Consider the following 141,115-nt stretch of genomic DNA (forward strand, 5'->3'; position numbering starts at 1 on the left):
CCCCCCAAGGGGGAGAGGGGGGGGGTCAGCCTCCCCAGGTTTAAAAACTCCAGGAGCAACTAACCTGCTTTCTTTACTCAGTTGGGCAGCATCACACCCTGTACCCCCAACTTAACCATCCACACTGGAACTTAATGTGTCTTTGTGAACTAGGCACAGCATTATGCATTATATTATTACATGTTGTGCAGACTCAAAAAATTGGGTTCCTGGAATAAACCACGGTTCATATACTCATAGCTCAGCATGTCTTGTGATACGGGATGATTACCTTACTTCAGAAGTCAATTATTGTGAAAAGGCTAATTTGCCCGCTCAGCACAATCGCTGAATTTTAAATTTTGCTGAGCCTCAAGACTGCAAATTCCCAAACCCGAATGACCGGCTTTATTTAATTTGAGTTTCTCCTCTTTTTTTTTGTCTCCTGCCCCTTCCTTTTCCCCCAAAGCCTTCTGGTCTTTGGCAACCCCCCCTTTTGCAAGGCATGAACCCCTCGACCTTGGAGATGCACCCCTATGAATGCCACCAGAAACACCATTGCTTGGCAATCATGGAGCCAGGCCCATCTTTGGCAAGAGAATGGGAAGCCGGCGAGGAGGAGGAGGAGGAGGAGGAGGAAGACAGCAGCCAGTTCTTGAATGTGCACATGCGCCGGTCCCGGACTTTGAGAGGATCCAGTCACACATACGATTCCTTCCGAAGGCACAGCTGGGAGCCTGGGAAAGTACTGGAAGATGACCCAGATTTTGACCAGCGAAGGTAAACTATTGAAAAGTGCTTTTTTATGTTCCCTGGGTTAATAGGTAAGCAACACGGTCCCTCTGGTGACCAGGCTGCCTCCAGACAATTTTCCTAGTACCCAGCAGGCTTCCTTAAAGAAGGAATTTTTTAAAAAATGAAATGGGAAGTTAGCCTGCTACAAAGCATCAGTTTTCTTGAGATCAAAGAGAATGTTGGGAGCTAACTGGTTTCTGGTAGAATTTTGTGATTAAAAAGCCAGTTTGGCCTAGTGGTGGAAGTGCTGACCTTAGAGACAAGAGACTTGGTGAGTTCTAGTCCCGTCTTAGCCATGAAAGCTGGCTGGGTGACTTTGGGCCAATAACCAGGCGACACTGAGTTCTAGTCTTGCCTGATCCATGAAAGCCAGCTTGTTGGGCTTTGGGCCCAATAGCCAGGAGACGGTGAGTTCTAGTCTTGTTTTATGCATAAAAGCTGGCTGGGTGACTTTGGGCCAGTCATTCTCTCTCAGCCCAACCCACCTCACAGGGTTGTCGTTGTGGGGAAAATAGTTGGAGGGACAAATACTATTTGTTAATAATTTTAAAAAATACACAAACAAATGAGATTTGTGTTCCATTCATCACGTCTCTTATTACGATTGCCACCTTGAGTTACTTATAAAGTAAGAAAGGTGTGTGTGGGGGAAATAAAATAAAATAAAAAAATATAAAATAAGCCATCCAAACCATGACAGCCATTCTGTGCCGTTTTAAATATTTTAAAAGTGCCCCCAACCCCATAGCTCTTGCTATGGAAAGTCAGCACATGGCTCTTTTTTTCATCGTTGAGTTTAGTGCTCTGCCACAAACAATTAATTTAGTCCGGACCGTTGTTTCAAGAGTTGCTAAGAACTTTAGCAGATCACTCAGAGGCAGGATATGTGCTTTGCTGCAGAAAGTTGAACTCCAATCCTCAGAATCACCAGGAGCGACTGGAAAAAACCCCCACACATTGAGAAATGTTCCCAAGCCACTGCTGAGGAAAGAATATGACCCTAACCGTCACCCAAACTCTGTATGGATTAATGGGGTATTGCAGTTGGTAGAGGTTTTGAAATCTTATTAAGTCATTATTTACTGAATAAACCCAATTTGGATTGAAAGCGCGCCAAGTCATAAATTATACGCTAAGCGCACTAAGTCATATGCAGAGGGATGAGTGGGCTAAGTGGTCAACAACACTATGGCTTCTTGTAACATGTGTACGTGCCTGAGCGTGTACAGGGAGTCCTCGAATTATGACCACAATGGAGCCCCAAATATATGTTGTTAAGTGAAACATTTGTTAAGCGAGTTGCCCCACTTTACGACATTTCTTGCCAGGGTTGTTACTGTAAGTGAATCGTTGCATTTGTTAAATTAGTAATATGATTGTTAAGTGTAGCTGGCTCCCCCCCCCCATTGACTTTGCTTGTCAGAAGGTCGCCAAAACAGATCACGTGATTCCCCCCCCCCCAGGACACTGCAGCAGTCATAAATATGAACCAGTTGCCAAGCAAACTGGATTTTGATCATGTGACCGTGGGGATTCTGCAACAGTCATAAGTGTGAAAAAACGGTCCCATTTTCGGTGCCGCTGTAACTTTGAACGGTCGCTAAATGAACTGTTGTAAGTCGAGGATTGCCCGTAGTTACTTATAAGTCGAAAGAAATGTGTTTTTCTGATGTCGTCGTGTCGAAATCCAGCCCTTGTGTTTTAGAAAGTGTCTTTTCTCCTCCAAAGGAAATGGTCCTGAATTTCACTGCCTAGGAAAAATACCCTAGAAGCAAAATACCGTACACGGGTGTTTTGGTGTGTTGTTTCTCATTGTTGCCCTGTGTGCTGCAGCCCTTTCAGTGTGTTGGGACAACAGCTCCCAGGTTACCCGGCCTGCGTGGCCAAAGACTGGGAAATTTGGACGGGAAGATTGGGGAAAGCTGGTGTTTTCATTCTGGCAGCTGGAGCCGAGAGCAAGGCTTTGCTGATGATTCAGAATGATAATGTCCTGCAGCCTCTTTTGCTAGCTTTTGTTCCATCTTTATCTCTGTGTTTCAGCAGCCTGGCCTGGCAAAAATACAGCTCTTTTGGCTTGTGCCTTGCAAATCTGCAGCACCTGGTCGGGGATGTTTGCTAGGATATATTAAGGACCAAGTTCCATCCAGGATCTGCTTCCTGCTGGCGCCCTTTGGCTTTTTGCAAATATTAAACAAAAGCTGACTAGATTGTCAGAGGATGGGGAAGCTAAATTTATGAGATGATGGGTGGTGCTGCGACTGACCCTGGGTTAAAAACAAAACACAAAACAACGCAGCCAGAGGATGACCTCATTCAGGAAAAAGTGAGTGAGAGACGTTGAATACATCACTCCATATTTCTGGGTTTGTTCATGGGGATGTGAAAAGTGCATGAACCTCTCCGTTTTCAGCTAAAGAAAAAACCCACCCTCCCACGTTTGCAGCTTTTATTTACTTGCAGGACCTCCTTTTTTGACGAACACGCCCAGGAGTGAAAGTCAAGCATGCAGAGCCACAGTGGTGGGATTCAGATTCAGGGGTGTCAAACTCAATTTCATGGAGGGCCGCATCAGCATTGCTGTTGCCCGCAGGGGACCAGGTGGGTATGGCCTGGGTGGGCGTGGCCTACTGGGTGGGCGTGGCTAGAGTGCGTATGGCCTACTGGGTGGGCGTGGCCAGCTCTACATGGTTCGCATCAAGGGTGCCTATGGAGGCCTGGGCAGGAGTGGGACAGATCTGAGGGTCTCTGGCAGAAGGAGGGTCTCTGGGCCAAGGCAGTGGGGGCCGTTCCCTCACTCTTTCCAGGATGGCTTCGCGGGCCGCATGAAACCACTTCGCGGGCCGGATCTGCTCCCCGGGCCTTGTGTTTGACATGTCTGAGATAGGTGAACAACCGGTTCTCTGTGTGGATGCCGCTTCCGGAAGTCCATTCTGGGCAACAAAAAAAAATTAGCTACATCCGTGTTTGTTTTTTTAAAAAAAAACAAACAAACAGGCAATAAATGCTAATTTAGAAGCATTTGGCCATTGATGGCCTTCTTTAAAAATTACATTCGTAGTGTTCCTGGCTTTGAACCAAAGTTAAAATAAACTTAATTTTAAACTAAATAAATATCTCCTTCCTCAGTCTGAGGAAAGCTAGACTAGCTAGCTTCCAGCTAAATCATAGCAGAAAGACTTGTGCGATGGAGTGTTTTAGGACAAGAGAAAGCAAAACTGGTAACAAAATGGGAGTTCCTAGTGTTACAATACATAGAGAGTGAAAGGTAGTATCCCTCTGAAAGGATTGATTTTTTTGGAGGCTGTGTAGAATTATAGAATCTTAGGGCTGGAAAGAACCTTAGAGGTCTTCTAGTCCAGCCCCCAGGCTCAAGCAAGAGACCCTATACCAGTGATGGCGAACCTTTTAGAGCAGACATGTCAAACACAAGGCCCAGGGGCCGGATCCGGCCCGCGAAGTGGTTTCATGTGGCCCACGAAGCCATCCTGGAAACAGTGAGGGAACGGCCCCCGCTGCCTTGGCCCTGGCCCAGAGACCCTCCTCCTGCCAGAGACCCTCAGATCTGTCCCACTCCTGCCCAGGCCCCCATAGGCACCATTGATGCGAACCATGCAGAGCTGGCCACGCCCACCCAGTAGTCCATACCCACTCTAGCCATGCCCACCCAGTAGGCCACGCCCACCCTGGCCATACCCACCCGGCCCCCTGAGGGCAACCGTAATGCTGATGTGGCCCTCCATGAAATTGAGTTTGATACCCCTGTTTTAGAGACTGAGCGCCCCAAAACCGCCCCCCCGCTCTGCCCCTTCCCCCTGCCCGCCCGCAAGACCACCCACTGCCTCCACGGCCCGCCGCAGATTGCCAAGTTGGCCCAGCAGCGCCATGGCGGCCACGCCCTCTGCCCGCACCCCGAAACATGGTCAGAATGCAAAAGATGATCACGTGACCAGGGGACACTGCAGTTGTCATAAAAATGAGTCAAGGGTTTGAATTTTGATCACATGACCAACGGGGATGCTACAATGGTCGTAAGTGTGGAAGACAAGTCATAAGTCACTTTTTCCAATGCCATGGTAACCTTAGTCACTAAATGAACAGTTCTAAGTCGAGGACTGTACCTTTTAGTAGACTTTGTTACTCTGAGAAGGTGGCTACTAGTAGCCTCCCAATGATGCTGATCTGTATGTGATCCAGTCTGTTGATTTGCGATAGAGGTTTTTATTTTAGTGGAGAACTCTGTTTTTTCCTTTGCTTCATCTCAGGTGACACCTACTGGTAAAAGGAGATATAGTACCTCGATATAAATTGCTTTGCAGCCCAAAGATGGTAGAATTTGGGGGTGAGGTGGCCCCACTTAGTCTTTTGAGTGCCAGGCCCGCATTCCCAAAAGTTATGAATGAATAGCGGGGACAGAAAGGAACTCAGCACTGCGGTGTAACCGTATCTGAACTTGCAGGTTAACCAAACTCATTTTTAATGCCATTTATCCTCTGTTCACAAAATACACCGAATCACAAACTATTCAACCACATTTGTGCCTGGAATGTTACATGAACCCAGCCCGTGAGTTCAGAGGGTCATGCAAACCCTCAAAAAAAGGCTCAGTCTCCTGTAACTTACGGCTTCGTTAACCGGAATATATTCTGCAAAGCATTTCTGCTGCCTCCCTTCATTCACAAGGAGGAACGGAACTCAAGCCATATTTTTAGAAGGATGGTACACAAATTCTTCAGATTAAAATTGTCTTGAGTTCCAAAAGCCTGCCAAGGCAAATAGATGATTTGAACAGGAGGGGTTAGGGTTGCCGGACAGTGAAGTTCTATGCAAATGTGGTCCATCTACACCCACCCCCAAGTGCAGGAAAAACCGGTTCTATAGCTTTTCAGAATGGGGAAAAGCCGGTTGTATGCAACAATCTTTTGTTATGTCTGCGAGGTTTATTTAAAAATAAATGTGGGACGTTGATAAAATATATTTTATTATATATATATATAACACGGGGCAAATCTTATTTCCTGTTTCAGCCTAACCCAAGGCCATCCACAGGCTGTAGTCATAACAGTGACAGCTCATATTTGTGTAAATTTTTTGGATTGCTAACAAAATTAAAGGGAGGCTGATATGGCCATTTCAAACTCATTTGTTCTCATCAGTTAGCCATACCCTTCTGAGATTCGAACCTGGGCTGACTGCATCTTAAGCAGTTGTTTTAACCCCTAGGCCACAGGCTCTCTCTCGCTTTGTTAGCTGCAAGGCAAGGGAAATATGTGTTAAGTGTTTGTTAAGTATTTTGAATACCTTGCTAGGCCCCAAACACAGGACAAATCTTATTGATGAGATGAGACTGACTGATGAGAACAAATGAGTCTGAAATGGCCATATCAGCCTCCCTTTAATTCTTTGTTAGCAATCCAAAAAATTTACACACACACACATATATATATCCCCTTAAAAATAGCAGAGTTGCCTAAATAGTTGGAGGTAGACTTGTGCTGCCGTTGGGATTCAATTTTGCGCGGAGCCATCTCGGTCCACTAAAACACAGCGGTTGTGTTTCACATTGCAATAAACTCAAGCCAGTCACATGGCAGGTTAATAGGTCTGCGAGTGATAAATCTGGGATGGTCGTTGTTGACGTGGTTTGCAGATTTCTGCCTTGCAAGTGCTTTTTGAGATTGCTCAGAACTGAGGTGCAAGCATCCTCGTGGGTCCCAGCGCCTAGTCAACTGAAAGGTCCTGACGTTCGAACTGTGTTCTTCTGTTTCAGCTTAAGTTTGAAAGAACTAGCACCCGGTGAACTTGACTCCACGGAGCAACTGGATGGGCATTCCTTGGCAAGAAAAGACCCCCGCCGAGCCCCCGTTATTCATAGCAATGATGAAATGGGGTCCCTGCTTTCTCAGGATGAAGAGGAGGAGGAGGAGGGCCAGGTGATGTCTCAGGTATGTTCTCCAGATTCCCAGACAGACCAATGAGAGGCGCAGAGAGTAAATGCCATAGGAATGCGCAGAGTAAACCATGGAAAAGCCAACTGGCATTAATTCTAAACAAACTTAGCAAGTTATAGAATTCATCGGCTAAGTCAGGGGTAGGCAACCTCGGCTCTTTTATGACTCGTGGACTTCAACTCCCAGAATTCCTGAGCCAGCATGGGGGAACTATGGCCCCTTCATGACTGGTGGACTTCAACTCCCAGAATTCCTCAGCCAGCATAGGGGAACTATGGCCCCTTCATGACTTGTGGACTTCAACTCCCAGAATTCCTCAGCCAGCATAGGGGAACTATGGCCCCTTCATGACTCGTGGACTTCAACTCCCAGAATTCCTGAGCCATCATAGGGGAACTATGGCCCCTTCATGACTTGTGGACTTCAACTCCCAGAATTCCTGAGCCAGCATGAGGGAAATTTGGCCCCTTCATGACTCGTGGACTTCAACTCCCAGAATTCCTCAGCCAGCATGGAGGAACTATGGCCCCTTCATGACTTGTGGACTTCAACTCCCAGAATTCCTCAGCCAGCATGGCTCAGCTTGGAAACCTCTCTCTTTCCCCTCAGCGTGGCTGGCTGAGGAATTCTGGGAGTTGAAGTCCACAAGTCATAAAAGAGCCGAGGTTGCCTACCCCTGGGCTAGGTCTTTAGCTGACCTGGTTAAGCTGTCATGGGAGCCGAACCTTCCAGTGAGCTGTGACAGTTAAAGATACAACTCACAAGTTTCCGAAGTATAGACTTTGCTTCTATCGCTGGATTCCTGTTTTTCATATCTTTCCCCATTAAAACGAGCACAGGTAGTCCTTGACTTACAACACTTCGTTTAGTGACTGTTCCAAGATACAACGGCACTGGAAAAAAGGGACCGATGACTGCTTTTCACACTTACAACCATTGCAGCAACCCCACGGTCACGTGATCAAAATTCAGACGCTTGGTAACTGACTCCTATTTATATCCCAGGGTCACGTGACTCACCCTTTGCCAGCTGCTGAGAAGCAAAGTCAATGGGGAAGTCAGGTTCACTTAACAACCGGGCTAGTAATTTAACAACTGCAGTGATTCACTTTTAACAGTGGCAAGAAAGGTCACGGTTTCACTTAGCAACAGAAAGTTTGGGCTCAGTCGTGGCCGTAAGCCGAGGACTGCCTGTTTCACTGCTGGAGTCAAAAGACATGATGGGTTACAATACTAAGCAGCTTTGCCGAGCGTGCTAAACTGCAAAGCTGGCTTTATAAACTATGGCGTGTGCGTGTTTCCTTTAAAAAAACACATCCCAAAGGGACAGGTTAGGGCTTATCCCCAGTCAGGAAGTTTGGGTGTGGCGTGAAGGAGAGAATGGTGGGACACAAACTCTGGACCTTTCCTGTAGCTGAGGTGATGAATTTCCCCCCTCCCCAATCTGGTCTTGTCTTCAGGAACGTTGCAAGAGGAAGCAGGTGTACGGGTTGTCCCCAAGTTCTGCCTGTGGTCATCTGCCCAAGTCTGCGTCCATGAGTGTCATTGACAGTTACCCAGATGCAGATGGTGAGTCCCAACTGTAGATGGTCCAGACTTCGGTCACTTGGGAGATTTATATTTTTTTAGTTGCCTTTTGAACCATAAGATAAGGCTGAGCGCCAAAGATTTGAGGCCTTTAAACTATGGTGCTGGAGAAGACTCCTGGACTGCAAGGCGATCAAACCGGTCAGTCCTAGAGGAGATCCACCCCGACTGCTCTTTAGAAGGCCAGATCCTGAAGTGGAAATTCAAATACTTTGGCCAGCTAAGGAGAAGGAAGGACTCACTGGAGAAGAGCCTAATGCTGGGAAAGGTTGAGGGCAAGAGAAGAAGGGGACGACAGAGAATGAGGTGGCTGGATGGAGTCCCTGAAGCGGTAGGCATGAGCTTAAATGGACTCCAGAAGATGGTAGAGGACAGGAAGGCCTGGAGGAACGTGGTCCACAGGGTCGCAATGGGTCGGACACGACTTCAGAACTAACAACAACAACAACAAATGTTTAAAATTTCTGTCCATTCTAAACCAGGGATCAGCAGACTTTTAGATGCTGGCTTCTAGGGTTGTTTTTAAAATTATTTTTGGAAGTCCACGGATACCCCCTGGGGATATGAGAGAGGGTCCAGCATCTCTAAGTGCCTTGCTACCAGCCTGTGGCCTTGAGTGTGTGTGTGTGTGGGGGGTTGGATTAGAAGACCTCCGAGGTCCTATCCAACTCTGTGGTTCTATAAACCCTGATCAATTAATCAGTGGAACGGCTCACCTCCAGAAGCTGTGGGTGCTTCATCAGCGGAGGTTTTGAAGAAGGCAGCCATTTGTCGGGAATGTTATAATAAGGTCTCCTACTTGAGCAGGAGGTTTTGACTAGATGACCTCCAAGGTCCTTTCCAGCCCTACGATTCTGTGTTCTGGGTAATGCCCAAACTGCTTAGGACAGGATATTTGGAGGACCACGTACCATCCAGCAAAGCTTCCAAATCTTATCCAGATGTTTAAAATGTAAAATGTGATTGGAAAGAGCTTTCTTTCAAAGTGGTGCCGATCTCTGGAATTTTCTTTCCTGGCAAAATGGCACCTCTGTAGTTTTCAATTTCAGGCTGAAACACTCCTTCTCATTGAAGGTTATTATTAGATGAAGACCGTTTTTTTTTGACTGTCATTATTTTAAATTACAAAGTGCTGGCTGTCTTGAAGCCATTGGCGATCGATGTTATTTAACTAAAAATTATGTTTTTTTTTCCCTTGGCAGAATTTTCTCTTTATGGTGATAACGTCAGCCTAGCCAGTCGGTAAGTCACGGTTACCTTTTTTTGGGGGGGAGGAGAGATCTATATTTGTAATTAAGCTATCAAAGATGAGAATATTTCTGCCGCAGCCCCAGTGCCTTGTGATCTGCAGATGTTTTGAAATCATAGTAAAGGTAACGGTAAAGGTTCCCCCGCACAGGCGTGCTAGTCGTTTCCGACTCGAGGGGCCGGTGCTCATCTCCGTTTCAAAGCCGAAGAGCCAGCGCTTGTCCGAGGACGTCTCCGTGGTCATGTGGCCGGCACGACTAGACGCCAAAGGCGTACGGAACGCTGTTACCTTCCCACCGGAGTGGTCCCTATTTTTCTACTTGCATTTTTACGTGCTTTCGAACTGCTAGGTTGGCAGAAGCTGGGATGAGTAACAGGCACTCACTCTGTTACGCGGCACTTGGGATTCGACCCGCCAAACTGCCGACCTTCTGATTGACAAGCTCAGCGTCCTAACCCACTGAGCCACCGCGTCCCTTTTTGAAATCATAAACACCCACAATTATTCCTGTATTTTAGGGCATTGTGGTGCCCATGAATTTGCAGGACACCAGACACTTACCTTTTACCAGATTTACCTTCCTGAAGTTGAGATTGGAAACAGTTTATTCAGGGGACAAGAACCCATGAAATCTAATTAAAAGTATTTATTACAGGAAAGGTTAAAATTACACTGCAAGAATTCCAGCAAGTACCATGCTTTCAAGTGAGATACTTATACATAGCAACTTACAGCACAACATTGTTTATCTTTTTCCTTTGTGGTGTTTTGATGTCTCCTTTGGGAAATGGGGCCTGTAGGCATCTATTTTTTTCTGATGCTCAGTACTATCTTTCCCTAACCCTTCCAATTTACAGATGTCTGTGATCCTCAGATAGACACTGATCATGGATGATGAAATTTGCAGTCCACAATCTAAGGAACCAGAGTCAAATCTGATATATAGGTAGTCCTCGACTTGCAACAGTTCATTTAGCGACTGTTTGAAGTTACAGCGGCACTGAAAAAAGGGACTTATGACCAGTTTTCACAATTATGACCATTGCAGCATCCCCCATGGTCACGTGACTTACATTTGGATGCTTGACAACTGACTCGCATTTATGACGGCTGCAGTGCCCTGGGGTCACGTGATTCCCCATTTGCGACCTTCTGACAAGCAAAGTCGATGGTTGAATCTGGTTTCACTTAACAACCGCGTGACTAGTTTAAGAACTGCAATGATTCACTTAACAAACGTGGCGAGAAAAGTCGCAAAATGGGGCAAAACTCACTTGACAAATTTCTCATTTAACAGCGTAAATTTGGGGCTCAATTGTGGTCGTAAGTTGAGGACTACCGGTATGTCTTGCCTAGACTGAGGGCCTAGTGCAGGGGTCGGCAACCTGAAAAAGTAAAAGAGCCGCTTGGAACCGGTTCTATCTCACATAAAAAAAAAAGTGGGAGCCGTGCGTGTGCCTCCACGCACGCGCAAAAACAAAATGCACGTGCGCGGTTCCACTTTTTTTAATGTGGACACACCTGCGCGGCGGCGGTACCCGTTTGAAAAGCTGCCGCAGCCCGTTTGTAAAGCTGCCGCCTTCCTCCAAAGTTGGCAGCTCTGCAAACGGGTCGCAGCAGCTTTGCAAACGGGCGGCGCCACTGCCCATTCGGAGATGTGCGCGCGCACCTCCGCCCTTTCGGAGTGGTGCGCGCGCACCTCCGCCCGTTCAGAGAGGTGCGCGTGCACCTCTCCAAACGGGCGGCACCACTCTCCGTTTGGAGAGGTGCGCGCGCACCGGGCGACTGGGAGCCGCAGGAGGCGGCTTAAAGAGCTGCATGCGGCTCCGGTGCCACGGGTTGCCGACCTGTGGCCTAGTGCTTCTCTTCAGCTATGGTACCAGTGCAGGATTCAATCCCTAGCCCCGCTTAGTTTGCACACTGTACTAAGCGATGCTTGCTTGAATGTATCTTGAATAAAAACAGTTATTCAGGTGAGTCCAGCCCATCAGCCCTGACAGCACAGGACACCCTTTGCTGCCCTTGTGGTGGTTCTGATCTCTTGAACTCAATTGAGTAGAGTAATAAATAAATAATAAATAAAAGGGATGGTTTATTAATCGATTAGTCTCGCAACCTTATCAATGAAAGAAAAAATAAAATATATAATCCAATTCCAGGATAAGATATAGTCTGTTAAGTTATTTGCTACCACATGTCCTGGGGATATGTGGGGAGTGGCCAGTAAATTGAATGGATGGATGGATGGATGGATAGATGGATGAAGAAAGAAAGAAAAGATAGAAAGAAAGAGGAGGGAGGAAGGAGAGTAGAGAAGGAAGGAAGGAAGGAAAGAAAAAGAAAAGAAAGAGGCTGGAGGGAATAAATGGGATGTGAATGTTACTGAATCTGAAGCTCCTCTTCCTCCCGCCATTGGTCTGAATGAATGATTGGATGGATGGATGGATGAAGAAAGAAAGAAAGAAAGAGAAAAGGGAGGGAAGAAAGGGAAGGAAGGAGAGGAAGGAAGGAAAGAAAGAAAAGAGGGAAGGAAGGAAGGAGAGAGAGAGAGAGAGAGAGAGAGAGAGAGAGAGGGGCTGGAGGGAATAAGTGGGATGTGAATGCTGCTGAATCTGAAGCTCCTCTTCCTCCCGCCACTGGCCTGCGGTCCCCTCTCTGCTCGTTTCCTAGAGAAGCTCGGCAAACAGAGATGCTTCTATGTGCCACCTCTCCAGCTGGTAATAGGAGCAGCCATCCTCTGAGGTCACTGGGGGCTGCCAGTGGAGTTGTCCCCTCCCGCTTTCCTGGCCTGGGGAACAATAACAACAAAAAGAGGTTTTGTTTGGCGTTTTGTGTCTGTGTCTGTGTCTCTTGCTTCTTCCATCCTTCCCCTACCTCATTTTGCTCCGTTTTCCCCATGCTTTCAGCTTCAGCAGCGGGAGCTGCGGGCGGCTGGACACCAGCACGGTGGAGGCCGAGGACCAGGCTCATTGGCAGAAGGAAGGGAATGCTCTGGGGCGCACCCTCAGTTTCTTCAAGAAGATGACCGGCAAGTCAAAGGTTGGTCACAAGGGCTTGGCCAGGCAGCAAAGGGTTGGGGGCCTGATGCCCTGTTGGCCTAGTTTTCTAGGATTGCCTTCATTTATTATCCTATTATGATCCCTCTCCTCTCCCTTCCCCTCCTCTCCTCCCAGGAATGCTGATATATTGTAAGTCAGATTATCCACATGTTAGCAAGAGCTAGAGCAGGGGTAGGCAACCTCGGCTCATTTATGACTCGTGGACTTCAACTCCCAGAATTCCTGAGCCAGCTATGCTGACTCAGGGATTCTGGGAGTTGAAGTCCACGAGTCATAAAAGAGCCGAGGTTGCCTACCCCTGATGCTGGTGTGCTACCCATTCTCTCTCGTTGCTTATGGCAGCAAACGTGAATCCCTTTAGCTGTCTCTTGGCACAGGTAGTCCTCAACTTACAACAGGCCCTTGAGTGACAGTTCAAAGTTACAAAAGCACTAGGAGAAAAAAAAGAGAGACGGCCATTTTTCACCGTTACGACCGTTGCGGCATGCCCAGGGTCATGTGATCAAAATTCAGATGCTTGGCCACTGGTTGACATTCATGAGCATTGCTGTTTCCCAAGGTCATGTGACCTACTGACGAGCCAAGTCAATTTTTTTGGGGGGGGAGCAGATTCACTTAACAACCGGGTTGCCAGCTTATCAACTGCAGTGACTCACTTAACAACTGTGGCAAGAAAGGTCACAAAATAGGGCAAAAATTCACTTGACAAGTGTCTCGGAAGTTTTGGGCTGAACTGGGGTCGTAAGTCGAGGACTACCCGTAGAAGCTTTCCAAATCAGGGAAATAAGTTTTACTAATAACAGACAGTCCTTGGTTTGACGGCTGCTTGTTCAGCGACCGCTGAAAGTGGCCACTGTTCTGAACAAGCAGGATTTTACAGCCGACCCTTGGAAGTTCCGGCTGTCGCTTGGCAACCGGCTCACACTTATGACGGTTGCACCACCAGTCACGAGATTGCCGTTGGCCAGCTAAGTGAGGATGCTAAGTCATTAAGTGAGCCCCAGGTGGTTTGCAGGCCTGGCAGCAGCCTGTAATACCGGCCTGCAAACCACCTGGTTCTCACTTTATGACTTAGCATCCTCACTTAATGATGGCATTTGGAGTGAGTGTCAGGATTGCTGTCGCTAAGCGATATGGTCACGTGACATAATGCTTTATGACTGAGTGATGGAAATTCCAGTCCCAGCTAGCCTTGTTAACCTGGGACTATCTCTAGATGGCCTCTTACGTTTTCTAGCTTGTTTCTCCTGGTTGATGCAGCATCCACGCTCAGCTTTTTTATTTCACTATTTGACAGGCCAAACTGAATGGGCCACTTCGGATATGCAGAAAAATGGGTTTTTAATAGAATCAATAAATGTGAATGAAAGCAAGGCCAGCAAATGTCATCTTTCTATATTTGACCTCTAGAGGGCGAAATAAAACTACTACCGTACTCACAGTTCACTAAACGGATGATCTTGGTACATAAATAAGCCACGGTTTTGCTCAGTACTTGGTAAATAAATTACAAGTCACAGCAGCTTAAATCCTAAGTACGGCTAGCCAGCCTCCGTAGTCGGGATCATGCAATAAATTCACCCAGAACTAAAGCGTTTAGTGGTTGGAATAACGTGGAAATCTGCTTTCTAAGCCACCGTGGTTCAGCTCATTCGACACACACTCAAACCAACAAACTACAATATGATTTTAGTACAGTGTGTGAATTCACCCACTGGTAAGCGTTTACATTTGCAGCCATTGTGTTAAACTATGTTGAACGTGCCTATTTATTTTATCTATATTAGATCTGAAAATAAGCCTTTAGTATTCTATGCAGTGACAATGAGAGAGAGAAAATCCTGCTGTGATTACTCTAGTGCAGGGGTAGGCAACCTTGGCTCTTTTATGACTCGTGGACTTCAACTCCCAGAATTCCTGAGCCAGCATGGCTCAGCTTGGAAACCTCTCCCTTTCCCCTCAGCGTGGCTGGCTGAGGAATTCTGGGAGTTGAAGTCCACGAGTCATAAAAGAGCCGAGGTTGCCTACCCCTGCTCTAGTGGCTTATATTATATATACATCCACTCTACTTTATTATCCAAACCGAGTCTACGTGTGTGTATGGTGGTGGACACGTGAGAAAATTGTGTACCATATTTTCATTCCATTTTATTCATTTATTTATTCATTTATTTATTTATTTTATTTATTTAGATTTATATACCGCCCTTTCCCGAAGGACTCAGGGCGGTTTACAGGGCATTTAAAAGATTCAGGGATTCCTCCTTTCCTTTCCTCCCTCCATTTTTTCTTTCCCTTATTGTGCATGGTTTAAATTAGAAGTTGTGTTTTTGTTGCTTTATCAATATTTTAAAATAGATCTTGCGCCTGAATTTTTGCTAATGTTCAGTATGAAAAAAACAACAACCCAGATTAAACGGAGCACATAGCTCACCTCGGCCTAAGGCGCCAGTCCTTGAATACAAAACGTGCAGCCAGAATCGCAAGTGCCGCTGAGTTGTGCTGTTTTCTTGGCGCTCAGCTCCCTCTCTGGGTCTACTCAGAGGAGCTTCGTCTGTCATCCGGGCCCCGTTCTGCTGTTTTGAGGAAGGAAATGGGAGGCTTGGCAGCACTCTGTCTGACGCACCACGCTAACCAGGGTGCCTGGGGGATTCTGGGAGTTGTAATCCCAGCACAACTAAAGGGACCCCAAATGCTCTTGGCGCATTTGATAGGGTTTGCAAAATCTTCCTGGAAAGATGCTGGTGCCTTCGGCTGATCTTGAAAGGCTAAGCGAGGTCACGTCAAGTTAGTACTTGGGAATCCTCCAGCGAGTCGCAGAGTCTAGACTGAGCATTGGGGGGGGGGAAAAAACCCAGCATCCTGGAAGAAAGCCGTGGCGAGCTGCTTAATTGGGGGGGGGGGCTGCCGAGCCTGCACAGCTAAGCCTGTGAAACCTGCAGGTGGTGAGCTTGGCCCAAGGGACCCCTTGCTTTCACTACTGACTTCCCCAAATTGTAACGGTAGAGACGTTTCCGGTAAAGAGTTACCAGAGCTTAGTTGCTGTGTTTATAGATTTGGATGAAACGTGAAAGCCTCTAAAAGAAATAATTCTTCTTGTTCCAACCTTTCTTTCTTTCTTTCTTTCTTTCTTTCTTTCTTTCTTTCTTTCTTTCTTTCTTTCTTTCTTTCTTTCTTTCTTTCTTTCTTTCTTTTCTTTTCTTTCTCTCTCTTTTCTCTTTCTCTTTCTCTTTTTCCTTTCTTTCTTTCTTTCTTTCTTTTTCTCTTTCTCTTTCTCTCTTTTTTCTCTTTCTCTTTTTCTTTCTTTCTCTTTCTCTTTCTCTTTTTTCTCTTCTTTCTTTCTCTTTCTTTCTCTTTTTCTCTTTCTCTTTCTTTTTTCTCTTTCTCTTTTTCTTTCTTTCTCTTTCTCTTTCTCTCTTTCTCTTTCTCTTTCTCTTCTTTCTTTCTCTTTCTTTCGCTTTTTCTCTTTCTCTTTTTTATCTTTCTTTCTTTCTTTCTTTCTTTCTTTCTTTCTTTCTTTCTTTCTTTCTTTCTTTCTTTCTTTCTTTCTTTCCCCAAATAGCAGGTATCTCTTCCTGCCTCCCCCCCTTTCTCAATTTTAACGAAGAGACCCGTGTGGGGGAAAAAGTGTCATTTTCTTGGTTCAAGAGAGGGAGCCCTTTCCTCAAAACTAAAAATGAACCTTTGGCTGTTTGATGAAACTTTTTCCCCTGTGGGCAAAATGCTTCCAGGACTTGACAGGCTTTCTGCCTTCACACCAGAGTGTCAGCCCTGACAGAAGTCACAGAGTTCGTCCTCTGGGTTCCCTGGGCTGTCTTTTCAGTCCTAATTGCAGGTCTTATGGCAACTGCTTTTCATTAATTCCGATTGCAATGGAGGTCACACCCAAAGCTGGTCAACAGTGCGTTTATTGAGTTATGTATTAAATTTATACGCCACTCACCTCTCAGTTCGAGGCATCTCTGGGCAGCTTACAGTGTAGCAAAACATACATATATAAAAACAATTATAAATATAAAATTAACGCGCCTCCATCTCTTTGATTGCTGGGTTGTGAGTTGGAAGGATTTCGTGCTGAGAAGAGGGAGAACAGATTCCCTCATGGATCTCTGCCGCCAGAAGGTTGGTTTGATTTGGGATCAGCAGCTCGCACGAAGCCAGCTAACAATGTCTGTCTGAATAAATCATGGTTAACAAGCCAGCTAAGTATGATGCATCAAGCTACACAGCAAGTGTGTTTTCATCCCTCCAAGCACAGCTGTTAGGCCTGCACAATGCAGCTAGCTGCCGCTGGCAATTGTTGACCGTCTTGCCAAGGATTTGAGCCTTGGTGGAGCAGTGGGCTAATGCCTCCTTAAGTAACACCAGCTGCCTGCAATTATTGCAGGTTCGAGTCCCACCAGGCTCAAGGTTGACTCAGCCTTCCATCCTTCCGAGGTAGGTAAAATGAGGACCCAGATTGTTGGGGGCAATAAGCTGACTTTGTAATAATGCCGCTTGGGTGGGGGCGAAAGCCCTAATAAGCAGGCATATACATAGAATGAAGGCTATTGCTAAGCACATTGATTTGTGCTTAAATTGTAAGCCGCCCTGAGTCTTTGGAGAAGGGCGGGATATAAATGGGATTAAAATAAATAAAATTAAAAAAAGATTTGCAAGAACAGCCATGCTGGAAGCAGGAGGCTCTCTTTTTGCATCTCTGGGCCTGGCCCTCTCTTTTGTGCAAGAGTCGCTGAGGTCATAGGCGCTGGGCTTTGTTTCTGGGCCCCGCGAAAGCCTTCCTTGATCCCAAGTTGGAATCAGTTTCCTGCCACTGTTTTCTAAAGCAAAGCGCCAGAAAAAACAGGGGGTTTCCTCCCTCTGTGGCTGAGTCCCGGTCAGCTGCCAAGTGAAGGGCCTGCACTGCAAGAGGGGAAGCCGCCAGGCTGAGACTGCAGGTGGAGGAAGACGGTCCACGGGTCGTAGAGGAAAAATCAGACAAGTCCAGGAATGACAAGGAGCAACGGGTGGAACTCAAGAAAGGGAGATCCATCTTGGAACTTCCTGACAGTCAGAACAACTAGCCAAAGCAATACCGGAAGTCCTCGACTTACAAAAGTTCATTTAGTGACTCTTCAAAGTTACAAAGTGACTGATGACCGCTTTCCACATTTACGACCGATGCAGCATCCCCGCGGTGACGCGATCAGAATTCAGACGCTTGGCAACTGACTCGTGTTTATGACAGTTGCAGTGTCCCGGGATCGGGTGATTCCCCTTTTCGGAATCTCCCAACAATCAAAGTCAGTGGAGAAGCCAGATTCACTTTCACAACGGTCCAGCTAATTTAACTGCGACGACTGCCGTGATTCACTTAACCGCTGCGGCAAGAAAAGTCGTAAAATGGGGCAGAACTCACTGAACAAATGTCTCACTCAGCAACATAAATTTTAGGCTCAGTTGTGGTCATCCGTCGAGGACTACCTGTAGCTTGCGTGCTGGGGTTGTGGGTGTGATCCAAGGTTTTCAAGAAATGATTGGACAACCTTTTCTCCAGAATGGCCATAAAGAGTCCTGCCTTAGCCAGGGGGGGATTGGACTAGATCGGGGCTTTTCAACCTTTTCACCCACTGTACCACTTTTAGGATATGGCAACATCTGAGCACCACCAGTTCCCTAGCAAGGTGTCAAAAACTTGATGACCAAAAAAAAAAGGGATGAAGTACTGGCAGTCCTTGACTTACAACAGTTTGCTTAGCGACTGTTCTAAGTTACAACGGCACTGAAAAAAGTGCCCCCCAACCTACAGCCGAGCAAGACGCCTGCCCGCCCGGCGATGCTCTTCCTCCTGTCCGAGGTTTTCATTGTTGTGAGCATTTCTGTTGAGGATTGGCAGTGGGGGTGGGGTGGGGGGGTGTTTGGTTTTTAATTTCCCCCCATCTGCTGTGTGGATGCAGCAGCTTTTGGTCACTTCACATGACCCTGGGACACTGTGACCGTCATATATTTATATTTATATTTATATTTTATATTTATTAAATTTTTATACCGCCCTTCTCCCGAAGGACTCAGGGTGGTGTACAGGGCAATAAACATTAAAAAACAAAGTACAAAAGTTAAAAACAATTAAATGATTTATGTCCGATATATACAATAGTTAAAACCATATTAAAACCCAACCCGAAACCCATCAGACCAGGCCGGCTTGCTCAAATAAATAGGTTTTTACATCCCGCCGGAAGGAGCGAAGGTCATCAATATGAATCAAGCATCTGAATGTAAATCACAAGGCCCTGGAGATGCTGCCACATTCCAGCTGATCGGCGCTTCTTCTGGGCTCAGCAGAAGTGCCAGGATCAGTGCTGAGCTCCAGCTGGATCCTGGCGCTTCCGCTGAGCCCCGACAGCTCCGCAGCTCCAGCCGTCTCTCGCTCAGGGTTGTGCGGTGCTGCCACCGGTTCAGCTCATTCCCCTCCTCCGCTACCACTTTTCTAGGATGGTCGCGTACCGCCTGCCAGGTGCCAATGTGCCACAGGTGGTACCCGTGCCACTGGTTGAAAAGCCCTAGACTAAGAGATCTCCCTTCAAGGCCTAGGAGTCTGTGAAGCATAAGGAGAGGAATTCCTTTGCATCCGCCAGATGTTAGGATGCCACTTCCTCCTGGCACATCCTTCCTAGCACTGGGCCCCAAATGCTGGACCGCTGCTGAGCAAGGCAGGGCTCTGTTACACTGACTAACAGGTGGATGCTATCCAGGAATAATTTGCCATTTATTTTTAACCCCTCCCAGCTGTTATCCAGCCTTCCTCCCCATCTGCCTTGTTTTTCTCCTCTCCGGTCTCTTCTTCCCAGACCCAATGAAATGCCTGCTTCTGGAAAGAGGCTGAAGCAAGCTCCACAAGCCAAGGTTCAAGTCCTTAGGAGGAAGCAGGCGGTAATAATAATAATTTCAAAATGCTTTTAGGGTGACATTCTTCCACCTTTCTCCCCAGCTGTCAAGAAAGTACCGTAGGCAACATTTTTCAAGCCAGCGATTGCAAAATGGCTTGCAGGCGTTTTAGGTTCTCAAAAATTCCGCACGCCAGATGGTCGCTGAGGCAAACCAGTTTGCGTGTCTGCTGCTTTCTCCTGCATCGCCCCCGTCCATAACTAACTGCCGATTCGCGGACAGCTTATTTTTTGGGGGGGTCTTTTCCAGCCTATTCTCCACCTGTTTTGTTTGTTGTCTCCTGGATTTCCTATTGTGCAGAGTTTTTCTTGCAACTATAAACCATCAAGTTTTTTTTTCCCCTCAGAATGCAGAAGGAAGCCCAGAGGTCGTTCTTGGAAGACAGAAAAAACGTTTCAGTTCAGGATTCCAAGCTCTGATCTCTGCTCCGTGCACTTCCCTTCCCTCCTCTCTTCCTCTTCCCAGTTTAAGAGATGTGGCCTGGGGGATTCAGTCAATCAGAATAGAGCTTAGAAGGGACTTTGGAGGTTAATAGTTGGATTTAAATCAGAAAACACGGCTTGGAATGCTTTGAAATAAAAGTGTTCACTTCTCACTCCTCCTTATGGCTGGAAAGAACTGGCAAGTCTTCTTAAAAAGACATTTTGACTTCCTACAAGTAAAAATTAAAAAAAACAAAACACCAGAAAGTAGAGACCGGTTCATTAAGCCTCTAACGAGCCTGTTAAATTTCTATTAATTATCAAATTGGAGCGGGTGCTTGAGTTCTGCAACCAATATTAGGCCAGATTTTTGTTAGTGACTTAAATGAAGGGATGTGAGGGATGCTTCTGGATGAGACAGAAGATGGGGCAGACGGTCTAGACCAGGGGTAGGCAACCTCGGCTCTTTGATGACTCATGGACTTCAGCTCCCAGAATTCCTGAGTCAGGAATTCTGGGAGTTGAAGTCCACGAGTCATCAAAGAGCCGAGGTTGCCTACCCCTGGTCTAGAATTATCTTGATAAGTTAGAGAAGTGAGCTGAAGATAATGAAAGGGAAATAGATTGTTTGTTTGTTTTCCCCCTACAAGAAACCAAAATTGAAGGTTCAAGATGGGAAGTACTGGTTTAGTAACAGAGCATGTCAAAAGCATTTTGGAATGGAAGTTGAGCTAAATAGCATTCCTCCAGCATTGTTACAAGGGAGAGGGAGGGAGGGAGAGAAAGAGAATGCAATTTTAGGCTGTATCAACAGATGTTATTTTAAAAAAAACCACGAACCGTAATTTTTCCATATAATTCTGTCTTGGCCAGACCCCACTTTTAAGTCTTTTGTCCAGTTCTGGGCACATACTTTAGGGAAGCTTTCAGAGAGACTGAAACAGATTTAAAGAACGGCAGAGAGGAACCCCCTCCCCTCTTCTTTGTGGCAGCCCCTCAAATACTGGGACACTGCTATCATGTCATCGGGTAGGCAACCTCCGATCTTTTATGACTCGTGGACTTCAACTCCCAGAATTCCTGAGCCAGCCACGCTGAGGGGAAAGGGAGAGGTTTCCAAGCTGAGCCATGCTGGCTCAGGAATTCTGGGAGTTGAAGTCTACGAGTCATGAAGGAGCCATAGTTTCCCTCATGCTGGCTGAGGAATTCTGGCAGTTGAAGTCCACAAGTCATGAGGGGGGCCATAGTTCCCCCACATGCTGGCTCAGGAATTCTGGGAGTTGAAGTCCACGAGTCATAAAAGAGCGGAGGTTGCCTACCGCTGCCCCACCCAGCTCCTGCAACCGTTCTTTGATTGTTTTAGTCCCCAGGCCTTTAATCATCTTTGTTGCTCTTCTCTGCACTTTTTCCTAAAGTCTTCAACTTCTTCTTCTTCTTTTTTTTTTTTTTGTAACGTGGGGACCAAAACTGGACGCAGTGTTCCAGGTGAGGTCTTGCTAAGGCTTTACAAAGCAGGTACTAATACTTCTCATGATTTTGATTCTGCGCCTCTGTTCATATAGAATTATATGTTCATATAGATCCCTTCTAGTCCTACGATTCTAGATTGCTCTAAGAACTCCGTTTTTGCATTTCTTTCTCCAGATCTCTTCGCCACCCCTTGTTCTTTGGAAGGCAAGAATAAACTTGGTTCCACTCTAGCACAGCCGCCGTTTCATTGTTTAGCGAGAGGGTGGGAGTTTTCTTTAGCCGGTCTGCTTTCAGATTTTATTTGATTTGATTACATGTTTTTATCCAGTTTTAGACCTATACTCGTTGTATTTTTATTGCCAGGTCAGTATGATTCAGTTTTCTGAAGATAGCTTGTTTTTGATATAGCGCCTGTAAAACTGGGCAGACCTTGGTCACCCACTGATTGTGATGTATTGCTATTGCCCTCTTGTGATGGTTCTGTTTAGCTTTGTTTTATTTGGATGTTTGATTTATGTCTGGCCTTTGGCTGTAATAATAAAATCGATTGGTTGATTGATTGAATGGTGCCACTGTTAGTGAATTCAGTTTAGCTGCTCCTCAGTGTTTTGGGAAACGAGAGAGAGCGAGAAAAGCTGGTTGGCTCCATTGTGAAGCTTTGGCTCTTCTTGGAGTCCAGCTGTTACAATTCAGAGTAGACCTCTCCTTTATGACTGTCCCGCTCAAATTTTGGAGATGAGATGATCCTTAGAATACCGTGGACTACAAGAAGAAGCAGTCGGTCAGGCTTTGGCCAAATACAAGTCTGACAGCAAACAGAACTTCTTGTCCTTTGGCATGTGTAAGCCATGGATGGTTGTAGGCTAGGGGAGAAAAACGACTGCATGATTGGCAAGGTTGAAAAGAGGGGAAGAATGTGAAAATAGTGACATTTCTTTTGATGTAATTTAGGCTGTTGTGTGAATCTTAGGAAAAATTTCGATTTAAAAAAAAAAAAGTTTAACCCTTGATTCTACCCCAGTTCCCGTTCAGACACCGACCTCATTTGACAGACTCGTCATTTCCTTTGAAAAGTGGAAAGAGCGGGACCAGTTTTGCCTCTGGAGGAATCCATGACGCTCGTCTCCAAGTTGTTGTCTTTACTTCTAATTGAACACCTCCGATCACTTTTCAAGGCGGTCAGCTCCACCGTTTCTGCTTTTCGACGGAAATCATCAGCATGTCAAATGAAGTCAGTGTCTAACCAAGGGTGGAATGGAATTGTTCTAGTTTATTCTTCTATTTTGATCAGGTGCCACCTCAAATCTTCTGTCCAGTTCCGGGCATTTGAAGATGGATTCTGGAGGGGGGAAAAACCGGGCAGGTTTCCTAGAGCATCAAAGATAATCAGGGAATGTACGACCATTTGAAGTTATAACAGCAGTGAAAAAAAGTGACTCATGATCGATTTTTACACAACTGGTTGTAGCATCTCCGTGGTCCCACGACCAAAATTCAGATGCTAAGCAGCTGGTTCATATTTATGACGGTTGCAGTGTCCCAGAGTCATGTGATCACCTTTGGCAAACGTCTGACAAGCAACGTCAATGGGGAAGCCAGATTCACTTAAGTATTACTAACTTTATCAACTTCAGCGATTCACTTAACAACAGCGGCAAGAAAGGTTGTAAAATGGGGGCACAATCCGCTCACTTCTTGCTTAGCAATGGAAACGTTGCTAACTTAGTTGTGGTCCTAAGTTGAGGACAACCTGTAATATGAAAAAAAAAGGTTTTGATCTCTCAGCTTAATACATAATTTTAATGCCTCCGCTGTAGTGATTCCTATTTACGAATGTTAAGAAGAAAGGAAAGTCCTTTTGATTTCCCCGTCTGGCTGTCACACTTGGTATTTCCTAGTGGTCTTCCTTCCCAAATACTAAATACATAATTGAACAGAGCTGAATGAGATTGCAAGCGTAGCAATCTTAGGCCCTACAGGGTCTGAGTCCCTTTGGGGCTGAGAACTACCCTGGGCGGAGAAAGGCCACATCTGATGAAATCCCAGAATTGAGAAGTCACTCAGTAGACTTCCTGGCTAGTTCACACAACCTCAAGATTCCTGAGAAGTTGAGCTCAGCCAAGCTATCGACATTTCCCAGGCGAAGCAAGCCTTCCTAGGCTGGTTGGAACAGCTTTCCGGTGCCTGCTCTTCTCTCTGTAGCTCAGAGGAGAACAAAACCTTGATGGCGGATACCAAGCTGCCTTGAAGCCCGGCCTAGTTGATTGCAAGTTGCATTTGCTTGAGCAGCACTTGAGAAAGGGTTAGATCTGGGGATTCAGCTGCTTCCTAGGGGGCAGAACGGACATGTAGTAGCAGCAGCAGCAGTCCTCTTCATGAGACACCTGGCAGTCTGGAATGACAGGTCTAGCCAACTTTCGAAGCAGCAGAGCGTGTTGTTCGGCGAGGCTTTTGCAGAAGGCCGACTCCTGACAATTACACCGGCTGCAGATTTTTGGAAAGAGAGGACATCAATCAATCAATCAATCAATCAGAATAGAGCTGGAAGGGACCTTGGAGGTCTTCTAGTGGCTAGTCCAGTCCCCCTGCTCAAGTGGGAGTCCCTATATCATTCCAGACAGGTGGCTGTCCACGTTTCTTCATCAAAGCCTCCAGTGTTGGAGCATCCACAACTTCTGGTGGCGAGCCGTTCCACTGGTGGTTAATTGTCCTCACTGTTAGGAAGTTTCTCCTTAGTTCCAGGTTGCTTCTCTCCTTGACTAGTTTCCATCCGTTGCTTCTCGTCCTGCCTTCTGATGCTTTGGAGAATAAGTTGGCCCACCTTCTCTTCTTTGTGGAAGCCCCTCAAATACTGGAATGCTGCTATCATGTCTACCCTGGTCCTTCTTTTCTCCAGACTGGCCATTCCCAAATCCTGCAACCGTTCTTCATAGGGTTCAGAAATCTCATGGTGCTTTCCAAAATGAAACTCTTGGTCAGCTCTGGAGAATTAAAAGGAGTCCTCGACTTACAATCATTTGTTTAATGACATTTTTGTAGTTAGGACAGTGCTGGGGGGGGAGGGAGGGAGATGGGAGGGAGGAAGAAGCCCCTCAGGTGTTGATGAAATTCAATCTCACCTCCAGCCCGGTTTATGATATTTTGCAACGCGCCCAGAAAAAAGTGACCTCTTATTAAATGCAAATAAGGTGAAATAAAATAATGCTGTTTGGGAGCCGCTCAGAGTGACAGAAAAGTCGTCAGTTAGAAGGAGAGACGTGAACTGCGGACTTATGGCCCATCCTCAAAGTCATGACCGTTGCACCCTTCCCGTGGTCATGAGATTGCAATTTGGGCGCTTGGCAACTGGCTGGCATTTACCAACAGTGGCAGCGTCCCGAGGTCACATGAGTGTGATTTATGGCCACCTCAGATGGCTTCCAGTGAGCAAAGTCAAATGGGGAAAGCTGGATTCACTTAACAACCACAGTGATTCATTTAACAACCATGGTAAAAATCGTAAAATCGGGACTGATTGTGTGACGATTTTTTTAAATGACTGCATTGCTTAGTGACCAAAATTCCAGTCCTGTTGTCACTGTAGTCACCACAAGCCAACCTTTTAAGACTGTTGCCAATCTCTTGTCTGAAATAGGTTCTCCTGTTTGAGCAGGGGGCTGGACTACAAGACCTCCAAGGTCCCTTCCAGCTCTATTCTATTCTATTCTATTTCTATTTCTATTTCATTTCTTATTCTATTCTATTCTATTCTATTCTATTCTATTCTATTCTATTCTATTCTATTCTATTTCTATTTCTATTTCTATTTCTATTTTATTTCTTATTCTATTCTATTCTATTCTATTTCATTTCTTATTCTATTCTATTCTATTCTATTTCATTTCTTATTCTATTCTATTCTATTTCTATTTCATTTCCTATTCTATTCTATTCTATTCTATTCTATTCTATTTCTATTTCTATTTCTATTTCATTTCTTATTCTATTCTATTCTATTCTATTTCATTTCTTATTCTATTCTATTCTATTTCTATTTCATTTCTTATTCTATTCTATTCTATTCTATTCTAATTCTATTCTATTCTATTCTATTCTATTCTATTTCTATTTCTATTTCTATTTCATTTCTTATTCTATTCTATTCTATTCTATTCTATTCTATTCTATTCTATTCTATTCTATTCTATTCTATTCTATTCTATTCTATTTCATTTCTTATTCTATTCTATTCTATTTCTATTTCATTTCTTATTCTATTCTATTCTATTTCTATTTCTATTCTATTCTATTCTATTCTATTCTATTCTATTCTATTCTATTCTATTCTATTCTATTCTATTCTATTCTATTCTATTCTATTCTATTCTATTCTATTCTATTCTATTCTACGGCAACACCTGCGACCGGCGTCAACTTCCCTCCATCCAGTGCGCTCCCACAGAGTGGGCCTCCTCAGGGTGCCGCCGATCAAAGAATGCCGATTGGTGACCCCCAGGGGGAGAGCGTTCTCTGTGGGCGCGCCAGACCTCTGGAACCGCTTACTGGTTGAGCTCCGGACAGCCCCCGACCTTCGCTCCTTCCGGCGCAATCTTAAAACATTCTTTTTCGAACAAGCTGGCCTGGTCTGACGGGATGGGGTTGGGTTTTTAAAATTAGTTTTTAACTTAATATGTATTGATTTTATGGGCATGATGTTTAATGGTTTTTTAATTTTTGTACTTGATTTTTATTGTGTATTGCCCTGTTCACCGCCCTGAGTCCTTCGGGAGAAGGGCGGTATAGAAATCAAATTATTAAATTAAATTAAATTAAATTATTCTATTCTATTCTATTCCCATAACCCTGTCAAATTTCTCAAGGGCTCACATAATTCCTTTGTTGCTGCGGTGTTTCCCCCCCTTTCTATCTATATAAATTTGTCTGCTTTGCTCGCAGGAAAGTTCTGCTTGTGACTTATTAAAAATAAACAGCTCCAAAATGTTCCTATTTCAAGTTGTAAATTGTTCTCACAAATTGGAGCTGTGATACCAGGAACAGGGAGGCGACAGAAAAACTCTGAAATTTGCTTTTGCCAGTTTCCAAGCATTTTAACACGAACCTGCTTTAGTAAAGGAAACCAGCAAGTTTTCCCCTGCACCGAATTGTGAAATCTATATTTAGCATTTATGAAATGTGAACAGTTGAATGACAAGGTGGTGTTTCCAGGCAGAACTGCTGGGTGTGTTACAAATGCTTGTGCGACTATTTGGTCCTTTCCTCACTATTATTGCAGGTAGTCCTCAACTTACGACCACAATTGAGCCCAAAATTTCTGTTGTTAAGTGAGTGGACAACCGTTTGTCTGAAACGGCATAGTTTTTCCTGCCTGAGCCGGGGGGGGGGAGGGGGGGTTGGACTAGAAGACCTCCAAGGACACTTCCAGCCCTGTTGTTCTGTTATCCTCACTGGGCCTTCCTCAGATCCAGATCCTAGCTCAGCTTTTTGTTGTGAATGTTCACAGGAGGAGAGGCCGGGAGGCTTCCTTCCTTTGTCTGCGCCCCGGTCTGCCCTTCTCACCCTGGCGGGAGGTCCGAGTCGCGCATCAGAGGGACTTCAAAAGAGGGGAAGGAGGTTGACTCGAGAGACGGCACCCCGCTGGCAATCCCCCAGCCGCTTCCTTCCGGCTTCCATCCTTGCCTGTCCATGGGGATAAAAACAACCTCCCCGCGGCCTGTTTGTTGTTCCAGCAGATCTGCTCGGTTCAGGAAGAATCCAAGCCAGGCAGAAGCCCGATAAGGTCCCCGACACCAGGAGCGCTTTGCAGAAGTCCCAGAAAAGTCCCCAACGGGCTGGAGGGGAAGTTTGGTGGAGACTGATTGGGTTGAGTTTCCAGCTGCTGGTTATAAATAGCTGCGATAGCACGACAGCACCTTTCTCTGTGGACAACTTTTGCACCCAGCCAGTCTGACTCCTGTGCTGTGGCTGCACATCGTTACCATGATTCCCTTGGGGGGAAAAACAAGTGTCATACCAACCACAAATCCAGCGTCATGGAGTTGGAAAGTACCCAGAGGTCGTCTAATTTAAATATCCCAGGAATGCTATTTTTTCTTTCCCCCCCAGTCTTTTTTTTCTTCATATACCCAGCCTTTTTAACAGTTCCTTTACCATCTCTCAATAGCCTTCTTTTGAGCTGACTCCAATGGGTTACTGTCCTGTTTGTACTTGGAGTGGGGGCAGAACTGGAATTCCGAAGTATTGACCATCACCTGGACTCTTTTTGCACCCTCAGTACATCACCAGATACCATATGACTTTTTAGAGTCATGGTTAATTTCATGTTTCCCAATGGAAGTATCTCTAGCTCAAGAGTTGAACTGTGGGGCCCTTGGCGCTCCTTGGGGTGGGCAGTTTTCTTGCAGACGTTTCACGGCCCAACTAGGGAACATCATCAGCGCAGGAAGGAAGGAAGGAAGGAAGGAAGGAAGGTAGGAAGGAAGGAAGGAAGGAAGGAAGGAAGGAAGGAAGGAAGGAAGGAAGGAAGGACTGTGGGGTCCTGGGTGCTCTCTGAGCTGGGTGGTTTTCTTGCAGACGTTTCACGGCCCAACTAGGGAACATCATCAGTGCTAGAAGGGGTGGGGTTTGCTCTCGGTTTATATGCCACTGGCTCGCCCCGTCAGTGTTGATGGGTGTGCTCTTGTTTGCTGTTTGACCGTTTGAGTTGTAGTTCCTTGATTGGGATATTGTTTACTTCTTACTTTATTTACTGGTTGTCAGAGAGCAAAACCTCACTTCCTCCTATTGCTGATGACGTTGCCTACTTTGGTAATGAAACATTTGCAAAAAAAAAACAACCCAGTCAAGTCAGAGAGCATCAGTGACCTCCAATTTCATTTTTAATTGGTGGTCTAAATCAGGGGTCCCCGATTTTGCCCACCTCTTGCAAGGAACCACCCCCTCGTTTCCCCCCCCCTCCCCTGCCAATCCACAAAGCCAGAGAGGTTAGGGAACTCTGGTCTAGATCAGGGCTTTTCAACCAGTGGCACGGGTACCACCTGTGGTACATTGGCACCTGGCAGGTGGTACGCGACCATCCTAGAAAAGTGGTAGCGGGGGAGGGGAATGAGCTGAACCGGGGGCAGCACCACACAAGCCTGAGCGAGAGACGGCTGGAGCTGCAGGGCTGTCGGGGCTCAGCGGAAACGCCAGAATCAGCGCCAGGATCCAGCTGCAGCTCGGCGCTGATCCCGGCGCTTCCGCTGAGCCCAGAAGAAGCGCCGATCAGCTGGAATGTTGCAGCATCTCCAGGGCCTTGGGATTTACATTCAGATGCTGGGCAACTGATTCCTATTTATGACGGTCACAGTGTCCCAGGGTCATGTGAAGTGACCAAAACCTGCTGCAACCACCCAGCAGAAGGGGGGGGGGAATAAAAACCAAACACCCCCCCCCACCCCACCCCCACTGCCAATTCTTAACAGAAATGCTCACAACAATGAAAACCTCAGACAGGAGGAAGAGCGCCGCCGGGCGGGTAGGCAGGTGTCTTGCTCGGCTGTGGTTTGGGGGGGCACTTTTTTCAGTCACTAAGCAAACTGTTGTAAGTCGAGGACTACCTGTACTTCATCACTTTTTTCCTTTTTTGGGGGGGGTGTTTGTCATCAAGTTTTTGACACTTTGCTAAGCGACTGGTGGTACCCGGATGTTGCCATGTCCTAAAAGTGGTACAATGGGTGAAAAGGTTGAACAGCCCTGGCCTAGATTGAGTCCTTTTCACATGTTCTGTCCCTCATCTTTCACTTTACTGTACTCTTCTTCCAAGGTGCAGGGAAATTAATATTTCTCATTGTTCAGCCCTCTCTATCTATAGCACAGGCATCTCTCCTTTTTTCTTGTAGTATTAAGCTCTTCTCTCTGTGTTCTGCAACATCTCCTGCCTTCTGGTGGAGATGTTACCTGCCTGTCTGCTCTAGGGTTTAGTGTTGCACATGCCAATCCAACGGTGGTTTATGCTGTAAACAGTTAAATCATAACTTAGGAGGTGATACCAGGAGACTCTCTATAAACTTTGCTCAGCTTCTGTCAATATTGTGTGACAATTATTGGGACCTTTGCTCCCTGTTGACTTTGAAGTATTTGAGGCTGCCGGTTTTCTCTCTGGAAAGCTTTTATGTTGAGACACTGGGAGGGAAAAAATAGAACTCTGTGGGGTAGATGTAACCTGGCATTACAGAAGCAAATTGGTCGTGGCATCAGGAACATAACTGGCAGAAGAATAGGGATCCATGCTGTGGAAGGGGGGAAAAAATAACTTTCCCATCACTAATGCTGCAGCCAAGTAGCAGGGGGGGAAATCTCCTTTCCAGTTGCTAATGCTTCTTCTGGAAAACACCTGTTCCGTGGGCTCAAGAAAAGGGCCTTGGGTTGGCAGCATCAGGAATCACAGCTGGGCTGGAGGGGCCTGGGGAGCAAGCAAGGCCCAGCCCAGAAGAGAAATGTCCTAGACCAGGGGTAGGCAACCTTGGCTCTTTTATGACTGGTGGACTTCAACTTCCAGAATTCCTGAGCCAGCATGGGGGAACTATGGCCCCTTCATGACTCATGGACTTCAACTCCCAGAATTCCTGAGCCAGCATGGGGGAACTATGGCTCCTTCATGACTGGAGGACTTCAACTCCCAGAATTCCTGAGCCAGCGTGGGGGAACTATGGCCCCTTCATGACTCGGGGACTTCAACTCCCAGAATTCCTGAGCCAGCATGGGGGAACTATGGCCCCTTCATGACTCGTGGACTTCAACTCCCAGAATTCCTGAGCCAGCATGGGGGAACTATGGCCCCTTCATGACTCGGGGACTTCAACTCCCAGAATTCCTAAGCAAGCATGGGGGAACTATGGCCACCTCATGACTCGTGGACATCAACTCCCAGAATTCCCGAGCCAGCATGGGGGAACTATGGCCCCTTCATGACACGTGGACTTCAACTCCCAGAATTCCTGAGCCAGCATGATGGAACTATGGCCCCTTCATGACTGGTGGAGTTCAACTCCCAGAATTCCTGAGCCAGCATGGGGGAACTATGGCCCCTTCATGACTGGTGGACTTCAACTCCCAGAATTCCTGAGCCAGCATGGCTCAGCTTGGAAACCTCTCTCTTTCCCCTCAGCGTGGCTGGCTCAAGAATTCTGGGAGTTGAAGTCCGCGAGTCGTAAAAAGAGCCTAGGGTGCCTACCCCTGCCCTAGCCCAACCTAGGGCCTTCCAAAGGGGTAAAGGTGGCAAATTATGGAATTGTAAGCTCAGCATATCTGGATGGGTGCCAGCCTCAAGAAGGGTGGGGGGGTAGCTACAATCCCCTCCTTAGAAGGGCCCATTTTTCAAGGTCTGAAAAAGTCTGGGGTGAGTTACGGATTCCATGCGTTGATGGCTACATCTACAGGAGCCAGCAGCCTGACCAAAAGGTGAATAATGCTGTCCTGGCAAGCCAGTCTGACGTGTTTGGAAAGAGAGCAGCTAAGAAATGTTGGGATGTACTGTTGACTTGGCCGTACGTTCAGTTGGCACTCCTTGGAGCTTAAGCTGCACTTAGCGCACAAGGTTAGAGCTGGGTCGTTTGTGGCTCGACGTGTTGTGGGAACCAGGCCTACCCTCGGAAGCCACAGCGCGGTTCATTGTTTGGGAAGAGCCTGGGGTGTAAATGGAGGCGTTGCGTTTTGTTGACCTGGGTTTAGCATGTCGTGCAGGATCAAGCTAAAAGTGAACCCATGTCATGAAAACAGGTATAAGAGTTTTCTAGGGTAGGAAGCACATCTGGAATTGGGAAGGCAACTTATGCAAATTTCACAAAAAACCTCTTATGGGGTAAAAGGTAAAGGTTCCCCCGCACATGCGTGCTAGTCATTTCCGACTCTAGGGGCCGGTGCTCGTCTCTGTTTAAAAGCCGAAGAGCCAGCGCTTGTCCAAGGACGTCTCCGTGGTCATGTGGCCGGCATGACTAGATGCCAAAGGCGCACGGAACACCGTTACCTTCCCACCGGAGTGGTCCCTATTTTTCTACTTGCATTTTTACGTGCTTTCGAACTGCTAGGTTGGCAGAAGCTGGGACGCGTAACAGGCACTCACTCTGCTACGCGGCACTCGGGATTCGACCCGCCGAACTGCCGACCTTCTGATCGACAAGCTCAGCGTCCTAACCCACTGAGCCACCGCGTCCCTTCTTACGGGGAGGATTCTCTAAAAGCATCCTGGTGACATATATATTTGTATTTTAACACTTCAATTGTTCTTTGAGAGGCACAAAATGGTACTCCGGAAAGTCTAGGGGTGACATGAGAGCAGTATTGCGGTATTTGAAGAGGGCGTCAGACTATTCTCCAAAGCACCAGACAAAAAAAACAACCCGATGGCAACTGATCAAGGAGAGAAGCAACCTGGAATTAAGGAGAAACTTCCTGACAGCGAGAACAATCAACCAGTGGGACAGCTTGCCACCAGAAGTTGTTGGGTGCTTCAGCAGAGACTGGACAATCTGAAATGGTATAGGCCAGGGTCTTCTGCTTGAGCAGGGGGGTTGGACTAGAAGATCTCCAAGGTCCCTTCCAACTCTGTTGTTCTCTTCTTGTGTTTAGTATGAGGCTTTAGTATGAGGCGTGAATCCACTGCTTTGGTAGCGTAGATAACAATATGATTAACAATCATGGCTTAAGCATGAACTCGTGATTTCTCTTCAAGGATTTGTTGTAGCAGCAATTAACTTTTTGTCGATCCTGAGCCTGCCTTGCCAGGAAAGCCTTTGCTTTCTCACCTTCCCCACCACTTACAGCTCCAATGAAAACTCCTCCCCGCCACCCCATTTAAGCTGTTTTTATGTTCACCTTGTGCTGCAGTTTCCTTCCTTTTGCATTCTTTAGCTAACTAGCTAGCTCTTGGAGGGGGGGGGAGAGGGGAAGCAAATGTATTGTATGTGGGATTTCTCGATGGTTGTTTGTGTATTTCTTTATCAAATATTTTTCAGGCCCACAATATGCCGAGATCTGTGGATTAGTAGCTGTTCAGAATTCATGCCCCTGACTCAGGGAGCGAATTGGCGCTTTCTCTTTCTGCTTCTTGGCCCGTACAGGCACAGCTGCTCCAGGGTGGGAACAGAAACTCCGCGCACGTGGTGTGCCAGCGAGGCTTTCTTTCTCCTTTAGAATCATTTCACAGGATTTTAGCAGACCTCTGCTGGTATTCAAAAGAGATCTTAAAAGCAAGTTGTTAATAAGACTCGGATTGAACCGACTTCCGTCCTCTTCTGCTTCTTAGATCTCAGATACGTTGCCCCTTTAGCCAGATGTGCTTTCGTGGCTCCTGGAAAGGCCTGGTGACAAGGCAGATGAATATCTTTTAGGCCGAGAGGTAGGGGGGGATGCTTAAATTTAAGATGATAGCTTACTTGGCTGCTTTCCACTTCAGCAGGAAGCAAATTCTGGTTTTAAAAGGGTACGAAGAAAATCAGAGAAGCAGGATCCCCTCTACCTCTTGGCCGGTGAGAGAGGGGTGGAAAAATAAAAGGGGAGGATTAAATGATTACGGGATAGGGTTAGGGTTGCAAGGAAGCAAAAGTCTCCTAACTGCTTTGCTTTCCCCTAAAATGACGGGTAGATGGTGCCCAACAGGTTATACCCAACGTGCCCAACCCCGTGAGAAAAATCTATCCCTTGGGGCCTTTGCAGTGAATAAAACGAAGAAGAGTCCTTTAAAATTAGAATTCTTGACTGTTCTTAAAAAACGAAACACATTGGGCATCCCAGCTGCAGTGAAACCCACCACTCTGGTTCTCCTCCCCTGCTAGAAAATGGGCACAAAGGAGGAGATAATAATTAGGATATCACACCAGGCCTCTTTTTGCATAGATGCCAATAATGCGATAAAGCATTTAAGCCGTTTTTGGTGAAGAGGGTGGTCCAGGCTGGGTGAACCAGATTCAACTCGTTAAGTTTCAACCCCCCCCCTCTTTCTATTCTAAGGGGGTGAACTTGACGGGAAAAGGCCAGCCTTCCCTAACCTAATGTTGTTAATAATAATAATAATAATAATAATAATAATAATAATAATAATAATAATAATATAATAATAATAATAATAATAATAATAATAATAATAATAATAATAAGAAGAAGAAGAAGAAGAAGAAGAAGAAGAAGAAGAAGAAGAAGAAAAAGAAGAAGTTGGAAGGGACCTTGGAGGTCATCTAGTCCAACCCCCTGCTCAGGCAGGAAACCCTATACCATTTCAGACAAATGGCTGGCCAGTCTTTTCTTAAAAACCTCCAGTGTTGGAGCATTCATAGCTTCTGGAGGCAGGTTGTTAATAATAATAATAAAGTCAGAAGGGACCTTGGAGGTCATCTAGTCCAACCCCCTTGCTCAGGCAGGAAACCCTATACCATTTCAGACAAATGGCTGGCCAGTCTTTTCTTAAAAACTTCCAGTGTTGGAGCATTCACCGCTTCTGGAGGCAGGTTGTTCCACTGGTTAGTTGTTCTCACTGTCAGGAAGTTTCTCCTTAGTTCTAGCTTGCTTCTCTCCTTGACTAGTTTCCATCCGTGGCTTCTTGTCCTGCCTTCGGGGGCTTTGCAGTGGGGAATCAGAGTTGTGAGGAATCAGAATTGGGGAAGGTGAGAGTAAAATGAAATTTTCTTTGTTTGAGGCATAACTAAGCAGTGGGGAATCTGTGTGGCATATTGGGCCAGGAATTTGCGACTGTCACAGAGAACTCAAGAGTTCTGGACCAATGGATGCACCAGCAGTGGATAAAGGCAGTTTTGCCTAGTGGTGAAGACGTCCAGCTAAAAACCAGGAGGCAGTGAGTTCCAGTCCTGCCTTAGACATGAAAGCCAGCTGGGTGATTTGGGGCAATCAGCAGGCGACAGTGAGTTCTAGTCCCATCTTGGGGACTAGAAAGGCAGCTGGATGGCTTTGGGCCAAGTCATGCTTTCTCAGCCCAACTCACCTGACAGGGTTGTTGTTCTGGAAAAACAGGAGGAGGGAGGACTATTAGGTATGTTCGCTGCCTTGAGTTATTTATAAAAATAATAAAGTTGGGATAAAAAAAACCCTAAAAGGAGAGAAAAGGCGATCTTCAAAGGGCATCTTAGCAAAGTTTTATTTTAGGAATGAAGGCAAACACACAGGTGAATATAAGGTTGCAGGATCCAATCTGAGTCAGTCACCGGGAACAGAGGTTTATCCTTCCATGCTGGAGATTCCTCAGGGAATCTCTCTCTGGAGAGAGAAAAAACACATTCCGGAGAGAGAGAGAAGTTTCCTGAGGAAAGGGCTCCAGCCCAACTCTGAAAGCTTGGAAGGATAAATCTCTGGTCCCGGTGACCGACTCGGATTGGATCCTGCAAGTTTCCTTTTGATTCCCTGTTGAACTTGCCCTCTTTCCAAGCTCCCCAAAGCAGTTGGATTTTTCTGACACTGCACCCGATTCTTGCTCCTCGCACCCGTAGAACTGGCAGCTCAGGAAAAGGCCCTTTGCACATGCTCAGAGAACCAAGAGCCCTGGTGGTGCAGCGGTTCGAATGCCGGCTTCACGGGCTAACTCTGCCGACTGCCAGCCGTTCAATCCTCACCGGCTTAAGGTTGACTCAGCCTTCCATCCTTCCGAGGTCGGTAAAATGAGGACCCAGATTGTTGGAGGCAAGAGGCTGACTGTGTAAACTGCTTAGAGAGGGCTGTAAAGCGCTGTGAAGCGGGATATAAGTCTAAGGACTATTGCTACACAAGATTTAGAGGCTGTATTGAAGTTAGTTTTGCAGCCCAATGAGCGGAGTTGGTCCTAGCCTTCATTGGACTTTGTTGTTGTTGTTGTGTCTGACCCCTCGTGACCCCATGGACCACGTTCCTCCAGGCCTTCCTGTCCTCTACCACCTTCTGGAGTCCATTTAAGCTCACACCTGCAGCTTCAGTGACTCCATCCAGCCACCTCCTTCTCTGTCGTCCCCTTCTTCTCTCGCCCTCAACCTTTCCCAGCATGAGGCTCTTCTCCAGTGAGTCCTTCCTTCTCATTAGGTGGCCAAAGTATTGGAGTTTCCACTTCAGGATCTGGCCTTCTAAAGAGCAGTCAGGGTTGATCTCCTCTAGGACTGACCGGTTTGATCGCCTTGCAGTCCAAGGGACTCGCAGGAGTCTTCTCCAGCACCAGAGTTCAAAGGCCTCAATTCTTTGGCGCTCAGCCTTTCTTATGGTCCAACTTTCACAGCCATACATTGCAACTGGGAAGACCATAGCCTTGACTATACGCAATTTTGTTGACAGGGTGATGTCTCTGCTTTTTAGTGTGCTGTCTAGATTTGCCATGGCTTTCCTCCCCAGGAGCAAGCGTCTTCTAATATAGTAAATAAGCCCTTCACAGACGCTCTGGAGAACTTCTGTTAGGCTTCATGCTCCGGGGTCTAGAAGAATTCTGGCCGGATGCCGGATCTCCATGTGGACAGTTCTTAGTTATCCTTGAGAAACTGGGATTGGTCTCTCGCTAGCTGAGGGGCTGCCTTTGTGGTCTCTTGCGACTGAACAGAATGCTTGTGGGTGTTCTCCTCGCTAATGTTCCCTGAGTTAAATATAGCCACTCCCTACGGGCTGGTGCAACTCTCCCCCTCCTTCGGGTTCTAGTCGATGAAGGCAATGGTTTTATTGTTTATTTGGCAGGAGGGAATGCCAAATTCCCCAGAGTGGGAAAGGAAGGGAGGAGAAGGCAGTGTTTGATCCCCCGATGCCCTTCTCGCCAATTTGATTTGGAAAAAAATGACACGGAGCTTGGACCTTTTTCTTTTTTTCTTTCTTTTTTTTGGCAAGTCCCAAAACCACGGCGAGAAGTTTTATAACATCCAAGTATATTTGACTCTTTACGTTCCATCTTCCCCCTTAAAATATGAACAGACCCCACAATGTTCTGAGACTCGGGTGTCCCTACTGGATAATCCACATCAAACTGCGACTAAGCTAATCGACTAAAACGAGCAAACTTCCTCAAACGCCCCCACCCCCCCCAAAAAAAAAATAAGTTACCCAGACTTAAACCACGTATCAAAGGAGATGCAAAGAGTTAATTAAATTAGGTCTCCCAAAGGAATTGCATGTTCGCAAGAATAAACATCTCTCTCTCTCTCTCTCTCTCTCTCTCTCTCTCACACACACACACACACACACACACACACACACACCCCTCAAGTGTTACCCTAGAATCAACACATGGCACCCAGGACAAGCTCCCCTTATAAAAACCTGCCGTACCCCATTTCTCTGCAGCCTGCCCCTAAAGGCAAACTTTTTCGCTTTTAGGAATAAATGTTTGTTCTTTCCTCACAGCTGTCTGGATCTCATTTTTATTTCTTCTTGCGCAGCCCACCATCCTCTAGAACGGCTTCTCTCCTCTGCCAGCATTCTTCCACGATGGTTCATTCCTTTTCTCTGTCGCCCCACTCCGCCTGGCGCTATTCTTACCTAGAAGCAAAGCATTTGTGAGTTCTTTCGAAGAGAAAAATGCCCATCTCAGTTCCGGGCTTCAGGGATCTGCTCCAGCGTGAACTGTTTATACAACGACAGCAACAACAAAAAAGAGCATTCTATAAGGCAGCCTTCTCCAGCTCAGCATCTTTTTGATCTGTGTTTGGGTTGCAGTTCCTAGAACAGTTTGATTTGTCTCAGAAAACGGGGTCCTGAAAACTGGGGACATCACAGTTGCTGATCCACTAACCTGAGGGGCTGGCCTCTTCAGAATTTGTTGTTAGTTGCGAAGTCGTGTCCGACCCATCGCGACCCCATGGACCACGTTCCTCCAGGCCTTCCTGTCCTCTACCATCTTCTGGAGTCCCTTTAAGCTCACGCCTCCCGCTTCAGGGACTCCATCCAGCCACCTCCTTCTCTGTCGTCCCTTTCTTCTCTTTCCCTCAATCTTTGCCCTCAAACTCAACAATTGTGGATTGGCAAGTTGCTTTTAAGGGATGCGGTGGCTCAGTGGGTTAGGATGCTGAGCTTGTCGATCAGAAGGTTGGCAGTTTGGCGGGTCGAATCCCGAGTGCCGCGTAACAGAATGAGCGCCTGTTACTCGTCCCAGCTTCTGCCAACCTAGCTGTTCGAAGGCACGTAAAAATGCAAGTAGAAAAATAGGGACCACTCCGGTGGGAAAGTAACAGCGTTCCGTGTGCCTTTGGTGCCCAGTCATGCCGGCCACATGACCACGGAGACGTCCTCGGACAAGTGCTGGCTCTTCGGCTTTGAAACGGAGATGAGCACCGGCCCCTATAGTCGGAAACGACTAGCACGCATGTGCGGGGGAACCTTTACCTTTACCTTAAGTTGCTTTTGGAGCATTGCAAGTTGAATCCTAGGGCTGGATGGGGCCTTCAGTCCACCTCCCTGCCAAAAGCAGGAATCCTTATACCATCTCCCATGCCCAATCTCTTCTTGAAAAACCTCCAGCGATGGAGCAATCTCAACACTGTAGGAAGCAAGTTGATTAATTGTTCTCCCTGTCAGGAAATTGCTCCTAGGTTGGATCTTTTCTTTGACAAGCTTCCGCCCATTGCTTCTTGTCCTGCCCTCGGGCTCTTTGAAGAACAGGTCACCCCCTCTTCTCTGTGGAAGCCCTTCAAGTACTGGAACACAGCCACCATGTCACCCCTACTCCTTCTCTTCGTTAGACTAGACATCCCTAGTTCCCATTACCTGATTTAATCTCCAGCCCCCTTGATCATCTTTGCTGATCTTCTAAGGAGAACTAAGGAGACATGTCCTGACAATGGGAACAATTGAGCTGTGGAACTCCTTGCCACCAGAAGTGGTGGGAGCTCCATCACTGGAGGTTTTTAAGAAGAGATTGGACCGTCATTTGTCTGGAAAGGTATAGGTATAGGATCTCCTGCTTGACTAAAGATCTTCCAGCTCTGTTATTCTGTATTCTGTAAGTATGGTAAGTTACAGTCTGGCTACGCCAGGCCTCTGTGATAACCAGCCTTTGGGTCTAGATGTTTGTCTATCTTAGATAGGCCAGGCTGTTTTGCCCAGAAGTTTTCATGTGGCCACTTTGTGAAGGCCGTGAGCCTATGCGCTTTCTAGCCTAGCAACGTGGTGCGTATACATTTCTAAGGTGCCTGCAGAGCCTTCTCAATTCTGAAGGCTCTGGTCCCATGTCTGCATTGTTTTCATCTCCAAAAACCCTGTCAACATCAGACCTAGTTAGAACTTGGATGGAAAACTACCAGAAAAATCTCAAAACTTATATAGGTTAGACTGGGGATATTCCAGGAAGCAGGAAAGGCAGTCTTTTCTGTTAGTGCTTCCAAGAAAATAGCATGGACGTGTCCATTCGTTTTAGTAATATTTAGATGCCACAAAAAATGTGAACGTTGGTGGCATTCTTAGAGAATGAAAAACGTTGGATCGCGTGGTTTGCAGACATGTCTGCTTATCCAGGAAAGAAAGAGGCAGGTAATCTGGGCTGGTAGGAACATGTTGTGCCATTTTGGTTTAATGGCAACCATTATATTTATTATTGGGACTTACAGAATGAACAAGCCCCCAGTAATGGTTATGATGGGCTTTAAAAATCCCAGTTGTGACCAATAGCTTTAAAAGGCAGCCACACTGGGGAACAGATCGATCCACTGTAGCCCAATTGTCTCAGCATCTGACCAACACTGAGTCGAGAAATGAAGAAAAAATTCATTTTTACTTATTAAGTATTTGGGTGGAAGCAGTGGAATCTGAGGAGAAGAAAGCAGTGATCCATTTTGATACCGTTGCTGAGAAAAATCTCCTGGCCAGCAGCCCAACTTAGAAAATCACTCTTTTCGGTGTTTCTCAACCTTAGCAACTTGCCGGCTGGGGAATTCTGGGTGTTGATGTCCTGACATCTTCAATCAATCAATCAATCAATCAATCAATCAGAATAGAACTGGAAGGGACCTTGGAGGTCTTCTAGTCCAACCCCCTGTTTAAACAGGAGACCCTATACCAGGGGTCTTCCAACTTGGCCCTTTTATGACTTGTGGACTTCAGCTCCCAGAATTCCTCAGCCAGGCACGCTGGAATTCTGGGAGTTGAAGTCCGCAAGTCATAAAAGGGCCAAGTTGGAAGACCCGTGCTCTAGACCAGGGGTGTCAAACTCAATTTCATGGAGGGCCGCATCAGCATTGCGGTTACCCTCAGGGGGCCGGGTGGGTATGGCCAGGGTGGGCGTGGCCTACTGGGTGGGCATGGCCAGAGTGCGTATGGCCTACTGGGTGGGCGTGGCCAGAGTGCGTATGGCCTACTGGGTGGGCGTGGCCAGCTCTACATGGTTCGCATCAAGGGTGCCTATGGGGTCCTGGGCAGGAGTGGGACAGATCTGAGGGTCTCTGGCAGAAGGAGGGTCTCTGGGCCAGGGCCAAGGCAGTGGGGGCCGTTCCCTCACTCTTTCCAGGATGGCTTTGCGGGCCGGATCCGGCCCCCAGGCCTTGTGTTTGACATGTCTGCTCTAGACCATTTCACGCAGGTGGCTGTCCAGTCTTTTCTTAAAGCCTGCAGTGATGGAGCACCCACAATTTCTACAGGTAAGCTGTTCCATGGGTTAATTGGTGGAGCAGTGGGCTAATGCCTCCTTAAGTAACACCAGCTGCCTGCAATTAGTGCAGGTTCGAGTCCCACCAGGCTCAAGGTTGACTCAGCCTTCCATCCTTCCGAGGTAGGTAAAATGAGGACCCAGATTGTTGGGGGCAATTAAGCTGACTTTGTAATAATGCCGCTTGGGGGGGGGCGAAAGCCCTAATAAGCAGGCATATACATAGAATGAAGGCTACTGCTAAGCTTGTAAGCCGCCCTGAGTCTTCGGAGAAGGGCGGGATATAAATGGAATAAAAATAAAAATAAAAAAAATATTCTGTTTGGAAGTGTTTCCTTAATTCCAGGTTGCTCCTCTCCTTGATTAGTTTCCATTTCCATCGTTGTTCCTTCTCTTGCCTTCTGGTGTTTTGGAAAATAAATTGACCCCCCCCCCGCTCCTCTTCTTTGTTGGCAGCCTCTCAAATACTGGAATGCAGCTATCGTGTAACATCTGGTCCTTCTTTTCTCTGGACTAGCCAAACCCAAATCCTGCAACCGTTCTTCATATGGTTTAGTCTCCAGGCCTTTAATTGCCTCTTCTCTGCACTTTTCTGTAATGTGGTGACCAAAACTGGGTGCCGTATTCCAGGTGTGGCCTTACAAAGGGCTATGGTAAGTATAGCTTACTATACTTACTCCTTGGTAATACTCCTGTATAATCCATCTTAAAGTGGCAGAGGCTAAGGTTAAGAAACGCTACTCTGTCTGTATAGTCCACTCAGAAGAGTTTCTGAATATTCCCCATTAGCATGAAAGAGAATCCTCCCAGGAGCAGATGGATTTCCTAGTAACGTCTTTGCAAGATGGCCAGGATTGCCCAAAATCTCATTTCCAGCCGACGAAGGAAATCCGTTGTTTCTCTCTTGCTCCTCAAACCCCTAATTCAGCCAGGAACTTTGCTTCATCTCAGCCTTTCTGGCTTTGCCAGATGTGTTGGTCTTTAGCCACAGTGGTTGGGACTTACAGGAGTTGTAATATACCATGCAGTGCAACAGCTGACTTAGCTGGTTCTGTTTGGGTTGGTATCATAAATCCGGAACAAACTACTTCATGATTCTGGCTTGTTGAGGAGGCAACAAGCCAGGAGCTTCATGGGACAATTTCCCAACATCCCATCTTGGCTTGCTTACTGTTTGCACCGACCGTGGGGAAGAGCAGATGTCAACAGGCTCTGTTGACCTGTATACAGGTAGTCCTTGACTTACGTCCACAATTGAGCCCGCACGTTCTGTCGTTAAGCGAGACATTTGTTAAGTGAGTGTTGCCCCATTTTACGACGTCTCTTGCCACCGTTGTTAAGCGAATCACTGCAGTCGATAAGTTAGTAACCCAGTGGTTAAGTGAATCTGGCTTCCCCGTTGATTTTGCTTGTCAAAAGGTCGCAAACGGGGATCACGGGACCTTGGGGACACAGCAACCGTCGTTAAGTATGAGACACTTGCCAAGCATCTGAATTTGGATCACACGACCCACGGGGATGCTGCAATGTGTGAATAACGGTCATAAGTCACCTTTTTTCAGTGCCGTTGTAATTTTGAACAGTCACTAAATGAACCGTTGCATGTCAAGGACCACCAGTCAGTTCTCCGGAATTTTAGAATACCGTGCGGTGTGAAAGGTTGGCGTTGTGTGCCAGAAATGCCTTTTTTTAATCCCTTTGCATCATCTCCACACGTTGTTTCCAGCATCTCAGAATCTGGTATTCGGTGAGTAGCTACCACAACTTTTTCAGGGACTTTCCCTTCAATACCGAGAGCTCAAACGATACACCTGCTTGTAGGGTAGGTAGTTTAGCTCGAGAAGCTGTCGCTGGCCGCCGGGCCGAGCCTTTGAACCCGGGATTCCTTTGGTTTAACCCCCGCCAACCCACTGGGACTGTCACGCATCTGCTTTCACAAAGTAAGACCCCGACCTCGGGAGTTGCCGGGTTGCGTGTGGCGTCTTGCTTCTAGGAAGTGAACAATGGAAGTGCGGCATGCCATCGCTTCCCTCTGGCTGTTCGACGCTTGGCGAAGGGGTGCCTGTTTGGGTGCCTCTGCCCTGGGCAGCTGTGGAAGAGGGTTGCTGGGCTGTGGAACAGGGTGCCCTGCACCACACGGCTGCTTTGCCGGGTTCCCAGGAAGCCTCTGGGGTCTAAACTGTAGGGCAGCCCTGGACAACTGGGAATAGGCTGAATTTCTGCCTTGCCACGGCAGCGCCTCGTCGTGCTGCTAGCAAACTGCTTTTCTCCTTGCCCTGTGGAGAGGCTGCTCTGAGCCGGAGCATCGTGCAGCGAGCGTTGAGCAGGAATCCTGGAAAAGCACTGGGTCCCCGGAAAGTGGGTCCCTCCGAGCGCTGTTTCTGATGCAATCTGCTCTACTTCTGGAACAGGACAGCCCTTGTTTGCCTCTCTTTTTTTTTCCAAGGTGGTGTAAGAGCAGGGGGGGTTTCCTCCTCCTCCTCCTCCTCCTCCTCTGTCTCTGAGAGGAGGAGCAAAGCAGTTTGAATAATCCAAGTTTTGAGCATGGCTAGTTAACTTCCTGCTTGTGAGTTGGCTGTACAAAGGAAAGGCAAGCTGGAAGGGTCTTCTCCCTCCCTCCCTCTCTTTCTCTCTCTCTCTGTGTTTTCCAAGGAGAGACAACTTCATTCATCCACTCCTGTTTTTCTCTTCATTTGCTTTGGATGCCCCAAACTCCTGCCATCCTAGCTAGCGGGAGACCCAATCCAATCCTCTCCAAGGCTGGATTATGTCTCGGATAGAATCTCTGGCCAGGTCTAAAATCGATCGGAAGAAAGAAAACATCTTGAAGGTTAGTTCCGCTCCTTGGTGGGGTGTGTGTGTGTGTGTGTTTGTGTGTCTTTGTTTAAGCAGGGTTTGGGCTGAGATGAAGGGAGACAGCCCAGCTCTTGAGGAGTTGTGTATTGTGGCGTAGACTTTCTTGGGGGGAAGGGGATTTGAAGGAAACTTGTGGGTGTGATGCTTGGTTTTGGGGCTTTCCAAGAGAGCGTGCTTTGGGGGGAAATATCGGAAGCGAGGGTGGGCACGGCTATCCGGGCTGCAAAAAAAAAAAGCCTTTGTGGCCATCTTCAACCCCTGCAAGCGTGTGGATACTTGGGGAAGTTTTATGAATTCATCCTCACGTGTGCCTTCCTTCGGAGGGACTACTTCCAGTTAAGAGACAGAAATTGTTTGTATCCTTCCCACCCAGCCTCAGCCTGGAATCCTAATTTGGGACGAGGGGTCAAAATAAAGGTCAGAGAGAGGAGGAACACCAGCCCGTGATTTAAACTGAATTTGTAAAACTTTGCAGGCTGCTCTCTAGCTTGATTTGCTGAACACCTCCCATACGGGTACGGAAATAAAGCTAGTGGCTCCCAAATCCGTCTCTCCTCTTGGGTGGCAGCCAAGACACAAATAGATGGGCCTGCTTTTGTCGCTCGGCTCGGCAGTTTGAAAACTGCCTTCTCCGCGTGGTGCTGAAAGCACCCTATAATTTTATTTGCATCTTTAAAGCGTGCCTCTTCCCTTCCCCCCCCACTTCTGGTTTCAGATCTTGCCTTGCCAGATGTCCCTTTCTTTGAAAGGGTTGCCCCAGTTCCCCCGAACAATAGAGCTTTCTGTAGCTGCGATATAAAAGGGTATAAAATATCCCTTACACGGGGAGGACGCACGAAATGTAGCCCCCAGTTGCGCACAACAGATCCCAGGGCGCTGCTCTTCCGCCTTGTCGGGGTTTTGAGCTCTTTTAGCATGTTCCTCATTTTGCTGCCTTTCAGAGAGTTTGCTCGAGTCTCCTTTGTGAACTGGACCGTCTTCACCGTTCCGGAGTGGCAAAAATGGAAACGCTGTCCCTGACCGCAGGGAGCCTGGCTTGGCTGCTTTAGCTTACCCCTTTCACGTGGGGCAAGACAATGGCCGCCTAACATTGCGGGGGGGGGGGTGCCACTTAACCTCCAGGGATTCCAGCTCGGGGTCTCCCCACCTGTTGACAAGGAGGTGGCGCGTGGCGCCGTGGGCAAACTCCCGAGTTCGGAGGGGGTAGTAGCCCAGCCTTCCCCAGCTTCACGTGCTCCAGAGGAAGCCCTGAGGCGGTGGCCCAGACTGGCTGGCTGCCTTGCGTTCCCCAAGCTGTAGATCCAGGCTGATCACTTTCAGCTGCAAAAGTGTCCCTGCTTTCCGAATCGAGCTGGAAAGGGACCTTGGAGGTCTTCTAGTCCAACCCCCTGCTCAAGCAGGAGATCCTATGTCATTTCAGACAGGTGGCTGTCTCCAGTCTCTTCTTAAAAGCCTCCAGTGATGGAGCTCCCACAACTTCTGGTGGCAAGCTGTTCCACTGGTTGATTGTTCCTACTGTTAAGAAGTTTCTCCTTGCTTCTAAGTTGGATTTCCCCTTGATTGGTTTTTATGACCACAATTGGGACCAGAATGTCTGTTGGTAAGCAAGACGGGTTGTTAAACGAGTTCTGCCTAATTTTACAGCCTTTTTTTTGGCCACAGTTGTTAAATAGAACCACTGCAGTTGTTAAGTGAATCATAGCTGGGAAGGTTGCAAAGGGCAGTTCACACAACCCTGGGTTGCTGCAGTTGTTGTAAATTCATCCAGTTGTCAAGTATTCAAATTTGGATCAGGTGATTGGGAACGCTGCAATGGTCATAAGTGCGAGGACTGGTCAAAAATAACTTTTCAGTGTCGTTGTAACATTAAACGGTTGCTGAAGGAATGGTTGTAAGTTGAGGACTATCTGTCCTGGAAGGTCAGCTATACATGCAGTAACTAAATAAGATTACTTTTGGAATACAGGCAGTCCTCAACTTACAACAGTTCATTTACTGACAGTTCAAAGTCACAGTGGCACTAAAAAAAGCGAATGTTTTTCACTGCAAGTGACCATTGCAGCCTCCCCATTGGTCACATGATCAAAATTCAGCCGCTTGGCAACTGACTCCTATTTATGACGGTCACAATGTCCCCCGGGGGGTGTCACGCGATCCCCTTTTACGACCTTCTGACCAGCAAAGTCAATTGGGGTGGGGGTGGGTGGGGGCAGATTCACTTAAAAACCAGGTTGCTAACTCATCGGCTGCAGTGATTCACTTAACAGCCGTGGCGAGAAAGGTTCGTCAAGCGGGGCAAAATTCAATTAACTGTCTCAGAACTTTTGGGCTGAATTGTGGTGTAGTAGCAGATCGTTTTTGGGAAAGCCATGTTTCCGGATACCTTTTGTCAAGTTGGACAAACTCCTCTGTCTCAAAAGTGGAATTTTGAGTAGTTGTTTATTTTTTTAGCAGACTGGGTGGGACATTTTGGGCAGGGAGAATTTATTTCCTTGGAACAGAAGCGCGTACTGTGTCAATTCTTTAAATTAAGAGAGAGAGGGGAAAATAAAAAGCAGCGCCTTGGGGTAACCTCGTGAAATGAGAAGAGCCAGAAAAGGAACAGCCTTTGTGGATTGCTCCCTCCCTTCACTTCTACAGAAATGGGGGTGGGGTGGGGCGGGGTGGGGGACACACATTTGCATCCGCCATTGAGCTGTGATTTATTCTGGCATTCGAGAACCATGTTCGTAATAATAAGCCGGGATGTTTAATCGGGGTTATTTTTAAACAGCTCAACTGCCGAGCCTTAAAATAACTTTCCCATCTTAAAGCTGTTTTTTTTTTTTTAAAAAAAAAAATCCTAAAACTTTTTTTTTTCTTTTTAACCACGCGGGAGCTGGGTGATGGGAGAATAAGCTATCTCGGATTCCTGCGTTGGTAGTTGAAACTCGGATTTGAAATTTGAGTTGAACGTGTCTAACAGATTAGCGAACAGCTGTAAAAATAATAAGCCCCACTTTACACCAACTTCGGGGAAAACATTTGTAGCTTGCAGACCTCGTGTTCATCCTTACGGGAACCGAGATAAAGTTGATTGTTCCTTCCCATTTTGCAGAGAGGGGACTGAGAGGGCTGGAATTTGTAGGCGAGTTAGACCGAGAGAGGCTCGGTTATTTGGGTTCAGTCTTCCTGGGGAACGAGGCCTACTCAGATGACGTTGCTCTCTTCTCACAAGACCCAGAAAAGCTACAAAGACAGGTGCAAGAGCTGTACATACAAAGCAGGAGAACCATCTGGCTTAAAAATACCCCCCCCCCAAAAGAGCCGGGTTATGTTTAATAAATTTACCAAAGAAAGAAAAAAAAAGTTTGTATCTGGAGAAGAGCTAGACCTAAGTAGACCTTGGCCAACAGATCTCGGTGGAAAGTGATAACAATAAAGGAAATTGCACGGCGTTTTAAATGTGGTTGGCAGGCATTTGGCAAGCTAAGCGTAATTTCCAAGAATAACCTCCTCCCCCCCCCCCAGGCCTGAAGAGAAAAGTTTTCGGCCAACGTGTGCCACCTGCTCTAACGTACGCCGGCCAAACCGGGACCCTAACCTCACAATCGATGCAAAAGCCATGCGTGGCGCAAAGAAAGAGACATGCTCGGCATCACGGGACAAGATAGGAAGACCCACACATGGATTTTAGAGAACACACAAAAATATACGAGGCCGTCGAGAGAGTAAAAGAATTGAAATATGGAAATGGGGCTGGTCGCGTAGCAAGAAGAACCGATGGCCGGTGGACCAAGGCGGTCATAGAGTGGATCCCCCTTGATCAAAAGCGCCCAAGAGAGAGACCTCAAAGAAGATGGAGCGACGACATCAGGAAGGGTCGTGGGCCCAATTGGCCAAAGGAAAGCCCAAGACATGCGGACGAGGCCTTCATCCTGCAGTGGATGGACAATGGCTAGGAAGATGAATGATGATCTGTCTGCCTGCCTGCCTATCTAGTTAGCTAGCTACCTTGTCTGTCTATCCTATCCTATCCTGTCTGTCTGTCCATCCGTCCATCCATCCATCCATCCATCCATCTATTAAGAACCAATGATAGATGGACCAAGGCGGTTATAGAATGGATCCCACTTGGTCAAAAGCACCCACGAGAGAGAACTCAAACAAGATGGAGCGACGACATCAGGAAAGGTCGTGGGCCCAATTGGCCAAAGGAAAGCCCAGGACCGTATTGGTGGGAAACATGCGGAAGAGGCCTTCATCCTGCAGTGGAGGGACCATGGCTAGGATGATGAATGATGTTCTGTCTGCCTGCCTGCCTACCTAGTTAGCTAGCTACCTTGTCTGTCTATCCTATCCTATCCTATCCTATCCTATCCTATCCTATCCTATCCTATCCTATCCTATCCTATCCTATCCTATCCTATCTATCCATCCATCCATCCATCCATCTGTCTATCCATCCATCCATCCATCCATCCATCCATCCATCCATCTATTAAGAACCAATGATAGATGGACCAAGGCGGTTATAGAATGGATCCCACTTGGTCAAAAGCACCCACGAGAGAGAACTCAAACAAGATGGAGCGACGACATCAGGAAAGGTCGTGGGCCCAATTGGCCAAAGGAAAGCCCAGGACCGTATTGGTGGCAAACATGTGGAAGAGGCCTTCATCCTGCAGTGGAGGAACCATGGCTAGGATGATGATGATGATGATGGGGGAACCAGGCCTACTCGTTAAGTCATGATGCAGTTTATTTAATGAGGACGCGGTGCGTTATGGGAACCCAGCCACGTTGCCTTGTTAACTCAGCTGTTGTTGCAGGGAAATCGAGGGACTTGAGGGAGACCTCCGCTTTACAAACACCGCGTTTGTTTCCTTTGCCTGAGGCTCCAGGGACCGACTGTTTTTCCCCTTTGTGTTCCACAACAGGCCAGGCAGGAGGGAGGGATGCCGAGGTCGGGCTTGAAGCGGCAGGCAGACGGTAGCGGTAGCGCCCCTCTGAGCCACGATGCCTCGTTTCGGCTGGCTCTTCGGCGCTTCTGGCCTTGTGGATCCAACTTCTGTGGCGGCAGCCTGGCAGCGCACGCTTCCGACTGTCGCACTTCTCATTTCGGAAGCGCTGGGGTGCTGCCCTTTGTGGGTTTCTCTTCCCGCCCGGCCTCTTGCAAAACGGGGGGGATGTCGAAATGGCCCTTGGTCTCTTGAAAGCCCAGTCTTGTTTTTTCCCCTGGGGCGAGTTGGAAGGCCCCTCCCGAGTTGAGGCAAGGCTTGTTCTGTATCCTCCCCTCTTTGGCAGCCCCAGCTGGCAGCCCCAGCCGCCTCGGCTGCCAAGCCTGGTGGCCGTTGCCGTTGATCGGGCAGATGTTTCACAGCAGCTGGAGGTTTTACACTGAGACGGAAAGAGGGCCCTGGACGTGGTGGTGGTGGTGGACTGAGCAGGAAGGAGAGGGCTGGGGAGGGAGCATTTCGAACCCTTTCCACCCAGCCGCAATTTCTCGCTTCTGAGAACTGGAGGGTTTAATTGGCACTCTGGCCATTTCACACTTTCATGGCACTTTCATCCCTTTGAAAAAGCAGCGGGGCAGGGGGGGAGGGGGAGGGGAGGGGGGTTGGGAAGGGGGCATCCGGCTTTTCTGTTTGCAGAACTGAGGCCTGGCCTTTGTCCCTTTGTCCCAGAAAGTTGATCCCTACAGCCACCCTAGCAATTCATTCACCATAACACCTCCTGCCTGTAATTGCTTTGCTTTTTGGCATTTATGGGGGGTGGAAAGAAAAGAGAGAGAGAGAGAGAGAGAGAGAGAGAGAGAGAGAGAGAGAGAGAGAGAGAGAGAGAGAGAGAGAGAGAGAGAGAGAGAGAGAGAGAGAGAGAGATATGGATGTTGCTGGTGTCTCTTTGTGACCTTTGTTTTCTCCGATGTTTCCATCTTTTGTCTGCTCAAGAAAAGGTTCTTTTCGCTAACTTTCTCCCTCTGGAAACGAAGCACCCTAATTTGGGGGTGCAAAAGCGTGCCTAAAAGCTAGCCCTTGACTTATGACCACAGTTGAGACCAAACTTTCTGTTGCTAGGCAAGCGAGTTGCACCTCATTTAACAACCTTTTTTTGGGACTGCAGTTGTTAAGGGAATTATGTGGTTATTAACCCGAATCTGGCTTCCCCCATTGGCTTTGCTTGTCAGAGGCCAGCTAGATAGGTTACAGTCGGTGGTCTCAGGTCAGCCCAGGACTCTGCAACTGTCCTAACTACGGGTCGGTTGCCAAGCGCCCAAATGTTGATCACATGGCCGTGGAGATGCTGTGACGGTCATAAGTATGAAAAACAGTCGCGGCTAGTCTAAAGAAAAGAAGAAACAGGGGAGGCATGATAGCTGTGGGGCTGCCACAAGGCAGAGGGGGTCAGGTTGTTCACCAAAGCACCAGAGGGAAGGACGAGAAACAGTGGTTGGAAACTGACCAAGGAGACAAGCAACCTGGAATTAAGGAGAAACTTCCTGACAGTGAGGACAATCAACCAGTGGAACCGCTTGCCACCAGAAATCGTGGGCGCTCCATCACTGGAGGTTTTTAAGAAGAGGCTGGACATTCACCTCTCTGAGATGGTACAAGTTCTCCTGCTTGAGCAGGGGGCTGGACTAGAAGACCTCCAAGGTCCCTTCCAGCTCTATTCTATTCTATTCTATTCTATTCTATTCTATTCTATTCTATTCTATTCTATTCTATTCTATTCTATTCTATTCTATTCTATTCTATTTCTATTTCTATTTCTATTTCTATTCATGTTCTGTTCTATTCCATTCCATTCCATTCCATTCCATTCCATTCCATTCCATTCCATTCCATTCTATTCTATTCTATTCTATTCTATTCTATTCTATTCTATTCTATTCTATTCTATTCTGTTCTATTCTACAATCTTTCTATTCTATTCTCCATTCCATGTTTTCTTTATTCTATTCTATTCTATCCTATTCTTCTACAATCCTTCTATTCTATTCTATTCTATTCTATTCTATTCTATTCTATTCTATTCTATTCTATTCTATTCTATTCTATTCTATTCTATTCTATTCTATTCTATTCTATTCTATTCTAACTTTTTTCAATGCCGTTGTAATTTTGAACTGGTCGCTAAAAGAATGTTTGTAAGTTGAAGACTACCTGCAACTAAGTCAATCTCATTCCAGGCCAGCCAGGTCTGTTGTGTGAACTGCTTTTTTGAGTTTAAGCTTCAGACCTGATTGCCACCACTGAGCATAGCTTCCATGGAATCATAAGGCTGAAGAGACCTGGCAGTTCTTATAATCCAGCCCCCTGCCCAAACAGGAGACCCTATGTCCATTCCAGGCAGGTGGCTGTCCAGTCTCTTCTTAAAAACCTCCAGGGATGGAGCACCCACAACGTCTGGTGGCAAGCCACTCCGTTGTCCGTCTACCTCTCTCCTGACCTTTTGCCTCACCTGGCTTTTTAAAGGTCCCAAACCATGAGCCTGTTCGTGGTACGGGTGGTCCTCAACTTGCGACCACAGTTGAGCCCCAAATGCGTGTTGCTCAGTGAGAAATTTCTTAAGTGAGCTTTACAGCTTTTCTTGCCAGGTTTGTTACGCGAATCGCTGCAGTTGTTAAATCGGCAACCTGGTCGTTAAGTCAATCTGCCTTCCCCCATTGACTTCGCTCGTCGGCCAAAGGGGAATCACGTGACCCCCAGGGCGCTGCAATCAACATTGCAGTCAGTTCCATGAAATGAGTCACAGGTTCGAGTCAGCTGCCGAGCATCCGAATGTTGATCCCGTGACCGCGGGGATGCTGCAACGGTCGTTAAGTGTGGAAAACGGGTCACCAAGTACCTCTTCCCCCCCCCCCGCGCCCTTGTAACTTCAAACGGTCACTATTTATTTTATTTATTTATTTATTTATTTATTTTAATCCCATTTATATCCCGCCCTTCTCCGAAGACTCAGGGCGGCTTACAAACTTAGCAGTAGCCTTCATTCTATGTATATGCCTGCTTATTAGGGCTTTCACACACACACCCCAAGCGGCATTAAATGAACTGCTGTAAGACGAGGACAACCTGTATTCCCTTGGCTCTCAGTAAAGAGACCCTGTGGATTTAGCGGCTGTTGGGGACATGTTGCTGCCTTTGTTGCAACCCACCCCCCCACCCCCCGTTGTAAACCTTTGTAGAAGAAAACAAACAGTGGGGATTCCCTAACTAGGTTTAATGGACAATCTGGCATTTATTTGGCTTCGGAAATGGTGTTTCCTCCCCTCTCTCTTTTTTTTTTTCTTTTCTTTTTTCAACCTCTGCTGAACATCGTCCCCGTTAGTCCTGCTTCTATTTGCATTCCCCTCCCTTTCCAAGAACGTGGGAATGGTGCCGTCTTCCCAGGCAGCTGCCACGTCTTTTCACCCCTTCCTAATCCTCAGTCATGCTGGTTTCGCCTGACGGTTGAGGGAGATCCATGCTTATTAGCGGGGAATTGGGGTGTGTGTGTGAAGAAAAACAGGCTGGGGTAGCCCCCGTCTGCCCTGGCATTCAAATCTAACCCCCATGCCCAATGTTGCTTTGCGGGGGCTGCCTAAGCTTGATGCTCAGCTCTGTGTGTCTGTTTCTTTGTCGACTTTCCTTTCTCTCCTCAAACTTTGCCCTTCGAAATAAATATCTGTGTGTCAGGAAAGGAAACCTACTTTTTCAATGCGCCGGCTGTGAATGAAGAGGTGAAGAGTTGGTGTTGGTGTTTTGGGCGTTGTGTTTTGGGGAATTGTTTGTCTTTGTCAAATCGATATCATCCTACTAGCCATTGTCCATCCAGTGCAGGATGAAGGCCTCTTCCAAATGTTTCCCACCAATGCAGTCCTGAACTTCCTTTTACCAATTGGGCCCACCCTACTGGCTGGTGTCATCCCTCCATCTTGTTTTAGGTCTCGTGGATGCTTTTGATCCACCGGCCATCGGTTCTTCTTGCTACCTGACCAGCCCCATTTCCATTTCAATTCTTTCACGCTCTTGATGGCCTCGTATATTTTCGTTTGTTCTCTAAAATCCATGTGTGGGTCTTCCTATCTTGGCCTATGACGTTGATCCCGAATCTCGTCTGGAATCAGGGAATGGCGTTTCTGGTAACAGAGAAGCTGTTAATGAAGTGCAGGCTCTTGATGGAGAAAGATGAGCCCTTGAAGTCATTTGAAGGCCTAAAGTTAATAAAAAATGGCAAAGAATCAAGTGTTCTGTACCAGCCTGCTACCGGCCCTGCAGAAAAGGCAGGGACAACCCCTTTTACAAGAAGGCAAGAGGCTGGAATTACGCCTGCCAAATTTATTACCACAAAAACAAACGGAACAAGACAAACCAAGAAACAGGAGCTTTAAGAAACATGAACTATCCAAGCGGTTGCCTTCAGCAAACCAGCCCTCCCACACATTCCCCTTATATAGAGTTCAGGGCGTGGCTTCTCTGTGCCTCCTTCCGAGGAGCCCCATTGCCTTCCTCTGTTTACTCCTGATTGACTGCCTCCTGCATCAGGCGTCCTTGAACAGGGCCAGCTGTGGGTCATCTTCATCCACACTGTCAGGCTCACACAGCTGGGTCTCCGTGGTGACCAAGTGGGAGGGGCCTGGCTGAGGGCTCTCATCAGCAAGATCTTCAACCCCCTCAGCAAGGTCTTCAACACCCCCCTCCTCCTCTGAGTCGTCCGACCCAACTGCCGAACCCACAGGCTGACCCTGAATCACAACATCAAGAATCTTCTTCTTGGTGACAACAGGGATACGCACATACACCCAAAACATCTAAAAAGAATTATCTCCTTCCTAAGGCCACCTTCCACTGGGCCTGCCCTGTTGGGACTTGGTTCAACAGGTTTGATTGATTCCATGCCATAGGCCAAATTGGTAAGAAAAAGATATAGACCATAGAACGACAGGGTTGGAAGGGACCATGGAGGTCTTCTAGTCCAACTCCCTGCTCAAGCTGGAAACCCTACACCATTCTAGGTCTTCTTGAAGACCTCCAACCATGGAGCACCCACAACCTCCGGAGGGAAGCCGTTCCATTGATTAATTGTTCTCCCAGTCAGAAAATTCTAAGCTTACATCGCTCCTTGGTAGATTTCTATCTGTTATTTTTTTCGTTCTGCCCTCAAGTGCTTTGGAAAATAGGTCAATCCCCTCTTTGCTGCAACAGCTCCTCAAGTAGTGGTAGGCTGCTATCATGTTCACACACACAAACACACACACACACAATTCTTCTCTTCTACACACTAGACACACCCAGTTCCCTCAGTCCATTGTATGGTTTAGCCCAGGGGTCAGCAACCTGAAACAGTGAAAGAGCCACTCGGAACCGGTTCCCTCACAAAAGGAAAAACTGGGAGCCGCAAAAAATGTGTGCGCATTTGTGTACATGCGCACATGCGCAGAACAGGGTTTGACTGAAGAGTGGAGCCAAGGCGAGATATGCACCTATCCTGCATATTTGAATTGATTGGTTGAACTTTTTTAGTCCCACTTTTTTTTTTTTTGGACTGCACATGGCAGAGGACTGGGAGCCGCAGGAGACGGTTGAAAGAGCCGCATGCAGCTCCGGAGCCGCGGGTTGCAGACCTGTGGGTTAGCCTCTAGTCCCGTAACAATCTTTGGTGCTCTTCTCTGCACTCTTTCCAAGATCTCAGTATCCAGGTTTCCCTACTAAATAGTTGCTGCTTCTTGGTATCGCAAACCAATCAGCTCACCTTTTCTTTGAGCCCTTTTTTTAAACGTTGAGTTGCATCTGGACCTCTCCATCAGTTAAAACAATTATTTTAATACAATTGGGAAGGGAACCAAGTACAGCTTAACAGCAGCTCCTTGAGGGACCGTTCAAAGTTGCAACAGCGCTGATGACCATTTTTTTCCACACTTACGACCGCCGTAGCATCCCCACGGTCAGGAGCTCGGCAACCGACTCCTATTTACGACGGCTGCAGTGTCCCAGGGTCACGTTCTTCATATGTTTTAGTCTCCAGGCCTTTAATCGTCTTAGTTGCTCTTTTTCTTCTCTCCTTTCCAAGTTCCAGTTGAGTTGTAAAAAGTAATAATTATTTGGCCTGGTCTCACGTTTTACTTATCTTTTTCCAAAACTTTTCTGTCTGGCTTCAGGTGATGCTGTGCGAAAGGGGCTCCAGGTAAACAAGGCTTGTTGAGTCCTTCTTCCCACCTTCTGCTTGTGGCGTTGCGGATTGTGTCCTGTAAACCAGATTGCTCTGGGTGAGAGCAGCCGGGACTGGGTCTAAGCCAGGGGTAGGCAACCTTGGCTCTTTTAGGACTCGTGGACTTCAACTCCCAGAATTCCTGAGCCACGAGTCCACGAGTCCTAAAAGAGCCAAGGTTGCCTACCCCTGGACTCTAAGCCAATATTTGCTTAACTACAGCAGTGTTTGCTCAAAGAGCTACAGTTGACTGGGTTCCCATGATACACTGACCCACCAACTGTGATTTACAACTGACAGTCGCTGGATTCACAAAGACCAGCAGCAAATGCACGCAGGCTGGTTTATTGCAATGCCTAAAGCCTTCCCCCCCACACACACACACATACACAAACACACAGAGACACTTCCCCCACCCAGATCTCCCTTTCCTGTTGGCTCCAACGCCTTCACTGCCTGGTTGCTTTCCCAATTGGTAGCTGGAGCTGAGCTTAAAAAACACTGAGCAACAATTTGTGCTCGAGTGTCCAAGCGTTCCTGCCCCTCCCTCAGCAGAGGACGTTTAGGCTAGGCGGAGAGAGGCTAGACCACAGGTCTGCAACCCGCGGCTCCGGAGCCACATGCAGCTCTTTCAGCCGTCTAATGCGGCTCCCAGTCCTCTGCCATGTGCAGTCCAAAAAAAAAAAAAAAGTGGGACTAAAAAAGTTCAACCAGTCAATTCAAACATGCAGGGTAGGTGCATATCTCACCTTGGCTCCACTCTTCAGTCAAACCCTGTTCTGCGCATGCGCATGCGCGCATGTATGCGCATGTGCACACATTTTTTGCGGCTCCCAGTTTTTCCTTTTGTGAGGGAACCGGTTCCGAGTGGCTCTTTCACTGTTTCAGGTTGCTGACCCCTGGGCTAGACTGAGCTGGTCCTTTGCACAGTTTGTGAGGGCAACACCGGGTGTGTTGCACTCTTTTTGTCGGGGATGTAGTGCCTTGGGGGCTGGCTAAAGAGTTTAGGGAACACCCAGAGTAGAGACTGTCTTAAATTTGTCTTTATTGTTTATGTCTTCAATGGGTGAGCTTGTCTCTCGCTGCATTTGCACCACATACAGTACTTTGCAGAAGTGCTTAATAATAATAATAATAATAATAATAATAATAATAATAATAATAATAATAATAATAATAATAATATAACAACAACAACCGCAATGATGATGATAATGATAATAATAATAATGATAATAATAATAATGATGATGCTGATAACAACTTTGCAAAATACATCAAGAAATTGCAGCTTCCTGCAATAACTCCAGCAAAGCTACAAAAAACTGCACTACTTGGAACATCTTACTTTTTAAGGAGATACCTGGTTGATACCTGGGATGCTGGCAACAGCCCGTGTCATCCGTTGGTGCCAGTCAATTTGAGTGTTCAGTTGACTGAGTTTCATGTTTAATGAATAAAAGTTTAATAATAATAATAATAATAATGAAGATGATGATGATGATGGTGATGATGTTGGAAGGGACCTTGGAGGTCATCTAGTCCAACCCCCTGCTCAGGCAGGAGTAATTCCTCCAGGGACAAGCACCCCTACTTGCAATCACAATGGAGCCCAACATTTCTCTTGTTAAGCGAGACATTTGTTCGGTGAGTTTTGCCCCGTTTTACGACTTTTCTTGCCACAGTTGTTAAGCGAGAAACTGCAGTCGTTCACTTAGTAACACGGTCGTTAAGTGATATATGGCTTCCCCATTGGCTTTGCTTGACAGAAGGTCGCAAAAGGGGATCGATCGCGTGACTCCGGGAGACACAGTGACCGTCATAAATACGAACCAGTTGCCAAGCGTCTGGCTTTTGATCATATGACCCTGGGGATGCTGCAAAAATCCCAAGTGTGGGGGGAAAAAGGGTCCTAGGTCACTTTTTTTTAGCGCCGTTGAAACGTTGAACAGCCACTAAATGAACTCTTGTAAGCCGAGGACTGCCTCTATTTGCACGACATGCAGACTTTGCTTTGGGTGAACATTTAATTGTTTGCGAACTTGGTACCTGGGTTGGTTTGCGTGCAGATAGTTCGCCACGTAACAACCATTCATTCAGTACTATTCAGAGTTACCATGGCAGTGAAAAACGTGATTTACACCCAGTCTTCACAGAATCAAGGCAGCCTCCCCATGATCAGAATTTGAGTGCTTGGCAACTACCATATATTTACACCAGTGGCAGCGTCCCAGGGCCAAGCGATCTCGTGGTTCGCAGCCTTCTTTTAGCTGGCTTCTGGCAAGCCCAGTCATTTGGGGGCAGGGGGGGAAGCAGATTTGCTTAATGACCGTATAAATCACTCAACAACTGCAGTGTGCCAAAAAAAAAAAAGCTGTAAAATCGAGACAGGACTCACTTAATAACCAATTTGCTTAACAGCAAAAATTCTTGTCTCAATTTGTGCGTAAGTCAAGGTAGTAAGAATCAAGGTAACAGCTTATTAAAGATAAGCGTGGGTTGTACCTGGGGTCCTTCTGTAATGAGAGCTAATAACTTAATGGATTTTTTTTTAAAAAAAAGATTCCTTTCCTCCGTCTCTCCTACTGTTGCAATGTTCACCGTCCTACTGCCTTCTTCTGGCTGTGCCCGGTGAGGGCAAAATAAATCATAGTGATCAGAGAAGGTGGTTGGGGAGGGAATCCCCTCCCTCCGGCTTTAAGGGTTTCCTCCCTCCAAAAGTTGCAATAAAGACCAAATTGAAGTAGGCAAGGGGGTCTTCCCTTTGAAAAACTGCTAAGCTTGTAAGCCGCCCTGAGTCTTCGGAGAAGGGCGGGATATAAATGGAATTAAAATAAATAAATAAAATAAATAAAAACAATTATCCTGAAATGCAGCAGCAACAGGATCGTCATGCATTTCTCTGCACTTCTGGATAGAGTTGCCCCTTTCAATCTATCTTTTTCCTCTACAAGGAAAAAGAGTACTCCAGTGAGGACCGTACTGGAGCCCAACGTTTCCGTTGTTAAGGGAAACATTGGTTAATTGAGTTTTGTCCCGTTTTATGACTTTCCTTGGCCACAGTTGTTAAGTGAATCCCTGCAGTTGGTAAGTTAGTCACACACGGCTGTTAAGGGAATCCGGCTTCCCCGTTGACTTTGCTTGTCAGAAGGGCACCAGAGGGGAGTCACGTGACCCCAGGACACACGGCAACCGTCGCAAGCATCCGAACCAGTGGCCAAGCATCCGAATTTTGATCACATGACTAGAGGGATGCTGCAGCCGACCCTAAGTGTGAAAAAGTCGTAGGTCACTTTTTTCAATCCCGTTGTTAACTTCCACTGCTCACTAAACGAACTGCTGTAAGTCGGCGTTGCTCTTAACTTTGAAGATGGGTACATTTCAATCCCACATGTTTTTTTTTAAAGAAGGCCTTGCTTTATTTTGTTATCACTTGTTTTCCAAAATCAAATCTGCCGTGCTTCTCCTCCGTCAATTGGAATTTAGGGATCGAGGCACCCTCCCAGGATGACGAAAGAGCAGCGCAAGCCACATAAGACTCGGGGCTGGAGATGACTCTCTTGCAGGGCTCTGGGTGAGGAAATGCCTGCAGGTGATCCCTTGCAAACTGGCTGCTAGGCAGAGTCATCAGACGAGTTGGTTTGCACAACCGGGGCCGAAAAAAATCACCCCCTTTTTGTAAAACCAATAGGGACACGGTGGCTCAGTGGGTTAGGGCGCTGAGCTTGTCGATCAGAAGGTCAGCAGTTTGGCGGGTCGAATCCCGAGTGCCGCGTAACAGAGTGAGCGCCTGTTACTCGTCTCAGCTTCTGCCAACCTAGCAGTTCGAAAGCATGTTAAAAATGCAAGTAGAAAAATAGGGACCACTCCGGTGGGAAGGTAACAGCGTTCCGTGCGCCTTTGGCGTCTAGTCACGCCGGCCACGTGACCACGGAGACGTCCTCGGACAAGCGCTGGCTCTTCGGCTTTGAAACGGAGACGAGCACCGGCCCCTATAGTCGGAAACGACTAGCACGCATGTGCGGGGGAACCTTGACCTTTACCTTTTACCTTTTGTAAAACCATCCGTATCTGTTTAATCCAGGCGCCGTGCTAGAGTTTGAGGGAATCCTACAGGCTTGGCTGTGCTACTCGGCTGGATGTAGCTGAGTTCTCCAGTAGAAGATTTTTGGAGAGCAGAAGGATTTGTTTGGAATGAATATTATTATTGTGTTTTTGCTGCAGAAGGAAGCGGCCTCAGCTGCCAAAATAACTGGACAGGGCTTGGCATTTTGACGGGCTTTGGGTGGGGCATTTGTATAGGCCGGTTGCAGGCAGAAAAAATTCTACCCTCAGAAGGCCTGGTTTTTGGGGGGGGGGAGCGTACAGGTAGTCCTCGGCTTACGAGCACAATTGAGCCCCAAAGTCCCTTTTTTCGGTGTAACTTTGGACAGTCACTAAACGAACTGTTGTAAGTCGAGAACTCCCTGTAGCGTGTCAGCTGAGAGGAAGGTCTGGACCTCAGGGACCAGATTAACCGTGACCTAAGGGAATCGAAGTCCAATGAATCTGAAAAAGGCCACATTGGAGAAAGCTGTTAGGGGGAAAAAAAAGCAGAGAGCCTAAGGGTGTTATGGCAGCCTTGGGGAGCATTTTAGGAACAGTGAGTTTGAAGGCTAGATTTGATTTAGGAAGGTGGGAAACTTTGGCACAAAGAAAAAGCGCGAGAAGGCTTCTTTCTACATCTGCTTGATAGAGGCTTTCCTCCTCCTCATGCAAAAGAGAGAGTCTCCCATCTTCTTCCACTTATTTGTAGGTTTGTTCAGTCTACGTTTAGCTTTTCCTTCAGAAATTCAGTAGCACGTTATTCCCCTTCTCCTATTATCATCGCAGCGATCCTAAGAAATTGACTGAGCTGAAGGGGAGTAACAGGCTCCAGGTCCTCTGGCGCATGGCCAACTCTGGAAAAAAAATTAAGCAAAAGACAGGGTCCATTCACACTTGGACAGGAGGCCACCAAGAAATGCCGAAGTTGGAGGGTAGACCAGGAAAATGAAAACAGAAAAATTGTCTTACTGTTCATAAAGAAAGCTACCTGGATGTGTCCCTGAGGTTTTCAGGACTCGAACTGGGCTCTTGTCGGACACTGCGGTGCTTGGAGAGCGGAACGCCAGAGGGCTGAGTTTGTGCAATGGATTAGAGCAGAGGTCTTCAAACTCGGCCCTTTTATGACTCATGGACTTCAACTCCCAGAATTCCTCAGCCAGCATGCCTGGCTGAGAAATTCTGGGAGTTGAAGTCCCAGAATTTCTCAGCCAGGCATGCTGGCTGAGGAATTCTGGGAGTTGAAGTCCATGAGTCATAAAAGGGCCGAGTTTGAAGACCCCTGGATTAGAGGAAGAGTTTGGGGTCAGTCATGGTTCTGCCTGTTGCAGGAGCCCATCCTGTGTCCGAGCAGCTTGTATGAACCAGCCTGTCACCTTAAGCCAAGACCGAACCAGGCTAGCTATTTATTTGGACATTGCAGGCGCAGCAGTTATGCTTGGTAAACGGAGGCTTAAGGCCTTAGTGTGTTGTGTGTTCTGGGAGTTGAAGTCCACAAATCATAAAAGGGCCAAGTTTGAAGACCCCTGCCTTAGCATCAGGCTGGGGGGCGGGTCTGTTCAGTGTGGCTCACGGACACACTGGTTCCTCTGGAGGGCCTTCAACAGCAAGGGTAGCCCAACTCCTTGCCTGGCCTTAGGGAAGCCGCCGGGAAGAGAGGCAGAAGTCCAGCTTGGAGAACCCAACTAAGTTAAGTTGACTCAGAGATATCAACATGGTGGCTGTAGACTCCTGCCATTCTGTTTGCCGGCTTTTCTGCCCTCATCTGTGGGGTTTCCCCCCCCCCCCCAGGTTTGTTTCCATGGGAAGCGGGCCTGAGCAAAGCCCCAAGTGCCAGAGTTCAACGTCATCCTGATTTGGTGGAATAAAATTATTGGAATTCTAGGAGGCCCTAGAGAAGAAAAGTAGGTGAGCTACAGGTAGCCCTCAACCTATGATCACAACACAGCCCCAAAATTTCGCTTTGCTAAGCGAGGTAGCTTTGTGACTTTTTTAAAAAAAATCCCATTTATATCCCGCCCTTCTCCGAAGACTCAGGGCAGCTTACAATCTAAAGCACAAATCAATGTGCTTAGCAATAGCCTTCCTTCTATGTATATGCCTGCTTATTAGGGCTTTCGGGGGGGCCCCCCAAGCGGCATTATTACAAAGTCAGCTTTTCTTGCCACAGTTGTTAAGCGAATCCCTGCAGTCGTTCCATTAGTAACGCGGTTGTTAAGTGAATTTGGCTTCTCACTGACTTGGCTTGTCGGAAGGTCGCAAAAGGGGATGACATCGCCCCGGGACTCTGCAACCGTCATAAGTACGAGTCAGTTGCAGAGCATCTGAATTTTGATCATGTGACCATGGGGGAGGGGATGCTGCAAAGGTTGTAAGTGAGAAAACTGGTCCTAAGTCGCTTTTTTCAGTGCCGTCATAACTTTGAACATGTTCAATCACTAAATAAACGGTTGGAAGTCAAAGACGACCTATACCTCAACTGAGTGACTTGAGGAACCGGGTCCGCAGACAGAGAGAGGGAAAGAAAGAGGGAGGTAAGATTTGGGGAAGGGATATTTTGGGGGGGGGGGTGGTGTTCTAGACAGCCAAAAATGGCAACTGTTCTGCCAGGACAACCTTTAGCCACCTCCATGGACTCAACGTTGGGCCTTATCCTTAGCCTGAATCTAAGCTGGTGAGCGGCTTCTTGCTCAAGCCTCCTGTCCTGCGGGGACGTTGCTCCATTTCAACAGAAAGACGGTGGCTAAAAGTGACAACAATGCCTCCTTAAGTAACACCAGCTGCCTGCAATTAGTGCAGGTTCGAGTCCCGCCAGGCTCAAGGTTGACTCAGCCTTCCATCCTTCCCAGGTAGGTAAAATGAGGACCCAGATTGTTGGGGGCAATAAGCTGACTTTGTAATAATGCCGCTTGGGGGGGGGTGAAAGCCCTAATAAGCAGGCATATACATAGAATGAAGGCTATTGCTAAGCACATTGATTTGTGCTTTAAATTGTAAGCCGCCCTGAGTCTTCGGAGAAGGGCGGAATATAAATGGGATTAAAATAAATAAAAAAAATAAACTTTCCAAAAAAAAGATACAGAAAAGATGCCAAGCTGGCTATTTGCTCTCTCGGCCCAGGGCAGTGAGAGTTGGCAAAGGATGCTGTGTCCCCCCAGTGGGAAGCACCAGGAGCTGGGTCTTTGATGGGGCAGCTGCAGGCAGGCAGGCAGGCAGGCAGGCCGGCCTGTCTCTCTTAGCGTAGGAGTCCTGGGGCTCCAGAAGAGGACAGAAGGTCCTTCGGCAAGACAAACATGTTATTCTGAACTGCTGGAGCCCAGCCAGAAGGCAGCTAAGATTGCAAGGTCAGCCAAGAGAAAAGCACCAAAGCACCAGAAGGCAGGACAAGAAAACAACGGATGGAAACTCATCAAGGAGAGAAGCAACGTGGAACGAAGGAGGAACTTCCTGACGGCGAGGGCCGTTAACCCGTGGAACGGTTTGTCACCAGACGTTGTGGGCCTGGTGGCTTTTTAAGAGACTGGACAGCTACCTGTCTGAAATGGTCTAGGGCAGGGGTAGGCAACCTCGGCTCTTTTATGACTCATGGACTCCAACTCCCAGAATTCCTGAGCCAGCATAGCTGGCTCAGGAATTCTGGGAGTTGGAGTCCATGAGTCATAAAAGAGCCGAGGTTGCCTACCCCTGGTCTAGGGTCTCCTGCTTGAGGAAGGGGTTTGGACTGGAAGACCTCCAAGTTTCCTTTTCCGGCTCGATTCTGGTTGAAAACCCCACTCGACTGGCTGAGGCGGGCCTGGCTGAGGAATTCTGGGCGTTGAAGTCCACAAGTCATCAAAGGGCCAGGCTTGAAGACCCCTGTGCTACGGGGACCGTGAGATCCACAGGCCACTCTCTTCCCGCAGGTCCCCATGACTCTAAAGTAGGCCTTGCAGTGTGAGGAAGGTCCTTCAGCTGAGCTCCGTGGTGTCTCCTGCAGCTGCTGGAAGATCTCCTTGTCTGCCTTCAATGACTGAATTATCCACTTGTCCACTCGTGAACAGGTGTTCTGTGGTTAACGTGACACAATCCCAAAGAGATGCTGCAGGGCTGCCCGGCTTTCTTGATGCTGCTCAGCTAAGCTGGGAACGGCTCCCCCCCCTTCATGGGTCTTCATCTCAATGAGTTGCAGCGTCTTTAGCCACCTCTCTTAAGGCAGTGACTCTCTCTCAGCGCATGACCGGTCACATAGATCTGGTGTGGTTGATCTGCAGTATTTCTGATCCCCTCTGTTTCTGCACAACTGTGTATTCTCCAGGTTTTACGGCACCCCTGAAGCAGCAGCAGCAGCCATAGCCAAAATCTGCCCCAATTCAAGTACTGGTAACTCTTCTAAAAGACGCTTGCTCCTGGGGAGGAAAGCCATGGCAAATCTAGACAGCACACTAAAAAGCAGAGACGTCACCCTGCCAACAAAAGTGCGTATAGTCAAGGCTATGGTCTCCCCAGTTGCAATGTACGGCTGTGAAAGCTGGACCATAAGAAAGGCTGAGCGCCAAAGATTTGAGGCCTTTGAACCATGGTGCTGGAGAAGACTCCTGCGAGTCCCTTGGACTGCAAGGCGATCAAACCGGTCAGTCCTAGAGGAGATCCACCCCGACTGCTCTTTAGAAGGCCAGATCCTGAAGGTGAAACTCAAATCCTTTGACCACCTGATGAGAAGGAAGGACTCACTGGAGAAGAGCCTCATGCTGGGAAAGGTTGAGGGCGAGAGAAGAAGGGGACGACAGAGAAGGAGGTGGCTGGATGGAGTCCCTGAAGCAGGAGGCGTGAGCTTAAATGGACTCCAGAAGATGGTAGAGGACAGGAAGGCCTGGAGGAACGTGGTCCGTGGGGTTGCGATGGGTCGGACACGAATTCGCAACTAACAACAACAACAACAACTCTTCTCAACGATCCTCCCAGGTGGTGTTTCCTGCAGCTAAAGAAACTCAATCAGAATAGAGCTGGAAGGGACTTTGGAGGTCTTCTAGTCCAACCCCCTGCTCAAGCAGGAGACCCTAGACCAGACATGTCAAACTCGCAACGTCACGTGACGTCGCACAACGTATCGGAGCTTTTTTTGCCATTGCCGGCGATGGGGTGGGCGCGGTTTCTTCATGACGCGTCCAGCCGGCGGGCTGGCACTTTGACACCCCTGCCTTATACCATTTCAGATAGGTGGGTGTCAGGTCTTTTCTTAAAAAACCTCCAGTGATGAAGCCCCCACAGCTTCTGGAGGCAAGCCGTTCCACTGGTTAATTGTTCTCACAGTTAGGAAGTTTCTCCTTAATTTCAGGTTGCTTCTCTCTTGTTTACATCCATTGTTTCTTCTCCTGCCTTCTGATGCTTTGGAAAATAAGTTGAACCACCCCCCTTCTTTGTGGCAACCCCTCAAATACTGGAATACTTCTATCATGATGTCACCCATAGTCCTTCTTTTCTCTAGACTGGCCATACCCAATTCCTGCAACCGTTCTCCGTATGTTTTTTTTTTGTTTTTGTTTTTTTTAATTCCATTTATATCCCGCCCTTCTCCGAAGACTCAGGGCGGCTTACAAGCTTAGCAGTAGCCTTCATTCTATGTATACTGTATGCCTGCTTATTAGGGCTTTCACACACACCCCAAGCGGCATTATTACAAAGTCAGCTTAATTGCCCCCAACAATCTGGGTCCTTTTTGTCTCCAGGCCTTTAATCATCTCAGTTGCTCTTCTCTGCACTTTTTCCAAACATCTTTTTTGTAATGTGGAGACCAAAACTGGATGCAGCATTCCAGGTGTGGTCATACTAAGGCTTTATGAAGCGGTACTGATACTTCACGTGATGTTGATTCTTTGCCTCTTGTTTATACAACCAAGGATTGTATTGGCTGTTTTGGCAGCTGCCACACACGGCCGGCTCGTGTTTAAGCAATTAAGGACTCCAAGGTCCCCCTCACAGCCACCCACCTGTTTACTCTGGCTGCTTTGATGCTTCTCATCATTGGAAAACAGTTCCTTAGTGCTGTGTGACAGTTGCCCGGGTTGTACCGAGTGTGGCCAAGCAGTTTCCAAAATGATTTTCCAAGAAGCCATGGGAACATTTGGCAACCTCATTCCAGCAGCTCAACTACAATAGGTGAAGCTTGCCTAACGTGAATTAACTTCCCTTTGAATGTGGTAGGTGTGAGAGAAACTTATTTTGGGTGGCAAAAAAAAAACACAAAACACCTTTTGCAAAATCTCCTGCAACTCTTCGCATGGGAAACATCCCCCCCCACCCAAAATAGTGAGATTTTAAAACTGCTGGCTGCAGGTCTTCAGTTGCTAGGCAGGGAGGGAAGACAAACAGCTCTTTCCAAGCCTTGCAGGGGGGGGGGGGGTTAGCTGTGCTTGCTGAATCTGGTGTGGCTTGTGCTGCAACAGCCCTTGTGGAAAAGGGGACTTCTTTTTCTCCCCCCGACCTCCCCCCCTCCCGTATTTGCTGAGACAGATGACTCGAAGTCAGCTCTTCTCAAAAATAATCCAAGCCTCTCGACTGCATTATTGCTCAAATATTTTCAAATATTTGGCAACAGGAAGTCCCTTGTCTCAGCTTCTTCTTTCTTCGGAGAAGCTGCTATGACAACCTTTCACTTTTAACGGAGAGTCCTAATCTGATCACAGGACTTGGAGATGTTTTAATATTTTTTGGTGTGTGTGTGGGGGGGCATTTCGAACTAACGCTTCGCACTGTTTTGCGGTCACTTACAGTCGTGCTGCAGTTTGATTCTGGCTGTTTTTTAGACTTTTCGGACTTGAGAAAGTTGCATTCTTGAACTTTCTCTCTCTTCCAACCGGTTTGTTTGTCCGCCTCTGTCAAGCCAAGGATCTGGTCTAAATACAGAACTGGGCTAAAAGTTCCTCAAGCAAAGTTTCTGGTGTTTGCACCAGCATTTTTTATTTTTTTATTTATTTATTTTTTGGTCTCTGCCGCAGCCTTATCACACTATGAGCCATGAACAAGGAATCGTGATGGACTTCTTCTGTGAATGCCTTTGAAGGGTATTGTTGAGTCCGAGCGTGCGTATTGCCAAGTGACTCATGTGATTAGTTCAGAATAGAATAAAGAATATCAAGGCTGGAAGGCAAGCCATTCCACTGGTTAATTGTCCTCACTGTTAGGAAGTTTCTCCTTAATTGCAGGTTGCTTCTCTCTTGGATTTAGTTTCCATCCGTTGCTTCTTGTCTAACCCTAACCCTCTATCTACAATGTCAGACAAATGGCTGTCCAGTCTCTTTTTCAAAACCTCCAGTGAAGGAGTACACACAACCTCTGGACACAAGCCATTCATTCCACCGATAACTCGTTCTGTCCGGAAATTGCTCCATAGTTCTAGGTCAGGGGTAGGCAACCTTGGCTCTTTTATGACTGGTGGACTTCAACTCCCAGAATTCCTGAGCCAACCAAGCCGGTTCTCTGTCTGGATGCCGCTTCCGGAAGTCCGTTCTGGGCCCGGTCAACAACAACAACAACAAAAAATCAGCTACCGGTCCTGCCGAAGTGGTGCGGACCGGCTGAATCCCACCGCTGCACCAAAGGATCTTTTCCTTTAAGGAGCCCCGTGGGGCTCCGTCGCTGGAAGCTTTCAAGAAAAGATGGGACAACCCATTGGCCTGGGGTGGGATAAGGGACTCTTGCCCTGGACAAGCGGGTTGGACTAGAAGACCTCTCAAGGTCCCTTCCGGCTCTACGAGCCTTTCCCCATCTGACCCCTTGTGGAGAAAGCCTGGAGAGTTGGGGGGGGGCACCAGGTTGGCAGAAGTTTTGAGTGCCGAGGCACGTACGGCGGCAGGGACGGTGATGGGATTCCTCCGTCAGACGCACGGTTGTCATGGTTATTGGAAGCAGAGAGGTACAGGAAAAGATGAACCCGCTTGGGTGTCTCTTTTTTTTCCTCCTTTTTTTAAAAAACCTCCTCCTCTTCTGTGTTCCCCCCCCCCCGTCCTCTCCGCCTCCTCGTTGCGTCTCCCTCAACAATCTGGGCTTTCCAAGGCGACTCAACGCGCCGTGGCTTTTTCTCTGCTGGCTCTCAGGGAAGCGGGGTTGAGTCAGACAGAAGCTTTCAGATGATTGAGTCAGATCCTCCTTCAGGTTAGGGATGAGCTATCTGAGAGTTGAGGAGGGGCAACCGGCCTTGGGCCTTTCAAGACCCCCTGGCCCGGGGATGAGCAGGAATGGATTGCGGCTGAGCCAGACCACGAGAGGAGGGAGCGTGGGAAAGGTGTGTTTTTTGGGGGGTGGGCGCGTTCGGGTGAGGCCGTCCTGGGTGAGGTCAGGAGGGAATTGGGGGGGGGGGGCTGGTTCGATTTCGTCTTCAGCGATTTTAAGTTCAGTGGATTTTTTTTTTCCTTTCTTTAAATAAAAAGGTATTTATAGCTTAAGTCTTGGTCGCTTGACTCATCAAATGTGCCGCAGCAGAGTTTACAAGCCTAATTAATTTCTGCTTTATGGTAAAGAGGTGGCATTCAGCTGCTGTTGTTTGGGGTTTGGGGGGGGTTTTTTGGTTTTTTTTTTTTGAATTGCGTCTTGGCTGGCTTGTTTGAGTCACTTGAAGAAGTTGCTCAGCTTTTGGCTTTGTTCTGAATTCCGTCAATTCCACGAGTAGATGCAGAACTGGGAAGAGTCCTGGCTTCGGGCAGTGGGGTTGGTGCCGATGATCTTAGGAATCCTTGTTATTTGGGAGGTCCTGAAAAGCTCATCCTTTTTCTGGCAAAGCGGGAACAGTCAGCGTGATCTTGGACCGAAATTTATTTTAGTAAAGAAGCGTGCTACGGAACATTTTGGATTTGAGATCAATCAGGAAGGAGGCCGCCAATTTGCTGTCTCTCTGACCCCTAAATACTTTCGGAGGTTGAGATTTTCGGGAGAAGAGAGCACCGCTTGTTTTCGTTTTGGCCCGTGGTCCTTGGCACAGCCCCAGAGCTAAAGATTTTATCTGCCCCTTCCTGAGTCTGTCTGCATTATACCTGCAAAATTAAACGTGATATAGATAGATAGATAGATAGATAGATAGATAGATAGATAGATAGATAGATAGATAGATAGATGATAGATAGATAGATAGATATAGATATATATAGATATAGATATATATGTTTTCTGATGATGACGGATGGGATTCCGTCGAAACGTTGTGCCTACACCTTTAGTTCTACGCGGGGAAAAACCCGAATGACCAAAGATCCATATATATATATATATATATATATATATATATATATATATATATATATATATATATATATATATATAAAAGGTATGCAGTTTCTATGGTGTTAAATGTGAGATGCACTCATTTGTGTGACCCTGCCCTACATACATGGTGGAGTAGAATATGTGAATGCTTTTGGGGTGGCGGGGGAAAAAAAATCAGAATCCAGCTCCTCAGCTCAAGAGGACCTTGTTCACCAGTCCCCGCCTGTTAACAAACACCCTCTTTACTCTTTATTTTGTTTTATTTTTTCAGAACAAGGAAAAAGAAAGGATGAAGGAAGGCAAGGATAAAGACGCCCGCTATACCAACGGGCACCTCTTCACTTCCATCACAGTCTCTGGCATGACCATGTGTTACGCCTGTAACAAGAGCATCACCGCAAAAGAGGCACTGATTTGCCCAAGTGAGTAAAGCCCCTTCCTTACGAACTTGGAGAGCCTACGTGTCATAGTTTGAACGGATTCAGCAGAGTGAAAGTGTGTGTTAAACACCCGGAGGGGGGGAGAAACTGTTTCCCCAATCCTTCCCCCCCCCACACACACACACACTTAAATTCCCCGTAGAGTAGCAAAACTCCTCGTCTTTCAGTTCAGATGTGCACCGTTGTCACAGTTGAGGTAGAGGAGGAATTTAATTATGGGACTTCACAGTTGAGCTTCTTGCTGGCGAGAGAAGCTCAAACATCGCAGCCATCTGAGGCGCTTTTGAGTCTTACGGCCGCTTGTAAGCAAGCATTGGATGCTTCTGCTGGGCTCCTTCTACCCGAGAGAGCGACGAATCTTAGCTTGTCAGGATCTCCCGTGGCTTGAGTAGAGCAGAATCCCCCAACCTTTCCGGCAAGGGGGGGGCGAAGTGATGAGTCCCTACAAGCAGTGGGCAAGTGCCCGCACGGGGCTCCGTTTGCGCAAGCAGCGGGCAGGCGTCCGCACTGCACGCCCCGAATGGCGTGCCTGCGCACACATCCACTCATCGCTCACGCAAGCGGGGATGGGCGCAACAGCCTTGCCTGCCACTTCCGTGGCCCAGCTCCAAACTGCTCAAGGCCCGGGAGTGGGCCATGGCCCGGGGCTTGGGGACCCTCGTTTGAGAGGTCAAGTGAACCTGATGACTCTGGTTGGTTAGAACAGTTGGCCGTGACTGTTCCTCGGCTCTGTTTCCTAGGAACTAAAGTTCTTCTGCCGTTTGTTTTTTTTCACCCCTGCCAAGAGAGAACGGGTGGGAAACCTCGAGGCAAAGGTGGTTTTTTTTTTTTTAATGCTGCCGCTGAGTATAGCTGATGCTTTGGATCTGAAATGCTCTTTCTCTTTGCGGCCGGCAGGGCAATGTAGTTTGATCTGTGCCCTGAGGGGGTGGCGTATTTTAAAGAGCCTTGGTGGAGCAGTGGGCTAATGCCTCCTTAAGTAACACCAGCTGCCTGCAATTAGTGCAGGTTCGAGTCCCACCAGGCTCAAGGTTGACTCAGCCTTCCATCCTTCCCAGGTAGGTAAAATGAGGACCCAGATTGTTGGGGGCAATTAAGCTGACTTTGTAATAATGCCGCTTGGGGTGTGTGTGAAAAGCCCTAATAAGCAGGCATATACATAGAATGAAGGCTATTGCTAAGCACATTGTGCTTTAGATTGTAAGCCGCCCTGAGTCTTCGGAGAAGGGCGGGATATAAATGGGATTTTTTTTTTAAAAAATCTCTGGTTCTTTCTTCCCAGCCCCAAAGACCGTGGTTGAAGGCTGTGCATTTCCTAGGGGCAGCTGTCATGGCTGCACTCAACTCTGGCCCCCACTTTTAAGCTTTCAGCAGCTGAGATGTACCCTTCTCTTCAGCCACCTTGAGAGTGTGGTTTCTCATCCCATACTTTCCCCAAAGCTGTTTTTTCACAAAGCAACTGGGGGTAGTTTCTTGTTTTTCTTTGAAGACGTTTCGCTTCTCCTCCCAGAAGCTTCTTCAGCTCTGACTGGACGGTGAGGAACGGGAGGATTTGTACACCTTGCCGACGGCTGGTCATTTGCCTTCTTTTAGAGGGTCGTTGAGGCCACTTGGAGGTTTACGAGTGTCCTCGGGGTCGCCTGAGTGGTGCAAATGGATGTGGAGCCTTCTTGGAATGGCTGAAAGGACTGCGTGTTCCACACCCATTTGCACTACTCAAGTTGTAAGTCAAAGACTACCTGTATTTACCACAGGACGCCCCATTTCCTTCTGCTAATGTTTGCCTTTAAAAATCACCATAGGTTAAATAAAATAAGGCTTTCAAAACTTTCAGTCCCAATAAATGGGAGGCCATGGGACCAACGCTGATCATTTTTCCCGCTGGAGACAAGCATGTTATGTGAAACACGGTCGTAAGTCACTATCTTCAGTGCCGTTGTAACTTTGAACGTTCACTAGATGAACTGTGGTAAGTCGAGGACTACCTGTATAGCTCTACTACATGGGTAGATACCCTTAGTCATAAGGCAGTGGAACTAGCCCGGGGGTAGGCAACCTTGGCTCTTTTAGGACTCGTGGACTTCAACTCCCAGAATTCCTGAGCCAGCATGGCTCAGCTTGGAAACCTCTCCCTTTCCCCTCAGCGTGGCTGGCTCAGGAATTCTGGGAGTTGAAGTCCACGAGTCCTAAAAGAGCCCAGGTTGCCTACCCCTGAACTAGGCGTTCAGCGGGGTGGGGTGGGGGAACTACCTTTGTTTCTCGTAGTTTTGGCATGCAATGCCCTCTAGCGCCATCCCGAGGGGAGGAGTCAAAACAATTTGTGTCCAGGATGTGAGGGGGGGGGGTCTATTAAGTTATTTTCTCAGCCTTCCTTTCTGACCTGCGCAGTATACCGGTCCTCAGTGGAAGGCAGGCTGGTTGCAATTGTTCTTCCTGCAGTCCTAACTATCTGTTGAAGTCTGCACCTGTCCTGTTTGGTTGCGGTGCCAAACCAGACCGTGATTGAGGTGCAAATGAGATACTCCGTAGTTCCTCTGTGGAGCTGGATCAGTCTGACTGGGGCAGTCTGAGCCTTCCGAGTTGGCGCAGGAAGAACATTCTTCGCCATGCCTTTTTAACTGTTCTGTACCAGCCTGCTACCGGCCCTGCAAAAAAGGCAGGGACAACCCCTCCACAAACAGCAAGAGGCTGGAATACGCTTGCCAAATTTATTGCAACAAAAACAAGACACGAACCAAGAAACAGGAGCTTTAAGAAACATGAACTATCCGAGCGGTTGCCTTCAGCAAACCAGCCCTCCCAGACATTCCCCTTATATAGAGTTCAGGGCGTGGCTTCTCTCTGCCTCCTTCCGAGGAGCCCCATTGCCTTCCTCTGTTTACTCCTGATTGACTGCCTCCTGCGTCGGGCGTCCTTGAACAGGGCCAGCTGTGGGTCATCTTCATCCACACTGTCAGGCTCACACAGCTGGGTCTCCGTAGTGACCAGGTGGGAGGGGCCTGGCTGAGGGCTCTCATCAGCAAGATCTTCAACCCCCTCAGCAAGGTCTTCAACACCCCCCTCCTCCTCTGATTCGTCCGACCCAACTGCCGAACCCACAGGCTGACCCTGAATCACAACATTAACGATGGTTCTGACGTTAGGTGTCCATTTCAAATCCTGGGAGATTATGGAACCCCGAAACTTGAAGGTGTCTACCGTTGAATCCCGCGTTGTCTACTATAGTAAGAGGTGGTAGAATAGAAGGAAAAAAATCCACTCTGGTGTCTACTGTTTTAAATGGGGTGAAAGAGTGCATTTAGCCCACCCACCCACCCAGTGACATTTTAGCATCTCAGCAGCCGGAAACTGATTGCCATCGGCTGTTAAGAAATAATCCAAGATAACAAGCCTGGCCACATACTGTTATGTTTGCTTTCGGTTCACTTCTGCTTACTTCCTTGGAGACTGCAAAAAAATAAATAAAAGGGACTTATGACTGTTTTTCACTCTTAAGACCTTTGCAGCATCCCCCTGGTCAGGTGATCAAACTTCAGACGCTTGGCAACTGGCTCCTCTTTATGATGGCCGCACGGTCCCGGGGTCAGGTGACCGACCCTTTTTGCGACCTTCCGACAGGCAGAGTCAATGGGGGAGGCCAGATTCGCCTTACCGCCAGGTTACCAGCTTCTCGGTTGCAGAGGCTCACTTAACGACGGTGGCAAGGAAAGCCGTAAAACGGGGCAGAACTCACTTAACAAACCTCTCACTTAGCAGCATAAATGTGGGGCTCCATTGCGGCCGTACGTCGAGGACCCACCTGCATTTCGGGGCGACTTTGGCTGGGAAGTGGAACTGTTTTTCGAGAACCGCACGCGCCAGTCTTCTGCTTCTTTTATCTCTACCTCTGCGGTGGGAATTGCAGAAGGAGCCCCTCGGAGAGAGCGGCGGGACCGGTGCCTGGGCGAGCTAAAAAACCAATTTCAGCTGCCTTCCATTTGGCGTCCTCCTCCTCCTCGGCTCCGGCTCAAGGGGGTTTTCCAGGTTATTTGTTTAGCTCTGGAGAAACCCGTTTTTTTGGTGCCAGGATACTTCCTACAGCCGTGGTGGCGAACCTATGGCACGCGTGCCACAGGTGGCAGAGCCCTGTCTGTGGGCACGCGCGCCGTTGCTCCAGTCCCAGGCCTTCAGCTGGGTTTTATAAAACCTTTTCGCTTTAGGCCTCCGCCGCCGTGTGCAAAAAAAAAAGGTTCAATCAATCAATCAATCTCAACTTCTCGCAGGAAAAAAGAAAGATCTCGCAAAGTAGGAATTGATGGATTGAACTTTTAGTCCCACCCAGTCTGCCGTTACCACCGCAGCCACACGCACACAGTGGGCCATGCCCCACCCGGCACCCGACGATACATACGTGGGTTTTGGGTTGCCGTTTGGGCACTCGGTCTCTCAACGTTTTGCCATCGTTGTCCTACAGCAAAAGGGTTTTGCTTTTGGCTCCCTTCAGCTCTCTAAAATGGGATTACAGCCTGTCCTTGACTTAACAACGGTTTATTTAGGGACCATTCAAAGTTAGAAAGGGCGCTGAAAAAGGTGGACCTGACCGTTGTTTTTTTTCAGGCTGATGACCTTTGCAGCATCTCCGTGGACACGGGGATCAAAATCCAGGCGCTTGGCAGCTGGTTCATATTTATGACCGTCGCAGCGTCTCCCGGGGTCATGCAATCGATCCCCTTTGGAGACCTTCTGACCAGCAAAGTCAACGGGGAAGCCGGTTTCACTTAACGGCCGGGGTTACTAACCGAACAGCTGCAGGGGTTCACTTAAGAACTGTGGCGAGGAAGGTCGCAAACTGGGGCAAAAGTCACTTAACAAATGCCTGAAATTTTGGGCTCCGTTGTGGTCGTAAGTCGAGGGCTATCCGCATCCGTCTGGTGGGCCTTACGTCGTCGTGTGGGGCTTCGGTTTCCTGATCTGCACGGAGGCTTTTTGGCCTGCCTTAATTCTTTTTCCGGCTTCTTGCCTGAGCCGAGCTCTTCCAGTCCCCTGGGAGGGGCAGCTGCGTTTCCTATTTCTAAAAAAACCCCCTCCCTCAAAGAAGTGGACTGTGGGCTTCTCAAAGAAAGGGGACAAACCCCTGTGCCTTCTCAGAGTCCTGACCATCCCAAGCGATGGACTTTGGAGGAAGCAAAGGGCTTCCTTGTTCTTTGTAAGGACAAGCGCCACTCCCAGGCCAGCTGCAGACACAGCTGGGCCCTGACCGCCTCTCTCTGCTCGCCATCTCCCCCCCCCCAGCAGATCAAGAGGTGGAGGGAGACAGGTAGCTCCAGGTAGAAGGCAGAGCATGCCTTTCCCCACTTTTCTTGCGTCCCACTGAGAGGCTGGCTCCCATCTAGTGTCCTGGTAAACCTGTTGGGCTGTGACTAGGGAGACGCGGGTTCAAATCCCTGCCTGGTCCTGAAATGCCTTGAATGATTTGGGAGTTCTCTCTCTCTCTCTCTCATCTTCTCTCTCTCTCTCTCATCTTCTCTCTCTCTCTCTCTCTCTCTCTCTCTCTCTCTCATCTTCTCTCTCTCCTTCTCTCTCTCCTTCTCTCTCTCCCCCCCTTCTCTCTCATCCTTTCTCTTCTCTCTCTCCTTCTTTCTCTCCTCTCACTCTCCCCCTTCTCTCTCATCCTTTCTCTTCTCTCTCTCCTTCTTTCTCTCCTCTCACTCTCCCCCTTCTCTCTCATCCTTTCTCCTCTCTTGTCCTCTCTCCCTCTCATTCCTTCTCTCTCTCTCTCTCTCCCCTCCATTCTCTCTCCTTCTCCCTCCTGTCTCTCTCTCTCTCTCTCTCTCTCTCTCTCTCTCTCTCTCTCTCTCTCTCTCTCTCTCTCTCTCTCTCTCTCTCTCTCTCTCTCTCTCTCTCTCTTTTCCCTTCCCCCCCCCCTCCAGCCTATCTTTAGGGCTGTTTGCTGAGTTTTTCCTTTATATTGAGTAGACAGAATGAAGGGTATAAATGCAATCAATATCAGTAAGAAGCAATGATTCATAGGCTCTCCGTTTCTCGTCCTCGTTTATTTTTCTCGTTTGGGCCTTTGCTAAGTCTGCTGAAATCAGAGCCTGCACCCTGCCAACTCTCAGCCCCCCAGCTTCTGCCGCCTGGGCTCAGCTCTGGAGGAGGAGGAGGAGGAGTGTGTGAACTGTGTGGGTGCACCCTAATCCCACACTTGGTGTGCGAAGACTGCCCGTTCTGTGCGAGCTGCAACAGCCTCTTGCTAAGCAGACGGCGCTGTCGGGATTTCTCTTCCCTGCTATAAATTAGGGTGGGCTGGGCCTGGGATTAGCTTGGATTTATCGACGTGTTGTGTGAAACCTGCCCTTTTGGTTACTTCATGTCAATGCCGGTTTAGCACATTTGAGACTAAGATTTTAAAGGCGTTCATTCCAAATTAATATTCCTTTGGCAACGCGTTTTAATTGAAATACTTGCCCGCCCAATGAAGTCAAAAGATATACAGAGCTTGCAGGCACGCAAATTAACCTGCTTTACCATGGTTGTGGAGAGTGGAGGCCGCCTTCAGTTTGTGTTTCTCATATTTGAACTATGTCTGAACAGTGGCGTAGTGTGGGTTGTCAGCACCCGGGGCAAGGCACCGCACGCCTGGCACCCCCCCTGCACAGTGGGCGGCGACCCGGCGGCTCGGATCGGATTCGCACAGCCAGCACTGCAGTGAGAGAGAGTGAGTGAGCCAGGCAGGGGCAGAGAGCTGTGAGTGCGAGCGCCCCCCCCAGATGTTGCGCCCGGTGCGGCCGGCCCCCCCTGCACCCCCCACACTACGCCACTGTGTCTGAATGATGTCGGCGGCTGTGGAATTCTGGGAGTTGAAGTCCACAAGTCTTAAAAGTGGCCAATGTTGGAGACCCCTGTTATACACGGCTGTCCTTCTTCTGCCATTGGGCCAAAAGGGTGTACAGGTAGCCCTCGACTTACAGCAGTTCATTTAGCGACCATTCAAAGTTACAAATGTCGCTGAAAAAAGCGGCTTGGGACCGTTTTCCACGCTTACGACCACTGCAGTATCCCCATGGTCACATGGTCAAAACTCAGCCGCTTGGCAACTGACTCACATTTATGACGTTTGCAGGGTCCCGGGGTCACGTGAGATCCCCTTTGGCAACCTTCTGGCAAGCAAAGCCAAAGGGCAAAGCAGGTTCACTTAACAACCGTGTGTCCTAATTTACCAAGTGCCGTGATTCACTTAACAACCGCGGGAAGGAAAGCCGTCAAAGGGGGCAAAGCCCTCTTAACAAACGTCTCACTTGGCAACAGACATTTGGGGCTCCACTGTGGTCGCAAGTTGAGGACCTGCCTGTATCTAGGCGTGAGGCACCAGCCAAGGCGCAACATCGCACCTTTTTGTAAGAGAAATACCTGGTGTGCAGAAGCCACATCTGGCTGGGAGCCCTTCAGTCTTGCAAAGGCTCCAAGGCTGGGTCTCTCCTGGTTCGTTATTTCACAACTGGGCTGCAGCCAGATTTGGCTGGTTTCCCCTCGTTTAACCGTGGAGTCCGGCTTTTGGGGGGGTGGGGGCAGGGGGGATTTTGCAAAGTTGCATTTGTGCAATCAAGCCATCCCAGGGCCATTGGCAGCCAGGGGCATGGTCTGGCTGAATGGTGTCGTTGTCTTCTGGGCCCTTATCTGGGGCAATTCAGTTCTCTGGCCTTGTAGCTTTCCTTTTTTCCAAAGTTGGGGGAGGCCTCTGTCCCTGAACAATAAGATCCTGTAGCCAGCAAGCTTTAAAACTCTTAGGCTTCCCAGTTGGAAAAAAATATATGAAAATAAGCGATATCTTTGCAAGTGCCGTTATTAGCCATGGCAACAGCACTTAGACTTATATACCGCTTCACGGTGTCTTACAGCCCTCTGTAAGCGGTTTACAAAGTCAGCCTGTTGCCCTTCCCAACAATCTGGGTCCTCATTTTACCGACCTTGCAAGGACGGAAGGCTTGAGTCGGTCAGAACTGAACTCCTGGCAGTGGGCAGTGAGTTAGCCTGCAATACAGGTAGTCCTCGCCTTACAGAGTTCGTTTAGCGACCGCTCAAAGTTACAACAGCGCTGAAAAAGGTGACTCGTGACTTTTTTTTCATAGTTATGGCCTTCGCAGCATCCCCAGGGTCACATGGTCAAAAATGAGCCGCTGGGCAACTGACTCATATTTATGACGGTCGGCGTGTCCCAGGGTCACGTGACCACCTTTGGCGACCTTCCGGCAAGCAAAGTCAATGGGGAAGCCTTATTCATTTAATAATCGGGTTATTAACTTATCAGCTGCAATGGTTCACTTAACAACCGTGGCAAGGAAGGCCTTAAAACGGGGGGGGGGGGAAACTCACTTCACAAATGTCTTGGTTAACAGCGGAAATTTTGGCTCAGCCGTGGTCATAAGTCGGGGACTGCCCGTATTGCATTTTAACCACCGCACCAGCCTGGCTCTTGAAAAGCGAGAAGTAGTGTTTCTTGAACCACTGTAGAGCTGAGACCACGTAGACAGTGGGATTGTTTTATCCTTTTTTATTTCTTGAAATCCAGAGTATGCCGGAATAATGACTGTATATCCGTTAGGTTTGCGCGTTGGGTTTAAGTGGGTTTGTGTGGAAACCTGTGCGAGTGGTCCCTGCTCCAGTCTGGTCCCAGTGATGAGTGCAGAGCTGCCTGTCCTGTTGGCCCAGTATTGAGTTGCCTGCTCCAGTTAGCCACAGGTTTGTTGAGTATGGCTTGGGCATGTGTGCAGGGCACCCAAGGCAAGCATTCTGCCCCAGATCTGGCTTGGCTTCTCACCATCTCCTTGGACAGGGGTAGGCCACCTTGGCTCTTTTGTGACTCGTGGACTTCAACTCCCAGAATTCCCGAGCCAGCATTGCTGAGGGGAAAGGGAGAGGTTTCCAAGCTGAGCCATGCCAGCTCAGGAATTCTGGGAGTTGAAGTCCACAAGTCATGAAGGCGCCATAGTTCCCCCATGCTGGCTCGGGAATTCTGGGAGTTGAAGTCCACCAGTCATGAAGGGGCCATAGTTCCCCCATGCTGGCTCAGGAATTCTGGGAGTTGAAGTCCACCAGTCATGAAGGGGCCATAGTTCCCCCATGCTGGCTCGGGACTTCTGGGAGTTGAAGTCCACCAGTCATGAAGGGGCCATAGTTCCCCCATGCTGGCTCAGGAATTCTGGGAGTTGAAGTCCACAAGTCATGAAGAGGGCAAAGTTTCCACCATGCTGGCTCAGGAATTCTGGGAGTTGAAGTCCACCAGTCATGAAGGGGCCATAGTTCCCCCATGCTGGCTCGGGAATTCTGGGAGTTGAAGTCCACCAGTCATGAAGGGGCCATAGTTCCCCCATGCTGGCTCGGGAATTCTGGGAGTTGAAGTCCACCAGTCATGAAGAGGGCAAAGTTTCCACCATGCTGGCTCAGGAATTCTGGGAGTTGAAGTCCACAAGTCATGAAGAGGGCAAAGTTTCCACCATGCTGGCTCAGGAATTCTGGGAGTTGAAGTCCACCAGTCATGAAGGGGCCATAGTTCCCCCATGCTGGCTCGGGAATTCTGGGAGTTGAAGTCCACAAGTCATAGGTGTGTTAACCTAGGTAGGACCTACTGTACGTGCTGAGGGACTGCATCCCTTTGGCTAAGCCAGTTTTCTTCCAAATAATCTGCTCACCATCTCCATTGGGGAAACATTTGCTTAATGATTGGAGATTCTTGTGCCGCTGGCTGGCACCATCCCGTCCAGGCCTCGGTGGCCGGAATGGGACACCTTGTCACAGCCAACTCGCCATGGCCAATTCGCTGCAGCCAACTTGCCAACTCACCACAAGACACTTGCCACGGGACAGTTGAACGATTCAATGTAATCATTTCAAATAATTGAAGCATGATTTTGACTGTGGTTGTTCGCATTCTATTTTGTACCACCACCACCCCCTTCGGCATCCTTTCTTTAATGATTATGTTCCATTATTTCTTCAATATTAGTGTAATTCTTGTCCCGTGGCAATTTCTTGGCCATGGCGAGTTCTTGTCTTGCTCGCTGCCAGGAATTCAATCCTGACCGGCTCAAGGTCGACTCGGCCTTCCGTCCGTCATTCCGAGGTTGGTAAAATGAGGACCCAGATTGTTGGGGGCAAATAGGCTGACTCTATATACACCATTTAGAGAGGGCTGTAAAGCGCCGTGAAGCGGGATATAAGCCTAAGGGCTATTGCTCTTGCTATTTTCACCTTGGCTATTGTTGCCTTTGGAGGGCTCCAATGCTCTCCGGCCTTTTTCCTCCCCCTCCTCTCCAGCGCTAATTCAGCAAAGCCAGGATGGGGCAGGACAAGGGTGGGGGAGGGCATGTTATGTATGTGGTGAGAACTGGGTCAACAGCACAATTCCTCTCGTGTCAGAAAATATCTACCGACCCCTGGACTGTTTCAACTTCTCCCATCTAGATGCGGCCAGAGGGCATTGCATGCCAAAACAATTAGACACAAAGATAGTTTCCCCCCCCATCCCCCCCCGTCCCATCACTCTGCTGAACACCTAATTCCCACAGCTCTGTGTTAGGCCTAAAGCCAAGTAGTAGGGCTGTATTGCTATTACCCTTCTCATCTTTCCTACTGCCTTCTCACATTGGTGTCCATGATTTATCAGTTGTTGTAACTTATGATTAATGATTTTGTCTGTGATCTATGACCTATCACTTTGTTGTTGTATGTACACCGAAAGCTTATGGACCCGAGACAAATTCCTTGTGTGTCCAATCATGCTTGGCCAATAAAGAATGCTTATTGCTATTGCTATTCTATTCTATTCCATTCCATTCCATTCTATTATTCTGTTCTGTTCTGTTCTGTTCTGTTCTGTTCTATTCTATTCTATTCTATTCTATTCTATTCTATTCTATTCTATTCTATTCTATTCTATTCTATTCTATTCTATTCTATTCTATTCCAATATCTATTCTATTCTACTCTACTCTACTCTACTCTACTCTACTCTACTCTACTCTACTCTACTCTACTCTACTCTATTCTATTCTATTATTTTCCAACATCTATTCTATTCTATTCTATTCTATTCTATTCTATTCTATTCTATTCTATTCTATTCTATTCTATTCTATTCTATTCTATTCTATTCTATTCTATTCTATTCTATTCTATTCCATATTCTATTCTATTCTATTCTATTCTATTTTCTGTTTTCTACTCTATTCTATTTTCTATATTCCATTCTGTTTTCTGTCTTCTGTTCTATTCTATTCTATTATTCTATTCTGTCTTCTATATTCTGTTCTATTCTGTTCCGTTCCATTCCACTGTGGAATACATGTAAAAAACCAAGTATGTCCTTTGGGCTTTTGCCCTTGGCACGTGTGAATATGATCACGACATTAAGCCCCAAGCCATGACTGTATCCCCAATGGACAGGTGAGCTTGTGTCAGAGGGAGGGGCTTGCAGCATCGTCTAGCTTTGACAGTCCTAGATCTGCATCAGGTTTTTCCTCCCCCTCCCCCATGTCTTCAGTGAGAGGAAAGGAGGAGGAATTTTGCCCTTGCTGCCTGGGCTTGCCTTCACAAACGCAGAAAGGATCTTAAAGATCCTCTAGTCCACCCCTCTATACCCAGTGCAGGATTCCATCTTATCTTATAAATATAAATTTAATAAATTCAAATTCAAATCTTCAATCCGTCTGGCAAATCTCAGGCCAGTGTCATTTATTTTACTTTATTAAATTTACATGCCCTCTATCTCCCCGATAAGATGACTCTGGGCAGCTTGCAAGCAAAGAAACGATTTTCCGTCAACTCAAGGACGAGAGGAGAGCTTAGTGGTGCGGAAAAAACCCAGGGAGACCTTGTTTAACTCAGTTAAAGAACAAGGGAGACGTAAGTAGGGAACTTCCTATCCACAGAGTACACTTTGGTGCACGGTCTGGCCGCCTTAAAGCCACTGCAGCACCAAGTGCATTTGACCCTGGAGATGGAAAAGCTTTTGCATTCTCACTTCCTTTTACTGCTTGGAGCTGTGCCCCATAATGGGGAATTGGCTTCCTCAATCTCATCTTTTCTTCCTCCTCTGCATCAAGAACATGACCTCACTTCCTCTTCTGCTGCCGCTGCTGATTCTGGAAACTTTAATTTTGATCAAGAAAGAAGAGAGCTAGGAAGAAAGAAAGTCGGTCCCCTCTTTTAGAGTTGAAAACAACTTGACCAGTTGAAAATGGCCCCTTAAAGGAATCGGTTTAGTAAGCTTTTTAAGTATGTTTACCGGACTGAGCTAAGTTTTTAAAAATATCCAATGTTTATACTACGTCCAGCTAGGTCAGGGGTAGGCAACCTCGGGTCTTTTATGACTCATGGACTTCAACTCCCAGAATTCCTGAGTCAGCTGACTCAGGAATTCTGGGAGTTGAAGTCCATGAGTCATAAAAGACCCAAGGTTGCCTACCCCTGAGCTAGGTGGTAGCACATAATCAGCGTTGGCTGAATTTAAAAGTTAAGCAAACTGCTTGAAAGCCAAACAGGAGACCACTAGGAAATGCAGAGCTGGAGAATAGACTGGCTAGTCATAAAAATATCTCAGAGGAAGTCAAAAGTGGGAGGAGAGGAGAGGAGAGGAAGGGAAGAGAGAAAGAGGAAAGGGAGAGAAGAGAAAGGGGGGAAAGAGGAGAGGAAGAGGGAGAGAGAGGAGGGGGAGAGGAGAGGATCCCCTTGACTTACAAGTGACTTACAACTGATCTTTACCCTTAAATGAATGTCACAGCATCTCTACCATTACAAGATCAAAATTGGGGCACTTAGTAACCAGCGTTGCAGCGTCCCAGGATTGTGTGATTGCCACTTGCAACCATCCCAGTGGCTTCCGACAAGCAGTGTCGATTCTGGATTCGCTTAATGACCGGATGATTCACTTAACAACTGAAGTGACTCGCTTCACCATGGGCAAAAATTGGGCACCTCTCATTTTACTACCTTACTTAAACCATGGAAATCCTGGTCCCAACTGTGGCCGTACGTCGAGGACTACCTGCGTGGTGCAGTATAAGAAAATTATGTTCATGAAATCAAATTTGTCTCCGGGGGTGGGGGGGTGTCTATCTTTGCAAGAGGGCTCCCAATACAGGTAGTCCTCAACCTACGACCACAGTTGGCCCCAGAATTTATGTTGCTAAGTGAAAAGTTTATTCGGTGAGTTTTGCCCCATCTGTCAAGTGAATCGCTGCCATTGTTCAATTAGAAACACGGTTGTTAAGCGAATCCGGCTCCCCCGTTGACTTGGCTGGTCAGAAGGTCGCAAAAGGGGATCGCGTGACCCCGGGACACTGCAACTGTCATAAGTACATGCCAGTTGCCAAGCTTTTGAATTTTGATCACGTGACCCTGGAGATGCTGCAGTGGTCGTAAGTGTGAAAAACGGTCATAATTATTTTTTTTCCCCAGTGCCGGTTGTAACTTTGAACAGTCACTAAGTGAACTGCTGTTAAGCCGAGTATTATACCTGTATTATAATTCTCCCAGGATTTCTGCAGGTTTCCCACCCCGAATAAAAGGGAGAAAAGATGAGCTGTGGAGCATTTTGTGTCGCTGTGCAGACTAGAGACTGGGCAGTCACTTGTCTGCAGTGGTACAGGATCTCCTGCTTGAAGAGAGGGCTGGACTAGATCAGGGCTTTTCAACCTTTTCACCCATTGTACCACTTTTAGGATATGGCAACATCCGAGCACCGCCAGTCGCCTAGCAAGGGGTCAAAAACCTGATGACCAAAAAAAAAAAGGAAAAAAGGGATGAAGTACAGGTAGTCCTCGACTTACAACAGTTCGCTTAGCGACTGTTCGAAGTTACAACAGCACTGAAAAAAGTGCCCCCCCAAGCCACAGACGAGCAAGACCCCTGCCTGCCCGCCCGGCGGCGCTCTTCCTCCTGTCCGAGGTTTTCATGGTTGTGAGCATTTCTGTTGAGGATTGGCAGCGGGGGTGGGGTGGGGGGTGTTTGGTTTTTATCCCCCCCCTCCTCTGCTGGGTGGTCACAGCAGGTTTTGGTCACTTCACATGACCCTGGGACACTGTGACCGTCATAAATATGAATCAGTTACCAAGCATCTGAATGTAAATCACAAGACCCTGGAGATGCTGCAACATTCCAGCTGATTGGTGCTTCTTCTGGGCTCAGCAGAAGCGCCGGGATCAGCGCTGAGCTCCAGCTGGATCCTGGCGCTGATCCTGGCGCTTCTGCTCAGCCCTGACGGCCCTGCAGCTCCAGCCGTCTCTCGCTCAGTCTTGTGCGGTGCTGCCACCGGTTCAGCTCATTCCCCTCCCCTGCTACTTTCCTAGGATGGTCGTGTACCACCTGCCAGGTGCCAATGTACCACAGGTGGTACCCGTACCGCTGGTTGAAAAGCCCTGGACTAGATGACCTCCCAAGGTCCCCACCAGCTTTATTCTGATTCTGACTTCCTTGCTGTTACCACCAGCATCTCTTGGGAAGCCCTGAGACCGTGCGTGCTTGGGGTCTGCTTCTTCGGATCCAGCCTGGCCTTTTCTTTTCCTTGCACGGAGTGGATTCCTTCTCCTGGAGTAGATTGTGCAGCATCTGCAAGGAGATTCTCTCCAGTTTTATTAGCAAGCCGCTATAAACCAATGTGGGGCTTTTGAGAGAGAGAGAGAGAGAGAGAGAGAGAGAGAGAGAGAGAGAGAGAGAGAGAGAGAGAGAGAGAGAGAGAGAGACAACGGCTTGGGAACTCCTCCCACCTTCTCAGCTGCAGACTGGCCTCTGTAGCAGCTGCTTCTTTTAAAACTCCACAATAGGTCTGCAACAGCTCTCCCCTCCTTCCCTGCCCTTCCCTTCCTTTCCCAGTACAGACATAATCAGGAAATGACTCTTTGAACAGTCAAGTTCTCTTCCTGTTCAGATCCGCTTCCTGCCCGCCTTGGGTTTCTCAACGGTTCTCTGAGTCACCGAATTGGTGAAGGGGCCGCCACGTTCTTTAGGCCACAATGGGAAATGCGGGATATTCTGAGTACCGAAGAAAAAGTATAGATTCCCTAAAAAAGCCGAGTGGGTTTTTAAGCCCTCTAGAGAGTCTAGGAGTAAATCAAAGACAGTCTTAATTTTTTTTTAAACTGGGCATGGGGATCTGGATTCCAAATTGACTTGCTCAATCTACAGCTTGCCTTCCAAACTGCCAATGAAAGTAGTAGTGTAGTTTGGAAGGGAAGTAGACGGCCCATTACCGTTTTTTCTCTAAGGAGCTGGTAGGAGTTAAGGATCTCTAACTGAGAAGGGTTTACGACAACTCGCTGCGGTCAGCTCACCATGGGCAACTGGCCATGTGACAAATTATCATGATCCACTCGCCACGGGACAGTCACGGAGGAGCAAGAGTTACACTAATGTCGAAAAAACAAGGTGGAATAGAATCAATAAAGTAAGGGTGCCAAAGGAGGGACAAAATGAAATGCCAATGACACAAATTAAAATATTTTTAAATTATTTTAAATAATTAAATTGAATAGTTGAATTGTCCCTCAGTGAGTTGTCCTGCGGTGAATTGGCCATACTGAGTTGACCGCGACGAGTTGGCTGTGATGAGTTGTCCCATTCCGAACTGAGAATGAGTTGTTGTTGTTAGTTGCGAAGTCGTGTCCGACCCATCGCGACCCCATGGACAACGTTCCTCCAGGCCTTCCTGTCCTCTACCATCTTCTGGAGTCCATTTAGGCTCAGGCCTACTGCTTCAGTGACTCCATCCAGCCACCTCATTCTCTGTCGTCCCCTTCTTCTATTGCCCTCGATCTTTCCCAGCATTAGGCTCTTCTCCAGTGAGTCCTTCCTTCTCATTAGGTGGCCAAAGTATTTGAGTTTTAGCTTCAGGATCTGGCCTTCTAAAGAGCAGTCAGGATTGATCTCCTCTAGGACTGACCGGTTTGATCGCCTTGCAGTCCAAGGGACTCGCTTGTTGTTATTGTTGTTATTATTATTATTATTAATTTGTTCCTAACTTAATGAAAAGGGACGCGGTGGCTCAAGGGACGCGGTGGCTCAGTGGGTTAGGACGCTGAGCTTGTCGATCGGAAGGTCGGCAGTTTGGCGGGTCGAATCCCGAGTGCCGCGTAGCAGAGTGAGCGCCTGTTACTCGTCCCAGCTTCTGCCAACCTAGCAGTTCGAAAGCACGTAAAAATGCAAGTAGAAAAATAGGGACCACTACGGTGGGAAGGTAACAGCGTTCCGTGCGCCTTTGGCGTCTAGTCATGCCGGCCACATGACCACGGAGACGTCCTCGGACAAGCGCTGGCTCTTCGGCTTTGAAACGGAGATGAGCACCGGCCCCTAGAGTCGGAAACGACTAGCGTGCATGTGCAGGGGAACCTTTACCTTTACCTTTTTAACTTAATGAAGGTGAAGAATTACTACATTTGTCTGTACCGCTCATAAAGGTTGAAAGTCACTTCTTTATATATTTCTTTTCTTTTTCTTTATTAAAATGTCCTTTTCTTTTCCTTCTTTCTTGTACTTCTTTCTAATCTCCTCTAATCTTAGTTAAGTTTAGTTTGTATTAGCTGCAATCGAAATCCCTAAGAAAGATAGATAGATAGATAGATAGATAGATAGATAGATAGATGATAGAAAGAGAGAGAGAGAGAGAGAGAGAGAGAGAGAAAGAGAGAGAGAAAGAGAGAGAGAAAGAGAAGAGAGAGAGAGAGAGAGAGAGAGAGAGAGAGAGAGAGAGAGAGAGAGAGAGAGAGAGAGAGAGAATAAAACCTTCCATGGGCAAGAGGTTATTGAACACACGTTTCATAAACCTAAATGAAAAATTACACTCCGACCAAGTTTGTACTTCTCTGATTGCTAACGAGGCGTCACGACGGCCTTCAATCTGCTACGCAAATGCATTCTCAGCAATATATTTAGAAGGGAACCAACATCCTGTACAGATTTAAATTTGGCTTTATCCACATATAAACGTTCCAGGGGTAGGCAACCTTGGCTCTTTTGTGACTCGTGGACTTCAACTCCCAGAATTCCTCCCAGGCTCGGGAATTCTGGGAGTTGAAGTCCAGGAGTCACAAAAGAGCCAAGGTTGCCTACCCCTGAGTCGCCTAGCATGATGATCTAACATAAGAGGTAAGAACAACAGATGGACCAATGCAGGTACCATTTTACACTGAACTCCAGCTGTCTATTCAGCCCTGGCAGCCAATCCTGCTCGGGGGGTGCGGGGAGAAATGGGATATTTCTGCTTTTGTATCTAAAGACAAGTCTCCTTCAAATCACATCTATACAGCCATAATATAGAAGCGGTTTGCTTTGATCTGCTTCTAGGTTTTTTGTTTTTTTTTGTTTTTAAAAAGTTTTGCCTTTCCAGTGTAAACTACGGCAGCGACCTCCAAACTTTTGGGCACCGGGGACCGGTTCCATGGGGAGAGGCTTTTCTGTGGATGGAGGGGGGGGGCATGGTTTCGTGTGCTGCCTGCATGCCACTGATGGGGCTTCGCTTGTTTACGCGGTCTAGCTTCTGGCATGCCACAGACCGGTCCACGGCCCGGGGGTCGGGACTCCTGACCGCTGGCCCTAGGATTTCCTGGCGGTGTCCCACCCGCCTGCTGATGAAGTGCAGCTTTTGGAGATCAGTCAAGGGTGCCAATACGTGTGGGCTTGTCTCTGTGCAACGGATGTATTTGGACGTCCCTTTCTCCAACCGCCTTTGTGTTTTCTTTCTTTTTCCTTTCCAGCCTGTAATGTGACCATCCACAACCGTTGCAAAGACAGCCTCCCAAACTGCACTAAAGTCAAGCAAAAGGTGAGCAGGCGCTGGCCAAAGAGAATGGGCAGACAGGCAGGAACTGCCCTCTGCCTTTCCCATTGCTTCGCCCTGATTTTTGGACCCCGGGGGTGGAACTGCAACTTCTGCTTTTAAAAAACATTCTCAAGTTTCTAGCCCCTCTGGAAAAACCTTGAAACATGACGCTAAAACGAAAGACAAAAGACCGGAAGGGAATTTCTTCGCCAAGGGGCTTCGTTGCTCTTTGGATCATCAGTAGCATAGGGCCATTCATCCCTCGGCTGACCCTTGGAAAGTGCCAGGGGTGAGAAAGGCTCGGTAATTCAGTTGGCAATTCACAGATTTATTATTATTTTTTTAATATATTTTCTGTCCAGGGGGTTCCAGAGGATCTAGGACAGTGGTGGCGAACCTATGGCACGGGTGCCAGAGGCGGCACTCAGAGCCCTCTCTGTGGGCACCCGCGCCATGCCCCGGAGGTGGCAACTGTCCCTCTTCAACCAGCCGCCTGCTAATTTGCCAAGGTCCCACGTGGTTGAATGCATCCCGGCACGGCTGGTTTACCTCCTCCTCATCCCGTCCCTGCTGGCCTCGCATGCTCTCCTTTCCCCGGGCACGATCCACTGCATCGCCTCCTCAGCTGTCGGCCGGCCATCCATCTTGGAGGCGGCTTCTTTGAACTGCTGGCGACGGGCTGCGGAGCCCCAGAGTGCGCTTGTCGAGGGGCCGGCAGGCTGTGGCTACTGACGGACACCGTCGGCCTCCATGCGCTCGCTGGCCTCTGTGTGCAGGGGCTGATGGTGTCAGGCAGCAGCTGCCCCAGCCCTTGCCTTGCCCCATGGGCAGGGGTAGGCAACCTCGGCTCTTTTATGACTCATGGGCTCAGGAATTCTGGGAGTTGAAGTCCATGAGTCATAAAAGAGCCGAGGTTGCCTACCCCTGCCCATGCCAATGGCACCCCCACCCTGCCTCGCCTCACCCCGCAGGATGAGTCTCCTGCCTACCGCCCCACCTGCCAGAGACCCCCCACCCTGGATCTCCTCCATCCCTGCCCACCCCTCACAGGCGTCCCTCCCCACGAGCAACATGGAGGTGACCACGCCCACCTTGGCCACACCCACCCAACCTGCCATGACCACCTCAGCCACGCCCACTCAGTGGGCCACGCCCACCTGGCACCCAGTGATAAATACGTGGGTTTTGGGTTGCAGTTTTGGGCACTCGGTCTCTAAAAGGTTCGCCACCACTGATCTAGGAGGAACGAGGGCTGAGAGACAGGCTGACCTGCAATCTTTTATAAAAGCCAAAAGCCAGACCGAAATTGGGGACAGAAATTCCAGGCAGGGATGTTTCTCTTCCTAAGATCGATTGATGGACTATTTATTTATTTGTATTTCCCCCCCCCCTTTTTTTTTTACAAATAACTCAAGGTGGTAAATGTATCCAACCTATCTTCCCAAGGTCACCCAGCGGGCTTTCCTGGTTATCCCTGAAATCCCTGAAAAATAGACAATGACCACCTTCCAGGCTTCTTGATCTGAGTTTTTAATCAGACTGCTATTTTTTATTTTTATTTTTCTGATGTCTTCTTTCTTCCTTCTCTTGCCTCCCCCGCTGCAGCAGCAAAAGGCCGCCTTGCTGAAGAACAGCTCAGCGTTGCAGACGGTGTCCCTCAGGAATAAAAGTGAGTTTGGGGCTGGGAATCCCCTGCTTGCAAGTCCAGCCAATGCCCAGAGAGCAGGGAGCAGTTTCCTCTCTTTGGTACGGGCTGTTAGACAGGCAGTCCTCGACTTACGACCGCAGTTCAGCCCAAAATTTATGCTGCCAAGTGAGAAATGTGTTTACGACTTTTCTTGCCACGTTTCTGAAGTGAATCGCTGCGGTTGTCAAATTAGTCATCCGGTTGTTAAGTGAATCCGGCTTCCCCATTGACTTTGCTTGTCAGAAGGTCGCGAAAGGGGATCACGTGACCCCGGGACACTGCGGCCGTCGTAAATGCGAGTCAAGCATCCAAATGTCAATCACCTGGGGGATGCTGCAATGGTCACAAGTGTGAAAAACGGTCGTAAGCCACCATTTTCCAGTGCTATTGTAACTTTGAACTGTCGCTAAACGAATGGTTATAAGTAGAGGACTACCTGTATATCGAATCTTTGTTACGGTCGTAGTCTAGCATAAGAAGGGTGGGACACTAATCATCATTTTAAAAGCTAAGAAATATAAAATAAGGAGAATGGGGCTGGATTTACACTCTTGAACTTGCATCCCTTTTTAAATCGAAAACGGGGTCTTGAATTCCATTCGCATTTCTGCTCTCGAGATATCTGGACAACTCTTGAGTGCCAGGCAGTTTTTCCCTTTTTTAAACCACATCTTCAGGATTGCTCTGCTTGGGTCCAGAGAGGGAGAAGGATTCTAGGTTGCCTTGAGCCACGGGATTTTTCTTAACGGCCCTCCAAAGTATTTTATTTTTTCCCCCCATCTTGAAAAAATGCAAAATGTCTGGGTTTCAAAAGAACAGAAGTCTGCCTTCTAACCCCTCGCCGGGTGCCTGTTCCTATTTTTTTTTTTTTAGCCATCACCCGGGAGCGTCCCAATTCTGCCATTTACCCGTCAGAGAGTTTTCGGCAGACCTTGCTGGGATCCCGCAGAGGCCGTCCTAGCTTGTCGCTTTCCAAAAGTGTCTCCACTACAAACATTGCAGGGTGAGTCAATCGAAGAGATGGTTTTGTCTGTGAAATTCAGGAAAAACACAGACCTGTAGGCTGCTCTGAAAGTTGTGAGAACTGGGTATGTTTAGTCTTACCATTTTCTCTGAAAGTAAGGCTTACCCTGAAAATAAGCCCTAGCTTGATTTTTGGGGGTGGGTTTAATATAAGCCCTACCCGCCAAATAAGCCCTAGTTTTGGGGTGAAGCACACACCTTAAAAAATCAAGCTAAGGCGGGGAGGGGGTGGATCTGCCCCATGTGCCCTGCACCCACTTACCTCACAGCCAGGCCTCTCCCCACTTCTTCTGCAGCCAGGCCTGCACTTCTTAGTCACAGCCAGGGCTTTTTTTCTCATAGAACGCCCAGAACGGAGTTCCGGCACCTTTTTTGGATGGAACCTTGTAGGGTAGGCAAGGCGGGTTGTATGACATGTATGAGTTCCGGCACCTTTTTCTTTTACAAAAAAAGCACTGCTCACAGCCCATGGTGGCGAACCTATGGCACGCGTGCCACAGGTGGCATGCAGAGCCCTCTCTGCGGGCACGGGTGCCGTCATCCCAGTCCTAGGCCTTCAAGCTGGGTTTTATAAAACCTTTACGCTTTAGGCCTCCGCCGCTGTGTGCAAAAAAAAAAAAAGGTTCAATCAATCAATCAATTTCAACTTCTTGCGGGGGAAAAAAAATCTCGCAAAGTTGGAATTGATTGATTGAACTTTTTAGTCCCACCCAGTCTGCCGTTACTACCGCAGCCACGCCTACCCAATGGTCCGCGCCCACCCAATTGGCCACACCAACCCAATGGTCCACGCCCACCCGACACCCAACGATACATAAGTGCATTTGGAGTTGCAGTGTGGGCACTCGGTCTCTAAAAGGTTCGCTATCACTGAGTCTCACAGCCCTTTCAGGAAGGCCACTGCAGCCGAGAACTGAGCAATGGATTGAATCCATCGCTCAGTACTCGGCTGCGTTGGCCTTCTGGAAAGGCCTGAGTGCGAAATGCAGGCCGGAACGAAGCTGCAGAATGAAGCTGCTCCTTCGGCTGCAGAAGAAGTGGGCCAGCTGCATGGCACTGCCGGTGCCGGAGGTGAGCATAAAAGACATCTCCAGAAAATAAGACCTGGTGCCTCTCTTGGAGGGGGATTAAAAAAAAAAGACCCAATCTTACTTTCGGGGAAACACGGATAGTGAAAAGAAGGACTACGGGTGGCATCGTAGCAGTCTTCCATCACAGAGAAGACGGGGGGGGGGTCAACGTATTCTCCAAAGCACCTGCGGGCCGGACAAGAAGTAACAAGTAGAAATTTAACAATAAATCAGTGGAACGGCTTCCCTCCAGACGTTCTGGCTGCTCCATCACTGGAGGTTTTCAAGAAGAGACCAGCCATTTGTCCAGCATGGGTATAGGGTCCCCTGCTTGAGCTGGGGGGTTGGACTAGATGACCTCCAGGGTCCCTTTGTTATTCTGTTGGAATGCAGGTGTGTAGCTCACCTCCCAACTGGTGCCCTCCAGAGCATCTGCCGGTTGGCTGGAGAGGACAAAAGTTTTGTCCACTGCGCCTCGGAAGATAGTTCGTACGGGTTGTCCTCGACTTAACGACTGCCGTTCAGCCCGACCTGACTCACCACAGCTGTTAAGTGAATCGCTGCAGTTGCTAAGCGAGTCACAGGGCTGTTGAGTGAATCTGGCTTCCCCACTTGTCAGAAGGTCGCGAAAAGGGAATCAAGCGAACCCCGGGACACTGCGACCGTCGTAAATACGAGCCAGTTGCCAGGAGTCTGAATCTCTCGATCACGTGACCGTAGGGGAGGCTGCAAAGGTCGTAACTGTGAAAAGCCACTTTTTTCCCCCCACTGCCGTTGTAGCCTTGAACGGTCGCTAAACGAGCTGCTGTAGGTCAGGGACTAGCTGTGATGACAGTCGCTGGCGGTCACAAATTTGGCTTTTTTTTTTCCAGGACGTTCAACGACGAATCCCCGCTGGGCATCCGGAGGATTCTCTCCCAGTCCACCGATTCCCTGAACATGCGCAACCGTGCTTTGTCCGTAGAGTCCCTCATTGACGAAGGTAACGGCAGCTGCATTTATTTGCAGACGCTTCGAGGAGATTCCAAGAAATAGTTCAGAAAAACGCCGGAGGCCTCGATATGGATTCTTTCCCCCACCACACACACACACACACACACACACACACACTGGAGGAAAACAGGGGAAATCCTAAAATTTGGAGAGGTCAGAAGGCTGCCCAGCCTGTGCCGAAAGAAGGAAGTTTGCCATCTTTCCGGTCACTGGTTCCTTCATCAAACTGTCCTGACTGGTAGAAAGAAAAAAAACTTCCAGAGATACAGTGGGAAATCCGCCTTTTATTTATTTCTGCCTTTATAAGTCTCTTCCAGGTTGCTTTAAGCCAGGGGTAGGCAACCTTGGCTCTTGGATGACTCGTGGACTTCAACTCCCAGAATTCCTGAGCCAGCATGAGGGAACTATGGTCCCCTTCATGACTCGTGGACTTCAACTCCCAGAATTCAGCACGGAAACCTCTCCCTTTCCCCTCAGCATGGCTGGCTCAGGAATTCTGGGAGTTTAAGTCCACGAGTCATCAAAGAGGCGAGGTTGCCTACCCCTGGCCCAGGGTGAGGTTCCCTCCTAGAACAAGGGTAGGCAACCTCGGCTCTTTTATGACTTGTGGACTTCAACTCCCAGAATTCCTGAGCCAGCATGTGGGGGAACTATGGCCCCTTCATGACTCATGGACTTCAACTCCCAGAATTTCTCAGCCAGCATGAGGGAAACTATGTCTCCTTCATGACTTGGACTTCAACTCCCAGAATTCCTGAGCCAGCATGGCTCAGCACGGAAACCTCTCCCTTTCCCCTCAGCGTGGCTGGCTCAGGAATTCTGGGAGTTGAAGTCCACCAGTCATAAAAGAGCCAAGGTTGCCTACCCCTGCTTTAAGCTGTGTCCAAAAGCTGCAACTGTTGCAATCCGAGTAACAGACAGTAACAGAAATGCAATATAAAAGAGAACAGAATAGCAATTTACAATTAAGACAACATTCCTAGCGTTACAGCATTTTAAGACCCAAAGGCTTTCCAGATCTCCAAAGTTTTGCCAGCTTCCAGAAGACCCCAGGAAAATGGGAACTTCTCTTAGGGGGCAAACTCTTCCAGCCCCCAAGGTTGGTTCAGCACATTTTCACAGATCCTGTAACATTCATTCGTTCGTTCATTCATTCATTCATTCAATTTATTTTTATCCCACTCCTATTATTTTATAAGTAACTCAAGATGGTAGACATACCTAATATGCTTCCCTCCTCCCATTTTCCCCACATGAGGTGAGTTGAACTGAGAGACCCAAAAGTCACCCAGCCGTCTTTCATGCCTAAGGTGGGACTAGAACTCCTTGTCTCCTGGTGATTGGCCCAAAGTCACCCAGCCAGTTTTCATGCCTAAGGTGGGACTAGAACTCCTTGTCTCCTGGTGATTGGCCCGAAGTCACCCAGCCAGTTTTCATGCCTAAGGTGGGACTAGAACTCCTTGTCTCCTGGTGATTGGCCTGAAGTCACCCAGCCAGCTTTCATGCCTAAGGTGGGACTAGAACTCCTTGTCTCCTGGTGATTGGCCCGAAATCACCCAGCCAGTTTTCATGCCTAAGGTGGAATTAGAACTCCTTGTCTCCTGGTGTTTAGTCCAAAGTCACCCAGCCAGTTTTCAAGTTTAGGGCAGGACTAGAATTTACCGTCTCCTGATGATTAGCCCAGAGTCACCAAGCTGGCTTTCATGTCTAGGGTGGAACTAGAATTCACCGTCTCCCAGTTTTCTATGCCAGCATCTTCACCACTACACCATACTGTCTCACTGCCTGCAATTTCAAGCCATTATTGTATGCTGTGGAATGATAAGAGAACAGCTTGTGATCATCTTCTGCATGGAATATTTTCATGTTTGAAGAGCGTTGTAAATTCTTCACCTCCTTCAGTCAGTTTTTCTCAGATTTTTTTCCCATCTCTTGATAAGACTGTTCATCCGTTACTCTTCTCCAAACCTGCTCAGTTCATAGAATCACCGAATTCTTTATTGGCCAAGTATGATTGGACACACAAGGAATTTGTCTCCGGTGCATAAGCTCCCCGGGTACATATAAACAGCAAAATAATAGGTCATAGATCCTAATAAACAACAATTGATAAATCATAAGAAACCAATAGTAGGAAAGATGAGAGGATGAGAAAAGATGAGAAGAAGTGAGACAGAGCTAGGGGAATTCAGTGTTCAGCGGAGTGATGGGATGAGAGACAAAACTAGTTGGTCAATCTTCCTGCAAAAATGGAACCCCAAACTGGATCGTGGGATTGAAAGGGGATGAGATGACCAAAGCAGAATCAGTGAAAAGTCCAACTTCCTTTGATGCTGAAATGCTGCTGTTGCAGCCTGTAATTCCTCTAACCTTCCATTGCATCCACATCACACTTTTGCTTCTTGCTCAGTTTTTTTTCAGCCTGGGATTATTCCTCTAACTGCATTTCTTGGGGGAAGAACACTTCCCTTTGCCTCCACTTAATTCCATTACGTTGCTTTCAACCCATTAATCTAACCAGATTTGTGTGGAACTTGATTTCTGTCTTCTGGAGCGTTAGAAAGTCTGTTCAGGAAGAGTACTAAACAGTGCAGAGCGATATTGCAGCAGAAGACTTGGCACATATCCTAGGGAAGGGCTGTTGCGGGGGAAAAATAGAAGGTGGCAGAGGTGGTATCTATAGAAACCCAGCCCGTTGGAATCTTCTTTGCTTGTTTCATGTTTAATTTCGGTAGCTTAGAATCCTAGAGTTACAAGAGATCCTTGCTCAGAACATCCCCAAAGTGTCCAACCTCTGTGTTCTGTACCAGCCTGCTACCGGCCCTGCAGAAAAGGCAACCCCTTTACAAATGGCAAGAGGCTGGAATACGTCTGCCAAATTTATTACTACAAAAAACAAACAAAACACGAACCAAGAAACAGGAGCTTTGAAACACTATCTGAGCGGTTGCCTTCAGCAAACCAGCCCTCCCCACACATTCCCCTTATATAGAGTTCAGGGCATGGCTTCTCTCTGCCTCCTTCCGAGAAGCCCCATTGCCTTCCTCTGTTTACTCCTACTTGACTGCCTCCTGCGTCGGGCGTCCTTGAACAGGGCCAGCTGTGGGTCATCTTCATCCACACTGTCAGGCTCACACAGCTGGGTCTCCGTGGTGACCAAGTGGGAGGGGCCTGCCTGAGGGCTATCATCAGCAAGATCTTCAACCCCCTCAGCAAGGTCTTCAACACCCCCCTCCTCCTCCTCTGAGTCGTCCGACCCAACTGCCGAACCCACAGGCTGACCCTGAATCACAACACTCTGCCGGATCCTCTCTCTGTCTCCCCATCTCTTCCTTTGGTCTTTCCTCCCCACTGTCCAACTGCTCTTACATTCCCAATACAGTGTGCGGGTAGTCCTCAACTTAGGACCACAGCTGAGCCCCAAATTTTTGTCGTTAAATGAGACATTTGCTAAGTGGGTTTGGGCCCGTTTTTACCACCTTTCTTGCCACAGCTGTTAAGCGAACAGTTAAGTTTACTTAACAGCTTCAGCTGCTAAATTAGTCACACACGGTTGTCAAGCGAACCTGGCTTCCCCCCCCCCACCCCATTGACTTGGCTTGGCAGAAGGTCACAAAAGGGGACGCAGCGGCCGTCATAAAATACGAACCGGTTGCCAAATCTCTGCATTTTGATCACATGGATCGTAGGGATGCTGCAAAGGCCGTAACCGTGAAAAACGGGTCACAAGTCACTTTTTTTTTCAGTGACTTGTGAACGTAACTTTGAGTGGTCACTAAATGAACCGTTGTAAGTCAAGGACTACCTGTACTCAGTCGGCCCCCTTGCAATATGTCCTGCCTTCTGGAACCGGGCAAGGTCAGGCTTTGTCCTTCTTCCATCCAGCACCTCTTTAGTCCTCGACTTAACAACCATTTGTTTAACAACCATTCAAAATTGCAACGGCACGGGGGGAAAAAAAGTGATGCGTGACCAGCTCTTGCACTTAACCGACGTCACAGGTGTCCCACGGTCCCATGATCAAAATTCAGCCCCTTGGCAACTGGCATATTTGTGACGGTTGCAGCATGCAGGGGTCCCGTGGATCACCATTGGCAACCTTCCCAATCGCCTTTGGCTCCCAAAGTCAATGGGGAAAGCCTGATTTGCTTAATGACCGCCCGATTCATTTTAACCACTTCGACGATCCGCTTTACAGCGGTGGCAAAAGTCATAAAATCAGGCACAACTCACTCACCTTGGTTAACAATTGAAATTCGGGTCCCAGGTAGGGTTATAAGTCGAGGACGTAGCAAATACTGCCCTGTTAAATTCACCATGTTGTCTTTTCTCAAGTTCTCGCTTCCCTCCTTGCTAGACCGAGACTCCAGGCCATTCATCATCTTCGCTCTGCTCTTTGATCTTCCCATCTCCACAGACTCTTAGGATTGACAACGGGTGTGTGTGTGTGTGCCACGCTGAACAATAATTTACGGACCGCCTTACAACTGACTTAAAAGATGAACTAGATCTCAGTTATCCTCTCCAAATTTCCAGGGGGCCTCCTCCCCACCAGCCAGGCTGCGCCTCCTCCAGAAATGCCGAAATAGAATATTTCCTCATGGACATAGCTGAGGCAGACACATTGGTGTGGCTGATTCTCGGCTGTTTTCTTTCAACGGCTGAGTTGGCTTTACGGGCCAGCTTGGGATCAGAATATTTCTGGACGAAAAGCTGAAGGAGGGAAAATGCAGAGCCAGAGTATCCGTGTGGCTTTTTCCTGACCCAAAGCCAAGTGGAAGAGGGGAGAGGTCAGAAAAATCAACACAGCTGGGAAGCTCCCAGCCTGGCAGAGTTGGAGGGATCAAGCGTGGAGCTAGTCTGGAGTCACTGCGCGACCGCAAAAGGGCCGGGCCAACTGCCCCTAAGTTGCAGGGTGCCTCATCCCTTTGTTCCCAAGACAAGGCTGCCGCTAGGGAGATTATAGGCCGAAAATAATAACGTAGTTAGCTCCAACTCTGCACAGATGGGTACATCTGACAAAGCGGTGGTTGCACTCGTCCGACGGTAGCCCCATTTTTATTTTATTTTTTTAATTTTTAATTTATTTATTTATTGCATTGGCTTTGCTGCCTATTGCAAGCCGGATAGGTTTCAAGCATCCCGAAACTTTGATTTTGACTTTTACTGATTAGACAGGTTTGTTGTCCTAGAAAATGGCTAGTTTACGCTATTCTGTAAAAGTAAAAAAAGTTAAGGTTTGATGTTATTATCTTATTCCCCTGCAGCAACGGGAGTCGGAAGTCAGTGCCTTTTCTTTCTTTCCCCCCCCCTCCCTTTTTCCTACACTTTCCCCTTCCCTTTCCTCTCCCCTATCTTTCCTACTTATTTTCTTTTGCATTTTATATTATCAATTAATAAGGAATACAAATGAAACTTTTAAATTCCAAGCATCCCCTGGCTGTTGAGGAGGGGCAGGATTCCCTTCCGAGAGCGCACCTGTGCCTCCGATGCCTCCACCTTGCCTAAATCAGCCTCCTTCTCCCTCCGGCGCACAACGCGTGCGCATACACAACCTGGCCCTTTTCTTTCCCCCCCCCCCAGGAGCTGAAGTCCTTTATAGCCAGTTGATGAGTGACTTTGAGATGGACGAGAAGGATTTTGACGCAGATTCCTGGAGTCTGGCCGTGGACAACAGCTTCCTGCAGCAGCACAAAAAGGAAGTGATGAAGCGCCAAGACGTCATTTACGGTGAGCCTGAGAGCGCCCCCCCTCCCCAGCGCTGGAGGCCAACCCCCACTTTCCTGGGAAGGTCCAAGAGGAAGAACCATCAGACGGTTTTCAAGCCCTAAAGAGCACGACTGATTTTTCATTACATTTCTGTACCATGCTCTCCCCCCAATGGAAGCCTTGGGAAAATGAGTGCAGTGTTGAAAAAAGCGTTGTTAAAAGCCTAAAGCAGAGTAGTGGGGAACCCAACAACCCCCACTCCCACAGTATCCTTCTGAGCAGGCTCCCTGGGTTGGGGATCGTTGGCCCTGTCCGTGGTGATTCTCTTCCTTTCTTCAGGAAGGAATTCCTCCTTATATAATAATAATATAATAATAATAAAGTTGGAAGGGGCCTTGGAGGTCATCTAGTCCAACCCCCTGCTCAGGCAGGAAACCCTATACCATTTCGGACAAATGGCTGTCCAGTCTCTTCTTTAAAACTTCCAGTGTTGGAGCATTCGCAGCTTCTGGAGGCAGGTGGTTCCACTGATTAATTGTTCTCACTGTCAGGAAGTTTCTCCTTAGTTCTAGGTTGCTTCTCTCCTTGATGAGTTTCCATCCGTTGCTTCTTGTCCTGCTTTCAGGCGCTTTGGAGAATAGCTTGACTCCCTCTTCTTTGTGGCAGCCCCTGAGATATTGGAAGACTGCTATCATGTCTCCCCTCATCCTTCTCTTCATTAAACTACACATACCCAATTCCAGCAGCCGTTCCCTATATGTTTTAGCCTTCAGCCCCCCAATCATCTTTGTTGCTCTTCTCTGCACTCTTTCTAGAGTCTCGACATCTTTTTTACATCATGGTGACCAAAACTGGATGCCGTATTCCAAGTGTGGCCTTACCAAGGCCTTGTAAAGTGGTATTATTAACACTTCACCTGATCTTGATTCTATCCCTCTGTTGATGCAGCCCAGCGCTGCGTTGGCTTTTTTTAGCAACTGCAGCACACGGCTGGCTCGTATTTAAGTCATTGTCCACTAGGACTTAATTAATTCTAATGCAAGGTTGCTTCTCTCCTTGATTCATTTTCCATCCCCTGTTTCTCGTCCTGCCCTCTCGTGCAAGCGGCGTTTCCCGCCTGAGCAGGGGGTTGGAATAGGAAGACCTCCAAGGTCCTTTACAACTCCGCTGCTCTGTTTTCAGGACACACTGCTGTTACTCCGTTGTGAGGTTCTGTCCAGCCCGGACCCCTGCTTGCCCCCCCCAGCCTAGCTTCTCTCTCTTGCCTCTCACTGCAGAGCTGATCCAGACAGAGCTGCATCACGTCCAGACCCTGAAGATCATGACCAACCTCTTTCGCAAGGGCATGCTGGAAGACCTGCAGATGGACGCCTCGCTGGTGCAGAGCATGTTCCCCTGCGTGGACGAGCTCAGCGAGATCCACGACAGCTTCCTGGCCCACCTTTTGGAACGCCGGAAGGAATCCCTGGCCGATGGCAGCTGCAAGAATTTCGTCATCAACCGCCTGGGAGACATCCTGATCCAGCAGGTACTGGAAGGCGCGTTTTTACGGAGAGCGTCACCCCGCCAGCTCCGCTCTTGCGGCCTTCCCCCCCTCTCGCTATTTATTTGTATCCTGCCCATATCGTTATTTGATAAACAAGGCGGCAAACATATCTAATAGAGGTAGTCCTCGACTTACAACAGTTCGTTTAATGACCGCTCGAAGTTACGAGGGTACCCCAAAAAGGTGACCTACGACCGTTTTTCACACTTACAAACACTGCAGCATCCCCATGGTCACATGATTAAAATTCAGACACCTGGCAGCTGATTCATATTTATGACTGCCGCAGCGTCCCGGAGTCTTGTGACTTTTGGTGACCTTTTGACAAGCGAAGTCAACAGGGAAGCTGGCCGTTCACCTAACCGCTGTGGCAAGAAAGGTCGTAAAATGGGGCAAAACTCAATAAATGTCTCATTTAGCCACAGAGATTTGGGGCTCAGTTGTGGCAGTAAGTCGAGGACTACGTGTACTCTTTCCTCCTTTTATTTTCCCCACAACAACAGCCCTGTGAGGTGAGTTGGGCAGAGAGATGTTGACTGGCCCCAGGTCACCCAGCCGGGTTTCATGCCTCAGGCAGAACTAGAACTCAACATCTCCTGGTAATTGGCCCCAAATCACCCAGCCGGGTTTCATGCCTCAGGCAGAACTAGAACTCACCACCTGGTAATTGGCCCCAAATCACCCAGCCGGGTTTCATGCCTCAGGCAGAACTAGAACTCACTACCTGGTAATTGGCCCCAAATCACCCAGCCGAGTTTCATGCCTCAGGCAGAACTAGAACTCACCCTCTCCTGATAATTGGCCCCAAATCACCCAGCCGGGTTTCATGCCTCAGGCAGAACTAGAACTCAACATCTCCTGATAATTGGCCCCAAATCACCCAGCCGGGTTTCATGCCTCAGGCAGAACTAGAACTCAACATCTGGTAATTGGCCCCAAATCACCCAGTTGGGTTTCATGCCTCAGGCAGAACTAGAACTCACCATCTGGTAATTGGCCCCAAATCACCCAGTTGGGTTTCATGCCTCAGGCAGAACTAGAACTCACCATCTCCTGGTTTCTAGTTTAGTGCCTTTATGACTAGTCACTAGTCCAAGCAACCCTGCCTTCCAGTTTTCAGGCCCTATTGCCGAGCAAATGAAGAAGGCCTACTCAGAGTTCTGCAGCCATCACACCAAAGCTGTCAAGCTGTACAAAGAGCTCTTCACTCGGGACAAGCGGTTCCAGCAATTCATCCGGGTAAGATCTTTTCCTGATTCTCCCGTGTGTGTCCTTTCCTTCTCCTCTGTCCACAGTGGCCTTCAAGGGCCACAAAGGAGAGGAAGGGCCAAAACTTTGCTCCACGATTTCACCTTCTGAGATACTTTTGGCCTGGATGATTGAAACTTCATTTACATGACCCGCTTCTAAGTGGGCCTTCTCCATGGCAGCTCCCTCCCAGTGGGACGTTATCCCTACAGAAAGAAGACCTCGACGCTCTTTCAATTGGCCCTGAAGTTTTCTTTCGAGAGAACATTTTGAGAGGCCCTCAAAATTAAAAAAAAAACTAAAGACCTTACCAGCTGATGTTTGCGCGCACGCACACACACACAGACATATGCACGTGTACAAGTTCAGACATTATGACAAAGGAGGGTGCACAAAACATTTCGAATCAAGTTGGGAATAAAATTTGGCGTTTGTAGAGAACGGCATTTCCAAAGAACACTCTTTTTTGTTGTTCCCGCCGCAAAATAATCTCGGTCATTTTGAGTGGCCAGTCAACCCAACTATTCCACTGGAATTGGCTACTGTCCTGCAGTCCATTCTTTGCTTCTCGCTGGCTATGTGACACCCTCCCAACAGAGGATGGAAAGTCCTATTTTTTGACTTAGCATGCATTTTGCCCAAACCCAGCCAGGCTTATGGGATATACAGGTAGTTCTTGGTTTGTGACCGTTCATTCAGCAAATGTTTGAAGTTATAGCAGTGCTGAAAGAATGGCAGTTACGACTGGTCCTCGGAGCTCCCCCATCCTAGCATTCCCGCAGTCCTGTGATTGTAGTCTGGGCACTCAACAACTTTACAATTGGTTACAGCACCCCTGATCTTGAGATTGCCATTCGTGACTTTTTCCCGCTGGCTTCCCCAAGGAGTCATTGAGGAAGCCAGCAGAGACAGTCATAAATCATTGGGTCTTTCTCACCTGCGCATCCTTCCCCATCCCAGCTACTTGCACACCATGCACGCTGCCTGGGCTTTGCCACGCCTCCCCTACCACTTCTCCGGACACCGTCTCCACCCTCTCTGCACCTCCCTGACTCCTGCTGAGCCTCCTTCACACCTTGGGCATCCCCTCCTGCCCTCTGCTACCCAGCAGTAGCTGTTTACTTGCCTGCTGGCCTGCTAGCAAATCACCTGGGACTTCCCAGTGACTTGGTTGTGGGAACCAGCAAGAAGTTCCCTTGCCTATAACCCTGGCTTTCAGTTAATGACCGCAATAGGGACTGCGGAGATTACTAAGCGAAAGCACCCCACTCAGTCATCTAGCAAAGAAAGACCGCTGGCCGTTTTGTTGTCGTTTATGGAAGCTTAAATGGTTACAGAAGCAGAGAAGTAGCAAAAGCTGAATCTGAGATTTTTCCTGTGCAAACAATGCAAAGTCAATTTCACCTGTAGTCATACCTACAAACCTTTTCAGGGTTTGTGCATTTCCTGGTTTGATAGCTACGACCGAAGCTTTGGGGTTTAGATTTCGCATGAGGGGGCGTGGGTGAGGGGTGTGTACAGACTTGTGCTGCATATCTTGTGGATGTATTCCAGGTAATAATAACCCTTCCGCCCATTTCCTCAATGTTTCCAGAGGTTGTCACGCTCATCGGTGCTTCGGCGGCACGGGGTGCAAGAATGCATCCTGCTCGTCACCCAACGCATCACCAAATATCCTGGGCTCATTGATCGAATCCTGAAAAACTCCAAAGGTACCAGAGAGAGGCCTGGGTGGCCTTTTAGCATGTTGTTACTTTTTTAAAAAAAAATATTTTCAACAGTTAATAGCTACGACAGCCAATTTTTTCAAAATTTGAAAAATAGGCTGTTTCTATCGCCTAAGAAATGTATTTCTAGTACCTCCAGTATGGAATATGTCGTTTAATTTGCAAATATTTTAAGTAGAGCTCAATTTATGTGCATGTGTAAAATGGAAGTCTCACTGAAAAACGGCTAGATCAGACATGTCAAACACAAGGCCCAGGGGCCAGATCCGGCCCGCGAAGTGGTTTCATGTGGCCCCCCGAAGCCATCCTGGAAAGAGTGAGGGAACGGCCCCCACTGCCTTGGCCCTGGCCCAGAGACCCTCCTCCTGCCAGAGACCCTCAGATCTGTCCCACTCCTGCCCAGGCGCCCATAGGCACCCTTGATGCCAATGATGTAGAGCTGGCTATGCCCACCCAGTAGGCCATACGCACTCCAGCTGCGCCCACCCAGTAGGCAGCGCCCACCCTGGCCACACCCACCCGGCCCCCCGAGGGCAACCGCAATGCTGATGTGGCCCTCAATGAAATTGAGTTTGACACCCCTGGGCTAGATCTTTTGCTCCTGCTTCCCTGAATTTTATTAGCTGTGACTGTGTCTCAGTTAATGCTCTGGATGCTGGTTGTTTAACAATATCTGAAAGCTTTGAGCTGTTTTCATAACCAGATCCGTCTTTCTAAACCAGAAAATATAAATATAGAAACATATAAACAATAAAACATGTGCCATCCAAAGAAAAGTTTCAGGTTTCCTTCATACTTGTCTCTTAAATACCTTCCGCCTTGTCGTCGTTAGGATTGTCCAGTATGTTTTTCACATATTTGCAAGACCACCACATGCGATCCAATGAACCCGGGTTTTAGAAATTCCCCAGTCTTATTTCTAGCGAGTTCACCAAAGGGGATCCTCTTGGTGGGCTTTGACGCCCGTGTTTCTGCCCTGCTGGGCTGAGCAGCTGCCTCTGAGTTGCCTACAAATTTGCCCTTTCTTTCGGGGTGGTTTTCTCCCCTCTCCCTTCCTCCCGTTCCTTTCCCAAACTCTCAGCGAATCTGCTAATGTTTTCTTTTTCCCCCACCCCCACTCCACCCCCCCCACCCCCACCCCAGGGAATGAAGTGGATCAGAAAGATCTGAGCACAGCCCTGATTCTGGTCAAAGACCTGCTCTCAACCATCGACCAGGAGGTGCACAATCAGGAGAAGAACGCGCGGCTGCAGGAAATCTACGGACGGGTGGACGGGCGGACCAAGGCCCACCTGCCCAGGGACCAGGGCACCTTCAGCAAGGAGGAGATGCTGCGGCGCAAGCTGGTCCATGACGGCAGCATGCTCTGGAAGACCCCCGCGGGGCGCTTCAAAGGTGGGGCGAATGGCAGGGAAGGCCCCATCCCCGCCGTGGTTTAGCACCCGAAGGAAGGAGAGCCAGGTTCTGCAAACTGATTAATAGAGGTAGTCCTCAATGTACGGCCACAATTGAGCCCAGTAATTCCTGTCGTTAAGAGAGATGTTTGTTAAGTGAGTTTTGCCCTATGTTGTGACCTTTCTTGCCACGGTTGCTAAGCGAATCACAGCAGTTGATAAGTTAGTAATCCGGTCGTTAAGTGAATCTGACTTCCCTGTGGACTTTGCTTGTCAGAAGGTCTCAAAAGGGGAATCACGTGACCCCGGGACACTGCGACCGTCATAGATATAAGTCAGTTGCCGAATTTTGATCACGGGACCATGGAGATGTTGCAAGGTCATAACTGTGAAAAACAGTCAGAAAGTCACATTTTTCAGTGCCGTTGTAACTTGGAAGGGTCACTAAGCGAACTGTTGTAAGTTGAGGACAACCTGTGATCATTCTTGCAAGCCAATCCCTAAGCCCTCCTTTCTGGACCAGAAAATATTTTGGGTTGGAGTCTGCAGTACTGTTGCATGTTGTGAGACATTTTCCCCCCACGTATTTATGGTGAAACATGGAATAATCATTGCCACTGTTGTTTAGTTCTTTGTGGGTACTTATATTTCTACCCTATCTTTTATTTATACAACTCAAGGTGGTGTGTAGAATATACTGTAAAACCACAGTTCCCCAACCTTTCTATCTTTGCGGATCAGCGGGGGATAGATAGATAGATAGATAGATAGATAGATAGATAGATAGATAGATAGATAGATAGATAGATAGATAGATAGATAGATAGATAGATAGATAGATAGATAGATAGAGATAGAGATAGATAGATAGATAGATAGATGATAGATAGATAGATAGATAGATAGATAGATAGATAGATAGATAGATGATAGATAGATAGATAGATAGATGATAGATAGAGATGTAGATAGATAAAGAGAGAGAGAGAGAGAGAGAGATATGGATGGATGGATGGATGGGAGAGATAGGTAGATAGATGATTGATAGTCAGATAATTATTGTCAGTTTTTACTGTGAGCATAACGGCACACATTAAAAATGAAATTGAGTTGCTTGCTCTCAAAGTGTACACATACATAACACACACTTAAACATACTATATACAAGACATGTATAGACCTACACCCTTACACATAAGTAACATATATTTATATTATATATTTATATTTATTAAACTTATATACCGCCCTTCTCCCATAGGACCCAGGGCGGTTCACAAGGCAATTAAAACAACATTACAATACAAAAATTAATACCAATTAAAATAGATTAAATTTTCCTTAATTAAAATCTAAAACCCCTATAACTCTGATTAAAAACCCAATTACAATAAGTTAAAAATTTTTTTAAAAAATCCTCAGTCCTGGCCGGAAAGCTCAAAGAGCCAGGTCTTCAGGTCCCGGCGGAACGAACGAAAATCAGGGGCAGTCCTAAGCTCTACGGGTAACTGGTTCCAGAGGGCAGGCGCGCCCACAGAGAAGGCCCTCCCCCTGGGCGTTGCCCGCCGGCAATCCTTTGCCGGCGGCACCTTGAGAAGGCCCTCCCTGTGGTAGCGCACAGGACGAAGGGAACTTGATGCCGGCAGCAGGTGTTCCCTCAGATATCCCGGACCCAAGCCATTTAGGGCTTTATAGGTCATCACCATATAAATATTAATCACGTTTAAACATACTATATACAAGATATGTATAGACCTACACCCTTACACATAAGTAACATATAAATATTAATCACTGTCCAGAGAGGGGATGTTTCTGTGTGAGTGGTGGGCAGGTGTGCGCAGCTCCGTGTGCGCAAGAAGCAGGCACATGCGCCCGCCGCTCATGCAATCGGAGTGCACATGCAGGCACTTGTCTGCTGCTTGCACAAGTGGGAATGCGCCTGTGCACTCTCCTGTCCCCTTCCGCAGTTCAGTTCCTAACCGTTCAAGGTTCATTGGTGGGCTGTGGGCCAGGGATTGGGGGCCCCTGCAGTAAACTGTTCCTCTCCCCGTGGTCCCCCGACCCTCTCTCCCTTGCAGATGTCTTGGTGGTTCTGATGACCGACGTTCTCATCTTCCTGCAAGAGAAGGACCAAAAGTATATTTTCCCCACCCTGGTAAGCGCCCTTTTATTTTTCCATCACCTTTTCCTGTGATGAGGTACCCAAGTCCCAAACTGGGTGCCCGTTGGCACAGATCGCCCGGGGCCATGGTGGTATTTTGCACCCCTTACAGGCAGATGGGCCCAGGAATAGATCTTGTCGGAACTGGGATTGTCTTTGCTATCGAGGGTTTTTGCTGTCAAGACTAACATTCTCAGTCTCCTCTTGGCTGTTGTGAAGACGCTAAGGAGGATCAGATCCAGTTAGTTTTGGGATGGAAAACCACCAGGAAATCACAGGGCTACAGGCAACCCTGGAAAAGAGCCTTGGTGGAGCACTGGGCTAATGCCTCCTTAAGTAACACCAGCTGCCTGCAATGAGTGCAGGTTCGAGTCCCACCAGGCTCAAGGTTGACTCAGCCTTCCATCCTTCCGAGGGAGGTAAAATGAGGACCCAGATTGTTGGGGGCAATAAGCTGACTTTGTAATAATGCCGCTTGGGGGGGGGCAGAGCCCTAATAATCAGGCATATACATAGAATGAAGGCTATTGCTAAGCACATTGATTTGTGCTTCTTAGACTGTAAGCCACCCTGAGTATTCGGAGAAGGGCGGGATATAAATGGGATAAAAAATAAAATAAAAAAAGAAGGACATTCATACGGTTGCTACGAAAATTCCATGGATGAAGCCAAGATAGTTCGAAGAGAGAGGACCTCCAAGCAAATTAAACAATGGTTTGGGGATGTTGCCTTACAAGGCTTTCTGATCCACAATAAAGAGGGTGATGAATGGATGGCTTCTGGAGTTGTGGGGGCTCCATCACTGGAGATTTTGAAGAAAAGATTGGACAACTATTTGTCCGGGATGGTTATAAGGCAAACATGTCAAACTTGCGGCATCACGTGACGTCGCGCAACGTATCGGGACGGTTTCGCCATTGCCAGCAATGGGGTGGGCGCGGCTTCTGGATGATGCGGGCTGGCAGTTTGACACCCCTGGTATAAGGTCTCCTGCCCGAGGCAGAGGGTTGGAATAGAAGACCTCCAAGGTCCCTTCCTACGTGTCTACCTATGAGGGGAAAGTCTGAACAGACTTCTTTCCTGTCAGGACAAGTCAACGGTCATCTCCATCGAGAACCTCATTGTCCGTGACATTGCCAACCAGGAGAAGGGCATGTTCCTGATCAGCAACAACCCAGCCGAGATGTATGAGGTTCACGCTGCGTCGCGCGATGACCGCAACACCTGGATGAAGGTCATCCAGCAGAGTGTCAAGCTGTGAGTGGGGGTGGGGGTGGGGGGCAGCTTTCCTCCCATCCACCTCCAGTGCCTGACAGAGGTTTGCTAAAGAACTAGTCTGAGCCATAACATGCTCTAGTCCCGTGGTGGCGAACCTATGGCACGCGTGCCACAGGTGCCATCATGCCAGTGGTTGAAAAGCCCTGTTCTGTCATCTATATTTTAGTAAAAGTCCCTGCTTGGATAATCTTGTCTCCAAAGAGTCCGTCTTTCCTAAGGTGTGGCTTGGAGTGGGTTCTGACACGACCTCTCCTTTCTGCTTGCTTCTCCGCTGCAGCTGCCCTGACCGGAATGACTTCCCCCTCATTGAGACGGAGAGCGAAGCCTCTCTCAGGAAGCTGAAGGGTAAGGTCAAACTCATTCCCTGGGCATACTTTGCCTTTCCCTCCTGCACCTTCCCCTGGCAGCCCCCTTCACTTCCTTCCTTCCTTCCTTCCTTCCTTCCCGCAGATAAGATTCAGCAGTGTGACCAGGAGATTGGGGTGCTTCTCAGGGAGAAGGCAGAACTCTTTGCAGACCTTCTGACTCTGCAGAGCGGCAGGAAAGACGGCCCTTTGCCCTGGGGGAACCCCCGCACTCTCTTCCGCACCGAGTCGTCGGACCCCCCGCACGGCGAGAAGCTGGTCCAGGAGGCCGTCAGAGAAGGTACCGAATAAGAATTAAGATCACCTTTATTTGTCCTTTTTTTTTTACTGCGGGCACGACGGCACACATCAAAAATGAAATGCAGTTGCCCGCTCTCAAAGTGAAACACATACGTGACACGCACCTAAACATGCTGTATACAACATATGTAGAGACCAGGGGTAGGCCACCTTGGCTCTTTTGTGACTCGTGGACTTCAACTCCCAGAATTCCTGAGCCAGCCATGCTGAGGGGAAAGGAAGAGGCTTCCATGCTGGCTCAGGAATTCTGGGAGTTGAAGTCCACGAGTCATGAAGGGGGCAAAGTTTCCACCATGCTGGCTCAGGAATTCTGGGAGTTGAAGTCCACGAGTCATGAAGGGGGCAAAGTTTCCACCATGCTGGCTCAGGAATTCTGGGAGTTGAAGTCCACGAGTCATGAAGGGGGCAAAGTTTCCACCATGCTGGCTCAGGAATTCTGGGAGTTGAAGTCCACGAGTCATGAAGGGGGCAAAGTTTCCACCATGCTGGCTCAGGAATTCTGGGAGTTGAAGTCCACGAGTCATGAAGGGGGCAAAGTTTCCACCATGCTGGCTCAGGAATTCTGGGAGTTGAAGTCCCCGAGTCATGAAGGGGCCATAGTTCCCCTATGCTGGCTCAGGAATTCTGGGAGTTGAAGTCCACGAGTCATGAAGGGGGCCATAGTTCCCCCATGCTGGCTCAGGAATTCTGGGAATTGCAGTCCACGAGTCACAAAAGAACCAAGGTTGCCTACCCCTGGTATAGACCCACACCCCTACATATACGTAACAAATGAATATTAAATACTGTCCACCTTGAATGTATAGCGGAAGGAGGAAGCTTGAGAGTTCACAAGGTTTCCCCACGGTAAACCACTGCAAGGAAGAGAGTTCTCAGTTCTTGAAGAAACTAAGGGGGTCTAGATCAGGATGGCTACAGAAACTTACCGATCCTTTCGATTGATGTTCCCACCGGGAATGTTGCCGATAACCACGCATGATCACAGAGCAAGAATATCTGTTTGTTAAATGCCTGTTTGTGTATTTGTGTGAGTGTGTGTCTTTTCTGTCTCTCTTCACCAACAAATACATTCCCAGTGGAAGTGTTGAAAGATCTCGTCGTGGGACCCAGCTGGGACCTAGAGCAGAACCACACACAGGCTCCCAGCAGCTACGCCAGCCCAAACCCCAGTAGCGCCACAAGTAAGAAGCCCGCTTTTCTTCTACCATTTCTTCAGCCCACGGCTTCCTCCTGGGTCAACTTGCCGGGCCCAGCTCGCCACAGCCGAGTCGCCACAGTCAACTCAACACTGGACAATTCACCCCAGCCAGGTTGCTGCGGGACAAAATTTTACACGGTGAAATAGATTCGTTAAAGAAAGGGTCCAAAAAAGGGGCAGGGAGAGGAACGAAATGAAACGTGAAGGACAAAAATTCAAATTATTTTTTAAAAAATTATTTTAAAGAATTAAATAACATTGTCGAATTTTCCCCCGGCAAGTCGTCCCGCAGCAAATCGCCCCCTGGCGAATTGGCAGTCACGAGTTGGTGGTGGCGAGTTGTCCCATTCTGTTCCCCTTTTGCATCTCCTCACCCCGAGGTTCTCCAACAGGAAGAAGGTCCCTGGAAATTCACTGTAGGCTGCTGGTACATACTGGCAGAGGCTTTGTGCTAAGCGGCAACCCAGGCATTTGGGTCGATTCGCCGAACTGTGGCTCAGATGACCCTGTTGCCAGAAGCCTTGGTGGAAAGAGCCTTGGTGGAGCAGTGGGCTAATGCCTCCTTAAGTAACACCAGCTGCCTGCAATTAGTGCAGGTTCGAGTCCCACCAGGCTCAAGGTTGACTCAGCCTTCCATCCTTCCGAGGTAGGTAAAATGAGGACCCAGATTGTTGGGGGCAATTAAGCTGACTTTGTAATAATGCCGCTTGGGGGCCCCTGAAAGCCCTAATAAGCAGGCATAGACATAGAATGAAGGCTATTGCTAAGCACATTGATTTGTGCTTCTTAGATTGTAAGCCGCCCTGAGTCTTCGGAGAAGGGCGGGATATAAATGGGATTTAAAAAATTAAATTAAATTAAAACTGACCTTTCTGATTTATTTTTCTTTGCGAGGGTGGATGGCAGTAGAGCAGGGCTTTTCAACCAGTGGTACGGGTACCCCCCCGTGGTACATTGGCACCTGGCAAGTGGTACGCGACCATCCTAGAACTGCCCGGTGGGCAGGCAGGTGTCTTGCTCGGCTGTGGCTCGGGGGGCACTTTTTCCAGTGCCCTTGTAACTTCCAACAGTCACTAAGCGAACTGTTGTAAGTCGAGGACTACCTGTACTTCATCACTTTTTTTTTTTTTTGGTCATCAAGTTTTTGACCCCTTGCTAGGCGTTACTGTGTTACTCGGATGTCGCCCTATCCTAAAAGCGGTGCGGTGGGTGAAAAGGTTGAAAAGCCCTGGTCTAGAGGACAAGGCTGAAATGAAACGGAACAGTCTGGGGAAGATACCTCTCTTTTCGCCCCTGATTTTGGTGCTCCAGTCATGGTTTGAGAACTTTTGCATTCACTTTCTGGAGCCATAACCCACTCCCCTTCTCTTCCCACAGATGGCGAGACTGGAAATACGAACCACGCTCTCGAGATTGCCAGGCTTGAGGCGGATTCAAACCACCGGGTGAGCTTTGGGGAGCAGCCGGACACCCCAGCCCGTCCCTCCCCTCTTTCGGTATACAAATTAAATTATTAAATTATTAAAATTAAATTTCGGTGCTGTAGCCGGACTTGGCAGCCCCCTTTGCTGAGGACCAGAACCTCCCGCTGGCCACGCTTTATCCGCCACGTGCAGTGGGCTGCTTGAGCTTTCCAAGATTTCCACAAGAAGGCTAATTTTAAAAAAAATAAAATCCATAGGGAAACTGATTTTTTTTAATTTGCTTTTTGTTTTTCGCCCAAGGAGGCTGGTGGAAATCTCCACCTCTTGAAATTCCTTTAGAAATGCTTTCTCCCAGCTTGGCTCCAGGCTAGTTGTGGGAGGGGGAAATAAAAAGGCTTCTTGCTAGGAAAATTGGGAGCTTCTGCTAAAGACCCCGGTGCTTGTGCAAAACCTGAGACGTTCGGCAGCCAGTCCTGAGCTTTCAGGCAACCTGTGGCCTGGCTGGGGTGGCTGGGAAATTGGGGGAGGGGATCCTGCAGGAGGGAGGACTGGTCCTTGGGCCCATCAGGAACCGGGGGTGGGGGTGGGGGGGGAGAGATCTTGGCCACCCTTCTGTTTTGAGCTGGCCCAGATTCCCATCCTTTGCTGAGCTTTCAGTCAGTTTTGGCATTGTGATTCCTTCCTCCCTTAGGATGGAAATGGCAACCAGTTGCAGCACAAAGGACTGCAGGAGGTGAGTGGGATGCATGCCTGAGGAGTTGCCGGGATAGAAGCAAGGACGGTGTGGTGCCCTTGCTTGGGGTGGGGTGGGGTAGGTGGAGGGGGTAGCTTGGTCTGGCCAGACGGAACGCAGCCTCCTCTTCCCCATTTCTCCAGGAGATGCTCCAGCGCCTCAGGAGCCTCTATTCCCTACTCCACGGATTGCAGGTGAGACCCTCCATCAAAGGGCTATTAAACTTATGCTAATAGTTAGTGAAGGGACGCTGTGGCTCAGTGGGTTGGGACGCTGAGCTTGTCGATCAGAAGGTCGGCAGTTTGGCGGGTTGAATCCCGAGTGCCGCGTAACAGAGTGAGCGCCTGTTACTCGTCCCAGCTTCTGCCAACCTAGCAGTTCGAAAGCACGTAAAAACGCAAGGAGAAAAACAGGGACCACTACGGTGGGAAGGTAACAGCGTTCCGTGCGCCTTTGGCGTCTAGTCGTGCCGGCCACATGACCACGGAGACGTCCTCGGACAAGCGCTGGCTCTTCGGCTTTGAAACGGAGATGAGCACCGGCCCCTAGAGTCGGAAACGACTAGCACGCATGTGCGGGGGAACCTTTACCTTGACCTTAATAGTTAGTGGGACGCTGCTAAGACAATGGCTCTCCCTTTAATCCTATCGAAAGCTGCGCCCCAGGCTGACCTGGGGGCGACGGCTCTGCCCTGGTGTTCGCGCCAAGCAGAGCAGCTGTGCTGGCTGCCTCTCTCCTATCCAAGCTTCATGAGCAGACAGCCTGACATTGGTAACGGGGGGCGAGTGGGGGGAAGGTTGGACCGTAGGAGGAAGGCGGGGATTGGAAGCCCACCTGAGCCGAGGTCAGCCCCCGACATGCAGAGCCGGGAACCCAGAGCCAGAGAACCTGCCCACTGCCCTCTTCCTCTTCCTTTCTCAGGGCATCCTGGCACATCAGGACTCCCTCCTGGCCTTCCAGCCACCCGAGGCCGGGGAACGCCAGCGGGAACGGCGGCTGAGCCGCAGCAACTCCTGCCAAGAGGCCCCGCCGGCCGACCAGCAAAGCACGGAGCTCTCCCTCTTGCAGAAGCAGCACGCGCTCTTGCAGCAGGAGCTGAACCGCTGCCGGCAACTGGGCCAGGAGAAGGCCCAGGAGGTGGCCGTCCTGGAGGCCCGGCTGCGGGAGAGCGAGGGGGAGAGGCAGCGGCTGGAGCGAGAGGCGGACGAGGCCCGGAGGCAGCTGGCCGCACACCGGGCGCCCCTGGAAGCCGTCTGGGTACGGAAAGGGGCTGAGCCCCGGAGGCGCAGTTTGCCTGCCGGAGACGCTTTGTACCAAAGCTTCACCCCTCCTCCAGTGAGTGCCCAAGGGACTGGTGTGTGTGTGTGTGTGTGTGTGTGTGTGTGTGTGTGCGTCTCCTGGCGGTACCTGGTCTTTTTAAGCCCCCTCCCCTCAGGGGTTTCCAAGGACTAGCCTCCAGTGAGTGCCAAGGGCTTACTCCCGTCCAAGGGACTGGTGTGTGTGTGTGTGTGTGTGTGTGTGTGTGTGTGTGTCTCCTGGCGGTACCTGGTCTTTTTAAGCCCCCCCTCAGGGGTTTCCAAGGGCTAGCCAGGGAGGTGTGCCCTGCTGCAAACTGCCTTCTAGCCTGATCCCCCCCAATGCGGGCTCTGCCCTATGGCCCGGCTGTTGTGGTGGTGCTCATTCATTTATTGCGTCTCCATTCCCTTTGTCAGATTCTTCCTAGATCTGGCTGCAAAAAAAGAGACCTCACTCGAAATGTCAAGGCAGCTAGAAGTGTGGAGGGGGGGGAGGGGGGAAGAAGGCTGCTCAGCTCTGCAAGCCACAAGGCAACCTGACTCGCGGCCAACTCTGGGCCGAGCGGTCAAGAGCTGCAGGATCCCTCTGGGGCCGAAGGGAAGCGTTGCCTGGGGTTAGGAGAGGCCCGTGCCCTGGCCTTGCAGCCTCCCGGGCCAAGGCCGCAGGGCTAGGCAACCTTGGCTCTTTTATGACTCGTGGACTTCAATTCCCAGAATTCCTCAGCCAGCCACGCTGAGGGGAAAGGGAGAGGTTTCCAAGCTGAACCAGGCTGGCTCAGGAATTCTGGGAGTTGAAGTCCACGAGTCATCAAAGAGCCAAGGTGGCCTACCCCTGGCCTATACTCTAAACCAGGGGTCTTCAAACCTGGCCCTTTTATGACTTGTGGACTTCAACTTCCAGAATTCCTGAGCCAGCATGGAGGACCTATGGCTCTTTTATGACTTGTGGACTTCAACTCCCAGAATTCCTGAGCCAGCCACGCTGAGGGGAAAGGGAGAGGTTTCCAAGCTGAGCCAGGCTGGCTCAGGAATTCTGGGAGTTGAAGTCCACGAGTCATGAAGGGCCAAGTTTGAAGACCCGAGGAAGAGCAGCTGGGGCTTTGGGGGAAGTGTTTGCTCAGTAGCTGACACCGGAAGCCCTGGAGCTTCAGTCCAAGCAAGGGAAGAGTCTAGTTTAGAGAAAAGAAGGACTAAGAGTGACACGATCACAGTATTCCAGTATTGGGGGGGGGCTGCCACAAAGAAGAGAGGGAGGGGGTCAACCTATCCTCCAAAGCACCAGAAGGCAGGACAAGAATCAATATATGGAAACTATTCAAGGAGAGAAAGCATCCTGGAATTAAGGAGAAACTTCCTAACAGTGAGGACAGTTAACCAGTGGAACTACCTGCCTCCAGAAGTTGTGGGTGCTCCATTGCTGGAGGTTTTCAAGAGGAGACTGGACAGCCACTTGTCTGAAATGGTCTCTTGCATGAGCCGGGGGTTGGACTAGAAGACCTCCGAGGTCCCTTCCAGCTGATGGAGGGATGCTTTTGAAGGCCCTTCAACCAGATGGTCCTTCTCTGACGCAGAGGGCCGGGCACGCCTTTTAGCAACTGAAGCTCTTCCTTGGGGAGGGGGCTTAACTCCGGCTCTTCTCGCCCCTTTTCCTCTCAACAGCCGAACCGAGCGGGAGAGCCACTCTCGCCTGGCTGCCATTCCCTGCACCGGACCTTCTCCGGTGGCCAACGGGACGAGGCGGCCTTCCCGGGCCAACTACAGGAGGAAACGGAGGAGCATCTGCAGGTGTTGATGGAGGAGGGGGGCCTGGGCAACTCCCACTCTCCCCCATCCAGCCCCCGAGGTGAGTTGGAGCACCCACTGTGAGGACGGCCGAGCCAGCCACCCTCTTTCCCGACCAGCCGCAGCCGGCTACGGGTAGCCCTCGACTTACCACAGCTCCTTTAGTGACAACGGTTCGGAGTTACAACGCTACCTTGCACACACACACAAAAAGGGACTTAAGACCATCGCAAGCATCCCTCTGGTCATTGGATCAAAATCCAGATGCTTGGCAACCGGCTCATACTTACGACGGTTGCAGTGTCCCGAGGTCAGGTGACCCCCTTTTGTGACCTTCTGGCAGCCGATGGGGAAGCCAGATTCACTTAACAACCGGGTTGCTGCCTTAACAAATGCAACGATTCCCTGAAGAACCGTGGCAAGAAAAATCGTAATTATGGGACACTGAACAAATGTTTCACTTTGTGACGTCAATTGGGGGGGTCGGTTGTGGTTGTAACCGCCAGGGGGCAGCCAGGTGCCACTTGGCCCCCTTAGCCAGGCCCTTGGAGCCTTGCCCTCCCCCCCTCCCCAGCTGAGTCCAGCTGTGCTCCAGCAAAGGAGAGTAGAGGGGCTTTGAGTGGTGAGAAGGGGGGGGGTTATACATTCAATAAATAAATGCCGATTCCGCCTTCTGCACGTGGTGGAAGAAGCCCTCCGGGCTCCGTCAGGGCGGTGCTTCCCCCATTCAGGAACGCCTCTCACTGCTTTTCAGATTTCCCGAGGATGCAGGACATTCCAGAGGAGGTGGAGAGCATCCAGGAATCCAACGCTGGTGGCGACGGAGACCTCCTGGGCAGTTAGATGGTGCCAAGACGGGGTGGGGGGGAAACTGCCTCGCAGGACCACCACGGGTTCCCCTGCCGGTCCCACCTACCCCTCCCACCCCTTTTCTTCCATCACAGTCACACCGGGGTGTTTCAGGGACTTGAAAGGCCGCCCCATGTGAACTTCGACCTGGGCTGGTTGGGGAGGGGGGGGGAGGTCGAGGAAAAGCAGGTCCCGAGAGTGGGCACGAAGGGCAGTCCATTGCGTTGCCCCGTCCCCAGGGACCACGGTTGTGGGTGGCTGTTGGCATTGGTCAAGGGTGCACAAAAGGGTAGTAGGAAACCTTCCTTTCTCTCCCTCCTATTGACGGGTTCAGGCGGGGGGGGCCCTCTGGGGACCATAAAGGCCGCCGGACCCGACGGGCTCGGCTGATTCGGACCCTCACCACTCCTACTGTACTTCCTGAAGTTTAATTTTTTATTTTATGTTTTTTTTAATTTATTTTGGAAACCGGGGCGGAAGCCGGCCCATCCCGACGGAAGATGAGTTTTTAAATTATTGTTAATTGTTTTTCAGCTGTTTCTGCTTTTGTTTAAAAAATGTTCAGGGGTCTCTACGAACGTTCAGGGCAGGGAAAGTAGTGAGATTTCTGGTCGCGCCCCCCCCCCACCTCTACCTTAAAAGAGCAAAGAGACAGTCAACCAAGGGGGGGGGATCCTCGAGGTCCTTAAATTCTTAACATTAGTTGCAACTCGGTCAATTCCGTGCTCCGGACTCGTTTTTTTTTCCACCTTCACAAGCTGCTCTTCTGCTAATCAGGTTTGTTTAGTTGAGGGAGCTTTCCCTTTTTGGAAACCCAACGTGTTTCCCTTGAAAGGAGGAGTTTTTGAGTTACTTCTCGCTCTCCCCCAAGAGAGGAAATTTGTTACCAAACATCAAACTCTGACTTGTTGCCCACGGCTTAAAAGGAGAGATCTAACTCGTTTGGCTTTAAGGGAACGGCCTGTATTTTGAATCTCTCAACTTAACTATTATCGGTTTGGGGAAAATAGATCCCAGAGAGATTTGGGGTCTGTAGAAATGCAGATGTTCCACAAATGAATACTTCATGCCTGTGTGGAAATGATGTCATAAACACGACCGGTTAAAAATAAAAATAAAAATAAAAACCGTGGGGATATTTTTTTGCAACCTAAATTTGCAGCGAAGCCGTTCTTTCTTCCACCCGGGAAAGAAATGTTTTCTCTCTGCCAGCTTGATGCTCTCCACCTATATCGCATTGCTGGGATTGCAGACCACTATCTCCGTTTGGAAATTTAGATTGTGCTATGAAAATTCAGAGTTGTTATTATTATTTTTAAATTGGGGGTGGTGGGGGAGTAGGAGGAAATCCACAATTTTCAGGATTTTTTAACCACATTTTTTAACCAAAGCTGAGTGGGTTCTTTGCATTAAAAATACGTATCAGGGAAAACATCGGGGATTAGAAATTGAGTTGGAAATTGGCCTGAATTCTAGCTTGATTGGAAATAAAATTAGATGTGATTTCTTTCTTTCTTTCTTTCTTTCTTTCTTTCTTTCTTTCTTTCTTTCTTTCTTTCTTTCTTTCTTTCTTTCTTTCTTTCTTTCTTTCTTTCTTTCTTTCTTTCTTTCTTTCTTTCTTTCTTTCTTTCTTTCTTTCTTTCTTTCTTTCTTTCTTTCTTTCTTTCTTTCTTTCTTTCTTTCTTTCTTTTTTTACATTGCCATTGACACAATTTGCCCACCCACTCAGCTTATAGCCTGAGTGTGCCTGGTCGAAACAAATGCAGGAAATTGCTCAAATTGATTTGATCCCTCCTTGAGACAGTTATCCCGAGAACAAATTCCCCCATCGGAAGAAACGGAAAAAAAAGGACAAGAAGGAATTGTGCAAATTGCAAACGGGGTCTCTCTCGTCCTTGTGGAATTTTAAAAAATAAATAAAAATCACCACTTCTCTTTAAGATGCTATTCCGGTCAATTCCATCCCAATTTCAAGGAAAAGCCAGAAGCCCCCAAACATCCTTCTGTATGGAACCACCCTCCGATCTATATTTCTCTCACTTTAGCCATTTTTTAAAATTCCTTTTCCACCCTTAAAAGGAGAGAGATTTTTCTTTTACTGATTAAAAAAACAAAACTCTTTTGCTATTCTGGCCAGTAACACGTCTTAACAGAAAACTTAAAAAAAAAAAAGGTGCCACGAAGGACTTTTTTTTTAAAAAAAAAAGAAAAATAACACAGGAGAGTGATTTTTTTTAAATAAATGTATATGAAGATAAAAATGGTTTATTGTTTTCCTGTTGATTTAACTTGTAAAAGAAAAAAAATGGACCAGAAAAGTTTAATTAAAGATACGAAAACCAAGAACGCGTGTCCACTTTGCTGGGGGACGGGGGGGTGCAGAGCGTTGGGTTGACCCCCTCCCCCGAAGGCCGAGGTAGAGGAGGAGGAGGAGAAGGACCCTGGGGTCATGATCCAAACTAGATATCCTCATCGGTGTTAGAAGGGAATGGGGTTGGGAGGAGGAGGAGGAGGGGGATTGCAGGGACCTTGGTGCTCTCTGAGTTTCGTGGTTTTCTTGCAGACGTTTCACGACCCAACTAGGGAACATCATCAGTGCTAGAGGGGTTTACAGAGAGGAAGAAGAGGAGGAGGAGTCCTTGGTTGTCTCGGAGCTGGCTTCTTTCCTTGCAGACATTTCATGACCCAACTAGGTAACCATCAGGGCTAGAACAGAGTGGAGGAGGAGGAGAGGAGGAGGAGGAGGATGACAACTGTGGGGTCCTTGGTGCTCTCAGAGCTTGGTTGTTTTCTCGCAGACATTTCATGACCCAACTAGGTAACATCATCAGCGTTAGAGGAGAATGGGGTCGGAAGGAGGAGGAGGGCTGGCAAGCAACACTTGGAAGACGCACTGGAGAGAGGAGAGCGCGTGGTCTGGGAAAGGCCTGGATGTCTGGTCCCTGCAGATCCAGGCTTGGAAACTGCCCCGGAGCATTTGTGCCCAGGAGAAAACCCTGGGCCCCTAGGAGGGCCCTTTGGGAGGTGATCCTCCCCCGAGCCGCGGGCACAACTCGTGGGGAACACCCGGGCCCTTGGCAGCGCAGAAAGCCCTTGGCCCCTTCCTCCGGCCACAGCACCAGTGCCCGTTTGTGGCGGCCCACAACGCCCCCAGGTGGGAGCAACACGCAGCCTTGTGAGGCCAGGAAGTGTCCTCCGAAGAGCGCGAGAGCAGGGCCCAAGTGGCAGCGCCAGGCAAAGGCCAACCAGATGCTTGGATTGTGGCAGTCAGAAGAGCCACAGGCCGGACCAGCTGCCTGCGCTCCGTTCCCGGACACGGAGGTAGGACAGAAACCATTTCCCAGAGGGGGCAACTTAAAGCAGCCTGACCGGCAGGTGATCCATCAACCCTACAGTGCTGATTCGCCTTCATATGAACGTAGCATTATGTCTTGAATCTTAAATCATTTCCCAGGCAGTCCTCGACTTACAACCATTTGTTTAGTGACCCTTTGACATTACAAGGGCACTGAGAAAGTGACTTAAGGCCATTCTTCACACTTAATGACCGTTGCAGCATTCCCCCATGGTCATGTGATTTACATTGGGAGGCTTGACGACTGCCTCACAGTTAACGACGGTCGCAGCGTCCCGGGGTCAGATTAGATCTCCCATTTGCGACCTGACAAGCAATGGGGTGAAGCCAGATTCCCTTCACAACCATGTTACTGGCTGAACGACTTCGGCGATTCACTCCACAAACGTAGCAAGAAAGGTTGTCAAATAAGGCAAAGCTCGCTTAACCAAATTTCTCACTTAGCAACAGAAGTCTGAGGCCGTAAGTTGAGGGCTACCTGTAACTTTGAAACGCTTGCAACTTTTGAGACGATTCGGCGGGTCCCACTGCTCGTATGCAAAGAAGCAGATGGGGGCTTTTCTCTGGTGCCGGACCCTCACCCTCAACTCACGGGCCCCGGGCTACTTTGCGGGCCTCACAGCCGCCCCTCTGCACACCACGGAGAACGTTCCCCTTTTCACTGACCCATTTGGGGAAGACTAGTCCGTCCTTTCAATTAATGAAATATTTTTCAAAGAAGCAAAGCATCTGGGGGAAATTCTCACGGGAAGAGCGTGGTGTCTTTGAGATAGAATTGTAGAGCGAGAACTATGGAGTTGGTACCTGGAGGATCAACCTTGGCTCTTTTATGACTCGTGGACTTCAACTCCCAGAGTTCCTGAGCCAGCATGGGGGAACTATGGCCCCTTCATGACTCGGGGACTTCAACTCCCAGAATTCCTGAGCCAGCATGGGGGGAACTATGGCCCCTTCATGACTTGGGGACTTCAACTCCCAGAATTCCTGAGCCAGCATGGCTCAGCTGGGAAACCTCCCTTTCCCCTCAGCGTGGCCGGCTGAGGAATTCTGGAAGTCCACAAGTCACAAAAGAGCCAAGGTTGCCTACCCCTGGCCTATGCCACTTTAGGAGTCGTGGACTTCAACTCCCACAATTCCTGAGCCAGCATGGGGTACCTATGGCCCCTTCATGACTTGTAGACTTCAACTCCCAGAATTCCTCAGCCAGCATAGCTCAGCTTGGAAACCTCTCCTTCCCCTCAGCATGGCTGGCTCAGGAATCCTGGGAGTTGAAGTCCACGAGTCATAAAAGAGCCAAGGTTGCCTAGCCCTGGTCCAACCCTGGGAGAGTCGAGTGTCCTGGCCTCTTGTTAAGTCATCCCACTCCAGAGGCTGTAGCCTCCCTGTTTTTCATGTCTGTTTCCATCTCTCCTGGGGAAGAAATGGGGAAGGAAGTCTTCAGTAATTTATTTTTCAGGAAGTTCCAGGCTGGAGACTAAAACAGGAAGAACGGTTGCAGGAACTGGGTTTGGCTAGTCTAGAGAAAAGGACCAGGGGAGACATGATAGCAGTCTTCCAGTATTTGAAATGGCTGCCCCAAAGATGAGGGGGGTCAACGTATTCTCCAAAGCACCAGGAGGCAAGAAAAAGAAACGATGGGAAATTAGTCAAGGAGAGAAGCAACCTGGAATTAAAGAGAAACTTCCTAACAGTGAGGACAATCAACCAGTGGAACAGCTTGCCACCAGATGTTGCGGATGCTCCATCCCTAGAGGCTTTTAAGAAGAGATTGGACATCCATTTGTCTGAAATGATATAGGGACTCCTGATTGAGCAGGCAGGGTGGACTAGAAGACCTCCAAGGTCCCTTCCAGCTTCTATTCTATATTCTATTCTATACTCTAATGTATGACAAAACACCCAATTTTCTACACAGCAACCATCCAAGTCAGTTTAAAGTCGCCACTTAGAGCACTCTGGAAGAAATTCTCACCCTGCCTAAGAGTGAGGCAGAGACCCCAGACCTCTCTCTTCAGGGGAAGGCAGCTTCTGAAGAGTTGCGAAACATTTGCAGAAAGCAACCAACGGCCCCTCGTGGGAGTGTGCAGACACAGCTGGAGGGCCAGATTGCCTTTAGAAGTGTGGGGGATTGCAAGCCACCCTCGTTGGGTCATTTTGCTGTCCTGCAGTGTTGGCAGGGGATAGCAAGAGACACCCGTTTCTTCTTGGAAGCGTCGAAGTAGGCTGGGGGAGGGGGAAAAAAAGAAGGCGTTGTCCAGTTCCACTTTTTTCTCACCTTTGTGAACTATAAAAGTTCAGGAAGCTGAGAAGGAACCTGTCAGCCCGATGGACTTTGCTCTTTCGTATCAAACACTGGAATCCGACGGCACTGACAGGGACCGCGTACACCGAGTTCGGCTTAGTTTGCCAAACCCCGGACGGCACTAATAAAACGAACGTTTTTCCCACGAATGTCCCTTGGGTAAAATCTGCAGTTGATTCTGAGCAAACCCAAAGCGCGTAAAGCTACAGCTGGAGCGTTTCCTTGCTCCAAAACTTCTCTGCTTGTTTCAATCCAATTTCTCTCCGAGGGGGCCCTTCGGTTTATGTGTTTATTCATTGATGGAGCCCAGCCTTCCTTAGCAACGTGCACTTCATCCTTTATTTTTATTAGCACTGAGGCTGTATTTGCACAACCTGCTAAATTTTTATTAACTTCTCAGACTTGGTTAGTTTGCTCGGTCTTCTGAGGGTTTGTGCAAATTGGAACACATCGGTTCTTTAATGAAATCTCTTGTGCAAACAGGGAATTAGATTAATCCACTAGCTGAGTTTTCAATAATCTCTCCCAAAGAAGGGGAACGAATGAAATGGATTATTTATTCTGACAAGAAACTAAAGAAGCATAGACGAGGTTTAGTCTTCGGCGTGCAGAAACGCTTGGAAACTCTCTGGCTTCTCCAAATGTGCTTCTCCCGTACCATCCTGTTTACCCAGAATGCATTGTGGATTTTCCCCCCCTCCAATGAAGCAGGATTGGGCAACGAAGACAGCAGGGCGAAAAAGGTGAAGAGCAAAATGAGTTGGGGCTGGCTGGCTCAGGAATTCTGGGAGTTGAAGTCCTTGAGTCATCAAAGAGCCAAGGTTGCCTAGCCCTGAAATAATGTCTCCTGCCCTTGGATCAGAAGACCTCCCAGGTCCTGCCAGTCCTAGGATTCTGTGATTCCAAAAGAATGGCGTTGGGTAGAAGGGAAGAGGAAGAGGAAGAACACACACACCCCTTCTACTGCCTCAGCAAACCCATTTGGATTACGGGGATTACAGATAATCTGCAGTACAGATCACAGAAACCATATTTGGATTGCCTCTACATTAATGGGACTTGGCAGTTACTCTTGTCCCCTGGATTTATTTCCCATTTTTCTGCAGGGGGTTCAAAGTCCCATGTTTTCACTCCCACCTCCAGACAGCCCTGTGTGGTTGGTTGGGGCCAGCTGAGAGAAAGAAAGGGACCCAGGAGAATTCCTGAGCAGATCCTTGGGGATTCTCTGTGGACGGGCAGAAGAGCAGTTTAATTTCATTTAATTATGGGACTTGTATGCCGCCCTATCTCCCGAAGGACTCAGGGCGACTAACAACAATAAAACAACAATAAAAACAATGAATACAAATATTAAAAGAGATTAAATGTTACAAAGCCCCACTCGCCTTGTGCCGGCTACCGAAAGAGCCTCCGTCCTACGGTTCCCCTGGAGGGCAGTCGGTGTATTCCCCCCCCCCGCCCCCAATCTGCACCTCTGTTTTGACTCTCTTAACATTTGAATTCCTTTGCAAAGGAAACGGGAAGCTGGGTTTATTGTGTTTGCTGAAAACCTGATTACGGCTGTTTTACCCCGGATGGTCCAAACTGTGACCTTAGCCTGGCTGGCTTTTTCCTTTTAACTGCTCCCAGTTCACGGCAGGCAGCAGCGTAAAAATGAGTCCCCTCTTTTTCTTCCTCTGCAAGAACACGGAGCCGGAGGGAGCCGAGTTCAGGAGGTGCTCTGGCAGGAAGCAAGGCTGTCGTCACCCCTTGCAGTTCTTTGCGAGTGGAACCCAAGCCAAGGCGTGTGAGAAGTTGCACCAAGTCTTCGTGCCGGCGGCCTTCCCTTGCCATTGGCATCCAGCCAGTAGATGATTCGCAGGTAGACTGTCTCAGAAAGTGGAGGTTTCATTTAGCTGGGCTAACAACGCAAAAGTCCAAGCAACACACCTGAACTTTTGGCTTCCTTCAGGTCATTTGTGTCCAAAACAGGCAGGTGGCCTGGCTCTTCACCTAGGAATGCAGTGTTGTGTAAATACGCACAGTATCCTCGACACACATCCTCACTGTACATTGCCCCACCTTGCCAAAGTTCTCCCTGACCCTTTTGGCCAAAAAAAAAAAGATGTTCATTAGTGTCAGGTGAGTTTTCCACACACACACCATCCTCCAAGGAAAATATGCACAGCACATGATTTTCCTTCCATGTGGCTGCAGTTCAGAGACCCCCAAGCACACCTGGACAGCGGGAACCAAGGAGAAAAGTGAAAGACGAGCAGACGTTTAGAACTGGACTGGATCAGCCTTCAATGAACTCAGAGACAGGCGTGCAAAGGCCTAGTGGTCATTTCGCCCCCCCCCCTTGACTTCCCCAATCCAGCTTTCAACCCAATCTTGGCCTGTCTCATTTCTGTCTCTTTTTTTCACAGCTGCCTCGTTTCTGGGACACAAACTGGTCTGTGGTGGAAGGCCAGTCTGTGTCCCTAATTAACTAATGAATAGAGAGGGACGCGGTGGCTCAGTGGGTTAGGACGCTGAGCTTGTCGATCAGAAGGTTGGCAGTTTGGCGGGTCGAATCCCGAGTGCCGCATAACAGAGTGAGCTCCTGTTACGCGTCCCAGCTTCTGCCAACCTACCAGTTTGAAAGCACGTCAAAACGCAAGTAGAAAAACAGGGACCACTACAGTGGGAAGGTCACAGCGTTCCGTGCGCCTTTGGCGTCTAGTCGTGCCAGCCACGTGACCACGGAGACGTCCTCGGACAAGCGCTGGCTCTTCGGCTTTGAAACGGAGATGAGCACCGGCCCCTAGAGTCGGAAACGACTAGCACGCATGTGCGGGGGAACCTTTACCTTTAACTAATGAATCCCTAATTAAATATCTTAGAACTAGGAAGAAACTTCCTGACAGAACACTTCCCCAAGGCCCAGAAGATGTTACTCAGAGTCCTCCAGCTGCACCATCCTCTTTTTCTGCTTCCAAGATGGTGGAGAAGGCTGTCTCCTCCTTTGCTCCGCTTTGAGGACTGCGGGGAGCATCAGACGGGCCGGGAGGCAGAGCCACCAGCTCCCCCTCCTCCGAGGGCTTGTGGGAGGAGAACAACTGGTAGGAGGCGATGGAGGACAGCCGGCGGAAAGTGTCCTTCATGGCTTCTTGGAACTCACGGCGGATCAGGCAGTAGAGAATGGGGTTGAGGCAGCTGTTGGCGTGAGCCAAACAGGTGGTCAATGGAAAGACGTAAGTCTGGAGATAGTGAAAGGTGGCGTCCAGGGGCAGAGCCCCGAATTTCACCAGAATGCCCCAGACAGTGACCACGTGGTTAGGGAACCAGCAGATGAAGAAGCAGCCGACCACGAGGCGGACGGTGGCAGCAACCTGGTTATGCCGTGTTAGGCTGTGGCTGGTAATGTGGTGGGATCTGAGAAACCGGAGGAGGAGCAGGTAAGAAGTCAGGATGACCGCCAAGGGGATCACAAAGGCAAACACCACTCTCTGGAGCTGGTAGACCCCCAGGTGATACTGGCTGGGAAACTGGAAGAGGCAGAGTTCTACCCCGGCAACGTTTACCACTCTGGCATAGACAGCTGTCGGTACGGTGAGCACCGCCGCCAGGGCCCAAAGGGCAGCAGTGATGCACTTGGCCGCTTGGGGCGTCATCCTTAACCCATCCTTCACCGCCGAGACCACCGACCAGTAGCGGGTGATCCCCATGGCCGTAAGCAAGAAGACGTTGGCGTAGATGCTGAGAAGAGTCAGGGAAGGCACGGCTTTGCACATGGCTCGGCCAAAGGGCCACTGGAAATCCAAGGCCATCTCCGTGGCCCAGAAAGGCAGCATCAGGGAGAACTGGAAGTCGGCCACCGCTAGGCCAAAGACCAAGATGTTAATGGCTGCCCTGGACCGGTCCTTCTGGGTGCAAATGAGGTACATCACTAGGCTGTTTCCCAAGAGGCCCCCCGCGCACACCAGCAGGTAGACCGTGGTGATGAATATCCTTACGCCAAACGAAACATCAGATGAGACCAAGGTGGTGTTGTCACTGAGCAGGTCAAATATCCCCATCGAGGTCCCGTTCGTGACACTGACGTTCCACCCGTCACCCCAAAGCTCGGTCGGATCCATCTTGGAGCAGAAACAGATTCCCCGAAAAGTCCTTTTTCAGGGCTCCTCTGACCATCGCATGGTGGAGGCCGGAAGGTTGCAAGTATCTTCCCCAGAAAATATCTGTCCAGATCTACCCCAAGGAGACCCTCCACAGAGCTGCCCTTCTGCCTCACAAGGAAACCAGAGATGGGGGGACAAAGAGGCTGCTTCCGGGCCTCCAGCCCACCAGGCCTCCCTTCCTTTCACAGGGAGCTGCAGCTTTTAGCTTTCCTTTCAGGATCCAAATCCTCGCCAGAGCCGAAGCTGCCGACTCGCTGGGAAAAGAGAAAAGGTACGATCGAGCTGGGACGGGGACTCGCTCACCACGCCCAGCTTGAAGAGCAAGGACAGCCTCCTTGTCAGCTGGGCAGGGCAAGGACACTCCTCTCCTGGCACACCTGTTGCACTCCATATCTCCGATTCCACACGCAAGCCCTTTACGGAGGGAGCTCTGGGAAGCCATCCTGCAGTGGATACTTGGTCCCCAGGTTGACACAGGCTGTTTGTGCCACCTGCTCTAACGTACATCGGCAAAACCTGGGCCCTAAGCTCACAATACAATACAAAAGCCACGCGTGGCACAAAGAAAGAGACATGCTCGGCATCACGGGACAAGATAGGAAGACCCGCACATGGATTTTAGAGAACACACAAAAATATACGAGGCCGTCGAGAGAGTAAAAGAATTGAAATATGGAAATGGGGCTGGTCGCGTAGCAAGAAGAACCGGTGGCCGGTGGACCAAGGCGGTCATAGAGTGGATCCCCCTTGATCAAAAGCGCCCAAGAGAGAGACCTCAAAGAAGATGGAGCGATGACATCAGGAAGGGTCGTGGGCCCAATTGGCCAAAGGAAAGCCCAAGACATGCGGAAGAGGCCTTCATCCTGCAGTGGATGGACAATGGCTAGGAAGATGAATGATGATCTGTCTGCCTGCCTACCTAGTTAGCTAGCTACCTTGTCTGTCTATCCTATCCTATCCTATCCTATCCTATCCTATCCTATCCTATCCTATCTTATCCATCTATCTATCTATCTATCTATCTATCTATCTATCTATCTATCTATCTATCCATCCATCCATCCATCCATCCATCCATCCATCCATCCATCCATCTATTAAGAACCAATGATAGGTGGACCAAGGTGGTCATAGAATGGATCCCACTTGATCAAAAGCACCCACGAGAGAGAACTCAAACAAGATGGAGTGACGACATCAGGAAGAGTCGTGGGCCCAATTGGCCAAAGGAAAGCCCAGGACCGTATTGGTGGGAAACATGCGGAAGAGGCCTTCATCCTGCAGTGGAGGGACCATGGCTAGGATGATGATGATGATGATGGCACAAGACTTGACAGCACTTCTGCAAAGCCACCAAAATAACAACAGCGACAACCAAATTCAGTACGTGCAGCTCTAGCTGTATTCCGCGAAGCAGCCAAAAAAATGGCTAAAACTTATTTTAATATTAATGTCTGCCGTACATCATGCTGCTTGTAAAGTTTGAACAAGGTTTGACTATCGGGAAGGTCCAGCCAAGGAGACGGGGGGGAGGGGAGAGGGGGCCTTTTGCAGCTGTCCTTCCAATCACAGCCCCAACTTCTGCAATCTCCTTGCCCATCATTTAAAAAACTGGGGAGTCCTCTTCTTAAACCCCCCAAACGAGCTTGACAGCATTGGGACAACAAAAAGCTCTATTTCCCATCCTTGGAAAAATGACATGGGTGGCATATAAAAATAATAAGTAAATAAATAAGTAAGTAAATAAAATCCTTTCCTTGGTCACCAGACCTTGCAAGAAACCAGATGCTGCCTTTGCCCCCCCAAATCCACCCCAACGAGCCCACCCCAGCCCCACTTCTTACCTTTAATTTCCTTTTTTTTCCCTTTCTCTTCGTGTTCATTCCATATGAATCGTACCCAATTTACTTTCCTGTAATGTTCTGCTTTTCTCAAACCTAGCTTGGTTGGATTGTGTAACAATTGTTAAAAAGAAAAAAAAATCCATCTTTTATTTGATAGAATAATATGCTGCGCTTCCTCTTTTTTTAGCGTGTTGAATAGCGCCCTCTAGTGGCTGAGGAGAATAACTGAATCATAAAACAGAATCCTAGGACTGTTGGAATAATTAACCAGTGGAACAACCTGCCTCCAGAAGTGGTGAATGCTCCAACACTGGAAGTTTTTAAGAAGAGACTGGACAGCCATTTATCTGAAATGGTATACGGGGGTTGGACTAGATGACCTCCAAGCTCTTTTCCAACATCATCATCATCATCATTATTATAAGGAACCTCGGAGGTCTTCTAGTCCAACCCTCCACTCAAGGCAAGAGCCATCCCGGTCAAAGGGTCCTCTAGTCTATTTTTGAAAACCTCCAGTGACAGGACATCCATAACTCCAGGAGGGAAACTATTTCATTGATTAATATTGATTAATATTACGCTACTCTCTCTCTTTTTCTTTATTTGTGGCAGAAGCACCTTCACATTATCAACACAGCGTTCAACACTGAGCAAATAAAATAGGTATAAAATAGGTCATAAAAATAGAGCACAGAAAGGAAATATGTAAAACAATAGGATTAAAACACTCTACTAGAGGTAGTCCTCAACTTACGACAGTTCATTTAGTGACCATTCAAAGTTAAAACGGCACTGAAAAATGCGACTTATTACTGTGATTGTTGCGGCATCTCCATGGTCATGTGATCAAGATTTAGATGCCTGGCAATTGACTCATATTTACGACGGTCGCGGTGTCCCAGGGTCATGTGATCTCCTTTGGCAACCTTCTGACAAGCAAAGTCAATGGGGAAGCCAGATTCACTTAACAACCGGGTTACTAACTTATCAACTGCAGTGATTCACTTAGCAGCTGTGGCGAGAAAGGTCGTAAAACAGGGCAAAATTCACGTAACAAATGTTTCACTTAACAACAGAATGTTTTGGGTTCAATTGTGGTCATAAGTCAAGGACTACCTGTACTATACTTTTATTCTATGTTATACTATTTCTACTACTAGTAGGTAATTACTGCTATACTACTACTATTACTAGTATACCACAATGTTTTAGCTCATACAGTAAAATCTTCAATTTTCGGCATCTTTGCCGCTATCTAGTCTTTTGTATTTTATAACAAGGATCCGTTTGCCCTATTAATTAAAAAAGAAAAATTACAGCCTAAGAAAAGATACATTAACTTTAATTCTCATATTTGTCTAACCAGGCAAGGCATGGAATACATGACCTTCAGGCATGTTGGACTAAGTTGCTCATTCATTCATCTGACTTTTATACCCATAAAGGATTCCCTGGTATCCCCAACTGGTATTACATATTAGGATGCTAATTAGGATAGCATATGGGGGAAAGTAGTATTAATTCTGTTAAAAATGTAATTGTAATTAAAAAAGAAAGAAAATGTCAGATGCATCGTACCACTGCAGAGTTTCCAGAAGTTTGGAAAATACCCAAATTGCTTCGTCATTCGGCATCGGGCAGCTGTTGCAGGTCCAGCCAAGGATGCTTCCGGGATCTCTGATGGCCTCTCTTCCTTGGAGGTGGGACAGTGATGGCTTAAAAAAGACTGCATGGTGTCAACCGCCCCACTCAGTCAGTCAGCTAGCAAAGAAAGATCCCTGGCCATTTGGTTTTGCCAAGAACATATTTGTAAGGACCTGCCTCAACTAGGTCTCCCCAAGGAAGCAGAACTCTTGAAACAGGCCTTGTCTCGAAAGGAGCTTTTATTGAGAGTTAGTGATAGCAGGAAGGCAAAGCAAGGTCTGAAGATTTCGCCTGCAAAAGGTTACACCAAAAAGCCCATTCAGGTCTCCTCCCCACATTGTCCAACCGTCCACTTGAAATCCAGCCAATCCATAGGTACTAGGTTGTTTTGAGAACGTAGTGATTTAGCACCCTTCTCAAGGACTCAGTTTGGTTTCCCAAAGTTGTCTGGAGATAAGACAGATGTTTTCAGGCCACATTCCTTTCACAGAAAGGAAGGGCAAAGCAGAGCAAGGCAGATACATTCCCCAATGAACAAGTCCCCCCTCCCAATAGAATGGCAGACCCCTGTTTCCCCCAGCTGGACAAAGCAAAGCCTTTCTAGCCAGAGGCTTTTTTGAACAAGCCATGGTAGCCTTGTGTTACGCACGTGTGAAAACATGAAGGTGGGACGGGATTTGGACAAGAAAGGAACAAAAGCCGGAACATCGTGATGATAGCTTTTATTAAGACTAACAGAATTAGCAACATATTGATTTGTCTTCTCGAAGATGAAAATTATAGAAAAGAGGATGGAACGGAGGAGCGAGAAAAAGGCACCCCCCCTTGTATGTCATGGAACAATTTCAGAAACTCAGAAAACTTGAATTTGGACTTAAATGCACCATTTCATTCATGATTTGCAGCCATACATGGGATCTTGTTGGCAGAAACCCAAGCTGCACCCAAGAGGTTGCCTGGCTGCTGGACACTCTCAGAATCGTTTGCCCACGTTGGTCTCGGCAAGGGAGGTCCACCCTAGTCACCCAGATTAGAAACAATTCATGCTTGTCAGCTGGTTTTCATTCAGCCAAGGACGGGACCAGACTTGAAAGTTACAGGTTAGTTTCTGGAAGGGAACAAAAGAGAGGGGGAAAATAGAATCTTTAAACCCGGTTAAACATTCATGGAAATAAATTAAACACGCTGACAGAGATGCTGGGGAAACTTTGAATAAACAGCCTCCGGTCAAAGGGCTTAGCCTGGCCTTTTTTAATGAGACCTTGCCAAGTTGCTCAGCAGACTACAGTTCCCATCTCCTGAGACCCATGGAGTGACGTGTTGCACTATCCCGATTTGAGTCCTGATTCACCGAGCACGGCAAGCCAGTTGCGATGACAAAATAAGTTCACACAACCAGATAAACGTGAAGCAAAGAAGCCAAGTTACAGCTGGGTCATTTGTCCAACTCAGGTTGTTGAATAACAAATCAGCGCAGGTTGCACCCCTTCTTTCTTGGGAACACAGAGAAAATTGAAGAGAAAGGTAATAAGGGATCTGAAGGTTAAATCCCCTGATGAATGGTTAAGGGAACTAAGTCTGTCTAGTCCAGGGGTAGGCAACCTTGGCTCTTTGATGACTCGGGGACTTCAACTCCCAGAGTTCCTGAGCCAGTATGGCTCAGCTTGGAAACTTCTCTCTTTCCCCTCAGCATGGCTGGCTCAGGAATTCTGGGAGTTGAAGTCCACGAGTCATAAAAGCCAAGGTTGCCTAACCCTGGTCTAGTCTAACAAAGAATGACTTGATACAGTCTTCCAATACTTGGGGGGCTGTTTATGAAGAGCCGGATCCAGAGAAATCCTTGTTCCTCTCTGTCCTGTCCTGGTCAGGCCCCACTTGGAGTTTTGTCCAATTTGACCCACACAGACTGGAATGTGTTTAGAGGAGGGTCTGGAAACCAAGAATAGCAATGAAGGGAACTTGGTTTCATTTGGCCTGCAGAAAGGAAGGCTGAGCAGGGATGCGACATTAGTCTTCTAGTACCCCAAAATGACAGTCCTTTGTCAACAGGTTTATTAAATGGGATAATATAAAGACTAAAGGAGAGGACCGAGCCATCAGATAATCAGTGTGTCTGCTGGGAAATATCTACAAATACCTGGGGGGGGGGAAATCTAACCCAGTTAGGATGCTGGCTAAGGGGCTCTCCTCTACCCAACTTGGAACTCATAATTCTCATTTTTATAACTCGGCTTCCCATTTCTTTTGTTTTATTATGTTCTATGTTCTACAAATAAAAGGGACGCGGTGGCTCAGTGGGTTAGGACGCTGAGCTTGTCGATCAGAAGGTCGGCAGTTTGGAGGGTCGAATCCCGAGTGCCGCGTAACAGAGTGAGTGCCTGTTACTCGTCCCAGCTTCTGCCAACCTAGCAGTTCGAAAGCACGTAAAAATGCAAGTAGAAAAATAGGGACCACTACGGTGGGAAGGTAACAGCGTTCCGTGCGCCTTTGGCATCTAGTCATGCCTGCCACATGGCCACGGAGACGTCCTCGGACAAGCGCTGGCTCTTTGGCTTTGAAACGGAGATGAGCACCGGCCCCTATCGTTGGAAACGACTAGCACGCATGTGCGGGGGAACCTTTACCTTTACCTATGTTCTACAAATAGGAATCATCTAAAACAAGCATTACAATCTGGTTTAGAAAAGTTAAGCTGAGACAAGGCATCTTTCATCAATTCAGCTGCAAAAAATATAACCAGAACGTGGCATCTCATCTCACCTCCGGCAGGAGCTCGCACTTCTGAATTTCGCTGAACGCCATTGGCCCATTGCTCTTTTCACACACTGTTTTCCCTATTTCCACCGTAAGATAGTATTTCGCGCCTGCAACCACCTGGATTAAAAAAAAATAGGTACCCCAATGTTTAGGTAATTGCAGCACAAAAAAATTACAATACATGCTTAATTTCATCAGATGCAACCTTGGAAGGATTAGAGCTTGAGAAGAAGAAAATCAGTTCTGCTGGAAATATTTCGGTAGCAAACAGTCATGCCCTTTCAGTTCACAGTTTGCTCAGAACACAATGCAGTTCCTCCCTAAACTGCCTCCACCACCCCAATTCCACTGTTTCCAGAGCCCTTTCCGAAGATCTTTCGAATATCCATCAGTGCACTGAGGATGTTATCTAGTTTGGTAATGAAATGCCTTGAAGAAAGCAATCAAGCTCAGAGCGTTCCAAGGATCCCACGGACCCTATTGAGGCTGCCCACCTCCCCTGATTGTCACACACACACACACACACACACACACACACACACACACACACACACACACACCTGGCTCTGTGCCTTCACAACACGCAGCTCCTTGAAATAGTTGGGGTTGTTGCTGCGCTCGTTGTACTGCTCCACGGCAAAGGCGGCAGCTTCCTGCACCCCCTTCTCTGTGACAGATACGGGGAAAAGTCCCCCGGGCATTCCCACATCCTGGAGCAGCACGGAGGGCAGCATCAGAAGGGAGCAGAGGAGGAAGAGAGGGCAAGGTAGCTGAATGCGCGCCATGGGGCTGGTGAGAGAGACAGGCTGGCAGGTGCACAAGTAGAACAAGCAGGTAACCCAAACAGTCACAATGAACTGAACCCGGCACAGTGGGGGACAGATATAGCCCAGGATGGCAATGAATCCTGGGAATGTTTGCAGATCATTATCTACATCTTATTTGCCCATCAATCAAATATGAATTATTAAGTCAATAACTGGAGGATAAGAGCTGCGTCCACATGACCAGCTGATCCAACTCTGAGATAGCAAGCACGCCCAGCGCTTATCTCCATTCCACCTTAACTGAGATTAGACTAATCATCCTGCATGGTTTACAGGAACCCAGGAAGGGAAAGTAAATGAGAGGAGGCAAAGCTCCTCTTGAAAAAGTATGACAGGATGCAGGCTAATGAAATGAATCAGAATAGAAGGGAAGGGACCCTGGAGGTCTTCTAGTCCAACCCCCTGCTCAAACGAAAGACCCTATACCATTCCAGACAGGTGGCTGTCCGGTCTCTTAAAAGCCTCCAGTGATGAAGCCCCCACAGCTTCTGGAGGCAAGCCGTTCCACTGGTTAATTGTTCTCACAGTTAGGAAGTTTCTCCTTAATTTCAGGTTGCTTCTCTCTTGTTTACATCCATTGTTTCTTCTCCTGCCTTCTGATGCTTTGGAAAATAAGTTGAACCACCCCCCTTCTTTGTGGCAACCCCTCAAATACTGGAATACTTCTATCATGATGTCACCCATAGTCCTTCTTTTCTCTAGACTGGCCATACCCAATTCCTGCAACCGTTCTCCGTATGTTTTTGTCTCCAGGCCTTTAATCATCTGAGTTGCTCTTCTCTGCACTTTTCCCAAAGTCTCAACATCTTTTTTGTAATGTGGTGACCAAAACTGGATGCTGCATTCCAGGTGTGGCCTTACTAAGGATAATAATGGCTCTTGTTTTGCAAGGCCAAACTCACTCAAAGCTGCCACTGTACTCCTTGGCTGAATTTACAGAATACACCTGCCCTCAACTCATTTTAGCCAACGTGTAACGCTCATTTTACCATTTAGAGTTCAGTATGTTCTTTATGGAATAAACATAGGTTTCCAGCAAAAAAAAATTGTTGTAAATCATGATTATCCGACTACAAATGGCTATAAATCTGGGCTGCTTGCCAAGTGACCAAAATGTGGGTGAAAACCAGGGAAAAATGTATGAGTTAATTTCAAGTAGGTTGTGTTTTGTTTTGTTTTGCATTTTTGGAATATTTCTGAAACACCAAGAAGACCTTCCCAGCCTGTGGCATTATAGAGAAAATTGGGGCAAAAGGGGCTTAATAGGAAAGAACTCTGCATGTGCACTGAGGAACAGCATATTATTTTATTTGATTTGTATACTAGAGGACTTTGTATATTATTTATTTATTTGATTTGTATATTAGAGGACTTTGCCTGATTGTCCACAAAAGGTTCTCAAAAAGACATAACATGTGATACTGCTCCTGACAGTATTATTTGGGGGATTCATTCTTTTTACTCAGTTATCCATCTCAAACAGAAATATTTAAATATCCTGATGAAAAAAGGCAAGGCTGACTCAGTCTCCCTGGCTGTTCAGTGAGGTAATTTGAGGTGGGTTCCCCCCCCCCCCGCATTTTCTCCTCATGGCTCTGGGAGAGAGACTTGTGGGATCCCAAAAAGGGGAGAGAAGCTGCAGGCCAGAAAAGGCCAGGCAGCCATTTTGAGGGAAGAAGCCTCCTTCACCACCATTTCTAAGAGGCGGGCCTGGAGTTGCATGAGTGACAGGCTCCTTGTTCAATCAGAGGAAGCAGAATGGTCAGGCCAGTTTTAGCCAGCCAATACCAGGGAGGGATGGAGAGGGTGGTTGTTGTTGTTTACCTCAGTGTTCTCACTTGTCACAGATTTAATTTAATCTTTTTTAAGTGTTCTTAATTTTTGTATCGATGTTTTATATACCCTGTAAACCGCCCTGAGTCCTACGGGAAAGGGCGGTATATAAATTCAATAAATTCAAATTCAAATTCAATTCTTCCTTGGGTGGGTTGTGAGAAGGTGGTCATGTTTGATGCCTGAAGATTTTAAGGCAGTTTTAAGAGCTGAAGATTTTAAGGCAGTTTTAAGAGCTGCCTAAAGAGCACAATGGCCCTCAGGGACTGTTTTCGAACAGCCAAGGGAAAAAAAAACAAGCTTGCTAATCCTTTTAAGCAGTTGCAGCATCCTTAAAAGTATCTCTTCCTGCCAGCACAAAAGCCCTTAAGTCAAGCCACTAAATTCTCCAGACATATATATTCTGAAGGAAATGGCCCCCTCAGACTGGAATCTCTCTTTCAAAAGACCACCTGGGCAACTTTAAGCTCTTTCTCCTTCCTTCCTTCAAGGCAAAGCCTACTTCAAATAGACAAACTGGGAGCTGAGGCCTTAATGCATTCACCCTAATCAATTTCCATCTCCAAACAAGATGCAAAAAGGCTTGAATTGTCTACACACCTCCCAAAGGAAGCACCCGAAGCTCCCCATCTATGTACTCGGGAATGGCTTGAAGCATTTATTAAAGGCATTCTGGATTTCAGAGGACAATCAAATTATTAATCATACTTAAGCCAATCCTCCTTTCTAGGACACATTTTGGTGGCTGCCTGTTGGTTTTCTATATGATTTCTAAGGTCCTTGTGGTCATATTGGCCACACAAGGAATTAAAAGATGAAATGGGCTGGTTTTGGCCTGGAGGATGTTGTGCATCACAGGACTAGCAAAGCGCCTGTAGATAACTATTGCCTGATGCCCCCCATCTCCAAAATGGCGGGGGGAGTATTATGAAGCTTCGATAAAACGTGAAACAGCCTATGAAGCATGAAACGACCTGTGGTGGAACGAGGAGGACATGAGCTTCTGAAAGCATCCCTGGTGAACTATATGGATACTGCAACTTCTCAGTTAACACTTATAAAATATGCATGTTCTAAATAAATCTAATATTAATCTAATCTGGTGGCCTGAAAAGTCAATAAAACTAATTCAATAGTTCCCCTATTGTGGATTTACTATTAGAGTTTGGGTTCCCTCCAGAGAGGGAAAGAAATCTTCCTTCATAAAAAGAAAATCGATCTTGCGCATCATTTTTGCAGAAAATGGCAGCACCGTGAGCCAGAATGAGTTTCCTACAGCATCTTGGGCCAAGACATGGCATATATATAATCCTTTCCAAGTTCCATAGACAAATTACACGGAAGTTGTAGGAAAGAAAAGGGCCATTGGCAACTTCAAATATTGTCTTATCAAAATACTTTATCATCAAATATTGCCTGAATAACACATTGGAATGATAAATATTTCTTAAGAAGCATCTAATAGTAAGTGCACGCCTGCTTGTCTCAGGCCAAAGCACCTGTGCTTGACCATCGCCTGACCAGGTTTATGACCATGATTGATGTGAAATTGAAGAAGCCATACAATCCTTTCCAAGTTCCAGGCACAAATTACAGGAATAGAAAAGGTCATCGACAACTTCAAATATTATGTTATCAAAATATTTTAACATCAAATAGTGTCCAAATGACAAATAGTGGAATGATAAATATTACCTAAGAAGTATTTAATTTAAGTGCACACTTATTGTCTCAGGCCAAACACTTGTGATTTTTCCACCACCTGCATCACATATGTGATCAGGGCTGAGATGAAATAGAAGGCACCATCATTCAGCAAACTTACAACCATGGTGTGGTACAAGTTGGCAGCCCTGAGCAGCCCAACCCAAGCCTAAGGTTGAGAACGCAATTGGGAAAAAGTACTTATTGCTATTCTGTGGAAAACTTCATATTTGGTTTACTCCTTTGGAGCGAAATTCAAACAGAGAGCAGATGATGTAATACAGGGGTGTCAAACTGCTGGCCCGCGGGCCGGATGCATCATACCATAACTGCGCTCATCCCAGCTCTGGCAATGGGGAAAAAGTTGCGATATGTCGCGACACGTCATGTGACATGGCGAGTTTGACACGTAATAGAAGTCTTCTGAAATTCATCTCATTGTTGGTCTTTAGAGGGAACCAATTTCCATTCCCACAATCCCCAAGCAGTGCAAGCAGTGACCATGCTGATTGCGGATGATGTGGACTATTACCTTGGGGAATGCCAAACTGGACAATGCAGTCTGAAACTCCTAGAAAGACAGTGAGGGAAAAAAGGAAATAAATGTTTATATGGACGAATTTAAAATAAATAGTCCTCCAGAGACCGGATGCTGAAATATAATTGTCTTGATTTTGGCTTAGTGGGGTGCAAATCATAGCTTATTGCTGTTGTGGGTGTCCAGCCAATGTCAGCAGAGTCAAAACAAGTATGCTTAAATGAATCAAGTTTATGTTACAGGAATACAATGAAATATTGGTCTCATCATCAGAAACCAACAAAGTTTCCAATTCATGGAAATATCAAGGATATTTGAGGGTTTCACTCTAAAATTCTCACCTTCCAAATTTGGTCGCTCTGCATATGTTTTTTCTGTAGCTATCCTGGGCCAATTTGTGTGAGAAAAATGGAACCGATAAATGAGATTTCACTACCTTACAATTTTCAGAGGTGCTCTATTCCCACCAAAAAAAATTGTACGTTGCCATTTTTTATTGTGAACCACTCAGAGTCACTTAGCATCTGCATGTTAATCAAATAAATAAACATTAATCAATTCAGGATTCTTCCCCCCCCCAAAAAAGGGTAAGGTGTAATCCTGTGCACTTCACAATGAGCATTCAAAAAGAATGCCAAAATCTTTTAGGGGAAAAGACTCCTTTGAAATTTCAGCTTCAAAGGCAGTGCCCAACCGTCAGCAGGGAAAGAAATGAGGCAACAGCAACAAAGCATTATATTTCAATATAATGGGAAGATGAAATTTGGGTAAATTCTGCAACATATGTTCTCTTTATGTAGTGACCAAAAAATGACATTTTTTTAAAAAAAATTGCCAGGTTCTTACAGGAGTGTCAGATCTGTTCAGGTTTCTCTGGGAAATATAAGATGTAGCAACCTCTCAAGATTTCACTGCTTTTAAGATTTATATGCAACCTACATTTCAATTGAGGTCTTGTAATTCCTCAGCCATCTACAAATTGCAACAACCCAGAAAATAAAGTGTTTACACTCCCTTAAATCCTTTGCATGTACCTAGAGCCAATATTGTATTTACTGTACAATGAATGAATGAATGAATGTGCCTCTCCCAACAGAAGAAACTTATAATTAATTGTGTGCATGTGGGGGAAAAACTTCCGAAACAAGGAAATGATTTGGTTTGGGTTTTTAAAAGAGAGAGGGCTTTTTAATAAGCATCTCCTCATTTTGTACGTTTTGCATTTATATTTTAAAAATGTTTTGCCATGTTAACTGGGTGAATTTAATTCCAGCAATTAAAATGTTGTTTTATCAGCTAAATCTATCAATGAAACATTATTTTCTTGTTAAAAAAAGATTAAAATCCCTACTTTTTATCTGCCATTAAGTTGGTGGCAGATCAAATAGATTTTCTCCAGCAGGATCTGTTCCTAATCTGGTCCTTCGGGTATACCTGCAAATGCTATTTACTTTTTTTTAGTTTGTGTAAGGGGCAAATAATTAAAAAACTGGGGCAAACAATCCATGCAAATAATTCAGCGATAGTCAATATTTACATTTGACTTAAAAGGAGACTGAAGAAAATTATCCAAGCCTTAATCTTTTTAAAAAATAAATCGGATTGTTAACTTTGATCTTAACCACAAAGTAATTAAAGTTGCACCTTTACTTCTGGGCTAGTTGTGTTTGGAAAGGAAAAGCTCTTAGTGTAAAAACCTCTCCAGTGGAAAATGAATTATATGTTATTACTTCATGACAAAGTCCTACAACATAGAACTTTAAAGATGAATTAAAATTCTTCAGTACAAACAGAACACCAAAAATCTCATACTATAGGCAGGGAAACAATCTCTCTCTCTTCGTGTGTGTGTGTGTGTGTGTGCTGTCTTTGAACCATTCCAAATTTTCCCTGCAATCCCCACTAAATGCAGTGGCAAAAAATAGACATGCAATTTGAACCTCGTTGACTGCAACATTTCTCTACACAATTTCCTAGAAAGGAAAGAACATTGCTGATTAAGCCTGAGGGAGAATATTTGTAGTTAAGGGTTGAAATAAGAGGTCCTTGGTGCTCTCTGAGCTTGTTTTCCTGCAGACGTCTCATTACCCTAAGTAGGCAACATCATCAGTGCTACCGGTAGTAAGGAGTGCCGTTTGCACAATATAAACTGATGGCAAACAGCAGGTCCTTACTAGCACTGATGATGTTACCTAGTTAGGATAATGAAACGTCTGCATGAAAACAAGCAAGCTCAGAGAGCAACGAGGACGCCTGAAGCCCACTAAAGCCTGGGGTTGTGGGCCAGATCTAACCAAGTTGGTATTCCTCATCTCAAAGACTGATTAATCTTTTCTTGTTTGCAGCACCATCTTGATGAACTTGGCTGGCCTTGAAAAGCTAAGCAGGGTGAGTACTGGTTAACTTTAAACACAAGACTATGACGGTATCCTAAGTCGGGAGGGAGGGGGGAGGAGGAGGAGAAGAGGAGGAGGAGGAGGAGGCTGTTCTGCATCATTTTCTGACTCATCCTCCATTCAAACTCTAAAACAGACCCCTGCTCTAAAACGTTGCCCCGAATAAGTTACAGTAATACTGATCATTACGATTACCGAAATTTGAATAAATATCAATGTACCATAATATAGCAATTTACTACACCAGCCATTATTACCTGACCACAGAAAAAGTAAATATTCAAAATACGTGGAAACTATTCCGTGGGGGAAGCAAAATAATTAATATATGGAGTGTGTTGATTCAAACACTTTGTTATAAATATTAAAAATATTCTGCTGTCTCTTGGGACTCCTTGTCTTTTTCAAGTATAAAATAGCTTTGCATTTCTTCGGTTGAGCTGATTAACCTATTAAAGCAGGGCCCCCAACACCAATCCACAGCCTGCTACCGGGCTGCGGCCCGTTGAGAAGCAGGGCTGTGCAAGTGGCCATTGAGTGCGCGAACGCGCAAAGCTGCATTTGTGCAAGTAGAGTGCATGAGTGAAACCATCCCCTCTCCCTTCCACCACAGCTACTACCGCGTCCGGTCCACAGAGTGGAAATGTTGGGGACCCCAAACATTAAAGATAAGGAATGCATACAATAGAATGTGGCAATCTTAACTGGACTAAAAATGTAAGTGCTATGTGCAGGCATGGGTTTTTTTACATTTTATTAGAGAAACCTTTATGCCAAGGACTTGCGTAACACCTTGCTCTGTGTTTCAATAAACACAATAAAAATGGCTTTTAGAACTGTTTTCTTTTGCAGATGCCCTTTTCCCATCTGTTGCAATACAAATACAGTCCATAAGTGGCCACCCAACCCTAGGTAGTAACAATGAGAGCCCAAAGTAGAACAAGCAGTAAAATAAGTAACTAAAGCTTTTGATACAGGTGAGGGACTAAACAACCTTTCAGGCATATCCTTTAATTATACTAGGTGCATCAGAGAAACGTAGTAGTCCATATCTACACTACGGGAGGGAATTGCAAAGAAGAACTGTGCAATTTTTAACAGTTCTGAACAGCATTCAACATCTTTGACATTCAGAAGATATTTGGTCCATTTCTCGTGTGAAAGCAGATGCTGGAACTCTTCTTCATCGCTGGAAGCTTCCACAAATTTTTTCAGTTTGTTGAACTGAAAGCAGCACTTCATATTGTCAATTTCCAGACCCTTCTCACTTAAGTACGTTATACACGCTTCCACGTCACCCCAGCTGGGCGTGTCGCTGAGGGCCATCCAGGCAAAGCAAGAGAACTCTTGCAGGGACGCCATCCACATCTCCAGGTAGTCTATGCAGTGACTGTAGAGGCGATGCACTGCGTGGGAGAAGGCGTCGCATTCGGCCTCCAGCCCCTCCTTGCGCTTGTCCGCCAGCATCCCCTTCACCGTCAGGGACATGAAGTTCTGAGCTCTTCGGTCAAGCAGGATGGTGTGCACAGAGTCCAGCGTCCTCATCACTTCCACGACGGAGTTGTTTTCCCGCTCCATCTCTTCGATGTGCAAGTGGAAGGCGTTCATCAGCGAGTGCATGTGCCAAAGGTAGAGCTCGCTGAACTCGTGCTCAAAGAAGCTCCTGAGCACGGTGGGTGGGTTGCTCTGGCCCAAGAAGAAGGACTTCAGGGCCGAATGCATCTGGAGCAGCTTCGTGATGCCCGGGAACAAGGACAGCCACCGGGTCTTGCTATGGGAGAGCAGCCGTTTGTACTCCACCTCCACAAACTCACAGTATTCCTGCAGGGACTCGGTCCGCACTGTGTATATGTGGAAGTACTGGTAGATCTTCAGAATGATGTTCTCTATGTCCACCTCCAGGGCGTCTGCTCCGTGGTGGATGCAGTTGTGCAAAATGTGGGCCGGGCAGTACACCCCAATCAAAGTCTCTCTCTGGAGGGCTCTCTTCAACTTGGCAAACACGGACCTCGCCTCCTCGTCTTGCCAAAGTTCGCCAAACATGGTGTTGCGGTTGTCCCCCGCAAAGGCCACGCATTTCTGAAACAATCCGTGTTTCTTAAGAGCTTTGATGAGATAGTCCGAAATGGCGTCGGCCGTCTCGGCGGGCGTTTCCTGAAGTTCCAGCAGTTTGGTCTTCAAGCCGCCGTTCCTGTAGTCGTAATATTGGATGAGCACCGGGACCATTTTCAGGGCCCTGTGATTGCTGTCGTCTATGGCCACCCCACAGAAAGGGATGCAGCTTTCTTCCAGGGCCTTCAGGTCAACGCTGACCGCATGCTGGGCAAGCACAGAGTTCTCCAGAGCTTCTGCCCTGCTCCGGGTGTTGGAAAACCTTTGCGCTGTCTCTGCATCAGGAAATACTTTTCTCAACAACTCCGATGTACGCCCCGTTGCTTTGTAGCTGTTGCATTTTGGGATATTGTGCAAGGCTAGAGTGCTGTCCGCTGCGGCAAGAGCATCCTCTGCTTTCGCGCCCGGAGTCACCAAAAATTCAGTCAGCTTTGCAGACCAACTGTCTCCCCCCAGGGCTTTCTTGTGCTTTTCCGAGGACATGTGATACTCCAGATCGCTGGCACCTTTATACGCCACTGACACAAATGTGCCGGCTTTGCAAACCAAGCACTCTGCTTCATAGTCGTCTCTACCTTTACGAAAATGAGGATATTTCTGCTTTAGTTTTTCAGTAAAGACACATTTCCGTTTCGGCATTTTCTATCTTCAGTGTGGCTCACAATCTGAGACAGAACACTGCAGGAAACAAAATTGATATATTTTAAGAAGAGAATGGAAGGGGAGATGAAGCATCACTCTATCCTCATTTCAATACTCCTGATTTAACAGATGCGATATAAAAATTAGCAGTGGGCTAATGCCTCCTTAAGTAACACCAGCTGCCTGCAATTAGTGCAGGTTCGCATCCCACCAGGCTCAAGGTTGACTCAGCCTTCCATCCTTGCGAGGTAGGTAAAATGAGGACCCAGATTGTTGGGGGCAATTAAGCTGACTTTGTAATAATGCCGCTTGGGGGGTGTATGAAAGCCCTAATAAGCAGGCATATACATAGAATGAAGGCTACTGCTAAGCTTGTAAGCCGCCCTGAGTCTTCGGAGAAGGGCGGGATATAAATGGAATTAAAATAAATAAAATAAAAAATAAATATGTAAAAACGCACAACTTACAATTAAACGGATCTTTTAAGTTCACACTAATATTAGCAGGAGATTGTTCATTTTCAACACTGAATTTGGGACATTTATCACGGTCAAGCTTTCTCAGCTAATAGGAGATACGTACAGTATAAGTAGTTCTCTACTTATAACCGTTTATTTAGTGACTGAATTTAGAACGGCGCTGAAAAAATTGACTCATGGTCATTTTTCACACTTATGACCGATGCAGAATCCTTATGGTCATGTGATTAAAATTCAGATGCTGGGCAACTGGCATGTATTTATGACGGTTGCAGGGTCCCGAGGTCTGATGAACAAAGTCAGTGGGGCAGCCAGAATCACGTTACAACTGTGACAAAAAAAGGGTCATAAAAATGGGGCAAAACTCACTTGAACTGACTTATCAATGGAAATTTGGGGCTCAATCGTGTTCGTATGTCGAGGCCCACCTGTATCTATTGCATCGCAAAGGTAGTCCTGGTCTCACAACCACCAAGCCGAGAATTATGGTTGTCAGTTGCAGCAATCATTAAGCAAACTCGTTTCTGCCACCAGTGGGCTTTCTTTGCCAGGAACAGGAAGTGGACGCCAGAAAGTAGCTCCAACCCTCACATATACGAACCAGCTGTCAAGCATCCAAATGCAAGTCATGCTGCAACGGTCATAAGTGTGAAAAATGGTCATAAGTCACTTTTTTCAGTTCCTCTGCAACTCTGAACGGTCATCAAACTGTTGTAAGTCGAGGACTACCTGTAAGTACAGCGGGAAGCCTAAAAAAGGGCTGGGTAATTTGTGTCTCAAGGCATATTTTGGGGGAACCTAGCCTCGTCTTAGAATTGTGCAATTTTGGTATGCGGTACAGAACAAAGAGCCAAAGACGACGACAAAAGTCAATCTAAATGAGGAATTATTACAATTTTACAAGTTTTCATTTGGCCCCCATTACAAGCAGGATTCAGAAATCCTCTCACGCCCATGAAAAGTTTGATTACAATTGATCCGAGTTGAAAGATCTAATTTATTCATTTACCTCCATTCTCACTCTAAAATACAGGGAAGCATTTCATAAGCATGGACTGAAACTCCGTTTAGCGCCGGGGTCAGGCTGCAAACCGACTTAAAAGATTCTCCACCTGCCAACCCCAGACCAGAGCCAACGCAGGTAGTCCTCAACCTACGACCACAATTGAGCCTCAAATTTTTGT

The 141,115-nt window shown here is 47.9% G+C and overlaps 4 protein-coding genes across 10 annotated transcripts in view; 1 reads left to right on the forward strand and 3 right to left on the reverse strand.

The window, feature by feature from the left end:
* Positions 1 to 42,569: 42,569 nt before the first annotated feature.
* Positions 42,570 to 115,784, forward strand: ARHGEF2 (Rho/Rac guanine nucleotide exchange factor 2). 3 transcript variants are annotated; one of them, XM_081340516.1, is made up of 22 exons: positions 42,570 to 42,828; positions 67,615 to 67,765; positions 85,507 to 85,574; positions 87,177 to 87,240; positions 88,132 to 88,261; positions 90,224 to 90,333; positions 95,928 to 96,074; positions 97,331 to 97,581; positions 98,713 to 98,838; positions 100,442 to 100,559; positions 101,718 to 101,969; positions 104,050 to 104,126; positions 105,220 to 105,389; positions 105,688 to 105,755; positions 105,861 to 106,055; positions 107,152 to 107,256; positions 108,651 to 108,769; positions 109,389 to 109,430; positions 109,574 to 109,624; positions 110,352 to 110,765; positions 112,385 to 112,568; positions 113,262 to 115,784. In XM_081340516.1, the coding sequence occupies exons 1-22, from the start codon at positions 42,766 to 42,768 to the stop codon at positions 113,348 to 113,350; spliced, it is 2,994 nt and encodes a 997-aa protein (XP_081196642.1). In that variant the 5' UTR covers positions 42,570 to 42,765; the 3' UTR covers positions 113,351 to 115,784. The 3 variants fall into 3 exon arrangements, with proteins under 3 accessions (XP_081196642.1, XP_081196644.1, XP_081196643.1); XM_081340518.1 differs by having other exon boundaries at positions 110,352 to 110,687; XM_081340517.1 differs by having other exon boundaries at positions 108,651 to 108,718.
* A 6,147-nt stretch (positions 115,785 to 121,931) lies between these two features.
* On the reverse strand, positions 121,932 to 123,303 carry RXFP4 (relaxin family peptide/INSL5 receptor 4; the record flags this gene model as incomplete). Its single annotated transcript, XM_081341042.1, has 1 exon — positions 121,932 to 123,303. The coding sequence occupies exon 1, from the start codon at positions 123,111 to 123,113 to the stop codon at positions 121,932 to 121,934; it is 1,182 nt and encodes a 393-aa protein (XP_081197168.1). The 5' UTR covers positions 123,114 to 123,303.
* A 4,047-nt stretch (positions 123,304 to 127,350) lies between these two features.
* On the reverse strand, positions 127,351 to 130,266 carry LOC308675323 (cystatin-like). The gene is made up of 3 exons (XM_081340537.1): positions 129,961 to 130,266; positions 129,404 to 129,517; positions 127,351 to 127,751 (listed from the first exon to the last, which is right to left on the reverse strand). Exons 1-3 carry the CDS (start codon positions 130,183 to 130,185, stop codon positions 127,674 to 127,676), a joined length of 417 nt encoding a protein of 138 aa, XP_081196663.1. The 5' UTR covers positions 130,186 to 130,266; the 3' UTR covers positions 127,351 to 127,673.
* Positions 130,267 to 137,401: 7,135 nt separating this feature from the next.
* Positions 137,402 to 141,115, reverse strand: part of LOC308675319 (uncharacterized protein) — a 5,510-nt gene continuing 1,796 nt past the window's right edge. For 2 of the 5 annotated variants that reach the window (XM_081340523.1, XM_081340522.1), the window contains exon 2: positions 137,402 to 139,488. In XM_081340523.1, the coding sequence (XP_081196649.1) occupies positions 137,713 to 139,449 (1,737 nt within the window). In that variant the 5' untranslated portion in view covers positions 139,450 to 139,488 and the 3' untranslated portion in view covers positions 137,402 to 137,712. Of the gene's footprint in view, positions 139,489 to 139,919; positions 140,032 to 140,359; positions 140,479 to 140,940 lie in introns of those variants that run through there. The other 3 variants (XM_081340521.1, XM_081340519.1, XM_081340520.1) reach the window with 3 other exon arrangements.

The sequence above is a fragment of the Vipera berus genome (genome assembly GCF_964194415.1).
Source record: "Vipera berus genome assembly, chromosome: 16".
NCBI lineage: Eukaryota > Metazoa > Chordata > Lepidosauria > Squamata > Viperidae > Vipera > Vipera berus.

What these genes read in the sequence shown, in the direction of transcription:
- LOC308675323 (XM_081340537.1), bottom strand. Translation starts at nt 130,185, where the DNA reads ATGGCGCGCATTCAGCTACCTTGCCCTCTCTTCCTCCTCTGCTCCCTT. An exon ending in TTGTGAAGGCACAGAGCCAG is followed by an intron (nt 129,518 to 129,960) that starts GTGTGTGTGTGT and finishes TTTTTAATCCAG; the next exon opens with GTGGTTGCAGGCGCGAAATA. An exon ending in AGTGCGAGCTCCTGCCGGAG is followed by an intron (nt 127,752 to 129,403) that starts GTGAGATGAGAT and finishes GTTCCCTTCCAG; the next exon opens with AAACTAACCTGTAACTTTCA.
- ARHGEF2 (XM_081340516.1), top strand. Translation starts at nt 42,766, where the DNA reads ATGTCTCGGATAGAATCTCTGGCCAGGTCTAAAATCGATCGGAAGAAA. An exon ending in ATCCAGCAGAGTGTCAAGCT is followed by an intron (nt 105,390 to 105,687) that starts GTGAGTGGGGGT and finishes TCTCCGCTGCAG; the next exon opens with CTGCCCTGACCGGAATGACT. An exon ending in AAACCCCAGTAGCGCCACAA is followed by an intron (nt 107,257 to 108,650) that starts GTAAGAAGCCCG and finishes CTCTTCCCACAG; the next exon opens with ATGGCGAGACTGGAAATACG.